The following is a 144,179-nucleotide window of genomic DNA, read 5'->3' on the forward strand; positions in this document are numbered from 1 at the left end:
ACACAAGACACACTTAATGGTAAACAAGTCTTTCTCACACTTTCATTTCTTATACGGTACATACAGTATTAAACTACCTATGAGAACACATCAATAACGGTGTTTCATACCAACCCTTGTAATTCTGCTAGTCCAAATGGCCGCCAGTGTAAATATGCTAGAAAATGGCCACAGTGACAATATGGTGATTTCCTGACATGTTGTGATCGTGTGATGTGCTATGGGTGTCACATATCAGGGTCCTGTAACACATGCTGTAAATGTCACATGTTGAGATCCAAAGACATGGGTAAGTGTTGTGACCCTGCGACCAAGTTTGTGCCATGACACATAATGCAATCCTAGAAAAAAGAACCGAAAGTACTGCAATCAACGACGAATGTTGTGACCCGTGCTGTAATCCCGTGATGTGTTTTGTGATTCCTTGACAGGTGCTGAGTGGCATGTGCTATGAGTAACAAGTGCTGTAAGCCACATGTGCTGGAATGACATGTACTACAAGTAACACAAATTGAGACAGTGCACTTTTAATGTGTAAAAGTGAGTGAGAACAGCGGCTGTTCTTATATCTGTGCTACCCTCCACAAAAGGATGAAATTTTCCACCAACCTAAGGTGGATGAACGACAGCCTCTACAACAGCTCCACTGATGACTTAAGAATCACTCATGAAATTTTCTATCTACTATTTATTTCTAGCCATAGACAGAATAGGTAACAGTATAAAAATAAGTAACACCCAATCTCATACAACCCTGTTCAAAGTGTATAAGCCGGTGCTGGAGGGGGACGCTAATATAACCAGGCAGCTCCAATGCACAGTTATACAAATGACCTCAGCTCCCTCCCTATCCCCCAAACAAGGAAGGTAGATTGCAGAAGAAGGGCAGCTTAAGCTTGCAGTCCACCAGGTTCACATTACACATGAGTCTGGGGCTACAATAACATCAAGCATACAGGCCTGAGACTAGGCTACTATGAGCCAACAAATAATGAAGGGCAAATGACCATTCCACTTCCTTCTGTGGCATTATGTAATTTAAAAAAAAAAAAAAACTCCAATCATCTCTTGCAGATCTAAGTGCATACTCAGATTGGGATACTCTAACCACTAAACTTGTAATATATCCAAATACTCAACATGCTGTGAAAGAAAGCCAGTGTATGTGTTAGAGCAACTTTAAGAGTTCTTTCCAAAGCTTAACCCCTTCACTACAATGATATATCTGCAGTTTACTCTTGCTACCACCAAACAATTTTATTCAACTCAAGGGATTCCTCATGCACTGAAGGGGGTACAAGAAGACTAGAATATATCTAACCCCTCCAGCTGTTCAAAAATCTCTCCTGAATGAATGGATCTGGATGAAACAAGAAAAATTTACGTTACCATTGGAATGAAGGAGTTTGATCTGGTTGTAACCCGAAAAAAACAGAAAGATCATTATTAAAGCGTTGAGATTAACCCTTGGAATTTACATGATATCCATTTTAGTTTATTCTTGCTGCCACCTGGAAATATTATTCAACTTGAGAAAGGCCTTTTGTATTGAAGGGGAATATCTAATACAGTGTGTGTGTGTGTGTGTGTGTGTGTGTGTGTGTGTGTGTGTGTGTGTGTGTGTGTATACATACCATTGGTTCACTTTTGAAGGCTCCAACATGCTTGCATGCATCAGCCTTGGTCACCCAATGGCAACTCTCCATGCTGCTCGATCTCTGGCAGCTTCCCTATTCTGTCCCTTATCCCTGAGGTCACATTCAATGACCTTGTCCCAAGTCATTATTGATCTACCTCTCACTACCCTACTCCCAACATTAACATTTCTCACTTGCTGCAACCAATTATCATCCCCCATTCTCTCCACATGCCCAAAACATCTCAATCTACCTCTCCTCATCACAACACCAATACACTCCAGTCCTATCCTTCCTCTCAACTCTTCCATCATAAACCTAGCCCCCCCAGGCCTTGCACTCAGGCATGCACTGCACATCCACCTAATCATTGTCATTTCTGTATGTCTGAACCTGCAAATATCCTCTTCCTTTTCTGCTCAAGTCTCACTCACCATACAGCATTTCACTCCCTGACACATGCTGCATACGAAGATCCCTTAGCATGGAGGGAGAGCCCTATCAATGTCAGGAGAGGCAACAGCTCCCTGATCTTCTTCCAACCACTCCTCACTCTAGTCACAGAGCCCCACCTCCACCACATAATATGTCTCCCAAGCAACAAAACTCTTCCACACACTCAAGAGACTCACAGCAAGTTCAATCCTTTCACACCTGACAATCTCCACTTGCTCTCCCCAACACACCACACACATGAAATCAGCATTATATCACAGTCTACCTCTAATACCACTACATCTCTCATGCACCCACTTATCACAGACACTGCACAAGATGGAATTACCTCCCATGCCCTTGTGGCAAATTGCACATGACCACTCTCCCTCTTCTTGACAGTATTTCCCCCAGCCCTAGATACTGCAAAATCACCTTTATTTTATCTGCATTTACTCTTAAGCCCTTGTGCCCCATACCATCTCTCCACTTACTAAATCTTTCCTCCAGCTCACTTTTATTCTCTGCAGTCAACATCAAATCATCAGCATACAACTTCTCCCATGGGAGTCCATTTCTGAAGTCATGTTAGAGGGTTTCAAGTACCATGATAAACAACAAGAGGCTCAAAACTAATCCCTGATGCACACCAACATTCATAGAAAACTCATCACTCAAATTTCCATTCACCCTTACCTGGGTATGAGCACCCACATACCTGGCCATAACCAACCTTACCAGCCACTCGTCCATCCCAAGCGTTCTCATTGCCCACTTCACCACCTGTCTTATGGCTCTGTCAGAGGCTTTCTCCAAATCAACAAAAATAAAGGACAGTTCCCTTTTCTTTTCCATATATTTTTCCTGAAGCCGTTGAACAACGAATGTGGCATCAGTGGCCCCTTTGCCTGGCATACATCCAAACTGCATCTCATCAATATTCACTCTTACTCGAATCATACCTTCTAGAGCTCTCGTTATTACTTTCGTTATCTGGTCTAAAAGCTTTATGCTTCTATAATTTCCTCTCACCAGGGCATCACCCTTCCCCTTGTACACACTTACAATTACATTTTTCCCTTGTACACATTTACAATTACACTCTTAAGTCAATCATTTGGAACAACACACTCATATATGATCATATTTATCTGGTCAGTGACAAACCTCACTCCTATATCTCCTGGCTTTCAACATTTCAGCAGTCAACCCAGACACACCTGCTGCCTTCCCCACCTGCTTCCTGCCTATTTTCCCATTCACAGTAGCAGAGTCAATCAAATGTGAAGGACCAAACACTAGATCTGCTGGCTTCAAACCTTCCCTGTCCCAGTCAAACTCTTCTTTCAACAACTGACTGTAATGCTCTCTCCATGTGTCTTTAATATCCCTGCTGTTCATCACTACCCTTCCTTCATCATTCCTCACACACTGTTCACCCATGATATCCCTATTCTCCCCCTTCACCTGATTTGCCACCTTAAATATCATATTCTTCCTTTCTAAACAATTTAGCTTATCATGTAAGTCTCTGTGACTCAGACTTCACCCACCATGAACCTCTTTTCTAACTCTACACTTGGCAGCCAAGTATTCCTCTCAGTTACCACCCTTCTTCCATTCCTGGAAAAGCCTTCTTTTCCCCTTAACTGCAGCTTCTACACCCTCATCCCACTACCAAGTTACTTTATATCTTGGTAAGCCTCTTGTCCATCCACATATTGAATCAGTATCTCTCAAGAGGTTGCTCTTGAGGGCTCTGTACTGTGTCATTAATGCTTCTGTCAATGTCTCCCTGCCCAGCCATCACTCTCCTGATCTCCCTATAGAAGGCATCCCTTACTGATTGTTTTTTTTTTTTATGTGGATGTGATAGGAAGTGTTGTGAGGAACACACTGAGGTGGTTTGGCCATGTGGAGAGGATGGGGGGTGAAAGACTGATGAAGAGAGTGTATGTGAGTGAGGTGGAGGGGGGAAGAGGGAGGGGGAGGCCGAGGATGAGATGGAGGGATGGGGTGGAGAGGTATATGAGAGAGGGGGGTGTGAGTTGGGAGCAGGGCAGTGAAATGGCGGGGGACAGGGCGACTTGGAGGCGATTTATTTGTGGCCACCCCAAACGGGATTGAGGCGTCTGGCAATAGATAGACAGATAGAGTGAATGGGTCCTTTATTCCATCACCCACATGCTAAGGACCATATCATATACCGGTATATATCTCACCTCATCTCATCAGCCGTTTGAGTGTCAATTGCAGGACCGGCCTATCCCGACTGAAGTGGGGATGATACAGCCAATGTATCTCTGCCAAGTGGCTTAGGCTGTCTGGTAGAGTCTGTATGTAGGGTGAGAAGTGCTTGTAAGTGTAATTGTTGTGTTGGAGTGGCTCTGGATGTGTGTGTAGTCTGTGAACCAAGTGTAATCGGCCAGCGCAAGCCGACTGGGTGCAAACATACTTTACAGTATGTGGCACTAGTTCTACCACAGCACCCCTTGTGTCCGCCAATGCAGTACGTGGCATGAAGAACGCTCCCAAAGTTTATTGCCCTGGCAGGGCGCGAACCCTCGTTCTTCAGCGTACGAAAATGTACACTTTACCACTGTACCACAAAGGCTCCATCATATACTGTATAAATATACCGGTGTATATATATATATATATATACAGTAAAACCTCGATACAACAGACTTCAATAGACCAGAATTCGCTTTTATCAGACTCGAGAAGCTACCGCACTAAATTCCTATATATTGGAAAAAGTCTGAAAAAGCCAGAAGCAGTCCGGACTGCCTGACCACTTCAGCTATGTTCGCCACAATAAGGTAAATAAAAGACACATTTATCAGTGTACAGTACAGTATTATTATATATATTATACCATTTGATTAATGTAGTGAAGTTATAACACAGTACCGTACTGCAGGGTAGTCAAACCAGTTTAAAAACTATTCATGCGATCTGGACTAATGTTTGATATATCGGAAAAAGTCCGGATTACCAGGGGGAAGTTCGGATGTTGCTTTTATTGGAATTTCGCATTTCTCGGAATGGTTTTGGCCCCAATTAGTCCGTTATAGTGAGGTCTTACTGTATATATATATGTGTGTGTGTGTGTGTGTGTGTGTGTGTGTATGTATAAAATATCCCTCCAGTTTGAAAAGTTTACCCCCAGCTTAATAAACTCACTACGAGATGACAAGATTAAAATGATATGGATATCCCTGGGTTTAGTGGAATATGAATTTAGAAAACTTGCAGGATCTTAATAGTAATCCCTCCAATATCCGACGTAATAGAGCTATAGGAAGGTCCGGATAGTGGTCCTGTCCGGATACTGGACCCCAGCTTATGGACTTGTACTTATGGACCCTAACTCAGAGAAACACCTATACAACTCCCTCTGGACATGCATAGCACCTATTTAAGACCCAAATCACACCAATAAGGCACATAAAAGACTGAAATAAATGCAAAAGAAGCATAAAATGAGTTTTTTGAGGAAGGTTCATACAATATTCAACATTCTGGGTACTTACAAGTCCCTGGCTCCTGGACTGGTAGTTATGGACCCTAACCTAGCCTAACTCAGAAAAACACCTTCCTACTGCACATGCATAGCACCTAAGACACAGAATATTCACACCAATAAGGGACATAAAGGAGTGAAATGAGGTGTTTGAGGTAAGTATAGTATAGAGTACAGTATGAAACATTCTGCCTACTTACAGCAAGTCCATGGCCATCTTGATGAATAACCCCTCCTCTCGGACTCTGACAGTGAGAAGGATTTCCTGAAGCACTTGCAGTACACTGTTCATGAAGTCTTGCACTGAACTTAGTCATTCGCACTCAGAAGTCCATTCTCTTCACAGCGCGCGCTCTTGTCTAACTTATGCTCCACTGTAACTTAATAAGTGTTGCATTCTGCATTTTAACTTTTCCACTCTTATAACCATTTTCAAAAGCAAAAACACACAAGTCTATTTATGTTAAATTTAGTTCAAAAATTGTCTTTTCACTCACAACTGTAAATCCTTAACACAATGCACTGTTTTTTTCACTGCACAACATTGTAAATTCCCGTGTGGTCTAGTGGAGAAGTTCTTGGCGTCTATTCACTGTCAGAGTCCAAGAGTATCACTGGCAGGTGACCTAGGGGTGCGTTGCTGGGTCGTGGTGATGGCGTACCCACTGCAGACGACTCTGAAGATAGACGAAACTCACGTCGAGCGGTGACTCCACCATGGCTGATGTGCTGGGCTGTGGCTCGGAGCATGAGGGCCTGTCTTGGGGAGGCAACGGAGTGGAGCCAGGGCTGGGTACAGCGGGGGTCACGGGCCTGAAAAAACTGTCAATTGTTGATTAACGCAAGGAACGACGATTCTGACGATTGATGATGTGCTGCCTGAAAGCACGCACTTCCTCCACAAGTCCCAAGGGCCCCATCTCCCTGTTGCAGTCCGGGTGTTCCAGGTAGTCGAGAACGAACTCTAGTGTTCCCGGAGTGCGCTCAGCTTGGGGATGGCTGGAGTTGTGTCATGCTGTGAGGAGTCCGCATCATCGTCGCCGTCCTCATCGGAATCTTCAAGCTGGGTACTGACACCTGCAACTGAAGATGCGACCTCAATATCAGACAAGGTCTGATACCCAGGATCGCCCTCGTCGTCATCCAACCACTCACGCACATCGTCCACATCAACATCGTCGCCATGCATATGCAGATGTGCATGGAAGTCATCCACGTCAAAACCTAGGAAATCGTACTCCACATCCGTTCTGAGAAGCAGACGAGACCAACCATTTTCTAGAGTCTTGACAGGGATTTCCTTCCATGCACTGGCCCAGTTGTAGATTGCAGACTTGATGTTCTAGCGGCAAAGGTTTTCCAAAGTTCGCTGGCCTCGCGTGTCCCGTCCCTCCCTGCGCTCGTCCTCGTCCTCGAGAATAACCATCACCTCGTCCAGGAACTTCCGTCAGTATAGGCGCTTTGTTGCCACAATCACTCCTTGGTCCATTGGTTGGATGAGAGCAGTCGTATTAGGTGGCAGAAACATGCACCTAATCCGGCCATTCTCAGCCACCAAATCCTTGTCGCACGGGTGGGCAGGTGCATTGTCGAAGAGAAAGAGGACCTTTACCTGGTCATGTGGGATTCCCGGTGTCTCCGTCTGGTAATGTATGACCTCCTTGACGAAGTGGCGGTGGAACCAGTCTTTGAAGATCTGGGCTGTAAACCATGCCTTCAAAGAATGGTACCAGATGACAGGAAGGACATCCATCACCCCAAGAAGACACCGAGGCTGCTTTGCACGGCCAACAATAACAGGCTTAAGCCGGTGCATGCCGTTAGCATTGGCACAACACAAAGCAGATATCCGTTCCTTGGGGAGCTTGCGGTCAGGTACACGCTTCTCCGTTTCCTCGGCTAGAGTGTTCGTTGGCAAAGAGCGATAGAATAAACCAGTTTCGTCAGCGTCGTAGACTTGACCAAGAGTGAGGCCCTCCCTGTCGATCAAGCCCTTCACCTTGTGCCGAAACTTGTCAACTCCATCCTCGTTAGCATCCAAAGCTTCTCCATGAGCAGGCCATGCCGTAACTTGAACACGAAGAGCCAACCCTCAGATGCCTTGAAGTCTGGGGCGTCGTGAAGCCTGGCGAACTTCTCAGCAGCAGCCTTCAGCTCCATACCACGTACCATCACACCAGCAGCACGTTGCAGTCGATACCAAATCAACGTGGAGAGGTCGACTTCAGCAAACTTGGGAGTAAACATCACCTTCCTCTCCACGTTGCGTTTGCTTCTTGACGAGAAGTCAGCCGTGTACTGCATGAGTTTGTCTCGGGATCTCTTAATATCAAACAAAGTAGATCGGGCCAGGTTAAACTCGCGGAGGATGCGGGAAGAAGACCACCCCGCATCTACTTTCTCCAATATCTCCCATTTCTTCTCCAGAGTCAACACCACTCTCTTCCTCTTCTCAGGCGGCAGGGCCATCATCACACACACGAAGAAGAGGCACGAGAGCAGCAGGAGTGCCTGCAGCAGGTAAGGCACCACCACAAAAGCGGGCACGTGGGCAGCCATGACGACGAGCGTGCACTTGCTATGAGAGACAGGTGGAAAGTGGGGAGGATGCAGAGGTGCTCTAACGGACGTCGGAGGAATGACGCGCCACAACAAAGCTGCCCCGCGCCCTGCGCGCCAAGTTCAAATTATGGGCGGGAAAAATTCGTTTTTTTTTTTTTTCCTCCCATTTTTTTTTGCAGTTTTCGTACCATTTTGGGAATATTGGATCCCAGGACGATTATGTCCGGTTAGTGGGGATGTTCGGATATTGGGCGTTCGGATATTAGAGGGATTACTGTAATAGTATATAGGTAGTGGTTAATAACACACAGTATCGGTGTCTTACTCCTTTACATAATAACTTATTCATTCTCTGTTTCTGGAATGGTAATACTGTACAACTCATTATGTAAAGTACTGTACTCTAAATCTGATGTTAAAAACTATTTTCTACACACTGAACTACCTTTAAAGTTTCTGAAAACTGTTGTACAGTCTGTAGGGAGACAATACAGTATAATGTTAGCTACACAGTATCTTACTGATACTGTCCTTTGTTGTTCTCTCTACATCACAAATAGTAAGTACATTTATCATTGATGTATACTCTGCTAAAGTGACACCTCATTTTGCAAAGATCTCATCTGCACAAATTCAGTTTCCAAATCATTCAATTTATGTGGCATAAAATATGTATATGAATACTGTATATGTATAACTCACCAGAATAATAAAACTGAGAACCCTGTGCCTTTCAGTGCTAATTAGGACTGGTTTGGAGAGTTTTGTGCACAGTATCAACTAACATGATACGTGATTAATACCACTTACATCACTTTATGTCACTATTTTGTCTAGTGATGATAAATATGACTTTAATCACAATGTGCTGTATATTATCCATTCAGCTCAAGACCCATACCACCCTCGTAACTTCATATTACATCAACCCCATCCAGAAACAAACAAGAAATAAACAAATGCCCAACACTACACAGAATATCTCACCAGCATCCCCCCTCCTCTATCCAACATTAAAATTCACAAACATATATATGAACACATAGCCACCACAGCCATCCAAAACCTCCAGTCAAACAGCATCCCCTAAGAACTAATATCAGACACACAGTCCTCAGAAACATCCCTAGCTATAGAGACACAAATACACCTAGCCAGGCTGTGATGTGGCCACCACCTTTCCCTGCCGCAATACCTACACAAAATACAACTCACAAACAATCCACTTTGTCCACACTGCAATCTGGCCCCCACACATCACACTTACCATATACTGTACACCATATATCACAACACAAACAACCCAAAAACAGAAGCTCAACAAAAGGCCTCTGTTAGTAACTGGTTGAAATAATCAGTTTCCTGCAGTCCACTGGGTTCACAAAATGAGCCTAGGGTTGCAACAATAATAATAACAACAATAACTAGGAGATTTTCAAAAAGTTTTCAAGAGGACCAACATATGAACTTTGGGAATATTTTTCTATTTTTTCTTCTCCATTAACTAAAAAAACTGTTTCATGCATCATTTTGTGCAATATCGTACTTTGGGAGGATCCAGTAGCTGCACAAAATGAGAGGTCTGCCTAACTTTATGAATGAGAAATTCTGAAATTACTAGTCTTATTTAGTACTATACAAAATATATAGTAACCACTGCTTCTAACTGCATGAGCAGTGTAAAACTCTTGTACAGTTTAGTATGGTGCTACCATCATGATAAACAACCTTACAAATCACACAAATTCTGGTTCGGTACACAGAGCTACAAAAATGTACTACATTCATTCAGATGAGTGAAAAACATACTGGCAGTTTACCTGTTTAATACACTGAACTACTTTTTGTGCCAGAAGTCATTGATATTCTCCTTGTCAAACTCATACACAAAGATATCCTATTAACTAAAACTGTCCATGGCTAGAACTGTATTGTGTAAACATGTCAAAATGGAGCGTAAGGCTAAAGAAACAACATTTCATAGGGAAGAATAATTGAAGAACTTGACAGTATTTTGCAAGAAAAAATGGTTAGTAGAGAAAGTGAAAAGGACCTTGTGTGAGTGTTTTACATAACTGTACTGCCAATTTTTTCAGGGTGAAAAATAACCAATGAATGACAGAATTTTCTAGAGTAAAAGCTGCAGAAATGACTTTTTCGTAGGAACAGCTGAAGACATCATGATGATGGATGATGTGTGCCTATCTATCTGTCTGTCTATGTACTGCCTGATGCCTTGATCCACTGTAGAGTGGGTGCAAACAAATCGCCTCTGCATTGCCTTGTCCTCTGACATCTGGTTGCCTTCCCTCCAACCCATACACCCCTCTCTCATGTACCTCTCTACTCCATCCACCCACCTAAGTTTCGGTATTCCTCTCCCACGTCACTTCACTCACAGACACTCTCCTAGTCAGTCTCTCATTCTCCATCCCCTACACATGACCAAGCCATCTCAAGAGTACAGTATTTCTCTTTAACAGGTTTAATTATGTCCACATTAATACCACAAAGCTCCTTCACTTCCTCATTAGTCTGTTTGTCTCTCCATGTAACTCCACATGCTGCTCTCAGATAACTCCTTTCCATTACTCACAATTTTGATTTGTGTCATTCCAACTGGATCCAAGCTTCACTTCCATATGCTACTGTGAGAATCACAATACTGTCATGCTGCAACTTTTTTGCTTCCATGCTCATTTCCCCATTCCTTATCACTGCTTTCAGTGAACCATCAAACTTTCTTCCCTGCTGTAGCTTTTCAAGCACTTCATCCTCAGACTTCCATCTCACTCACCACACTACTTAAGTACTTGAATGCAGTCACATTCTCCATTACCTCATCATCCAGCCTCACTGTATATTTTGTAACTTCATTTCTCTCAAAGACCATTACTTTACTCATAAAAACCAAAACTTTACCCTTAACTACATTCACTTTTAGATTCCATTTCTTATATACATTCTCATACTCATTCACCAAGCCTTGCAACTCACATTCATCTTCACCCAACAATACCTTATCATCAGCAAACAGGAAGTTTCCAAACCCTACCCTCTCTCATTATAGACACTCCAACATCCACTACACTACCTTGTATCTCTTTTATAACTCCATTCATATACATACTGAACAACCATGAAGACAAAACATATCACTGTTACAATTCAATATTCAAATTATAGAACTTACTTAATTCACTATCCACACAAACTACAACCCTAGTGCCCTTATACATACTCTTTACAGTTGTCAACAACTTCTAATCTATTCCATATATTATTAATACCTTCCACATTCCCTTCTATATCTACTATGTCATGTGCTTTCTCCAAATCCATGAAGCCACCATACTTCTTTCCCATCTCTAGATACTTTCCACAAAACATCTTAGAACAACTAAAATGGAGTCGCCTAATCCGTGGCAATTAGAGACTGGTACCTACCCGTGGTTTATGAAATCCGCAGTTTGCAACGTTAAGAACCAATGGGAAAAAATGATATTTAGTCTGGACCCTTGTGGAACCCCCCCTACAGCACCCTATCTATGCCTAACTAAACGCTCCTGATAACTGAAAGGAGGCTTCCTCTTGGACCCCAGCTGGGTCGAATGTTGCCTTGGGGGATTGAGGTCGTCCATAACAGAGCCCAGGGAGAGGTAACCTTGGCAAAAAAAAAAAAAAAAAAAAAAAAAAAAAAAAAAAAGCCAGGTGGCACTCAGAACGCACAGGGGAACACTAGCAGTTGGTGGTTGGGGGACAGGAGATAAAAAAAACATGGCAGCTGTAATGTGCATACTTACCACCAGGGCCAGGCTGTGATTGACTGCTGGGTCTAGGTTGTCTGTGATTGGCTAGCAGCCACAGAATACATCATGGGTGCCTGGAAATTATAAATCTCCTCAGAAATGAGCCACTTTGGAACCTAGGAACCGCGTTTTTCTAGTTTTTTCTGCGGAATAAAAAAAAATAGGGACTGGTTGGACAAAGTACCGCAGATTAAAAATCCCCGGCTTACAGATATGCGAATTAGACAATCCACTGTACCTGATCCTCACCTAAACTTCACTGTTCTTCTCCAACTATACTCTTGTTACTCTGACTGGGCCTCAAATTACTGTGTCTACATCTATACAAAGCCAGTCATGATGAAGTGCCATGGAAAAGATGAAGAGCCACAGAATTAACTTTTTCTGCCACTGAGCTACATGAAGTATGGACAAAAATCTGGGCCACGTTAAAGAGAAGGAATGATAATTTCTCTTTTATTTCCATGCTTCTATCGACTAGTATCCTACCACATATTTTTCCTATAACTGTACACTTAGATAAATACCTCAATGACTGCCACACTTCTCTTTCACTTTTTCCTTTATATAAGGGAATAGTTATACCTGACTTTCAACCCTCCAGGACCCTATATTCTTCCTAAGCCAATCCGCACATCTTCCATATTCATTCTATCACTACATCTCCATATTTTAACATTTCACCACACACTCCAGCAGTTCTGGGGGCTTTCTCCATATTGACTTTCTTCTTTGCTTCTACTACTTCCATTCTACTGATCTCTAACTCCCTGCTCACATCTCTTCTTCTTCCAGTCATTCCTCAACCACTTATACTTGCACTAGTGTACGTAACAGATATTTATGAGTACAATACTTTGGTAATGAGGAATGGAAGAAAGGGCAATAGTGATGAGATGTGGAAATACTGAATACCGTAACTCAAAATGAACATGTGAAGATGATTCAGATGTACCTGTACAGTGTTCCCTCCTTTAAAGCGGGTAATGTAGACTGGCCACATGCTGCTGTACACTTTTCTGTGGTATATGTTCCATAGGTTTCCATTATAAAGGGCTAACCTAGACTGGACATATTCCAAAGTCACCCATTTTACCCCAAATCCCACCCGAATCCTCCAAAAAACACCCTTCTGACATTCACTCTGGTACTCATACATAGGAAGTTATTGAAAATACATAAGGAAGGTTACTAGACATTAATGAAGAAAAAGTTTAGGTCACTGGCCTGACTGGTTCTGCTGGCCACACTTGCTGTCCCCGGCACCCCCAGACCCTATTCTCTGTAGTCACTGTCGAAATGTGGTTGGCTGGTCCCCTTCTTTATCGGAGTCAAACCCTTCAAAATCCACGGAGGTAATGATGGACATAACCTCTTTGTCTGGTTCAGCACTGTCTTCCGGGCTTGAATCGTTGCCAGAGAATGGTTATTGTGAAGTTTCCTGAAGAACCTGAAAAAAGTCTGTGAGCATCTTCTGCTGCCGAGGATTAACTTTCTCCCTAAACATCTCTGTGTACTGCCTCGTATCACTGGCTACTAACACAGCAGTCTGCTCAGCTAAGTCCTTTTCTGTGTCCTGGTTGGCGATGGTGAAGGTGAGCCTCTCATACAATTCCACAATTTCTCTCCGAGTGCTCAATGCTATCCCTCCCGGTAACCTTTCGTCTGGTTTTCTCTGTTCTTCGCTCTCTTCCTGCAGCTGGTCAAACAGTTCCACGGTGTCCAGGGTGAGGCCTGGGGCAAGAAGCTCCTGTATGTCGGTTGCATCGAGTTGTTCCATGCCAGCGACTCTCCTTGCTGCCTCAACCGTTGTGTCAACAGCTGCGTCAACACTCTGTGGCTCAGTCTCTAAGTCAAGTCTGTGGCCTGGCAAACCTTGCAAAATGGTGCACCCGGCGTGATGCATCATGGACTGCATCAGCAGGCCGTGGTGTTCCAGTTGGCTGCGAGGCATAATGCTTAGGTAACAATGCTCTGTACCATGGGAACAGCTTCCTCAGACATGGCCTCGATGTGGGAGACAACCAAAAACAATGTAGCATGTCCCTACCAGCCAATGGGGGCACATATGGATAAGACGTCATGCAACCAATCACAGTGCACCACTCACCTGACGCCATCGTGCGCGACATCTGACTTTCGAAGGGCCGACTGAGAGCTCCAACGCCTGACAACTCACTGCGGTATATGTTAGTGACCACGGTATATATTTTTTGGTCACATTCTGGGGCACCGCATAATACAAATTCATGTTACTCAATACCGTGTTACAGGAGGGAGCACTGTATTCAAGAAAAGGGCATCAACAGACTGCCAGAGAAAACACTGAGGGTTATATTGGCAGAGTCAGATTCGTGTGTGTGTGTGTGTGTGTGTGTGTGTGTGTGTGTGTGTGTGTGTGTGTGTGATAGAGAGAGAGAGAGAGAGAGAGAGAGAGAGAAAGAGAGAGAGAGAATGGGGTACTTGAGACAGGCATGTGAGAATAAGTAGCCTGGAGACATTTCTGTCATGGCCATACCCTGCCAGAGGGTTCCCAGGAGGGAGTAAGGCATTGGAGATGATGATGATGATGATGATACTGGGTATGGTCTATTTGAAGGTCTCTTTAGAGTTTGTAAATCACTGTAAAAATACATTAAATTATTGTTAATTTATTCAGAACAGTTCACTCCCAGTGAATTAACATATTAGGCATTATAGTTTGACATTCACCTTGTTAACTGTTTTTGTTAATAAAAGTAAAAGTATGATACATTTACAATTTCACTCTCCTTACTGACACTCATGACAGACATCATTCAAGGTGGCCATAACAAAAATGACTTCATTCAAAGTGGCCATACCAAAAATTGCTTCACTTAAAGTGGCAATGACAAAAATTACTTCATTCAATGTGACCATAACAAAAATGGTTTCATTCAAAGTAGTTTTGAAAAAAATGACATCATTCAAGGTGGCCATAACAAAAATGACATAATTCAAAGTGGCCATGACAAAAATTACTTCAATCAATGTGGCAACAATAGAGACACTGTCAGATAACCTTATCCTTAACTATCTGAATCTGGGTGGTAGACTTTACAGCTTATTCTTGATGCTGCAAGACAAATTTATTCAACTTACTAGAGGCCTCTTATACTTAAAGGGTTATCAAGGCTCATTCCTAACCATTCAGGGCTTTATATACACCTAGGTCTCAATTAGCGCGTGATCAAATGGTGCAATTCGCAAATTGTGCAAGCTGTCTCTTTATATCCACAACTTCTCAGACTAATAATGCTGGTGAAGCCACAACAGCAGAAGATGTGATTACTGCAGCATCTGTCGAGGACGCATTACAGGAGGTGAGACAAGAGGAGGTTACACCGATGCCAGCAACACCAGGAGAGCTCTCCATAATGCAGATCAGCCGAATTTTGGCTGCTGCAGCACAGCCGACGCCTCAACCCTTTCACTGCAGCAGCCATGATGACAGCCTATTGAAATGTGCTCAGTGCAGAGAAATAGGAAAAAAATGGTGTGTTTTCAACTTGGGTTTTATCCCACTTATCCTTAATCTCAAGAGTTAATAATTCTGTCAGACAAACTTCAATCTTTCTACTATTGTTTGCAACAAATTGCACTCCAGGCTCGGAGAACAATTTGAGAGAATACAAGGTGTGTCTTGATCATCTGACGAGATGGAAAGTTCCACCAAACCACAAGATTTTTTTCCGTACAAACTAGGGTTACTGCAACGTTACCTCATCACAATAATTACAATAATAATAATAAATAAATAGAAAAACACTTCTAGCCAGTCTCGTTTGGTTTTATTACGATATTCCAGTGTTTATGCTAGACTAGCGAAACAGTAGCGATAAGAGGAAAATCATTACAAAACTTCATGAATGACTTTTTATTACCACTAACTTTTATGAAACTTATTGATATAATGTCATGAGTCATTTCATAGCACTGCTGCACAGTTTGCAGCAACAAAAATAATCGCTAAGTAGAGCACTTAGCATCATGACTTCTCTGATTATCGCAAAAATATCGCTAATTCACTTGAATTTTATCACAGTAATTCACAGTATAATATAAAATAACACTTTCAGCCACTCTGGTATGATTTTAGTGCGACTTGGGTGCGTACTACTTCGTATTATTTACGAGAAAGGGGGGGGGAGGGTCACAAACCGGTTTAGACCAGCTCATCGAGGGTGTGTATAATGTGCGTGTATGTACATATACCATTACGCGTATTTAGTACTAGGGTAATTGTCAGTGTTTAAAAGTTTAACCCCTAAAGTTGGAGTCACTCATTCACCAACAATAATAAAAATAAAACACTTCTAGCCAGTCTCCTATGATTTTGTTACGATATTCCAGTGTTTACGTTAGACTTCAGTGAAACAGTAATGATGTGAGGAAAACCATGACAAACTTTATCAAACCGTGAATGACTTTTATTACCACTTACTTTAATAAGGCTTACTGATATAATGTCATGAGTCATTTCATAGCATAGCTACACAGTTTGCAACTGCAAAACGTTTGCTTGTCAATGCACTTAGCATATGGCTTCTTTAATTATTGCAAAAGTATCACTAAATCACTTGTATTTTACCACAGTAATTCACAGTATTATATTAATTAACACTTTCAGCCACTCTAGTATGATTTTAGTACGATTTGGGTGCATATTACAGTAGGATCTCGCCAATAACATCTAACTGGTGTCAGAAAAACAGTTATTAGTGAAAACGTTACCTGTGTGACATTGAAATACATGTATAAAGGGTTTATTGGTGCCGCCACTCCAGGACTTTTATCCACTTTTCCCACCTGGAGCCCTCCTATCACTACTATTTTTTTAGCTGAAATAATAAGATTAGTTATTAAATCATCATAAGTAATATAAATCTCACCTTAAAGGAGTTATGAGGTGTTTGGTATGATGATTGTTTCAAGGCTTATGCATGGATGCTGCTGCAGTGTATCCCCTGACCCCTCGCTGGCCTCGTCCCCACTCCTGCCTCTCGCACCAGGGTCACCCACTTTCATCAACACTTCATCAAACCCCACAAAGTCAAACTCTTCAGGAAAGTCCCCAGTGTACTTAATCCTTCTCTGTTGTTCTTCCTCGGCTGGCTAGCTTTATGAAAGAGAGTGAGTGATGAGCGACTGATGGCGGGCATTCTCTTGATCGTGATACTGTTTCTGGTATTTTCTTGAAATGTGATTTATAAGTCCAACCATTAGTCATTAATTCTGATGGCCGCTCTCTCTCTGTCTCAGCAGGCTTGAGTTGTGGCTGGAGTGCCAACCAGGCATGTTTGATGGTTGCCAAAGCTGTATTATTCCAAGCACTGACAAAGAAATTTAAGGCCTACTGAATGTTATATTTCTTCCAGAATGCAGCAACAGTCATTATGTTGGGGTTGCAGGTATGCCAGGTGGAGCAGGTGAGTCAAGTGGGGCTGTGGAGGTGGAGGGGATGACGGTGGGGCAACTCAGGGGAGGTGACGAGGGGAGGATCCTCCATCTCCTCCTCACTACTGCTCACATTTTCGATGATTTCTTTCATCTCTTCTTGTTTGTCTGTTTCATTCCTCATCTTGTTATGGACATATATGCAGTATAACAACTTGGCACTCATGAAATAACCATTATTCAAGTGAATCCAAACATTATTTTAGAAATGGGCATCTCTTCTAACTTACCGTTATTGCCAAAATTGTTATTGGCGAGATCCTACTGTACTTTGTATTATTTATGAAATGGGGGGGGGGCCAAAATTGGTTTAAACCAGCTCATTGAGGGTATGTGTACATGTGTGCATGTATGTATGTATACTATTATTTAATATTAGGGTAATTATCAGTGTTTAAAAGTTCAACCCCTAAAGTTGGAGTCACTCATCCACCCAATGAATTCTTCCCCATAAGATATGTGTTTCAGTTAGTGCGATATCAAATAGCGCATGCTCACACATCCACCATACAGGCGCGTTAATTGGGACCAAGGTGTAAATAAATATATATATATGTGTGTTTATATATATATATATATATATACTGTATATCCATCCATCCATCCATCATCTAATCCTACATTGCCCCATGAGGAACATAGGAGCCCGGGGCTAGGCAAGTTGGTCCTGGCATTTAAGATGAGAGTGACCAGCCTCACTCATCCCTGAGTGGCATTACGTGAGCAATAAACCCCAACCACCCCTTGGATATAAACCTTCACCGGCTCAATCCGATTGGAGCACCGTTATTACCCACTAAACCACCAGGCGCCAATATGTGTGTGTGTGTGTGTGTATATATATATATATATATATATATATATACACAGTCTGTCCTCATCTAACATGGTCAATTGCTTCCACACCCCTACCATGTTAGAGAAATTTCATGTTACAGGAACTCTTGAAACCCCCTATTTCCTTACCCCCCCCAAAGTCTGCTTTTCCCCCCCTTGTGGTGCAAAATTTTTTTTACACCTCCCAACTTTAACCTCCTATAAAGCATTAACCCTTTGAGATTCCGAAGACGCGATTTCGAGTCATCGTAAATCCAACCGTTGAGATTCTGATGCCTTGAATTCGAGTCATATGAAACAACATTTGTTTTTTGCATGTTTTCCATATCCTATCTGGTCTTGTTCTAAATACACTATCCTGTTTATCCTTTTCCAACTATTTACTTTACACTGACAGGTACATCAGACAGATACGCATAATAAATTCTCTTTTACCATGAATAATATTAGTATTACCAGCATGGATATTTGCCTGTGTGACAGCGAGAGCTTTCGATTTCCCCTGTGAAAACTAACGTAAATTGCCATAACCTATATGTCAATGGAAAGGTAATTTACTGTACACTGACATGGTGCAATCAAATTTCATGTAACTCTAATACTTTTTTTTTTAACAAATATTTTTCTACGGAAGGGTGTGCAATTTTTCCTTTTCGGCTAACTTCTACTCGTCCTATTGGCCTTTTAGCTACCATATTTACCTTTTTCAACCATGCTACAATAAAGAACAACTATTCAGCTTTAAAAGGGTACCACATTCATTAGTCTACCATAAAAAGTTAGTGTACAGTGGCCGATTAAGTATAAATATCGCTGTACGACTCTATGTGCGCCAGCTGAATCTGGCACAGACACAATCGACGGAACCGAAAATCTCAAACGGTTAATATGGTTCAAAAAATTATAAAGAGTATTATTACAGTTAAAAGCCACATTTTATTTACCTTACGGGAGGATAAGAGGTGACACACTATGCCAGAGGAAGCAGGCAGAATGGGGAGGCAGGTGGGAGCAGGGAGTGTCCTGATTGGCTGAGTAGTTCAGAAGTGAGTATGCTGAAGTGTGATTGGCTGGGAGGTAGATGATGCCCGTTAGCAAGGAAACGCTCCTATGATTCATCTCATCACCGCCCACCCGGTTCAAATAACCATGCTAGCTTCTTCAATGGCGGTGTTAGAAGAGATAGTGCTTCCAGAAAATTGTACCGTGTTAGACCATTTTCATGTTGGTGAAAACCATGTTAGACAAGGATAATACAGTTGGTGAAAACCATGTTAGATGAGAATAGACTGTATATACAGTATATATATATATACAGTAACCCCTCCAATATCCGGATCAATAGAGCCATAGGCAGGTCCGGATAGTGGTCCTGTCCAGATATTGGGCCCCAGCTTATGGACTAGTACTTATGGACCCTAACTCTGAAAAACACCTATACAACTCCCTCTGGACATGCATTGCACCTATTTAAGACCCAAATCACACCAATAAGGGACATAAAAGACTGAAATAAATGCAAAAGAACCATAAAATGAGGTTTTAGAGGTGAGTTTATACAATATTAAACATTCTGGGTACTTACAAGTCCCTTGGTCTTGGACTGGTTTGAACCGCCAGTTTGCAGTCCACAGTTAATCCTCTGCACTCTAAATTCTAATTTCTTAACACTGCACAACACTGTAAATTCCTGTGTGTTCTAGTGGCAAGGTATTGCAGTTTATTCACCGTTTATTCACCAAAAACAAGCACCTGTGGCTTGCACTGTTATGAGTATCTGCTCTCCATCGGAGTTAAGCTGTGACTGTTGATGTTGGTGGGGTAACAGAGTTGCCAGATCGCAACAGCCACATTACCAATCTCCTCAACTTTCATTGTCAAATATAACTTTTCATTACCAAATTCGTAAAGCTAACATATATTCTTCACTAATTATATATACAAGTGGAAATACATGTAATCACTCTCCTTATAACTAACACCATGTTGATTATTTTCACACTATGTAGGGTAGCAGATTAATCAGAGAGAGCAAACAATCCACCATCTCCATCCTGTGTATCCTCATACATGTGAAAAATCCATTTGGTAATGCATTATTCTAATTCATTACCAAACGAATTTTTCATTACCAAATTGGCCCACACTTGGTAATGAAAAATACCAAATGGCAACCTGACAGGGGAGGGGAGGAGGGGGAGGAAGGAAGGGGTGAAGGGACCATGGTGTAACAGCTGTTTGGCGCCAGGCGGGAATTTCAAATTATGGGAGGGAAAAAAGTCAGATTTTTTTCGAATTTTTTGCGGTTTTTGGCCCATTTTGGGAATATTGGATCCCAGGAGGATTATGTCCGGTTAGTGGGGATGTTCCGATATTGGGCGTTCGGATATTAGAGGGATTACTGTATATATATATATATATATATATATATATATACTGTATACATATCTATATCTATATCTATATCTATCTATATATATATATACAGTACACAGTCAGCCCCCACATAACACACGATCCTACAGTGCGAAACTCACATAACAGGGAAGGCACAATTTGATGTCAAAATTTAGTCACAAAGCAAAAATGATAGACATTATGTGGGTGGAAACAGCTGCCCATTTTTTTTGAGAACCACACAGTACTACGCAGTGACGATAGACGTAACACAGCCAAAGGGCCCAAATTACAGTTCAGACAGTCATAAGGCGGCAAAATAGGGTCATAACGCAGTGGGGTCAGACATAACACGGCCAGTGATTGTCACAGCACAGGTTGCATCAACCTATGACGTATGGCTGTCACGTATCTGTGCAGGGTGTTGTCATGGTCCACTGAGCATTCCTACCCCAATTAAGCCTACCCTTTCCCTGTGCTCTGGCCGTACACATGCTCAGTGTGATCTTTGCTCTTTTTTCTGACCATGGAACCCTACTCCACCTCCCCCCAGCAAGCCCACAACCTCTTCCATTTAAGGTGAGGAATCCTCCAGTATTTGTATGTAATGAAGTCTTTTAATCGGTAGGTAAATGTCCAGGGGGGGGAAAAAAAAAAAAAAAAGCTGAAAACTGCAACTAAAAGGTGAACTTAGGGCTGGCTTGAGTACCATGAAACCCTATAACATATAAACATATGGCCCTGTAACAGGAAGTTCTCATAAAGCGGGACCTTCCAGGTACAACATTCGAGCATTACGTGAGCACTTGCTCTCTCTCTCTCTATACAGTAAACCCTCTCTAATTTGAAACCGAATAATTTGGAAAGTGGTTAATTTGGATCTTTTTTAACCACTGAACAAATAACTTTAATTCAGACAGAAATTCAAATTAAGAGAGACAAGTCCAAAAAGGGTTCCAGTGATAAGTGGACTTGAATAGTTTTTGTAGTGATGTGTAGTAATTTTTAAGAACTGTACAGTATCTTCGGTACAGTTAACAGTATTGTACTCTCCTACTGTGTTGCACGGCTTCATTATCAAGGTTTGACACTATTTTATTTATTGTATTGTGCACTCTTTGAATATAAAGTAATAATATACTGTAATGTTTTTCTGAAAAAGCCATGTTCTAGTAAGTGTGGGTGTGATTTGGGGATAGGGGCAAGCATGAGCTCCAAAAATTCAGATTTTTGGATAATTGAACATAGGGTTCCCTCCAAATTAATATGAATTATAGAGGGTTTACTGTGCCTACATATATATATATATATATATATATATATATACAGTATATATATATATATACACCTATCTATCAATTGCCAGATGCCTTGATCCCATAAGGGGTGGCCACAAACAAATCGCCTTCATGTTGACCTGTCCCCTGCCATTTCACTGCCCTCCTCCCAGCTCACACCTCCCCTCTCTCTATATACTTCTCCACTTCATCCCTCCATCTCGTCCTCGGCCTCCCCCTCCCTCTCCCCCCTCTCCACCTCACTCAATACACTCTCCTCGTCAGTCTCACACTCTCCATCCTCTTCACATGGCCAAATACAGTATATATATTATATATATACAAATACTGTACATATATAATACTACATATATATAATACTTTTCAGTGTCTCAGTAACACAAAGAGTAGGCCAGCATGCTCTCCAAAACAGGTTTCTCTAACTGTCAACACCAAACTACATGCACAGTACACACTACACTTCTTTTTAAAAAATTCACACCAACAACATGGCACCTCACTACATAGCCTCGGAGTCCCCGGGGGGGGGAGGACCATAAATGTCCCCACCTCGAAGTCCCCGGGGGGGGGACCATAAATGTCCCCACCATCCACCCCTCTCCAGAAGACGACTCAACAAACTGCCTGGAACCACTGACTAACTCTCTTCTTCTTCATTTCTGCAACATTCGCGGCCTTTCCTCTAACTTTCGCTCTGTTGAGCACCACCTCTCCTCCTCTAAACATCACCTTCTTTTCCTAACTGAGACTCAGCTGTCTGAGGCAACTGACAGCAAACCTTTTTCTGTATCCTCCTACTTTCTCTATACTCATTTCAAAGCCAAAGGTGGCTGTTGTATATATATATGCAATGCCTTATCTTGCTCTCATGTTCCTGGACTTGATTCTTCAGAATTCTCTACTCTCTGGCTTTGGCTTTCCTGTCACTCTCTGACTAAATATATCTGCGCTGTTTAATTATCCCCTAATTCTACTGACTATGAAAAATTCTTCGACCATCTTACTTCTACGATGGAACACATTCTACCCATTTCTCCTTTCTCTGACATTTCCATTCCAGGAGATTTCAATGTTCACCATCATCTTTGACTCTCCTCTCCTTTCACTGATCCACCTGGTCAACAAGCCTACATCTTTTCTATCCTTAATGACCTTGAGCAGCTTGTACAGCACCCTACCCATATCCCTGACTGCCTTGGAAAGAGCTCCAACATACCTGACCTCTTCCTTACAACTAATCCTTTTGTTTACACTGTTAATCTTTCTTCTCCGTTGGGCTCCTCCGATCACAACCTTATTACCTAAACCTCTCCTATCACTCCGGTGCAGTCTGTGGACCCTCCAATGAAACGTCGACTGTGGCACTTTGGAGCTGCGGATTGGGAGGCCCTCAGGCAGTATTTCTTTGATTTTCCATGGAATGATTATTGCTCCCATGGCCAGGAGCCATCTGAGTGTGACTTGCACATTACGGAGGTTATTCTCTCAGGCATGGATGCATACATTCATTTCTCATATCCTTTGACCAATGCAAGAAAGCCTTGGTTTAATCACGCTTGCTCAAATGCAGTCCACAACAAGGAGAGGGCCTATAAAAGGTACCACAGCCAACCCAACCTTGAATCACATCTTTTTTATGTTTCTACCCGGAATCGTGCTAAGTCTGTTCTTCTATCTATCTATCTATCTATCTATTGCCAGACGCTTCAATCCCGTTCGGGGTGGCCACAAACAAATCACCTCCATGTCGCCCTGTCCCCCTCCATTTCACTGCCCTCCTCCCAACTCACATCCCCCTCTCTCATATACCTCTCCACCCCATCCCTCCATCTCATCCTCGGCCTCCCCCTCCCTCTTCCCCCCTCCACCTCACTCACATACACTCTCTTCGTCAGTCTTTCACCCTCCATCCTCTCCACATGGCCAAACCACCTCAGTGTATTCCTCATAACGCTTCCTATCACATCCACATCCACACCACAACGCTCCTTTATATCCTCATTTGTCAGCCTGTTTCTCCAAATGACTTCACAGGCTCCTCTTAAATAACTCATTTCCACTGCTCTCACTCGTGACTTGTGTCCTTCCAACAACGTCCAAGCTTCACTTCCATACGTTAGAGTTGGTATCACAATACTGTCATGTAGTAACTTTTTCACTTCCATGCTCACTTCCCTGCTTCTTATCACTGCTTTCAAGGAACCAGCAACCTTTCTTCCCTGCTGTACCCTTTCAAGCACTTCACCCTCCAAACCTCCATTACTCATCGCACTACCCAAGTACTTAAACGTACTCACATTTTCCAATTCCTCACCATCCAACCTCGCTGTTCATTAACTGACTTCACCTTTCTCAAAGACCATCACTTTACTCTTTCCTACATTCACCTTTAGATTCCGTTTCTTACACACTCTCCCAAACTCATCAACCAAGCCTTGCAGCTACCCTTCGCCTTCACTCAACAACACAGTATCATCTGCAAACAACAGTACAGGGAGTTTCCAAACACTATCCTCTCTCACCAGGGCCACTCCAACATCCACTACCCTGCCTTGTACCTCTTTTATTACTCCATCCATGTACAGATTGAACAACCATGGAGACATGACACATTCCTGTTTCAACCCAACCTTCAAAGAGAAAAATTCACTTAGTTCACCATCCACACGCACTGCAGCCTCAGTACCATCATACATACTCTTCACAGCATTCAACAACTTCCCATCTACTCCATATATTCTTAATACTTTCCACAAACCTTGTCTATCCACCCTGTCATATGCTTTCTCCAAATCAGTGAAAGCCACATACAACTTCCTTCCCTACTCTAGAGACTTTTCCACTAAAGATCTAAGAATAAATATCTGATCTACACAACCTCTTCCCTTCCTAAAGCCTCCCTGTTCTTCTCCAACTAATTCCTCTGTTCTTTCTCTAACTCTGTCAATAAGTATCCTACCATACACTTTTCCTATTATACTAAGAAGAGAGATGCCCCTATGATTACCACACACTTCTTTTTCCCCTTTTCCTTTGTACAAGGGAATAATTATACCTGACTTCCAATCCTCCAGGACTCTACCTTCCTCCCAGGCCAATCTGCACATTTTCCACATCCATTCTACTACTATCTCTCCCCCATACTTCAGCATTTCACCACACACTCCATCAATTCCTGGGGCTTTCCCCAATTTAACTTTCTTCATTGCTTCCACAACTTCTATCCTACTGATTTCTTCCTGTCTTCTCACCTCCCTCCTTCTCCTGTACTATCTCTCCCCCATACTTCAGCATTTCACCACACACTCCATCAATTCCTGGGGCTTTCCCCAATTTAACTTTCTTCATTGCTTCCACAACTTCTATCCTACTGATTTCTTCCTGTCTTCTCACCTCCCTCCTTCTCCCGGCCACTTATACTCGCATTACTTCCTTCCTCTATGTTCAACAATTCCTTAAAGTGTTCTCTCCATCTCCTCACTTTTTCTCCCTTCTCCACTAGTAATCTACCATTTTTATCTTTCACTCCCCTGCTAATTTCACTTCCACTCTGTCTTACTCTTTTCACCTCTTTCCAGAACATTTTCTTACAGTCCCTCCACTTTACACTCAAGTTCCTTCCAAATTCCTCATCCGCTCTCTTCTTACTCTCTCTTACTAATCTTTTCACCTCTCTCATTCTTTCTACATATAACTCTCTTTTCCACCTCTCAACTTCTTCCACGCCCCTAGATCTCATCCATTCATTGTATGCTTTCTTCTTTTGTGCCACAGCCTGTCTCACCTCTTCATTCCACCACGCTGTTCCTTGCACACCCCTCCGTCTTCTCTTCATCCCACACACCACATCACATGCTGCACATATTTCTTCCATAAATATCCTGCACACACCTTCCACGTCCCCCATCTGCTCCAATTCATATTTGCCCAATCGTTCCTCCACTTCTCTATTTTACTCTGCTTTTTTCTCATCCTCTTGTAACCTTTCCACTCTCCTTACAAATACTCCTTCCCGTCCTTCCCTTCTTCTATTTCTCCATCCTAATTGGACCTTGATTCTGGCCACCACCAAGTAGTGGTCAGAAAGTCCACTCCCCCAACCTCTATAAGCTCTTGCATCCATTACACGTTTTCGTATCCTTTCATCCACACACACATAATCAATCACTGCCTTCCTTTCATTCAGTTCACCACCCACCCTTCTCATCACTCGCCATGTATACCTGTGGATATTGGCTATCACCAACCCCCTCCCAGCACAAATGTACACTAACGCACTGCCATTCTCATCTATCTCAGCAGGCACACCCCACTCACCTTCAGTTCTTTGCTCTCCTAAAAATAATTTCATCTGTACTAAATGTTCTCAACTCTCCAACTCGAATTCTTCCCGCTCTTTCTGATATCTAGCCAAAAACCTTTCTAACAACTTCACCTCATCATCCCCCCTTCCTCTTTTCTAATCTGATGGTTCTGTAGCTATTTTTTCTACTGATACAGCAGATCTCTTCGCTCAGACTTTTGCTCCTCCAATTCCACCTTAGATGATTCCGGTGGTGTTCCTCCATCACTTCCCCCTCAGACTTACTTGTGGCTGACATTAAAATTTCTTCAGCTGATGTATTTTCTGCCATCATTGGTCTCAAAACTAACAAGGCATATGGGCCTGATGGAGTCCCTCCTGTTGTCCTCAAGAACTGTGCTTCAGTGCTTACACCCTGCCCAGGTAAACGCTTTTACTTCTGTCTATCTAATACCTTTCCTTCTTGCTGGAAGTTTGCTCTCATTCAGCCAGTCCCAAAGAAGGGTGACCATTCCCAACCCTCTAACTATCGTCCAACTGCTTTAACATCCTGTGTCTCAAAAGTTTTTGAGTCAATTCTTAATAGAAAAATTTTAAAGCATCTTTCCTATGTCTGGCAACAGATAGACAGATCTTTCCTATCACAACCTTCTTTCTGATCATCAGTATGGGTTCCATCAGGGACGCTCCACTGGCAATCTTCTCAACTACCTTTCAGACTCCTGGTCATCCTCCTTTTGGGACTTTGGCAAAAGCTTTGCCACTGCAATTGACATCTCAAAGGCTTTCGATCGAGTCTGGCATAAATCTTCAATTTCCAAACTGCCCTCTTACGGTTTCTATCCTTCTATCTGTGCCTTCGTCTATAGCTTCCTTTCTGGTCATTCTATAGCTGCTGTTGTAGACAGCCATCGTACTTCACCTAGATCTATCACCAGTGGTGTTCCTCAGGGCTCTGTCCTATCACCAACTCTCTTCCTTTTATTCACCAATGACCCTCTAAGCTGTACATCTAGCCCTATCCACTCACACACCGATGACTCCATCCGTCACCTTTCCATTCGGTTCCCGCAACGTCCAACTCAGCAGTTACTTAAACGAACAAGGGATGAGGCTATAGCACACCTAATGTCTGACTTGGCTTGTATCTCTGACTGGGGTAAAAATAATCTTGTTGTTTTTAATGCATCAAAGACTCAGTTCTTACATCTATCAACCTGACAAAATCTTCCACAGGAGTACCCACTAATGTTTAATAATATCCACCTTAATCCTGCACCATCCTTGAACATGCTGGGGGTTTCATTCACTTGGGACTTATCTTGGAAAGATCATATTACATCTTTTGTAAAATCTGCTTCCAAGAGATTAGGTGTGCTAAGCCGACTCCGTTCCTTCTTTATCCTTGCACAGTTGTTGACTTTGTACACGGGTTTTATTCTCCCGCGTAGAGTACAACTGTCGTGTGTGGGGAGGCTCCCCACATACAGCTCTTCTCAATAGGGTGGAGTCAAAGGCTTTTTGTCTCATTAACTCTCCTCCTCTTACTGGCTCCCTTCAACCTCTGTCTTTTTGCTGCACTGTTGCATCTTTATCTCTTTTCTATCACTACTTCAATGGTCACTGCTCCCCCGAACTGTCTGCTTGCATCCCTCCACCTCTACACTGGGCACATGACAACCGTCTAGCAACAAACTCTCATCCCTTTTCTGTCCTACTCTCCAATGCAAGAGTTAACCATTACTCCCAGTCCTTCATTTATGCAACAGGTCAACTCTGGAACTGTTTCCCTCCGTCTGTATTTCCTGTCAGCTATGATCTCCAGTCTTTCAAACGCAGTGTGTCCAGGCATCTCGAAATGATTGGATCTTGAATTTGGCTCTCTACTGTATTTTGTTTTTTTCTTGGAAGGAATAGTTTGCGGGCTCCTGGCCTTTGGTTCCTTCTTCCTAGCATATATATATATATATATATATATATAGATAGATAGATAGATAGATAGATAGATTTACTGTATTGTATACAGTATATATAAATATATATTTATATACTGTACATATTTATATACTGTATATTGTATACAGTAACTCCTCATTTATCCAGACAGTCTGTACCAAGACCTGTTTATTGTCTGGATACTGGCCTTTGGCTCTATTTAATCCATTATCCAAATTTACTTACTATTATCCAGACATAAAAGTCCCTGAGAACTTCGGCCTGCTAGCCGTCACATTCAAACATTTGGTATCATGGCCGCTGGGCTCTAGACGTGAATGGGAAATGGGAGATAACCCACAACCTAAGTTAAAATGTCCGTCCGTCCCTGTACTGAATGGTCTAAGTCGCATGCTGCTCTGATCACTCCCAACGAACCTCCAATACCCAAGTAATACTGACCGTAACCCACAAGCAGTGTCAAATCGTCCGTACGCATCTCCATCGAATGTTCAAAGTTGCACGGCCACCGGGATAAGTCTTTCCCAACTGCCACCATGCGATAAACACAGACCACAAGCCACGAGTACACATTCAGTGGCAGCTGTCGTCCGCCTCTCTACCGAACATCTAAAGTTGCCCAGTCACCAGGAGCTGTGTTTCCGAATGGCCACCACGCATCTAACACGGACCACAAGCCACGAGTAAACATACGGTAAAAGCACCCGTCCGCCTCTACACCAAGTGGCGGGAGTCTCCTGGCCACCAGGATTAGTGCGAAACCCCCCACCACGTGTGCCCGTCCACTTCCCTACCAAATGGTCAGTGTTGCCTGGCAGGCCACATTAGGCATATACTGCCTGAGGAGGTGATGTACTGGTCATTCACTGCTGTTGTCACGTGATAACTCTTGCCTGGGCAAACAGAAGTGAACCTTGTCTGCAGACGTCAGTTTGCTGTATTTTGCTGCCTCTGTGCTTGGAGGCAAGTGTGGGGTGCGATATGGCAACGCTGTACTTCTTGCCAGCCTACAAGCCCGCACCTCAGTTCCCGCCTTTGTCTCCCGCATGAGTGGTCACACTTGCAAGTATGGCTGTGAACGTTTGTGGTGGTCCCCTACCTTCTTTAGGTTGTGGCCCTCCTCTGCTGCAGTCTCATGTGTGTGATGATGGCCCCACCACCACCTGAGAAGTGGAAGAGGAAGATTTTGACTCTGTAAAGCGTGAGATACTGAGCAAGGTTGACGCAGACTGGATCATAGGACGCATACTGCAGGAATATTATCTAGCCTGTTCAACTTCGATATCAAGAAGTCACATGACAAGGTTACCCAGTATGGACAGGGCTTTGGCAAAAGCACATGTAGGAGCGACAGGAAGATTATGGCCCAGGCCAAGCACACCATTATCGACCAGTCAACTTTGTTGTGATTTCGCCAGCAACAAGCTGCCAGTGTACTTGTGCATGGGACCGAGGTGAAGGCTGCAGCCAAGAAGTTTGCACACCTGCACAATGTACATGACTTCAAGGCTTCCGAAGGATGGCTCTTTCACTTTAAGCTTCGCCATGGATTTTCTGGCTGTAAGGTACATGGCAAGGCCTTGGACACAGCAGCAGAAGATGTTGCCCTTTTCACCAGAAAGTGCAGCGCCTGATCGAGAATGAGGGCCTTGTCATTGGTCAAGTCTATAATGCTAATGAAACTGATCTATTCTACCACTCATTGCCCACCAACACCCTTGCAGAGGAGAAGGAGAAGACTGTGCCTGGTTGCAAGTTATCCAAACAACATGTCTCTGTTCCGTACTGTGTTAATGCTAACAGGATGCAAAGCCTCAAACCTGTTATTGTTGGGCATGCAAAACAACCACGCTGACTCCGTGGGTTGATGGATAGCCTGTCTGTTGTGTGGTATCATTCTGTGAAAGCCTGGTTTACCACCAAGATCTTCAGAGACTGGTTCCACAGACACTTCATCAAGGAGGTTATCTGTTATCAAACGGAGGTCCTTGGTATTGCTCATGACAAAGTGAAAGCACTCCTGCTCCTGGACAATGCCCCCATGCATCCATCTCAGAAGGATTTGGTTGCTGATGACGGGGACATCAGGTGCATGTTTCTGCCACCAAATACGACTGCTCTGATTCAATCAATGGACCAGGTTGTTATTGTGGCTGCAAAAAGACTGTACTGGCGAAGGTTCCACAGCGAGGTGATGGTGCTGCTGAAGGATGAGGACACGGCCGAGGGCAGACCTTGCAGAATCTTCAGCATTACGGCTTGAAGTCTGCAGTGTTCAACTGGATGAATGCATGGAAAGAAGTCTCTGTGAAAACCCTCGAAAGCAGCTGGTCTCCTCTCCCTCTCTCCTCCAGGGAATTGAAGCTGACCATGACTCTGAGGGGTCTGACATGGGTGATTTCCATTGCCGTCTACGAACAGCAGGAGAGCAGGTGGACGTCAACGACGTGCTGGATTGGCTGTATGGCAACAGTGGCGACCCTGGTTATCAGACCATGTCTGATGAGGAGATCGCCACTGCGGGCACAAAAGAGGACAGTGGGACCAACAAGGACAGAGATGAGGACTCAGACTCACAGCCCCCCACAACTCCATCACTCCCTTGTCTCAGTGCCCTATGTGCCTGTCTGGAGGAGATGCTGGAGTACACCAAGCACCTGCACTGTGACAGAGTGTTGATATGATCAGCCTGGCGATGGAGCTGCAGGCAGTCATGGACGCTGTCACCCTCTGGCAGAATCATCGGTCCTATCGTCAGACCAGGATCAACTCCTTCTTCAAGCCTGCAACCCCCACAAGTGTCAGCCCATTCTCACCACCACCACCACCTCGTTTCCCGCCTTCACCATCGGAACTGCAACCGATCACATCGACAGCCGTTGAGTCTCCGTTGGACGTAGTTTGCAGCTGTCTTCGGAGTCTCCTGAGGAAAGTAGGTGACATCACCATCTCCATGCAGCACATCACCACTCATCATTCAGCTCCAGCAGGTAGAGGAGGAGGAGGAGGAGAAGGAGCCATTCTTCAACCTTAGCTAAATGTGAAGGTTAGCCACTAGACCACATGGGACAACTGTAAACCTGCTGGAGGTGTGCGGGTTATGAAGCCTGTCTGCAGTGCACTAGGTGGTAAGTACCCCAATCAAATGTTTTTTGGCGGAGAACTTTAGTTTTTTTTTTCACAGTTTCCTTGGTGTTTAATATTTAGGATAGTCCCATGTGTGTTTTCATGTCAAAATATGGCAGATTGACCTGAAAACTGCCAAAATTAGGAGGGGTACTGTACATGCAGTAGTGTATAGGTAGGGTGTTTTTTGGTTTTCAGTGTTTTTTGCAAGGTTTTCTTGGTTAAAATTATTCTGAATATTCCTGTGTGTTTTTTGATGTCCAAATACTGGAAAACACTGCCAAAGTAAGCAGAGGTACTGTACAAGTAGGTTAGGAATGGGTTGTACTTTGGGGACAGGTAGGGTCTGGGTATAGCAGGGGAGATATTGTTCATTATCCGGACACTGTCACTAGCCGGACATGCCTTTGGCTCTATTAAGTTGGATAACTGAGAGACTACTGTACTGTATACTGTACACTGCCACTACCCGGTCATGCCTTTGGCTCTATTAGTTGGATAACTGAGAGACTACTGTATACTATATATATATATATATATATATATATATATATATATATACAGTATAACAATGTTTGTTCAAGAAATGCCATTCATAAATATGAAATCATGTTTCCCTTGTTTTTCAGGACCAGTTGGATGTGTTTTGCATGGAATCACTTAGATATCTAAAGTATCTAAGGACATTTCTTTGCACCAAACATTTGTCAGTTCAGTCTTGAGGTTGTCCAGATTGGGTGTCTTCTTCTCAGCCATGATTTTCTTCATCTTTGCCCAGCAGTTTTCTATTGGATTTAGATCCAGACTGTTGCCAGGCCAGTCGAGGACTGCAATCCAATTATCCTGAAGCCATTTTGTCACCTTTCTTGACTTGTGACATGGAGCTGAATCGTGCATGAAAATGTCGGACCCATGAATAGCAAAAAAGTTTGAGATGGTTTGGACATGTGGAGAGGATGGGGGATGATAACTGGGTGGGGAAGATGAGACGTATTAATATTGGGAGTGCGGTTATTGAGGAGTAGACCGAGAAAGACAGGGGACGGGGTCATTAAGTGTGACCTCAGGGTTAAAGGACTGAACAGGGAGGCTGCAATGGATCGTGCAGCACGGAAAGCCGCCTTTAGGTGACCAAGGCCGACGCATGCAAGCATGTTGGAGCCTTTAAAAATGAAATGAAATGAACTGATCTTTCAGAACTTGAATGTACTGGCCACCATTCATCATCAAGTTCTTAGGAAGAAAGTAGAGGCCTCCCCTTCCCATTTCACTGGAGAAACACCCCCATACCATTACTGACTGTGGGTTCCGAACAATCGGCACTGTGTACGCATGGTCTTAGCGACTACAGGAAGCAGGGCGACAAACCTTGGTAGAACACACATGGAACACTTGAAATGTGCTTTCATCGGAAAACATAACTTTTCTCCACTCATCCTATGTCCAGTGTGCATACTTCTCGGCAAACTGAATGCGCTGCTTCTTCATGAGGTCTGTAAGAAGCGGTTTCTTGGCTGCAGTACGGCTTGGCAAACCCAGCTTCTTCTGCAAGCGGTGTTGGATAGTTCGAATTGAGATGTCTTGTAATAGCCAGGGATGCATTCTCTTCAATTCTGTTGCTGTCAGTTGAGGATTTTTTATTACTTCCCCCTTCAGAAGTGTATCTGTACCTCTGGAAGTCGTCCTCTTCTTTCCACCGCTGTGCTTGTGATCTGGTACGACATCAGGTGGCAGGCCGCGCGCTGCAGCAAGAATCTTCATGACGGTCAACTTTGTGCATCCAGTACGTTCACAAATCGTGTTGATAGGGACATTATCCTGCCTCCATGCAATGATATGGATCCTCTCATCCCCTGAGCAGTACTTTCCAGGCATGACAACTCGACTCTAGGAAAATAACAGGGCAAACAGTAATGCATATGAAAAAAGAGGGAGGTGCAAGCTTGGAGCAACAGGAATACATACTCCCACTCTTGCTTCTGGGCAAGCCCTGATGTACTGAGTGTTTCACCACCTCCCGCCAACACCAGAGGAGTTGCCAGTTACTTCTTGCCCAAAAAATTCACTTGGTAGAGGTGGAAACACAAAGCAGACAGACAACTCTCCCACAGCAATTCTGTGTATGTAGGTCCTAAGTCAATTTGCGGCGTGGGTGTGCGTATAAAATATATACAGTATATATATATATATATATATATATATATATATCAAGGTTCGGTGATGAGATGCCTTTATTTTTTATTTTTTTATTTTTTAAAATAGCAAGTGTGGCATGTAATAAGCATGTAGTTTGGTGTCAACAGCTAGGTGAAATTGAATAGAAGAGTATGCTGGCCTACTCTCTGTGTAACTGAAAGTGAAAAAGTTCAGCAAAGGGGGATGGCCAAAGGTAGCCCCGCAAGCTTATAAAATGGGAGCTCCAACTCTCCCTGTCATCAGCTTTCCATCCACCTTGGGAGTATTGCCCTGACTGACTGGTGCTACAGTCTACTCCTTGCAATTCACTGGGTTCATAAGAGTGCTTGGTAGCCTGAGGCTGGTGATAGATTTCAGGTGCAGATGTAGGGGCATTGCTAGACCACTCGATGGAAGACCACATGATTCATGGCCATAGAAGATGAGTCACTGGAGGATGCAGATAATTTCTGCAACCCTGATGACGTCTTCATTGCACTGGGTGGTACCGAGCAAGATGCCATCACAACAGTGCAGAGTGGCTGGAAGAAGTTCAGAGAATTTTTGTCCATTCTGACATTGCAAGTGTTCTCATTGTCCACAAGACGGAAAGGGCTTAGTACTAGAATTAAAAATGTTATACTGTATGGCATTGAAACATGGGGTGTAAATGAAGAGGAACTAGCAAGACTGGAATGAAATGACAAGAGTTATTCAATGGACATGAGTGAAACTGGATGATGAGATGTCCCAGAAGAAGTGAGAGGGTGATTGGGGGTGGACAGCATTAGGATGGAAGTAGAAAAGAGAACACTGATGGTTTGGACATATTGAGAGGATGGACCTCAGCAGCTGGGTGAGATGTAAAAGCTTTAAGGCACCAGGCCTTTGATGGAGATGTAGACTGAGGAAGACATGGGATAACTAAGCATCGTTACATGGAAAACAGACAGAAAACTGAAAATGATGATGATGATGATGATGATTAACAATCCCTACGACTGTTAAGGAATGAGTGTAGTTAGCAATGCAGATAAGGTAGAAACACTGATAACAGATCTGGAGTAGAAAAGTCTGTTCATGCAATGGTTGAAATGTGTGTGTTTTGGATGGTATAGTCATGTGGAGAGAATGGACACAGAAAAGAGTGATTTTCCATGTAGAGAACAGTACATGTAAGTGAGTATGTATGTGGAAGGAGTGGGAAGCCCACAAGGTGGATGGATATGGTTTTCTAAAAATAACAGTAATAATAAATAAATGTATAAGAAGCAAAGTACAGTACTAGCATGGAAGTTGATGAAACTAGGAAATGGTGAGACATCAGTATGGTTGCATGTATGACAAAGCACATGACAGAGGTTTGTCACTCTCTTTTTCACTCGTGATTCAATGGACTGACTTACTAGCAGGCGTATGTGCAGCATGTACTGTACATGCAGAAAAATACAAAAACTATGTTCATATGGCTGCATTTGTAAGATTGAAGCTGGGACTCTACAGCTATATTCTTAAACATTTCCTTCACTAGTACAGCCATGGGAAGGAAATCCTTCACTGAATTGGTATTCTTAAAAAAATTAATTCCCTTCATGAGCTCCCAGAAGGGAAAGATTTTTCCTTCGAGCAGCAGAAATTAATGGAGCTTAAGGAATTATCTGACCCGTTTCTTCAAAAATTCCTTTGCAATTTGTGCGCGTTATGTTGTGGTTCACTGTCTTATCTATACCAAAAAAGTTAAATGACGTTACTGTATAATTTATTAGTGCAACTTACAATGACATGCTATACTAACGTTTTAGCACTATCTGTATTCTTTAAAAGCATTACCCTTGTTGGCTGAGATGCTTACCCTGCCTTTCTGACGCCACCAAATCTTTTACATTAAGGCCAAGGTCACGTAAGAATTTTTTCGAAGAAACATTTTGCCTGATAATTTGCCCAGAGAAGGAATTTCTGCCATCAAGGCCACACAAGTGGTTCATTTCAAGTCTCCCAGCAAGAAAAAACAAGTGAATCCTCCTACTATCTCTATATTCACTTCAAAGCCAATGGTGGCTGTTGTGTGTATGTATGCAGTAACATGTCTTGCCCATGTGTTCCTGAACTTGAATCTTCTAAATTCTCTACTTTCCAGCTGCAGCTATTCTGTCATTCTCTGGCTAAATATATTTGTGCAATGTACTTATCCCCTAATTCTACTGACTATGATAAAATTCTTTGACTATCTTACTTCTTAGAGAAACACATTGAGGCGGTTTGGTCATGTGGAGAGGATGGAGAGTGAGAGACTGATGAGGAGAGTGTATGTGAGTGAGGTGGAGGGGGAGGCCAAGGATGAGATGGAAGGATGGAGTGGAGAGGTATATGAGAGAGGGGGGTGTGAGTTGGGAGCAGGGCAGTGAAATGGCAGGGGACAGGGAGACATGGAGGAGATTTGTTTGTGGCCACCCCTTACATGATTAAGGCATCTGGCAATAGACAGATTGACTTCTAAGATGGAATATCTCCTAATGGTTTCTCCTTTCTCTGAAATCTCCATCCTAGGTGACTTCAATGTTCACTACCATATATGGCTCTCCTCATCTTTCACTGATCCACCTGGTGAAAAAGCCTACATATTTTCCATCCTTAATGACCAAAAGCAGCTTGTACAGCATCCTACCTGTATACCTGACTGCCTTGAAGAGAGTTCCAACATACCTAACCTTTCCCTTACAACTAATCCTTCTGTATATGCTGTTAATCTTTTCTCCCTGCTGGACTCCTCCAATCACAACTTATCACCTCAACCTGTCCTATCGCTCCAGTAAGGTCTGTGGACCTCAAAAGAAGCAGCGGCTTTGGCACTTTGGAGCTGCTGACTGGAAGGCCCACAAGCACTACTTATTTGATTTTCCTTGGAATGATCAGATATTGCTTCCATGGCCGAGAGCCATATGAGTGTGCCTCACACATCATGGAGGTTATTCTCTCGGGAATGGGAGTATACATTCCTTTCTCTCATCCAGAGAAAAAAATAAATAAATAAAAGTTTCATCATGCTTGTTCTAATGTTATCCACAACAAGGAGAGGGCCTTCAAATGTACCAGAGACAACCCACCCCTGAATCTCATCTCTTTTATGTTTCTTCCTGGAATCATTATAATTCTGTTCTTCGCTCTGCTAAAATTAATTTGAACTAAATGCTCTGAACTCTCCAACTCAAAATTCTTCCTCCTCCTTTTGGCACCTTGCTAAAAATCTTTCTAACAACTCTACTTTATCATCCTTCCCTCCTATTTTCCTCTCCAAAGACTCTGTAGATCTTTCTCCTACTGATAGAGAATTCTTCGCTCAAACCTCGTCCAATTCCACCTCAGATGATTCCAGTGATATTCCTCCATCACTTCCCCCGTTCAACTTCCTCATGGCTGACATTAAAATTTCTTCAACTAATGTGTTTTCTGCCATCACTGGCCTCAATACTAACAAGGCATATGGACCTGATGGGGGTCTCTACCACTGTCCTCAAGAATAGTGCCTCTGTGCTTACACCCTACCTAGGTAAACTCTTTTGTCTGTCATCTTGTACCTTTCCTTTCTGCTGGAAGTTTGCTCTCATTCAGCCTGTCCCAAAGAAGGGTGACCATTCTCAGCCCTCTAACCATCGCCAAAGTGCTTTAACATCCTGTATTTCTAAGGTTTTTTAATATTTTCTGAACAAAAAAGTTTTAAAGCACCTTTCCTATTAATCCTGTATTCCTAAGGTTTTTGAATATTTTCTAAAGAAAAAAGTTTTAAAGCACCTTTCCTATTATAACCTTCCTTCCAATCATTAGTATGGGTTCCAACAGGAACACTCCACTGGCGATCTTCTCACCTTTCTTTCGGGCTTCTGGTCATCCTCCTTTCAGGACTTTAGTGAAAGCTTTGCCACTGCACTAGACATCTCAAAGGATTTTGATTGAATCTGGCATAAACCTTTAATTTCTAAACTGTCCTCTTATGGTCTCTATCCTTCTATCTGTGCCTTCATCTCTAACTTCCTTTCTGGCAGTTCTACAGCTGCTGTTGTAAATGACCACTGTTCTTCTCCTAGAGATATCAATAGTGATGTTCCTCAGGACTCTGTCCTATCACCAACTCTCATTCTTCTATTCATCAGTGACTTTCTAAGTTGTACATCTAACCTCATCCACTCATACACTGATGACTCCACCTATCACCTTTCCATCTGCTACCTGCAGCGTCCATCTCAGTGCTACTTATACATCAAGGGATGAGGCTATGGGACACCTAATGTCTGACTTGGATCATATTTCTGATTGGGGTAAAAGTAACCTTACTGTTTTTAATACATTAAAAACTCATTTCCTACATCTTATGACCCATCAAAACCTACCACAGGAATATCCTCCAATTTCAAACAATGCCCAACTCAATCTTACATCATCCCCGAACATACTTGGGGGTTTCATTCTCTAGGAATTTACCTTGGAATGATCATATTACCTCTCTTGTAAAATCTGCTTCCAGATTAGGTGTGCTAAGCCAACTCCGTGCCTTCTTTACCCCTGAACAGTTATTGACTTTATACACAGGTTTCATTTGTCCCTCTGCAGAGTACAACTCTCATGTGTGGAGAGGCTCCCTATATACATCTCTTCTCAACAAGGTGGAGACAAAGGCTTTTCATCTTATTAACTCTCCTCCTCTTACTGGCTCCCTTCAACCTCTATCACTTCACTTCACTGTTGCACATTTATCTATTTTTTTATTGCTACATCAGTGGTCACTGCTCCTCTGAGCTGTCTGCTTACATCCTTCCACCACTATGGCAGGTGCATAGCACCAATCTAGCAGCAAATTCTCATCCTTTTTCTGCCCAACTCTCTAGTGCAAGAATTAACCATTACTCCCAGTCCTTCAAGTATGTAACAGATCAACTTTGGAACTGTCTTCCTCTGTCTGTATTTCATACTTCCTATGGCATCCCATATTACAAACGCTGTGTGTCCAGGCATCTTGAAATGAATGGATCTTGATTTAGGCTCTCTATTACCATTATTTTATCTTGGAGGAAACAATTTGCAGGCTTCCAGCCTTTGGCTCCTTCTTCCTTGCATTAAAATAAAAATAAAAATATATAAGGGCAATAAACAAGTGATTTTTATATTTATGAATCACAAGATTGAAGCTAATGATATTCCTCTAATACTATTTATAATCAAAATATTATTTAAGGAGTGAACACCACTGTGGCATTGGCTAAAATGGCATTTATGGCTGAATACAAAGCAACAGTATGGATGTGGTCGCGATCTCCAGCATCTCAAATGTGTTGTGCTTTCATTATCCAGCCTAGGAGATGCATGCTTTGAAACATTAGTTTATAAATCTAAAACTCCATCATACCAAATATCAGCATATTGGGTCTTTTTTGCTCAACAGGGCTAACAACCTGAAAATGTTTCCTTCCCTGCAAATGATATCTTAGAGCAAAGAAAATTCCTCAGAAGGGAAGGAGAAGTTTGGGGAAGAAATTATTTTTAAAAATATGGCCACATATCTCTTTCTTTAATCTGGATCTTACCTCACCCCATTCTTAGGTGGAAAAACAGGTCAAGATGATGATGATGACAACAACAATGACGAAGATGATGACAATGATGATGAAGATTATGAGGATAACTTCACATTAACCAAATTGTTCAAATGGAAGAATTAAACAAACATATACAAACTGTGTTTATTGAGAAGATATCACAATCTTGGCTCAGCCTGGACCCCCTTAGGGAGTTACTTTCACTTGTTTTTATTGGCCTTAGCATAGAGCCTACTGGGTCTGCGTGGGCCGGAGACCTTAAACGATCTGACCTCTTGGCGGGTAATTATGAGGGTGTAGAAGTTGTCTCCATTGGCGCCGTACCTGTGTTCCCACCCTGCCCAGGCTACAGGGCTGTCAGGGTGGCCATACACTGTCACACCCACCCAAGGTACCAACTCACTGCTCTGCACATCAAGCCACTCCCTGGATAGATTGGTTATACGGTAAGTGCTTCTTGTAAGTTCCATTTTTTGTGTGTCTGATCTGGGCACAGACTTGTTAGACCATACCCTGGAGCCTAACAGCCCTCCTACATTCCACACATCTTCACATGTCATCACCACCTCACAGGCACGTGTTTAGGGTAGGGTGCAGGGGGAGTATGCCCCTCCCCCCTCATTTTCGGCATGCCAATGCTCACTTGAATGGTAATAACAGAACAAAAGTATTTAACAAAATTTATGTAATATACAATGTACATTGTTATAGAGGAATTATTTCAGTACAAAGAGGAATCCAATAATAAATTCTCAGGAAACTGATAATGATTCAGTATGAATTCAAACTTGCGATGCTTCAGCAGGGAACCAAGTCCCCCCTTCTCCCAAATCCTGGATCCAGCCAGGTTAAGCACGACAGTAATAACCAATGACCTTACCGAATACAAAACAGGGGTGTCATATTCACAACTGATGTGAGGGTATTGGCAAGAGTCTTGAAAAGATGTGTAAAGTCTACTTTAACTACTCTGAAATCATCACTGTTCCCTGTCCCAGCCTGGGACTAAAATCATGTAATTTCAGACAGCAGATCTTCTCATCTAATAACTCAACCACCTCCCTTCTCAATTCTCAGTAAATTACAGTAAAACTGCTGATTAAAGTTCCACTGCTGCCTTCAAAGCTGACTTCCTGGTTCCTCTAATTTGCAGTACAAACTGTGTGCAAATTACTTATGACAATTTGAAACACATCACTGGCTTATAATGAGAATTGTCTGTAATATGGCAAGCCAATGAGGGAAAGCTTGGGTGCTCCTCATGTCTGGGTAACCCTGAGGCCACAACAATACAGGCAGATAGGTTGCATCCCAAGCTACCAAGACAATATCTGGTGCTTAACAATTCAGCAAGATGGCCTTCTTTATTTGTTCCCTGGAGAGAAAACAATAAAAGTGAAAAGTCTTTATGGGCCCGGAAAAAGTGACAGTAAGGTGATGTAACTGGTTGCTAAATGAACAACCAGAAGAAAAGTACTGTATACAGACAAAAAAGGTGGCATAAGTTTGTGGGCCTTAACCCCATCAATCTGAATGGAAAAGGTAAGAAGGAAGATGTAACTTCAGCTGAGGTTTTTGTTAAACTATTATAAAGAACGCAGTTACAACAGGCAAACTTGGTTCCAGCATGAAAAAGAATACTGTACACAATGGACAATTTCAAGCTGGAAAAAAGTGTGCCTGCAATTTAGTTTAAGCTGATGTTAGTGCCTTTTGAAGGTCACTTTTCTTGTTAAAGTCAGCAAACAAACTTATTAAACTATGGCTTCTTGCCATTCATCAGAAGGTAGGAAAAAGAAATGCATGTCTCCACATCCATGAGAACATTTGTAGCATCAAAAAATAAATGGGGCTGCTTTTGTCAATAACTGATGCTTGTACAAACTCTCAAGACATGGGGAGGGCAGCAGGTGATAATCTTTCACAACTATGACCTAAAATAAAGCAGCCATCTTGTCAAAGTCATTACACTTCTAGTCACTGCAAAATGTCAAATGGTTAGCTTACCTTAGGTGCTACAGCAATGCAAAATCTATGCAAGTGAAAAAGCAAGCCTTTTAGCATGGTCAAAAATCTGTTTTTTTCCCTGCATTTCTAGGGTTATGCAAGCAGCTAACAGCTCACCATCCAAACAGTGTTATGATGTACACTTCTTCACTACAGTATCAACTTGTGTTGTCCCAACCCATGAGGACATGAGAATGGGTTTGGTGTCACGGTAAGATATCCTAAGTTCCATCAACACCCACTGACTTGTGCCATGTCTTGGGAAGCAATTTGAAATTAATGAAATGTAAAGGGCAGTTCTGTTTGGTACAAGCACATAAGAGATGTGCTGCCATGTGTCAAGTGACATGCAAGGGCTGCTGAGGACCAGTCCTCTGTTGGTGTGTCATGGATGGACTAAATGGACAATTCTATACAATCCTACATTCCCCCATGAGGAGCGTAGGAGCCCGGGGCTAGGCAGTTGGTCCCGACATTTAAGATGAGAGTGACCAGCCTCACTCATCCCTGAGTGGTATTACATGAGCAATCAACCCCAACCATCCCTTGGATATAAACCTTCACCGGCTCAAGCCGATTGGAGTGCAATAATTACCCACTAAAACCACCAGGCGCCAAATCTGGTTATATGGTTACCACCCAGCGTAGTAAATGCTTTCCTGGTGTACAGGAAACCATTTGGCTTGTCACTCAGTGTAGAGTCACCCACAGGCTGATGGAAGAGGAAAGAATGAAGGAAAGAAAGACAGAAGAGGATATATATATATATATATATATATATATATATATATATATATATATATATATATATACAGTAATCACTCCAATATCCGGATCAATAGAGCCATCGGTAGAGTTCGGATATTGGTTTTGTCCGGATATTGGGCCCCAGCTTATGGACTTGTACTTACGGACCCTAACACAGAGAAACACCTATACAACTCCCTCCGGACATGCATAGCACCTATTTAACACCCAAATCACACCAATAAGGCACATAAATGACTGAAATAAATGCAATAGACACATAAAATGTGGGTTTAGAAGTATGTTCATACATTAATAAACATTCTGGTACTTATGGACTCTAACCGAACCTAACCTAACCGAACCTAACCGAACTCTGAAAAACACATTCCTACTGCACATGCATGAGGTAAGTTTAGTATGGAAAGAAGTACAGTATGACACTTTCTGGTAAGTATAGTATGGGAAAAAATACAATATGAAACATTCTGGTAAATATAGTATGGAAAATAGTACAACATGAAACATTTTGGCTACTTACAGCAAGTCCCTGGCCACCTCGATGAATAACCGCCTCCTCTCGGACTCTGACAGTAAGAACGATTTCCTGAAGCACTTGCACTACACTCTTCCTGAAGTCTTGCACTGAACTTAGTCACTAACACACAGAAGTCCGTTCTTTTCACAGTGTTCACTTTAGTCCAAATAATGTTCCATTAAATTTAAGTGTTGCACATTAACTTTTCCCAAGCCATGGCGAAGAGCGCAGGTCTTGTCGCGGTGAGAGACAGGCGGGAAGTGGGGAGGATGCAGCGGCGCTCTATCGGACGTCGGAGGAATGACGAACCAAAACAATGCTCTCACGCGGCGCGCGCGGCAAGTTCAAATTACAGACGACAAAAAATCGATTTTTTTTCCAATTTTTTTGGATTTTCGGACCATTTTGGGAATGTTTGATCCCAGGACAATAAGGTTCGGTTAGTGGGGATGTTCGGTTATTGGGCGTCCGGATATTAGAGGGATTACTGTATATATATATATATATATAGTGGTAGGTGGGGGCGCTCACCATCCACTCACTCAATGTAGTGCTGCTGTCAGGTGTCTGCCCTTTCCTCTCCTCCATCCTTGTTTCCTTCCATCCTCTTCTGTCTTCCTTCACTTCATTCTTTCCTTGTCCTTCTGCCTAAGGTTAACTCTACACTCCCTCTTCTTTCTTTCCTTCATTCTTTCCTCTTCCTTCTGCCTGTGGGTGACTCTACACTGAGTGACAAGCCAAATGGTTTCCTGTACACCAGGAAACCATTTACTACGCTGGGTGGTAACCATATAACCAAATTTTGGCACCTGGTGGTTTAGTGAGTAATTATTGCGCTCCAATCGGATTGAGCTGGTGAAGGTTTACATCCAAGGGGTGGTTGGGGTTGGTTGCTCATGTAGTGCCGCACAGGGATGAGTGAGGCTGGTCACTCTCATCTTAAATGTCGGGACGAACTGCTTAGCCCCGGGCTCCTACACTCCTCATGGGGCAATGTAGGACTGGATGATGGATGGATGGATGGATGGATATATATATATATATATACAGTATCCTCGCGTCCAACACGCGTTTGTCCAGCACAGAGCGCAATAATTAGTAAGATTTAATTCGGTTTAATTACTGTAACACGGGTGCATTAGCATAACACGGACGGAGCTCTGAGAAGTGGGCAAAATCTGCAGAGTTCGCCTCTAGCACGATCACCCCTGGTCCAACACGGTCATACTGGACGTTCCTGTGATGCTGACAGCCAATCAAAACTTCTGATCAAGTTGCCTCCCCTGCCCACTATCGTCAGGTGATCGCGATGTCGCCCAATTAAAAACGCTTCTGCTCTCACGTGATGTTTTGTTTAAATTTCTCCCGCCACAGCGCCACTCAGTTGTATAATTCGCATTGGAAGGTGCTTTTTTCTTGCTGCATTTTCTGCCCTTGTTACTGCATTTTACCCTGCTCACAATGCCTAGGAAGCCTTCTGAGAACCCCAAGAAGCGGCGGAACCTCCCTAGGCTAGAAAGCATAGAGAGAAAGAAGAAAGGGGAGGGGAAAGTGGACATTGCCAAGGCCTACGACATGAATGAAGCCAACGTGAGGACCATAATAAAAAACCAAGACAAGATCCTGGCAGCAGGAATTACTGTACATATATATATATCTATATATCTATCTATTGCCAGACGCCTCAATCCCGTTTGGGGTGGCCACAAACAAATCGCCTCCAAGTCGCCCTGTCCCCCTCCATTTCACTGCCCTGCTCCCAACTCACACCCCCCTCTCTCATATACCTCTCCACCCCATCTCTCCATCTCATCCTCAGCCTCCCCCTCCCTCTTCCCCCCTCCACCTCACTCACATACACTCTCTTCGTCAGTCTTTCACCCTCCATCCTCTCCACATGGCCAAACCACCTCAGTGTGTTCCTCATAACGCTTCCTATCACATCCACATCCACACCACAATGCTCCTTTATATCCTCATTCGTCAGCCTGTCTCTCCACGAGACTCCACAGGCTCCACTTAAATAACTCATATATATACAGTATATATATGTATGTGGTGTGAATGTGGATGTGGATGTGGATATGATAGGAAGCGTTAGGAAGAATACACTGAGGTGGCTTGGCCATGAGGAGAGGATGGAGGGTGAAAGACTGACAAAGAGAGTGTACAGTAGGTGAGTGAGGTGGAAGGGGGAAGAGGGAGGGGGAGGCCGAGGATGAGATGGAGGGATGGGGTGGAGAGGTATATGAGAGAGGGGAGTGTGAATTGGGAGCAGGGCAGTGAAATGGCGGGGGACAAGGCGACGTGGAGGCGATTTGTTTGTGGCCACCCTGAACAGGATTGAGGCGTCTGGCAACAGATAGATAGACAGACATATATATATATATATATATATATATATATGTGTGTGTGGGTGCTTGCACCCAGGTAAGAGTGAATGGAGATTTGTGTGATGAGTTTTCTGTGAATGTTGGCGTGCATCAGGGACCAGTTTTGCGTCCCAGGTTGTTTATCATGGTACTTGAAGCCCTCTCACATGACTTCAGAAATGGACTCCCATGGGAGTTGTATGCTGATGATTTGGTGTTGATGGCAGAGAACGAAAGGGAGGCAGAGGAAAGATTTAGAAAGTGCAGAGATGGTATGGGACACAAGGGCTTAAGGGTAAATGCAGATAAAACAAAAGTGATGATATCTAGGGTTGGTGGTGGTACTGTCAAGGACGAGCAAGAGTGACCATGTGCAGTTTGCCACAAGGGCGTGGGAAGTAATTCCATCTTGTGTAGTGTCTGTGATAAATGGATGCACAAGAGATGTAGTGGTATCAGAGGCAGACTGCATGATAATACTGATTTTATGTGTACGGCATGTCGGGGAGGGCAGGTGGAGATTGTCAGGCGTGAAAGGATTGAACTTGCTGGTGAGTCGCTTGAGTGTGTGGAAGAGTTTTGTTACTTGGGAGACATGTTGTGTGCTGTAGGTGAGGCTGGAGCTAGCTCTGTGGCTAGGGTGAGAAGTGGTTGGAAGAAGTTCAGGGAGCTGCTGACTCCTGATATTGAGAGGACTCTCCCTACGTGCTAAGGGGTCTTCGTATGCAGCATGTGTTAGGAGTGTGATGCTGTATGGTAGTGAGACCTGAGCAGTAAAGGAGGAGGATATTTGCAGACTCAGATGTACAGAAATGACAATGATTAGGTGGATGTGCAGTGCGTCCCTGTGTGCAAGGCTTGGGGGGCTGGGTTTACAATGGAAGAGTTGAGAGGTAGGATGGGACTGGAGTGTATTGGTGTTGTGAGGAGAGGTAGATTGAGATGGTTTGGGCATGTTGGGAGGATGGGGGATGATAACTGGGTGCAGAAGGTGAGAAGTGTTAATACTGGGGATGGGGTTGTAAGGGGTAGACCGAGAAAGATGTGGGACGAGGTCATTAAATGAGATCTCAGGGTTAAGGGAGTGAACAGGGTGGCTGCAATAGATCGTGCAGCATGGAGAACTGCCATTAGGTGGCCAAGGCCGACACATGCAAGCATGTTGGAGCCTTCAAAAATGAAAACAAAAACAATATATATATAGATAAATACTGTAGATAGATAGATAGATACAGCATATATATACAGTACAAATATAATATAGATAGAGAGACAGACTGATATATACATTATCATACATCATCTAATCCTGTGCTGCCCCATGAGCATAGGAGCCTGGGGCTAGACAAGTTGGTCCTGACATTTAAGATGAGTGACCAGCCTCACTCATCCCTGAGTGGCATTACGTGAGCAAAAAACAAAATGATGAACAATATTTCACTCTCTGTTTCCTGATTTCATTCTTTTCAAGAATAAAACTGTATTCTATACGAATTCAATTAGACATTGGATTCAGTACACTGCACTTACTAGTTTTGCATCTAACTGGTACCATAATCATGTCGCGAAACTAAAACTTGCGAAACTCGTGCATATACAGTACTTTACATGTAGTAAGTGGTAATTGGTTCTGGGGTCAGCCACCTCGTTCCCCCTTAGCTTCCCATTACAGACACAATACCCCTACTTTATATTACACACAGTTAATCAGAAATACCTGTATATTATATTACTGAACCATAATACTGAAGACTACTAACATTAGCACATAGGCTGAACTGCTTGATGAGGCCTGAAATGAGTTCCAAGGTGGGGACCAGTGGTTAGGTACCATTGCCGATAAACATACGCTTTATATGAGGCAGAAGAAGCACCTTAACAAATCAGTTCTTCTTCTTCCTGATAGTTTCTTCCTGATAGTCTGTTATATTTTTCTGAACATTTCTGGGGTGGTAAATAAAAGTTTCATTCAAAATTTGTCTGTTTTCCCCATTGCTTTCAGCTACGTTCTACTGTGTCAACTCATTTGACTGGTCAGCTGTAATGGCGGAAGGACACTCTTAACCTAAGTGTTTAACTAAATCATACCTAACCTAGCTTAACTGTAACTAATAATTAACCTAACCTAACCTACCCAACCTAGCATCCAGTTGCGAAGTTGGGAAACGAAATCCACCTTTCAGTACGCTAAGTAAGATTTCTTCCATTAACCTTAAAAAGTACTATGACTGACAATCGTCAGTTTGCTAGTCTGCCACGTAGTCCTACGACTGATGATCGCAGAAGGTCTGTCAAAAACTGCCAAGCACTAAGCCAGCCCCATTTATGATGTAAATGGTTCCTATCCAATCAGAACCAAGCGATGAGGTGGTGGGAAGGAAGATCCCACCCCTTCACCACGTCTGTGGGGGGACCCCCCCCCTCCCAGACACTTCACCTCCCTCTGGCTGATTGGATACAGCCAGCTCTGTCCCCTCCCACCCAAACTCCTCACCAATACTACATCTACATCGTATGGAGGAGGTGTCCCATTCCCGTCACCCACTCTAGCCCCCCCACACCTCCCTCCACTCCCCCCTTCATATCAAATGACATGGCAATTTCCCTGCTGTGATCACTTTGTGTGTGTTTTCTCCCATCAAAATACCCCCCCACACCACCTCTCCCACATTGGGGATGTGTCTCATTCCCCCTCACCCCCCCCAGAGACCCCCACCCCTCCCCCACCTCCCTTCACCCCCCCTAATATCATATGATGAGGCAATTTCCCTGCTATGATCCCTCTGTGTTTCCTCCCACCATAATGCCCCCCACACCACCTCCCCTGCATTGGGGGGGTGTCTCATCCCCCCTCACTCCCACCAGAGACCCCCCACCCTACCTCCTCCTTCCTCCCTCCATATCCTTTGTCCTGAATATGACTTGGTAATTTTCCTGCCATGATCAGCCTGTGTCTGTGTACTCTAACCAAAAATTTGTTTTCTTTTATTATTTTTTTACTCATGCTTACTCCTGCACCAAGTTTCATCAATGGAAACATATTTTACACTGATTTCATTAATTTTGTTAAGGTTCTTTACCAACAATTAGTTTTTTGCCAAATTTTCTCTCTCTCTCAAGTTGACTCCTACACCTAGTTTCATCAACAGAAACATGTTTTACATTGATTTCATTGATTTTGTTAAGATTCTCTAGCAAAAATTAGGTTTCCTCCAATGTTTTCCTGTGTTCTCTCTTACCGTGATAGGGGACTTTTATAATCTTTGATGGTGGTTATATGGTAACCATTAGGCCTAGGGGACTGAGATTGGCATTTTCATGACTGTAAATTCAAGCTCTTCAAATCTGTAAGAAAAAATTTTACCTTGGTAAAAGTTGAAAAATAAACCACAAATTGCGGCTGGGAGAGAAGATAGCTTTAGAAAAATGCGGTCTTTAGGGGTTAAACTGTAAACAAACAATCGTAGGTATGGATAATGGAATGTTCTGATAAAAAGTGGGAACTTCTTCAGCAGGAAAAGGTAATTTACCACTCTGAAAACGGCCAGAAAAATACAAACAAACAAACTGGGGAAATATGAATGGAACTGGTAAGATGCTTCTACTGACTCAAATAAAGAGTATGGTTACCCCACCTGCCCCCTAACTAGTAAACCCTCATTATATGATGGGGTTCCATTCCTGAAAACCCCATCGTAAAGCAATCCATCGTATAGCAATCCCATTATAACATGGAGTCAATGGGGATACGTTCCAAGACGTGCCTAAACTCTCACATACACACACCTTAGCACTCACATACATGAAATATCCTTATGTTCAAGCATTTAAAGTAACACATTAATAGTGAATAAAGAGAAAAAAGCATGAAAACTACAGTATACAATAGATCTTACCTTTACTGAAGCAAGCAACGGTTGTTTATGTGGTTCCTAGACAATTCGCCATGAAGTCGACAATTCATCGTCATAATATGGACGTTCCCCGTCAGGACAATTCCCCGTCATTCTATAAACATACTTATTACTGATTAACTGATACTTTAATAACTAATTCTCAGGGGGATCTATCAAAGTCTATTTTCATTCAATAGCATTGGCTTTGGATATCATTTGTAAGTTGCACTTTTAGACAATATTTAACTTGTTTCTACCTTGCTGTAGTTGACTTTGAATTATGTTCTAGCATCACCCACAGCTGTTTTCATTAATTTCCATTGGTACTACAACATCCTGGGTATATTTTAAAACGACTTTGATGAGGTATAAGTACAGTACTAAAAAACTAATGTACTTCCTAAATAAACTGATATGAAAATAAACGACGGGGAATCATCCTGACGACGAAAAGTCCCGATGGCGAATTGTCTTGTTATTGTTGTGACGGCGAATTGACTTGATGGCGAAATATCCCGAAACATTTATATAAACGTAACATGAAGATTATTTGTATAATTCCAAAGTATGTCGATCGTTCACTTAAGGTAATTAGGCATTTATATAAATGCCAATGTCTCATATGTAGCCTTATGCTAAGATGAAGGATCGATCATAAATCAGCTGATTCACGTTTCAATATATTATTATTTTTCATTTAATGCCCATGATTTGATGCCATATTTTACATTTACTATATAAACAATAAACCACCATCACTTTTATAACTTACATAATTAAAAAACTAGTGTACTTGCTAAATAAACTGATACGTAAATAAATGATGGGGAATTGTCCTGACGGCGAATTGTCCCTACTCGGCCTCACAGTCACAGGGACTCACAGCCCTCACTCATCAATGTCAGAACTGCCTGGCTGGGCAGGGCTAGCTAATGAGGCTGGACCGGTGGACAAGTGTGTGTGGTCTAATGCCGACAGTGTGAGGACGTTTTTGTTGCGTTTGCACATTCGCTGTTCACTGAGTCGTGGATGATCCATCGTTGTTGCAAATCGTTCCCATTGTATAGTGGGCATAGGGTACTAAAATTTTGACATTGTATAAGCGAAATATCGTACAATGAGGCATTGTATAATGAGGGTTTACTGTACTCCCCGCCACCACAGATGAGTCCCCCACACCACCACTTCCCGATGCCTCTAATATCAGAACCCTCAAAATCCAGTGGAAGCTCATTAAGCTCACCAGTGTTGTGAACAAGTGACTGAGGAGATGCGTATGCATGTGATCACTTGCTGCCATGGCTCGTGAAACTCTCAGTAAAATCACAAGACTCCTTGCAAAGGAACATTCCTTTGCACTGCAAAACTGCTGTATGCGAAAGCATACTTTGCAAAACTAATGAGTACACTGTACATTCCAAATTTCATGAAAATCATCCAACATATGGTGCTATGATGACAGTGAACTGAAGATATTACCTCAAGAGCACTATTAACTTAAACAAAAACTGATCAAACACTGAAGATTTGCAGACTCAAATTAATTTTCTCAACAAAAAGTTAAACTTAAATTTGATTACTTAACTTTACGGAGGTGCCTGCAGTACAGTAAGCTCTCAGTTATCTGTCACCACATTATTTGGCCCAGCTCTTGGCTCTATTAACCTCTAACCGCTAGGTGTTGGTTGGAACTGACAAGAAATGGGTGGCCAGGCGGCGCCGGGTGTCAGTCGGTACTGCACTCATTTTCGCGCTGCAGTTTGAAGTAGACACCACGTTATCTCATCACCAAAGGCTAGGGAGGGACTCCCACCAACCAAGCCAACCATACCTCAGTAGTCTCTGTGACTCTACCAGATGTAAGACGATCTTTTCTTAACCCTTCTCATCCAGTTCTGTTCCTGCCTCACATAGACTTTTGCCTCATCTACCCCTGCCAAGCCTCTTTCCAAGGATACTAGGAAAGGACTCAGTGATAATGCCATAGGGTGAGCCTTGGACACCACTGTGTCTAGTTTATCTAGTAATGGAAAGTTATCACATTGAGAGCAAAGCCATAGTTGGGGTCACGAGCAACACACAAACACATCCAGTTCTCACGGCAAAAATCATTCCTCTTCCTCACATCATTACTCTGAAGTGCCATAATTTTAAGTATTTGTGTAAGTTAGTATAAGCTAGTATTGTAAGTGTAATCTTAAGCTTAAGTATGGTTGTAGGTATAACTCATGATTTAACTGTTAAGCTCTATATTTATGTTTAGTCTTAGTTGATGTTCATAATGTGAACATGATCGTGATATTGATAGTACTGAGTCAAGTACTGATGAGAATATGATTACCTGTACTTTTTATACACATTGACCAGCTCTTCCCCAACAAAGACGTATAGGCGCTGACATTTTAGCAGAGACTGAAACTTACGAATGCCTTCCTTTATAATCTAATCCAGAGATTTACCTGCCAAAGTTGATGGCTTTCCCCTCTGAACTATGCAGTGGTGATTAAGAGTTGACTGAAGTAAGAATGCTGAAGATCGTCATTTGAGAAGCACAAAATTCACATTATTGAGTCCTGTTTACAGTCACATAGGCATATAACCAACACGGGTAATAAAACTGTTCGAATTCTTAATTAACTTGGCTTCATTATGATTACAGTTCCTACATGCTTATTACAAAAATTTCAACATTATAAGTTACTTCTCTACATATGTTGAGTGCAAACGTATCTTTCATATTCTTTGGAGATAGAGTAGAAACAAAATATTACAAAGTAATCAGTTAAAGTTTTAGCCGACTCCCGAGTGCTGTCTTGATGCTTATAAAGGCAAGAAGCCGCGTCAAACAATTCAGATCACCGCTCCTTTTCAACGTTGCAGGATAGAGACCGAGCTATCACCCCCCCCTCCTTTTCTCTCCCTCGTGTATTAAGTCATCATATATATTCACAAATTATATTAGTGATATTTTCCCCTGATCCTTCTTGTGCTGAATAATGAGATCATCGCTCCTTTTCATCGTTGCAGACGAGAGTTATGGACGGCCATGGCTCGCATTCCAAGGATTCGAGTGTTCTAGCCGCAGCCTAACCTCTGACACAATAAATCACCCCCCCCCTCCCTTTGGTTCATGGAATCAAACTAAATATCGGCTGGTCCATTTGTCCATCTGATTATGGTCCATGTGATTATTGGTCTTTTTTATTACTGTGTCTAGTTTATATAAGATTCTTCGATTATCATGTATTTAATCTTAGAGAATGTTCTTTGGTGATAATAATAGAGAATTATCTTTAGGTTCCTTCACGACAAGTCCGTCAGAGACCACGGGACTATATCCATGCGTATCAGTATTCTTGGAAAATTAATCTAGTGTGTAAAGATACATATTTCTGGAGTTATACTGTAAATTCTCATTATTGAATATTTATTTAGTTCGTGAAGATTCTTAATTCTGAAAAGTGTACCATTATTCTTTGAACATTCAGTTTGAGAAGATTCATATTTCTGTTGATATAGATCCTCATCTTATTTTGTTTTGATATATTCCACAGTTTGAAGAGTAATCTGTATCTCAGATCTTAATACTTAGTAAATCTTAGGTTAAGTCATTTTAAGTTTGAATTCTGCTATCCTCCAAGGAGTGGTAGGTTGAGTGGCCCACATGGTGTGCTAATATCTAACTATTCACGCCCTCTCAAATAAGATCACACTACCATATTTCCCACAAATTCTTAAAATAAGATCACGCTACCTCATTTTCCCATAAATTCTCAAATAAACTCACGCTACCCCATTTTCCGTAATCTCTAAAATTATCAGCATTGATGGTGTTTTCTATCATTTCCTTCATTACACTGGTGTTATTAGAGGAGGTATCTAAATTCTGATCATTACATTGATGACTAAGTTTCTGCATCACATCGGTGGTGACGTATCAAATTTTCATTCTTATCCTGGTAGGTATTGGTGGCAAGAAAATTCCCGTTGTTACACTGGTGGCAACGGTGAGATCCTAAAAATTTTCGTTGTTACAACTCATCAATGCAATGACCTACAGACCTGGGGATGCTTTCATTCACAAGAAGAGTTGTTGAGCAATATGGTCTTTAATTCACCTCCCAAACTGCTATACTTTCTGAGATATGAAGGTCAGAAGTAAGGCTATTCTGTGGAATTTTCCCATACTGAGGTGACGCATGAGCAGATTTTAGCCTGACTTCCAGGAGTTAAAGCAATATCTGGCGATATTTATGCAACATCCAATGCTGAAACGGGACATAACCGGTGGTCCAATCCAACATCCAGCACTGAGGGGCCTCAACCGGCTTGTAAGTGGTGGCCAACTGGCACCAGGGAAAATCCCAAAACTCAGGAGCCAATGAAAACACTCGCTATGTGCCAGCCAGTCAGAATTCATCCTGGGTGTAGCTCATCCAGTCCGCCAAGTATATCCCCGTGCTCTCATTCTTGCCCGTGGATGTCGTAGAGTCAAGATGTGTCTGTATGCTCCCACTCTTCTGACAATGCAGTTGCAAAACCCTGGTGCTTTGACGAACTCTCTGGCATCCTGTGTTCAAGCTGTTGTACCATGTACAGTAGATCCTCGATTTAACAAACCGATATATTGGAAGCCCGTGATATCAGAATAATTATTTTACATTATTTTTTTGCCCAACTTAAAGGAAAATTTCCATTAAAATGAGTATAATTCCATTAAAGAAATTCTGTTCCAAAAGTCACTTAGTAACTAGAAAAAGTCCTGTAAATCGAGCGCATCATCGAGCCCATATTGGAAACACTCCCCTGACCGGCCGTGTGCGGTGTTGCCACACGTCCCTACCAGGCATGCAGTCTTCACTTGATCCCCAACTGTAAACAACTGCTCCACATGTGTGCAGCTTTGCCTTGGTATTGCAGTCTTATTTGTGTTTTTTTTTTTCAAAGAACCAATGCTTTTATGAACCATGCCTAAGGTTCAGGAAAAGGAGGAGAAGGTGAGGTTTTCTCTTGGCCAGAAATTGGAATGAAGATGGAGCGCCATCCCTGATGCTCCCCAGCCCCTCTGTCACCCTCGTACTGCCTTGAGTGCTGATGGAGGGTGACTCTAACAGTGACTAAACCACACCCAGGCCTGATGCAGGTTTGGGAGGGCTAGTATGGCTACCTGTGTCAGGCATATCTGCAACAAGTGCAGAACCCCTACTTTTGGAAGTAAGCCTTACTGTAGTTTACTGTCCCTATTTACTATACTACAGTACTGGGTACACTACTATCCTCACCTTAATCTTTACATGAATGTTGGTGTGCATCAGGGGTCAGTCTTGAGTCCCGTGTTGTTTATCATGGTACTTGAAGCCCTTTCACGTGACTTTAGAAACGGACTCCCGTGGGAGTTATTGTATGCTGATGATTTGGTGTTGATTGCAGAGAATGAAAGGGAGGCGGAGGAAAGGTTTAGGAAGTGGAGAGATGGTATGGGGCAAAAGGGTTTAAGGGTAAATGCAGATAAAACAAAACTGATGATATCTAGGGTTGGTGGCGGTACTGTCAAAGACGAGGGAGAGTGGCCATGTGCAGTTTGCCACAAGGGCGTGGGAAGTAATTCCATCTTGTGCAGTGTGTGTGATAAATGGGTGCATAAGAGATGTAGTGGTATCAGAGGTAGACTGCGAGATAATGCTGATTTTATGTGTACGGCGTGCCGGGGTGAGCAGGTGGAGATCGTCAGACGTGAAAGGATTGAACTTGCTGGTGAATCTCTTGAGTGTGTGGAAGAGTTTTGTTATTTGGGAGACATGTTGTGTGCTGGAGGTGGGGCTGGAGCTAGCTCTGTGGCTAGGGTGAGAAGTGGTTGGAAGAAGTTCAGGGAGCTCTTGCCTCTCCTGACATTGAGAGGGCTCTCCCTACGTGCTAAGGGGTCTTTGTATGCAGCATGTATTAGGAGTGTAATGCTGTATGGTAGTGAGACTTGGGCAGTGAAGGAGGAAGACACTCGCCAGCTCAGACGTACTGAAATGACAATGATTAGGTGGATGTGCAGTGCGTCCCTGCGTCCAAGGCCTGGAAGGGTTGGGTTTACAATGGAAGAGTTGAGAGGTAGGATGGAACTGGAGTGTATTGGTGTTGTGATGAGGAGAGGTAGATTGAGGTGGTTTGGACATGTGGAGAGGATGGGGGATGATAATTGGGTGAGGAAGGTGAGAAGTGTTAATATTGGGGGTGGGGTTATGAGGGGTAGACCGAGAAAGACATGGGACGAGGTCATTAAGTGTGACCTTAGGGTTAAGGGACTGAACAGGGAGGCTGTAATGGATCGTGCAGCGTGGAGAGCCGCCATTAGGTGACCAAGGCCGACACATGCAAGCATGTTGGAGCCTTTAAAAACGAAACGAAACGAAACGTACTGTATGTATCACTGTTAACATGTACACAATAATGTACTTAAGTGGAGGTATTAATTATGGGTTCAGACTGCTGAGTGTAGCAATGAGAGTTAGCACAGTCTGAAAGGTTTGGGTGTGCAATGTTAGGAACTTGGCTTGACCATTGGCTTCAAGGATTTAGCAGAAAGTACCTCAAAATACTGGAAAAGTTTCCTTTATACTGAACCTTGGTTACGGAACTTGATTTAGCGGAAAATTTGATATAACGGAATGAGGGTTGGCTGAATTACTTAGTTAAAATGAGCATCTACTGCACTGCAAAGCTAATGGCCTGTCAATGCTCACATCCTAGAGCTTTACTGTGATTGTTAAACTACCCCTGTGCGGTACTGTGTACTGTACTGTTTACGATTACTAACCCCCCAGTGCTGTTTCTTCCCATCGATGCAAACACTTTGTGAGTACATACAATAGTACACTATGTACAGTACTGTATTACTGTACTGTATCATTACTGTGTTGTTTTTATATGCTTGGTTTTCATCTTTCGCTCATGGTAAGATTTTTAGGATAGAGAAGGATTGAGACAGACAGAATCAGACTATCTGGATGAAAGCCAAATGTTGCGCCAGATAGGCAATATCCGGCATTTTGCTTTAACCGGTATAGGGCTTGGCTGAATTAAAACTGTTAAATGAAAGTTTACCGTAATTTTGCAAAAGTCATGCCTCTGAGATGGGAGTCAGGGTTATGGAGACTTAAATGGTAGGTAGATGAATGTAGTCAATTCCACCAGGAATGCTGTAAAGTTCTACCCCAATCAAGCATTCTCTTTCCCTCCTTTCTCAACCCTAACTCTTCCCATACTTAGGTGAGAAAAAGAGGTTGGGACGATGAACCATCCATCCATTATCATCATCTTCCGGACCTCCTTTCCCACCCAAGGGCAGCGTGAGGACTAGCGGCATCCAGACAGCCCAAGTTTGCCCAGTTCAATGGGCCACGCTTCCATTCACTCATCATTCACGCCCATGGAATCCTGGATCCATGAGATAGGCCCAAAAAAATTTCACCACGTTCTGTAGCTTCATATATATACCTATCTGATAGTGTCAATCCGAATGCTGTCACATTAAAAAGGGGTGCCAAATCCCTGGTTATGCGCTTCTCCGCACAAAATTTATCCAGCCAGCTTGGTATCTTGTCAGTCCATTAGCCTCAACAACTTCCATACCTCTCTTTCTCAAACAGTCATCCATCATATTCCTCCACATTCTTCTTGGCCTACCATGCCTCCTCCCTCCTTCAAATTCGCTCAGATATACCTTTTTCACCACTCTATTGTCATATATTCTCTGCACATGACCACACCATCTCAGTACACTCTCTATGATTCTGGTGTCCACTGACTTCCTCACTCTGCATCTTTCATGAATCATATTATTCCGTATACTGTCCACTCTCTGTACTACACATACATTCCTCAGCAGTCCCATCTCCACTGCTCTTACTCTTTGACTTTTCATTTTCATGACACACCACAGTCTCACATCCGTATTTTAAAGTTGGCACTAACACTCCTTCACGTAAGCCTCATGCAGCTGCAACACACAAGCCTCTGTTTTTTATCAAGGCCTTCATTGCACCGGCTACTTTCCTTCCTAGTGTCACTCTACTTTCCATTTCTTTTGCACATTTTCCTCTCTTTTATATCACTGTACCCAGGTATTTGAATGCTCTCACCTATTCCTGTCTCTATCTCCATTCACTGTGACATCACACTGGGGGTCACCTTCCCTATCAATAATCATCCAATATCCGACCCAGTAATACCTCATCGGGAGCATAGAGGAGCCCAGGTCTAGCTACTTAGTCCAGACATTAAAGGTAAGAATGAGCAGAGGATGATAATAATGAAGATAGTAGCTAAATTTAGCAAGGTTTCTGCAGTATAAATTAGTGTCCAATTTAAAACTTTACTAACCTTAGCCAGTGCACTAGCTTTGTGATGACAGCTGGAGTGAAGAGTCCTGAGAAATGTGCTGAGCAGAGGTTAGTGACACGGACAGACGGTCTGGGGGCGTCTATATCACACACGATGCTGCCCTCTCCTAATCTGTTTGGGCATATATCATCATCATCATCATCATCATTATTATTATTACTATTACCAGGATGGAAGGACAGGAAGTAGTCCATACAAGGAGGGTAGAGAGGTTGCAAGACAATGGAAAAAAGGTAAAATATAAGAGAGAGAAGTGGAGGAGCGATTGGGTAAATATGACTTGGAACAGATGGGGAAGGTGGAAGGTGTGTGCAAGATATTCACAGAAAAAATCTGTGCAGCATGTAAGGTGGTGTGTGGGGTGAAGAGAAGACAAAAGGGGATGCACGGAACAGCACGGTGGAATGAAGAGGTTTAGACAAGCTATGGTGTAAAAGAAGAAAGCATACTCATATAGTGAGTGGATGGGAAGTAAGGACGTGGAGGAAGTTGAGAGAATGATGAGAGAGAGATAGGTAAAAATGTTGAGAGAGGTGAAAAGATTAGTATGAGAGAGTATGACATGAGTGGATGAGGAATTAGGAAGGAATCTGAGTGTAAAGTGGAGGGAACGTAATAAATGTTCTGCAAAGAGGTAAAGAGAGTTAGACAGGGTGATAAAGATGTTAGTCGGGGAGTGAATGACAAAAATGGTAGATTGCTTGTGGAGAAGGGAGAAAATGACCAGATGGAGAGAACATTTTAAGGAACTGATAAACACAGAGAATGGAAGTGATGCAGGAATAAGTGGCTGGGGAATGGCTGGGAGAAGGAGGGAGGTGAGAAGAGAGGAAGGAATCAGTAGGATAAAGGTAGTGGAACCAATAAAGAAAGTCAAAATGGGAAAAGTCCCAGGAATAAATGGAGTGTGTGATGAAATGCTGAAGCATGGGAGAGAGATAGTATTAGAACGGATATGGAAGATGCGTTGATTGGCCTGGGAGGAAGGGAGAATCCCAGAGGACTGGATGTCAGGTATAATTATTCCCCTGTACAAAGGAAAACAGGAAAAGTGTGTGATAATCAAAGAGGTATTTGTCTCCTAAAGGTAACAAGAAAAGTGCATGGTAGGATACTTAGTGACCGAGTTAAGGAAGTAACAGAGGACTTAGCTGGGGAAGAACAGGGAGGTTTTAGGAAGGGCAGAGGATGCACAGATTAGATATTCACTTTTAAGTCTTTAGTGGAAAAGTTTCTAGAGAAGGACAAGAAGTTGCATGTGGCCTTCATGGATTTGAAGAAAGCATATGACAGGGTAGAGAGACATGGAATGTGGAAAATATTAGGAATATATTGAGTAATTGGGAAGTTGTTCAATGCCATAATGAGTATGTATGAAGGGGCTAAGGCTGCAGTGTGTGTAGATAGTGAACTGAGCGAACTTTTCTATTTGAATGTTGGACTGAAACAGGGATGTGTCATGTCTCACTAGTTGTTCAATTAGTACACGGATTGGGTTATAAAAGAGATACAAGGTAGGGCAGCGGATGCTGAAGTGGCTTTAATTAGATAGGGCAACGTTGGAAAACTCCCTGTACTGTTGTTTGCAGATGTTACTGTATTGTTAGAGGAAATGGATGGTTGTTACTTATGAAGGTACATTTGTTTTTCTTAGATTTGTCTTATTTTTTTATATGTTTTGTTACTTTATATGAGCAATAACATTCCAAAGTTTGAGTAAATTTGGATGATTAGTTTTTACAGAAAAATAATTATATATGCATAATACTAATAAAGAAAGAGATGCGATAACTGGGTAACCAGGGGAAGTGTGTTCATCTGATGTCTATAATATTTGGTAGTTTTAGTAATAAAACCCTCATTAATAAATTGCCCTATCAGCTTCATAATATTCTTCACCAATGCTGAACAAAAAAAATTCCCAAAATGCCTATGTATTCATCCTAAATTTTACCCCCTTTTGCCATGTTCAAAAAATCATTACAGTCATGTTTGTCAGTCTCTGAAAAAAATATAAGCACAACATGTTCCCCTTTCATTCCTCTTTTTGTAGGTGTTTTGCTTTTTGTCTTAAGTTCAAACTAATGGAGTTACATAAGTCCAAGGGAAAGAAAGTTTAGTGTCGAGATATCACTCGTTTTCTGTTGACTTGCAGTGTCTGTACGATTAGAAACAACTTAGGTACTTTTCTTTATTTTATGAGTTACGATTAGGGATGGTTATGAAGAGGTAGAGGGTGTTGGAGAAGACAAAGTTGGAGAAAAAGACGTAGAAGGTTGGGGGTCGTCAGGTGAGATGGTGGTGAGGAGGGGTAGGTAGGAGGGAGGTGGCAATAGTGGAGAAAGAATTGCTGCTTCCAACACGTTTTTCTTCCCTCAAAATGGCATCAAATTCTTCTCTGCTGCTTTCCAATGTTGCAGTAGCTCCTTAGATGGTAGCCCCATCTTCAAAAAGTGTCCAAAACTTATGAGAGATGGCCAAGATTAGTGCAGACTGAGAACAGGTTGAGACCAAGGCTGGCATGTCTCACCCCACCAAGTGTCATTGCATCTCTGGCATTTCCTGCTACCCAGGCACCCATGCTGCCACACACACACACACACACACACACACACACACACACACACACACACACACACACACACACATTACCAGACATATGACATAGTTTTTGCAGAATAAAAAAGGGGACAAAATAGGAACAAAAAGTGGTCAAATTATACACTGTATGGAAAACGGATATTTCCTTTCTCTCAAATCTCCATTCTAGGAGTTCTTAATATTCAACACCATCCTTGGCTCTCCTCTCCTTTTATTGATCTACCTGGTGAACAAGCCTACATCTTTTCTACCCTTAATGACCTAGAGCAGCTTGTACAGCACCCTACCCGTATCCCTGACCCCCATGGAGAGAGCTCCAACATACTTGACCTCTTCCTTACAACTAATCCTTCTGCTTACACTGTTAATGTTTTCTCTTCGTTGGGCTCCTCTGATCATATTACCTTAACCTGTCCCATCGCTCCAGTACGGCCTGTGGATCCTCCAAGGAAACGTCATCTGTGGCGCTTTGGAGCTGCGGATTGGGAGGCCCTCAGGCAGTACTTCTTTGATTTTCCATGGAATGATTATTGCTTCCATGGCCGGGAGCCATCTGAGTGTGCCCTGCACATTACGGAGGTTATTCTCTCAGGCATGGAAGCATACATTCCTTTCTCATATCCTTTGACTAATGCAAGAAAGCCTTGGGTTAATCACACTTGTTCTAATGCTGTCCACAACAAGGAGAGGGCCTATAAAAGGTACCGGAGCCAACCCACCCCTGAATCACATCCTTTTTATGTTTCTGCCCGGAATCATGCTGAATCTGTTCTTCGCTCTGCTAAAAATAATTTTATCCGAACCTAATGCTCTCAACTCTCCAACTTGATTTTTCCCGCTCCTTCTGGCACCTTGCCAAAAACCTTTCTAACAACTTTACCTCATCATCTCTCCCTCCTCTGATGGTTCTGTAGCTATTTCTTCAACTGATAAAGCAGATCTCCTTGCTCAGACTTTCTCCTCCAATTCCACCTTAGACGATTCCAGTGGTGTTCCTCCATCACTTCCCCCCTCTGACTTTCTCATGGGTGACATTAAAATTTCTTCAGCTGATGTATTTTCTGCCATCACTGGCCTCAATACTAACAAGGCATATGGGCTTGATGGAGTCCCTCCGGTTGTCCTCAAGAACTATGTTTCTGTGTTTACACCCTGCCTAGGTAAACTCTTTTTCCTTCTTTCACCCTGTACCTCTCCTTCTTGCTGGAAGTTTGCTCTCATTCAGACAGTCCCAAAGAAGGGTGACCATTCCCAACCCTCTAACTATCGTCCAACTGAAGAGAGAAACCTGTATTTTACACAGGAAAAATCATCTGAGAAATTACCAATATGCCGGGAATCGAACCCGGGACTCTCAGGTGAGAGCCAGGCAGCATACCACTACACCACGACCAGGTAAAAGTTAACTCACGTTGTCACAATCTTGTAACCAACGTTCCTCCGCCCCCACTGTGGGCCTGAAGAGGGTGAGTTAACCCCCTGGCACTTGGGCAAGTAGATGCTTTTAATCTATCCCAAGCACTTCCAGCAAGTCAGAATGAAGAGAGAAACCTGTATTTTACACAGGAAAAATCATCTACGAAATTACCAATATACCACAAGATTGTGACAACGTGAGTTAACTTTTACCTGCTCGTGGTGTAGTGGTATGCTGCCTGGCTCTCACCTGAGAGTCCCAGGTTCGATTCCCGGCATATTGATAATTTCTCAGATGATTTTTCCTTTGTAAAATACAGGTTTCTCTCTTCATTCTGACTTGCCGGAAGTGTTTGGGATAGAATAAAAGCATCTACTTGCCCCAGTGCCAGGGGGTTAACTCACCCTCTTCAGGCCCACAGTGGGGGCGGAGGGACGTTGGTTACAAGATTGTGACAACGTGAGTTAACTTTTACCTGGTCGTGGTGTAGTGGTATGCTGCCTGGCTCTCACCTGAGAGTCCCGGGTTCGATTCTCGGCATATTGGTAATTTCTCAGATATCGTCCAATTGCTTTAACATTCTGTGTCTCAAAAGTTTTTGAGTCTATTCTTAATAGAAAAATTTTAAAGCATCTTTCCTATCACAACCTTCTTTCTGATCGTCAGTATGGGTTCCATCAGGGACGCTTCACTGGCGATCTTCTCACCTACCTTTCAGACTCCTGGTCATCCTCCTTTCGGGACTTTGGTGAAAGCTTTGCCATTGCACTTGACATCTCAAAGGCTTTCGATCGAGTCTGGCATAAATCTTTAATTTCAAAACTGCCCTCTTACGGTTTCTATCCTTCTATCTGTGCCATCATCTATAGCTTCCTTTCTGGTTGTTCTATAGCCACTGTTGTAGACAGCCATCGTTCTTCTCCTAGATCTCTCAACAGTGGTGTTTCTCAGGGCTCTGTCCTATCACCAACTCTCTTTCTCTTATTCAGCAATGATCTAAGCTGTACATCTAACCCTATCCACTTGTACGCTGATGATTCCAACCTTCACCTGTCCATTTGGTTTCCGCAACGTCCATCTCAGCAGTTACTGACAAACAAGGGATGAGGTTCTGGCACACCTAATGTCTGACTTGGCTCATATCTCTGACTGGAGTAAAAATAATCTTGTTGTTTTTAACGCATCAAAGACTAAGCTTTTACACCTATCATCCTGTCAAATCTTCCACTGGAGTACCCACTAAAGTTTAATAATATACAGCTCAATCTTGCATCACCCTTGAACGTGCTTGGAGTTTCATTCACTCGGGACTTATCTTGGAAAGATCATATTGCATCTCTTGTAAAATCTGCTTCCAAGAGATTAGGTGTGCTAAGCCGACTCCGTGCCTTCTTTACCCCTGCACAGTTGTTGAATTTATACACGGGTTTTATTCGCCCATTTAGAGTACAACTCTCATGTGTGGGAAGGTTCCCCACATACAGCTCTTCTCAATTGGGTGGTGTCAAAGGCTTTTCGTCTCATCAACTCTCCTCCTCTTGCTGGCTCCCTTCAACCTCTGTCTCTTCGCTGCACTGTTGCCTCTTTATCTCTTTCCATCGCTACTTCAATGGTCACTGCTCCTCTGAACTGTCTGCTTGCATCTTCAACCTCTACGACGAGTGCGCAGCACCTGTCTAGCAACAAACTCTCATCCTTTTTCTGTCCAACTCTCAAATGCAAGAGTTAACCGTTACTCCCAGCCTTTCATTTATGCAACAGGTCAACTCTGGAACTGTCTCCCTCTGTCTGTATTTCCCACTTCCTATGATTCCCAGTCTTTCAAACGCAGTGTATCAAGGCAGCTTGAAATGAAATAATCTTGAATTTGGCTCTCTTTTGTATTTTTTTTGTTTTTGTTTCTTGGAAGGAATTGCTTTGTGGGCTCTGCTGTTGGTTCCTTTTTCCTCGCACTAAAAAAAAAAAAAAAAAAAAAAAAAAAAAAAAAAAGTGTCCTCAATATTGGAATTACAAAATAATTTTTTTGAGCAGGAAAGAATTGTCACATGGCAGTCAAATTTTTACAAAATACGAGTGATACGCGGAGCTATTTTATGGGGTAACATTCACAAAATGCCTTTGTCGGACGAAAATCGGTCCCTGCTGGCGTCCACTCCCGTTAAGCGAAGACAAAGCTGAATTGCAAGGCTTGGTGAATGAGTCTGAAAGAGTGTGTAGGATATATTATCCAAAGGTGAATGTCGGGAAGACTGAAGTCATGGTCTTCGAGAGAAATTATGTCACTGGATGTACAGTGAGGGTGGATGATGAGGAAATGGAAAATGTGAGTGAATTAAGTACATGGGCAGTGTGATGAGTAAGTATGGAAGTCTGAAGGATGAAGTGCTTGAAAGGGTACAACACAGAAGAAAGCTTGCTGGTTCTTTTAAAGAAGTGATAACAAACAAGGAAGCGAGCATGGAAGTAAAAAAGCCGCTGCATGACAGTACAGTACTGTATTAAGATTCCAATTCTAACGTATGGATGTTAAGCTTGGACTTGGCTGGAAGGACACAAATCAAGACAGCAGTGGAAATGAGTTATCTGAGAGGAGCATGTGGAGTTCCATGGAGAGACAGACTGACAAATGAGGAAGTGAAGGGGTGTTGTGGTGTGGATGTGTATGTGACAGAAGGCATTAGGTGAAATAAAATGAGGTGGTTTGGCCACGTGGAGAGGATAGATAGTGACAGACTAACGAAAAGAGTATATGTGAGTGAAGTGGAGGGTGGTGGACAGGGAGGGGGTGGCCAAGGATGAGACTGAGGGATGGAGTGGAGAGGTGTATGAAGGAGGAGGGTGTGAACCGGAAGTAGGACAATGAAATGGCGGGGACCAGGTGCCATGGAGGCGATTTGTTTGTGGCCACCCCTTACGGGGCATCTGGCAATAGACAGATGGCCTATTACAGTGGATGTTGGAGTCACCCTAATGACAGAGGGCAGCATTTGGAAACTTCATGTACTATTGTTTACTGATAATACTGTATTAAGTGAAGACAAAAGGGAACTGCAAGGCTTGGTGAATGAATTTGGGAGAGTGAGTAAGAAATGGAATCTAAAGGTGAATGTAAGGACTAGTAAAGTTATATGTGGTAGGTGAGGATGTTCATCATCCATTCACTCGATGTAGTGCTGCTCTCAGGTGACTGCCCTTTCCTCTCTTCCTTCCTTCCTCTTCTTTCTTTCCTTCATTCTTTCTTCTTCCATCTATCTACAGGTGACTCTACACTGAGTGATTAGTCAAATGGTTTCCTGTACACCATGAAACTATTTACTACACTGGGTGGTAACCGTATAGCCAAATTATGGCGAAGGTGGTTTAGTGGGTAATTAACGCACTCCAATCAGACTGAACCTGTGCAAGTTTATATTCAAGGAGTGGTTGGAGTTATTGCTCAAGTAATGCCACCCAGGGATGAGTGAAGTTGGTCACTCTCATCTAAAATGTCAGGACTGACCTACCTAGCCCAGGGCTCCTATGCTCCTCATGGGGCAACACTGGATTGGATGATGATGATGATAATGATGATTGTTATTGAGAGAAATTAAGTAACTGAATGTACAATGGGGCTGGAGGATAAGGAAATGGAAAATGTGAGTGCATTTAAGTACAGTAGTTGGGTAGTGTGATGAGTATGGATGGATGTTTGGAGGATGAGGTGCTTGAAAGGGTACAACATGGAAGAAAGGTTGCTGGTTCTGTTTTTTTTAAAGCGGTGATAAGAAACAGCGAAGCGGGTATAGAAGTAAAAAAGTAGCTGCATGACAGTACTGTGATACCAACTCTAACATATGGAAGTGATGTTGGACCTTGTTGGAAGGACACAAGTCAAGAGTGAGAGCAGTGGAATTGACTAAACTGAGTTATTTGAGAGGAACATGTGGAATTCCAAGACAGGCTGACAAATGAGGAAGTGGAAGAGCATTGTGGTGCGGACTTGGATGTGATAGAAAGTGTTAGGATAAATACACTGAGGTGGTTTGGCCATGTGGAGAGGATGGAGAGTGAGAGACTAACGAGGAGAGTGTGTGAATGAGGTGGATGGGGGAAGCAGGAGGGAAAGGCCAAGGATGAGATGGGGGGATGGAGTGGAGAGGTATATGAGAGAAGGGGGGTGTGAGCTGGGAGGAAGGCAGTGAAATGGCAGGGACCAGGGCGCCATGGAGGCAATTTGTTTGTGGTAACCACTTACGAAAGGCATCTGGCAACATATAGACAGACTATTATATCATCGTCATCATCATATGGAACTGACAGAGGATGGAGTTCACTAGGTTGGAAGAATTATGTCAGGAGGAGGACATAACAGAGAAACAACAAACAAATAAAAATACTAATCTTATGTTCCTCCATCAAAACTAAGGGTGGCATGTTTAAACCCTGAACTGAAAAATAAAAAGGAAACCCCTGATTTTTTAAAGGAATTATATGGTCAGTCTGCATCCCACTTTACACAGCACAATCAGCAGTGCTATAGGAATGTTAAGATGCATTCCATCTTCATCACATGCTTCACAAACTATTGTAAAAAACTGGGCTTATACTCCAATTCACAATTCATACCAATGAAATTGACTGATGTCTTTTTTTAGTCTACTCCTGCTACTGCTATCAGGTAATTTTACTCACCTTTGAAGAGCCCCCTGGTAGTGATGGGATTGATGCAAACTAAATCAAACCCTCCCAGTTTTTAAAAACCTCCCCTCACCTGAATAAAATCACCTGGAGTTCCCAAGAATAAAATCATAAATACATCATCTGAGTCATGAAGCTAAGGTTAAAGAATACTACTCAAAAGGTTCACTCACAGGTTAATGCCCAATGCCTGGCATCCGATCCACTCCAAAACTTCCTCTGGATCCATTTCATCATCCTCTTCTCTTAATTTCTCCTGCTTAGTTTCCTGTTCGTTTACTTTACTGTACATCTTATTAACCTCTTCTCTTGACTTCTTCTGCTTAGCTTCCTGTCTTTCCAGTTCAGTGTAAATCTGCTCCTCATCTTTCAGCTTCTGTTTGGTTTCCTGTCCTTCCAGTTCCATGTCCACTTCATCCTGGCCTTCTCTTGACTTCTGCTTGGTTTCCTGTCCTAGATCTATCTGCATGCTCTCATCTTCCTCCTCCTGCAGCTTGGCCAGGGTTGGCATGAGGGCCTCACTAACCACATTCCACCTTAGTTTTGTTTGCTGTTCGTTCACCTCAAATCCCAAATGATGGAAGTATTTAGCAATGGATGATGGGCACACTTCTGGATCTGTGGAGAGTATCTCCTGTATTTTTCAAAAGTAAGCACATGAAGCTGTAAGTCATTCCCTAGGTTATGACAGTCAGGATTGTATACTTCCACCTTTAATGAAGAGGATGAATGCAAGCTCCCTTTTTTTCTTTTTTTTTTCCCCCTAAGGTAATCACTGAGGTACAGGTGACAAAAGAGAAAATATGTTTGATACTCCTTTATGTGAGATGCCAAGTGACCATACCTAATAACCTAGGGAGTTCCATAAATGAGATTTAAAAATTAGGGGCTTGCATTGTATGACACTTCATGATTAAAGGCTTAAGTATGTGTTTTCAAATTCAAAATAACTGATAAAGAGGACAAACTTCCTTTATTTTCCATAATATACTTCAATAACAATGCCAAAAACTGTATGTTTGCCTTTACCTTCACGAACTAAAGTCTAATAAAATGTCCCAATGATGCCTTAGCCTTTTCAACACACAGTTCACCTATTCAAAAGGGACAGTTTTAATATTGATCAGGCTTTAACATGACAATTTTATTCAGTTTGGAAAGGGCTCTAGCAGTGACTGAATTAATCATGGCTTAGTCTAATAAATGTGATTTCAACTTCTCACCTAATTTAAATCATCTAGAGAAAGCAGAATAAAAAAGACATCATACTGAATGGGTTACATGGCTGATATGGCTGTTAAATTGTGCTTTATTTCCCACAACACCCATATTTGTCCATAAAATAACAGGTAGCAGATACATGGCTACCATCAACCGGGGAAGTAATACTATAAAAGTGCCGTGAGCCTTTAAGCTTTACACTCAGCAGCATAATCGTGACTCCTAAGCATGAAACTCAGAGACAAGAACAGTCAGTCCTCCCTTAACGCAGTTTGCTGTAGAGCGATATTGTTCTAACGCAGCACGATTCTGCAGAAGGAAATAAACATTTTAATGAGGGCACTGTTATTGTAGCACGGTACTGTAATTTGAACCGGGCAAGCTGTGACGTGGTGTGCATCGCACAGCCTCATAATACCTGACGTCATCACCTGCCAATGATGCTTCACCTTTCTCACTCTCCCAGCGACCCAACCAATCAGGAACCCCCCACCTCTCTCCCGCCTCCCACATTCCCCATTCGGCCCACTCCTACCCACACCATCCTCCTCAGCTTGCCTTGTGTTGTAAGACTTTGAAGGATTTTAGTGTGTGTTCTCCCCTTCCACCTTATCTCCAGTGACGTGTGTCTGCTTTTCTCCTCACATAAGGTACAATAACTAAAAAAGTCCTTTTGACCTAATTTTTTTTTATAACCATATTAATGCTTTTAGGAGGTTTAAATTGGGGAGTACCAAAAAAAATTGCACCATAAGGGGAGAAAAATGGAGTTTGGGCAGGGGTGCGGAAAAAAATAGGAGTTTTCAAGAGTCCCTGTAACGCGATATTTGCCTTATGCGATGTTAGTGCGGAAGCAAATATCCGAGTCAGGGAAGGACTGACCGTACATAGAACTGAAGCCCAAGATGAGATCTCCACATTATCACAAACCTTATTACATATCTTAGATTTCAGTATATTTAATTTTTCCTGACACTTTCCTGCAACTGTTGGGATAATTAGTTGGTTTTGGCATTTGGTTTAATTTCCAGTCCACAAAAATCCTCACCTGTACCATAGCCAACCCCATATGGGGATTCCTTAAGCAGAAGCATGGCATCATTATTATGTATCCATGCATCAATAATGCAAAGGGACTCTTAAAAAAAAAAAAAAAAAAAAAAAAAAAAAAAAAAAAAAACCTCTACACTGATAACACTTATAAGCTCAACCTATGCCTTCCAGAAAACCTCAGTTTCATCAGTTTACAAACAATTCATTCGCACAACATTCACCAAAAAATGCAAATGTGCAATGGTCTTAGGAAGTTTACTTTTCACACCCTCATGTCGTCTCCCATTCATCACAGCATTTAAAGCTGAGGATATCTGTTAATGGTGCTGTGGCCCCAGCTGCACCTGAAATGTGAACCTAGCAGAATGCAGGCTGAACTTGCCCCCTCCTCCAGTCCACCATCCTCCTCTCAGGGGATGGGGATATAATCAAGGAACATCGGCATAAAGAAGCAGTTGAGCCTGAGCCACGCAGTTAAGTGGGTGCCAACATATAAAAGCATCCCTCTAAAGCACCTGAAAATGTATACTGTGTGGAAGCTTTCCCCCACTACGATCCAAAATATCCCCTCCCACTCCCCTACCCCACTCACCATCTGGCACCCATGCCAACCACCAGTTAAAGACTAGGTCCACTTGCTTCAGTGCACAGGACACTCGTTCATCACAACTGCAATCCTTCAGGTTAGCCTCCACCACTGTGAACAAACAAATGTCAACAGTTTCATATCTGTCAATGGTCAAGAATGGGCAAAAAGCTTTATGGAATATTGTATGTTCTCAATATCTTTTCCAAATGTGGTTATAATACTTCCATTTCAACCAGTCACTGCAATAACACGACAAATATCATTACCATCATCATTATAGTCACAATCACTACTCCACATCCCACTATCATCATCATCATCATCATCATCATCATGATTTCATTTTTCCCCACCTTCAGATGTAGTGAAGTAGGATCCACAAAGCCAGGAAAGAAAATGTACAAAAGTGGGAGAACTATCAACAGCGACAATATCATTCACTAATCATTCAAGTCTCAACAGTCTTGGCTCAACCACACAAGTTTAACTATCTACATTTTTGTTACTGCACTTCCCATACACCAGCCAGATACACTGAAGCCAATTTGTTTTCAAATGAAGAGAATGAACCCCTCCCACCACTTGAATAACAAGTTGTGTTGGATGAAATTCAATCAACCTTGGTTTTTGAGTACACCTGACTATTAACTGAACTGAAAGGGGTCAGGAATCTTTGTCAGGTTAGAACAAATGTGTTGCAGTTATTGGTCACACAAATCGTATCGGTAATCATTATCATCATAATCCTATTTCAGTCCATTCATTAGCCAGTTCTATGCAACTCCAACATCAACATAGGGGCTCAGGGGTAGGCTACTCAGTCCAACAAAGAGCATAAAGCAAGAAGACCAGTGAACCCCTGACTGGTAACACATGGGCTATAAACTTAAACCATTCCTTCCCATTGCAAGTAAACAATCATCACCACCATCATCATCATCATCCAAGTCTTATTTCCTCTCATCATCCAGGTCTTATTTCCAACTAGAAACATGCACACAAATAAGTCGTTCTCATTTTCATCCTCATCCACTGATGAAACCATTTCAGGCTGCAGTCCATCAGGTTCATGTCCAGATGAGCCTGGGGCCATAACAACAGCATGAATGAACCAAAACAATAGAAGGCTTTGGGTTAAATCAATCTGTGGAGTATTATGATGCACTGTTGTCTTCATGTGACTCTACACTGAAAAACAAGCCAAATGATATCTTGTAGCCAAAAAACCATTTGCTACACTGGGTGGTAACTATACTGTATAGCAAAATGGACAAAATGGAGGAGATGCAAGGGTGTGCAAGGGACAGCATGGTGGAATGATGAGGTGAAACGAGCTGTGGAACAAAAAAAGAAGGCATATGGTGAATGGTTGGCGAGTAGAGGTAGGGGAGAAGATGAGAGAGAGAAGAGCTAGGTATATGTGAGCAGGAGAAGGGAGGTTAAGAGACTGGTGAAGAAGAGTAAGAAGAAAGTGGATGAAGAGTTTGGGAGGAATCTGAGTGTGAAATGGAGGGAGAGTAAGAAATTGTTTTGGAAGGAGGTAAAGAAAGTAAGGCAGTGAGAAAGGGGAAATAGTAGGGGAGTGAAAGATAGGAATAATTGATTGTTGGTGGAGAAGAGAGAGAAACTGAGGAGATGGAAGGAGCACTTTGAGGATTTGTTGAATGTAGAGAGTGAGAGCAGTGTGAGTATAAGTGGTTGGGGAATGGCTGGGAGAAGAAGAGATGAGAGGAGGGAGGAAGAGATCAGTAGGTCGGAAGTAGTGGAAGCAATGAAGAAGATTAAGTTGGGAAAGGCCCCAGGAATTGATGGAGTGTGTGGTGAAATGCTTAGGTATGGGGGTGAGATTGTTGTGGAGTGGATATGGAAGTTGTGTAGATTGGCTTGGGAAGAGGGAAGGGTTCCAGAGGACTGGAAATCAGGTATAATTGTTCCTCTGTACAAAGGAAAAGGGGAGAGAGAAGTATGTGGTAACCATAGGGGTATTTGCCTTCTTAGTGTGATTGGTAAAATATATGGTAGAATACTCATTGATAGGGTTAGGCATATGACAGAGGAGCTAGTTGGAGAAGAACAAGGGGGATTTAGGAAGGGAAAAGGGTGTGTAGATCAGATATTTGTTCTAAGATGTTTAGTGGAGAAGTATCTAGAGAAGGGAAGGAAAGTGTACGCTGCCTTCATGGACTTGGAGAAAGCTTATGACAGAATAGATAGGAAAGGTATGTGGAAGGTATTAAGAATATATGGAGTGGAGGGGAAATTGTTGAGTGCTGTGAAGAGTATGTACGAGGGAGCTAGGGCTACGGTGCGAGTGGATGGTGAGCTGAGTGAGTTCTTTGATCTCAATGTGGGACTGAAACAGGGGTGTGTAATGTCTCCATGGCTGTTTAATATATACATGGATGGGGTCGTAAAGGAGGTACCAGGTAGGGCAGTGGATGTGGGGGTGGCCCTAATGAATGAGGGTGAGATTTGGAAGCTTCCGGTGTTGCTGTTTGCTGATGATACAGTATTGTTGAGTGAAGATGAATGGGAGTTGCAAGGTTTGGTGAATGAATTTGGGACAGTGTGTAGGAGGAGAAAGCTGAAAGTTAATGTAAACAAAAGTAAAGTTATGGTGTTTGAGAGGAATGAAGTCACAGAGTGTGCAGTAAGGTTGGATGGTGAGGATATGGAGAATGTGAGTGCATTCAAGTACTTGGGTAGTGTGATGAGTAAGGATGGAACTCTGGGGGATGAAGTACGTGAAAGGGTACAGCAGGGAAGGAAAGTTGTTGGCACACTGAAAGCAGTGATGAGAAATAGGGAGGTGAGTATGGAAGTTAAGAAGTCACTGCATGATGGTATTGTGATCCCTACCCTGACGTATGGAAGCGAGGCGTGGACCTTGCAAGAGGGGAACAAGTCAAGAGTGAAAGCAGTGGAAATGAGTTACTTGAGAGGAGCATGTGAAGTGACATGGAGGGACAGGTTGACGAATGAAGAAGTGAAGGAACATTGTGGGGTAGATGTGGATGTGGTTGAAAAGATTAGGAGAAATACACTGAGGTGGTTTGGACATGTGGAGAGGATGGAGAATGAAAGACTGACTAAGAGGGTGTATGTAGGTGAGGTGGAGGGAGGGAGAGGGAGGAGTAGACCGAGGATGAGGTGGAGGGATGGAGTTGAGAGGTATATGAGGGAGGGGGGGGGAGTTGGGGGGAGGGGAGTCAAATGGTGGGTGACAGAGTGACTTGGAGGCGTTTTGTCTGCGGCCACCCTTTGCGGGATTAGGGCGTCGGGCTATAGATAGATAGATAGATAGAAAATGGACACCAGGTGGTCCAGAGAATCACTATGCTCCACTCACATGTGGCTCACAAAGGTTTATATTTGAGGGATGGTTGGAATTTGTTGCATGCATAATTCCACTCTCAGGCTCCTACGACCCACTTAGTTGAATAAAGCCATCTTGCATTAGCTGATGTAAAAATTTGAGTTGTCCCACTCATGAAAGGATTAATGGTGGCATAAAACATTTTCAGTCTCCTGTGATCACTCAGCTGAATAAACATCATCTGCCATTCGTTAGGGTAAAATACCACTGACAGCATTAACATTCTTAGGCTCCTATGATACACTTCGCTAAATAAAAAATCATCTGATGGTAGCAAGAGTGTACAAGAACTGTTCCAACCATGAATGGGTTAACATTTAACTAAAACAAAGACTGGATATGCCTGGACATAAACCAAGGATGACATGGGATGAAATCCAGCTTGGAAAACTTTGGGCTAAGGGACTATGGAGGAAAATGACTCAATATCATGACACATTGAGAGCTGCCAACATGTGAAAAGACCTAGCTACATATCCCAGCACAGACTATGGTCTCTAAACCGTTTTCGTTTTCGTTTTTAAAGGCTCCAACATGCTTGCATTTGTCGGCCTTGGTCACCTAATGGCGGCTCTCCATGCTGCACGATCCATTGCAGCCTCCCTGTTCAGTCCCTTAACCCTGAGGTCACACTTAATGACCTCATCCCATGTATTTCTCGGTACACCCCTCATAACCCCACCCCCAATATTAACACTTCTCACCTTCCCCACCCAATTATCATCCCCCATCCTCTCCACATGTCCAAACCATCTCAATCTACCTCTCCTCATCACAACACCAATACACTCCAGTCGCATTCTACCTCTCAACTCTTCCATCGTAAACCCAGCCCCTCCAGGCCTTGGACCCATGGACGTACTGCACATCCACCTAATCACTGTCATTTCTGTACGTCTGAGCCGGCGAATATCTTCCTCCTTCACTGCCCAGGTCTCACTACCATACAGCATTACACTCCTAACACATGCTGCATACAAAGACCCCTTAGCACGTAGGGGAGAGTCCTCTCAATGCCAGGAGAGGCAAGAGCTCCCTGAACTTCTTCCAACCACTTCTCACCCTAGCCACAGAGCTAGCTCCAGCCCCACCTCCAGCAGACAGCATGTCTCCCAAATAACAAAATTCTTCCACACACTCAAGAGATTCGCCAGCAAGTTCAATCCTTTCACGTCTGACAATCTCCACCTGCTCACCCCGACACGCCGTACACATAAAATCAGCATTATCTTGCAGTCTACCTCTGATACCACTACAGCTCTTATGCACCCATTTATCACACACACTGCACAAGATGGAATGACTTCCCACGCCCTTGTGGCAAACTGCATATGGCCACTCTCCCTCGTCCTTGACAGTACCACCACCAACCCTAGATATCACCACTTTTGTTTTATCTGCATTTACCCTTAAACCCTTATGCCCCATACCATCTTTTCACTTCCTAAACCTTTCCTCCGCATCCCTTTCATTCTCTGCAATCAACACTAAATCATCAGCATACAACTCCCACGGGAGTCCGTTTCTAAAGTCATGTGAAAGGGCTTCAAGTACCATGATAAACAACATGGGACTCAAGACTGACCCCTTATGCACACTAACATTCACAGAAAACTCATCACTCAAATCTCCATTCACTCTTATCTGGGTGTGAGCACCCACATACGTAGCCATAACCACCCTAACCAGCCACTCCTCCAAGTCAAGCTTTCTCATTGCCCACTTCACCACCTCTGTAGGGACTCTGTCAAAGGCCTTTTCCAAATCAACAAAAACAAAATAAAGATCCCTTCTCCTACCAATATATTTTTCCTGAAGCTGTCGAACAATGAATATAGCATCAGTGGTCCCCCTACCTGGCATAAACCCAAACTGCATCTCATCAATATTCACACTTTCTCTAATCATACCTTCTAAAACTCTCTCCATTACCTTCATTATCTGATCTAAAAGCTTTATACCTCAATAATTTCCTCTTTCCAGGGCATCACCCCTCCCCCCATACACACCCACAACCACACTCCCAAGCCAATCATCTGGGACAACACACATTCATAAATAATCTCATTTATTAGGTCAGCGACTAAACCCACCCCTACACCACCCGAGGCCTCCAACATTTTGGCAGCCAACCCAGACACACCCACCGCCCCCCCCACCCCCATCCTGCCTATTGCCCCACTCACAGTAGCAGTATCAATCAAAGGCCAAGGGCCAGACACTGGATCTGCTGGATCCAAACCTTCCCTGTCCCAGTCAAACTCCTCATTCAACAACCAGTTATAATGCTCTCTCCATGCATCTTTAATATCCTCACTGTTCACCACTACCCTTCCTTCATCATTCTTCACACACTGTTCACCTATAATATCCCGATTATCCCTCTTCACTTGACCTGCCACCCTAAATATCATATTTTTCCTTTCCCCATGATTTAGGTTATCAAGTAATAGTCTCTGTGACTCAGACTTTGCCCTGTATACCTCTCTTCTAGCCCTACGCTTGGCAGCCAAATATTCCTCTTTGCTGCCACCCTTCTTCCATTCCCGGAAAAGCCTTCTTTTCTCCTTAACTGCAGCTTCTACACCATCCCACCACCAAGTTACTTTATGTCTTTGTGGTCCTCTTGCCCAACCACATGTTACATCAGTAACTCTCAAGAAATTATTCTTGAGGGCTCTGTACTGTTCATTAACGCCTCTGTCTACAGCTCCCTGTTCAGCCACCACTCTCCTCAACTCGCTATAGAAGGCATCCCTTACTACCTGGTTTTTCAGCTTCCATATTTTCCTCCTAGGTACATAAGTCCTCTTTTTCATCACCTGTTCTTTAAGCACCATATCACAAATCAATAGTTTGTGCTGCTGCACACACTCCTCACTTCCTATAACTTTAACATCCCTCACTCACTAACCTCCTATCGGCCCTCCTAACCAGAAAATAATCTATCTGACTGCTATTTCCCCTGCCTCATACGTAATTAACCTACTGTCTCTTTTCCAAAAATATGTGTTGCGCACAATCGAGTCCGTTGCCTCCCCAAACTCGAGTATCCTTTCCCCTTCTGCATTCCTTAGACGATACGCACATCCCCCATGCACTCCTTCATAACCTTGTGCTGGTTCACCTACATGACCATTTAAGTCCCCTCCCAAAATCACTATCTCATCATCCCGCATACCACCCACTACACGTATTAAATCATCCCAAAATCTATCTTTCTCTGCTTCATCCAATCCTGCCTGTGGAGCATATGCCGATATAATCGCAGCTATCTTTCTACCCAACAGAATTTTCACTACCAATATCCTATCGCTTACTCTCAAAACATTCATAACATATTCCACCCATTTCTCCGCAACCATCACACCAACACCTCCATATCCATCTGTCCCCCCCCAGCCAAAACAACTTATAGCAACAGTCCTTCCCAACAATCTTTCTGGCTGATCCACCCCTGTACCGGACTTCCTGCAAACACGCCTCATCCACCCACCTCCTCCTGAATGCCTCAACGATTTCCCCCGCTCTTCCCCTCAAACTTCCCACATGAAAGAAATAAAGTAACTGTCTCCATCCCTCACCATACTTGTCCTTGGGTGTGCGCAGGATGTGTCGTGATGGGTGTCCACTGAGAGGCAGCTCCTGGTACATCAACTTGCCCAATATGAGGTGCAACTTGCCATCTGGACTGATGGCTGCACTATTGTCAACATCCAGTCTTGTGTCACGGCTCAGCGCATACACCTTACCTGATGCACAGTACAGTATCATCTTAATTTTACAAATCATCATCATTACCATCAAAACCTCTTCCCCTCACCCCCCTCCTTAAGGAAGCTGCAGAGGGTGTGGTAGTTAGAGAGGGATGCTTTCATTTAGAAGCACTATAAATCTACACAGCTCCAATGCCCAGTTATATAATACCTCTTTGTCTCCCAACAGTAGGGTGGTGGACTGTAGGAGAATGGCAACTTCAGCCTGCAGTTCACCACTATCATGTCCAGATGAACCTGAGGTAACAAAAACTGCAGCAACAAAAAGGATGAGATGAGGTAAGGTCAAAAATACAAGGGAAGAGAAAAACAAAAAAGCAAGAACTATCATCAGTAAGCCCAGTAAACTGGGCCTGACACTAACTCACACACCATACAAGCTCCTGGAATTCTGACTCTACTTCATAAGCCTAACAATCTACAAAGAATGTTTGGTAATACTTGCTCTGCACAAGTTGCACTAGTAAAAACACACACATGCGTGCATGCACGCACGCACACAAACAATTTTCCTGTTTAGCGGATGTGGTGTGTACCGGAGGTGGGACCAGAGTTTGCCTGGTAGCAAGGTGAGGAGTGGTATGAAGAAGTTTAGGGAGTTGATGTCCCTCCTGAAACTGACAGGGCTCCCCCTCCATGCTAAGAGGTGCGTGTACGTAGCATGTATTAAGAGTGTAATGCTTTTCAGTAGAAGATGTGGGCAGTTTTGGAAGAGGATATTCATAGGTTCAAACCTACAAAAATGAGAATACAGGGATATGTACAATAGTGCGTCCTTCAATAACAGGCCTGAGGGGGTTAGGATTGTGAATGAGAAACTGAGTGGAAGGATGCAACTTGACTGTATTAGTCAATGAAAAACTGAGTGGAAGGATGCAAATCTACTGTATTAGTGTTGTGATGAGAAGAGGTAGACTGAGATGGTTAGGGCATGCAAAGGACATGGAGGATGACAACTGAGTGCAAAGGGTGAGAGGTGGGAGCACTGAGGGTAGTTGTGATAGGAAGACCAAAAAAGGACTGAGTAAAGAGACTGATATAGATTGAGCAACAAAGAAAGCTGCCATTAGATAACCCAGGGTGATGTATGCAAGCATGCTGAAGCCTATATTAACCCCCCCCCCATCCCGACGTTTTCTGGGCAGTGGTACGGCCCAGTCCCGACATTTTTGGACCTTTTTTTTTTTTTGGCTCAAAGATCCGGTTTTGGTGAGAAACATCGAAAATTCATAGAGAAATCGCTCACCTGAGGTTTAAAATACTCGATCCAGGCAGGAGTACCTCCTTACCTTACAGAGTTTTCTATCAGGATGGCTGCAAAGAAAACGAGTTCTATGGGAGGATAACTATTCCAAACCACTCATAAACGGTATTTATTTATTTATTTGGTAAGAATTTATTTGTAGTACGAGAGTATATTAGTTTTCAAACGGTAATATAGGCATTATAAGCATTGTTTCACTCACTACCTCAACACCATTCCTGACCTTTTTTTGCCACATTACCTGATCATCATTTCTGACTGTTTCTTCCTCTAATGCTATGTAAACTTTGTCCTCCACATTGTCATCGATTGGGGAATCACTCTGGCCCTGAATGTCTTTATTGGCCAGGTCACTGGTAACAGGCGAATTGCCGAGACAATCGCGTGCAGGGGGGGGGGGCGGAGAGGTTATGCAGTGTAAGGCATTGTCGCTGCTTGGCATCTTGTAGTGGAATAGAGGAAGGTGTCCTGTGTATACATGCCAAAAATCACTAGCGAAAATTGAAAATTGTGCAAATTAGGGACCTTGCAATGTTGCCGCGTTAATTTACGTCTCCGGGATATGAGTGCACATCATGTGAGGACGTGAATTCACGTCTCCGGGACGGGGCAGGTTAACAGGTGACTGAATGAATTCCCATCTTTAATAAGGGGTGAGAATGATCCTGAAACTAAGAAACAAAAAGTACAATAGCAGGAGAAAGATGAAACAGTAAGAGAAGCAAAATAATCATTCACACACCATCCTACATTCCAATATTCAGTACATACAAGACATATATATATATATATATATATATATATATATATATATATTGCATACCTATCTATCTATCTATCTATACATATAGATAGATAGATAGATAGATATAGATGTACATGGTGGTCCTTATACAGTAGGGCCAAAATTTGATTTCGAAAATTCAAATGCCATACCCATTCAAAACATTCTAAATAGGTTAAAAATACTGTATGTGAAATATTTTTGACAACAAATAATTTTTACATGTTGCTCATTGCCCTTGAATATCACTGTATAAGAGTCAAACCGTGTATATTCAGAGGATTTTGTATCTGAAATTTTCTGACATTTATGAATTTTTCAGATAAGATATCAGCTCATAGAAGGTCACAAACGGTTAATTTTGGAAAAAGGTAGATATATTTATTAACTAATCTGAATTGCTTCAAAGCAAGTTATAGATTTTTGATGAACACTTTATTGTAATACCAGTAAACGACACTCAATACAGTCCCTTCTGTATTATTAAATGACCACTATGTCGTCAACCAAATAATTGACCATTCATTGCTCCATGAGGAACCCTATGTCTGTGGTTGACCACAACTTGTAGGATGTATTGCAGCTGGTCTTCATGCTTCGTTAGATGACCGGGGACTGCCTTGATAAGTGCAACTGCTCGTTCAGCATGATAATTGGTTACGGCGAGTTTTTGCAAACATGCCAGCGCCTTTCTGTATGTACGATCTTCATACCACTGGTCAACAGGTAACTTCAAAAAGTCATCATCGATATTCAGTCTTTTGAAGAGGTTCTTTGTCTGCTTCGTGGCAAAATCAGCAACAGTCTTTCCTCAAAGGTCACCAATCGCAATGGTCACTCGCTTGGGAGGATCCTCCATATTATCATTGAAATTCATAGCTTGCACCATCTGTTTCTTGACTTCTTGACTGATGTTATCATCAAACAGTGCAAGACCCACCAGCTCTTCATTCAAGTACCACAGATGAGAGGCAATTTTCAGAGCTGTTACTCTGGAAATCTCATTGTTGATGGTGGCATAGTCGACTAGGGCCTGCAGCAGATGCAGGTCATTTTGTGGGGTGCTCACTGCGAGTGGTGCTGTTATCCAGGCCTTGACATAGAAGCATGTGTAAAACATACACAGGTCACCGAGACCACGCTCTTCACTGATGGTCAAGGTAAACTGTGAACGAAACATTCACACTTTGAATGTGTAGATTACCTTTGACATCCATTGTGCTTGATGCATCGCGCTGGGCTTATGAAAACGAGTACCTTGTGGTGGTGATGAACCGAGGAAGATGGCAGTCAGCTCGAGCAGCTCACGGTAATCATCTCGGGGCTGCTTGTGCATAAGTGTAGTGAAAACAAAGGTCAGGACCTCCTCCCTGATATCTTCAAGTTGAGCTGCAACCACTTCATCAGATGGTGCGTCTTGGAAGTGTTCCTGGTCAATTGAACTCCAAAAAGTTTGAAATTGGTTGAAGAGCAGTACTTCTGGTGCCGGTGCAACATGCATGGCTGCCTTGAAAGCAGTTCCTGCAAGTAGTTCTAAGATGTGATGCCGGCAGGCGAGATTCAAGAGTTCCCTGTCCAGTAGCTGTTCCACCATAATGCATGCTCCTATGTAGGGACCCGTGTTTGAGCTTGTCGTGTCGAAGCAGATGCCTTGGACCCTTTCTGCAACTCCCCACAGCTTCAGTGCTCTGACCATAGCTTGTGCTTGCTGCACACCAGTCCCTGATTCTAATTTTGGAACTTCTAATAGCTGAGAATTACCACTTGATGAGATGATGATCGGAGGTCGGTCCACCTTTTCGTTGTTGGCAAGGTCTGGAAGAAGCTTTCCATCTCAGTGTTCGACGATTACTTCATCTGGAGTGAACTCATTCATTATGCTCATCGCTGTCTCTTTGCGCCATTTCTGTCGCTGTCGCCTGATGTTGCTGCAGTTCAGAATTAATGAACTGAGATCATGACCCAATGCTTTTGCTGTTTCTCCGAGAATCATCAGAGCAGCACGATCAGACAGTTGATATCGATCCAGAGTGGCCGACAAATTTTGACTCAGCACAACTTTCCGACTATGTTTGGGTGGTGAAGGAAGACTTACCTTTAATTCTTCATTTACAGGAGTCATGCAGTTACCACTGGACTCATCCCCAGATGACAAAGTACTGCTGCTGCTGCTCTCCAGTTCTGTGATTTCTTGAGCCTGTGCAAATGCAGTGGCGGCCTTTTCTCTTCGTTTGAGCTCCACATACTCACGGTGGCGCTTATTTGCTTCTTTGATACTTAGGGTCTTGTCAATTCCTGCCATTGCCCCTGGCCGACCTTTCATACGCTGACTGATGAGAAACTGCTTGTCCTTTTCTATTGTGATCAGTTTCAGGGCGTCAGCACATGCAATATCGAAAGGGTCATCCAAAGTATCTTTAAATGACTGCTCACCCTGGACTTGTGCTGGTGTTGTCCTGCCCTTGTTCTTCTTAAGAGATTGCCATTGAAGCAAAATCTTCTCCAATTTTTTCTTGGAATTCCATGTTTGTAGAGTAGAGCAGAGGGTGTTGCAATGGTTTGGGCATATGGAGAGAATGGATAATGAGCGATTGGTGAAAAAGATAACTAGATCTGATGTGAGAGGTGTAAGGCTGAGAGGAAGACCACGAATAGGATGGATGGACAGTGTGAAGAGAGCGCTGGATGCGAGAGGGATGTCTGTTGAGCAAGGAAGAGTGGCTGTGCGTGACAGAAATAAATGGAGAGAAATTGTGAATGAATAAGTGATGACGCAGCCCTGAGGGAATATTCTCCCGTATTTGGTCTGATCAGCTAGTCAGGTCAGGTGCGGGTAAGGGGATGGGTCTGTTATGATGTGGCAGGGGTAAACCAGTTCTGCTGTCGGGCCCTGCTGCGGATGTCACTGATTGCATTGCGCAGTTGACCCTTGTGCGGTGTGATGCGGTGAGGATCTGTCCGTTCTCCCCTTTGGAGCTAAGATGCGAATGAATGTGTTTGAATGGATGAGTAAATGGAGAGTGAGTCGTCCTGTCTCGGCTACCTCCCTTTCCTTGGGGGAAGCAGCCTAGGTATATAGATAGATAGACAGATGTTTGTCGAACTGGAATACGGGCACGCTCCCAGAACTGTTCTACTTTTCCAATTGTAGCTGTTACTGCTGTTTTAATGGTCTTGTTCTGCATCAGGTGGAGGTGCAAAAGATAACCTAGGGCTTGGCGGTTTGAAGGCAATTTGGATCCTTTGATATCATCTTCCAACTTGTTGAGCAAGTAGACATCAGACTGAGTCCTAGACATGTTCCTTGCTTTAGCATCAGTGCTTCCACTCGTCGAAGCCATATTCGTCCAGAATCAACACAGTTCAACCAGTTAACAGTAATTATGTAAGATTGCCTGTAAAAGTAGAAAGCATACAATTAAAGGGTGCAATTAGATTGTCTCTGTATGCTATCCGTACACAACAGTAATATCTCTATACACTTAACAAGTAAGTGAAACACTGTTATATACCAAATTGTCATTGAAATCTAGTAAATTATCGTCACCACGAATACCAGCAGCATAACCAAGTCATGAGGTCTAACGAAAATTATCTACCTGCCACACCCGGTCCACAGTAGGCAGCTGTGAGCTGCCTAGGTGCTATGAATTTAAATCTTTGTACAATGCAGAACTGAGTAGTTTCAAGACCCCGAAACTGTGTGAAAGACATTTCTGTGACAACTACAGTAAAAGTCCAATATTTCGGCATCCAATTCCCCGGCAAATCTGACATTTCGGCAGTTTTGAGAAATAGTCCCATTTACGAAAATCTCCGATCGTTCGGCAGATTCTCCGATTTTTTTCGTCAGTCTTGAAATTCTCCATGAGGCTCGCCAGCTAGCTACCCGCCTTTACCCTCCTTAGTGAGTGAGATAGTGAAAGTGATGGAACGAGTCTACCACTGCCATGAAGCTCAGAGGCTATCTCTTTCTCCTATAGCATAAAGAGAGGACAAACATGTAGTGAGTCTAGCATGGGAAAGAGAATCTGTTTCGCCATTCTTCCGCCATTCTTCCAAGTTGTTGCCGTGCTGCTGCCGACTTCTCTTGATTCTTCTGTGTGCTTTGTGAACTTCGTACCGAAATACCTCTGAAATTACTATTCGAGTGTGCTGTAAGCACCGTAACATCAGACAGGAGCTTTGTAACACCTGAGTGGACCAGCCGTGTGTTGTGAACAGTATAAACATCTGCGTGCTTTGAAAATGGCCTCCACGTGTGGAAAGTTAACTGGTGTTAGCAAGAAGCGTACACATAAGATGTGGACTTCTTCCAGCAGTAGCAGACTCCAGTCAACCCCTTCTATTGTACATATGTAAATAAGGAACCTACTATAAGTTTAGGTAAGTGCATGTGAACTTGTAGGCCTACTGTACCATTACATTTATATACAGTATGTTCACTAATTTCTTTATTTTTCATATTCATGTATAGTACTGTATTCATTACAGTATTGTACAGTATCAAACAGTATACAGTACTCTCTCCAAACACATTTGTAATGATATGAGTAATGATGATAGTGTTCACCGAAACATATAAGGTACTGAGTGGGTAGGGTTTTCGATAATTCGGAAATTTTGATATTTCGGCACTTGCCTGGTCCCATAGATGCCGAAAATTCGGACTTCTACTGTATTTGGGACAAGCTGAATGTGGCGATACGTAATAACATAAAAGGCAGAAAAGCGACCTCTAAATATAAATATTTTTGAAAAATATTTTGTATGAAATGTTTTCGTGTTATATGGAAGGATTTCAGGGGGTATCGTCCTAAAAATTCGCAAGATCGAAAATTACGACCACCCTATACATCCACCACAAACTGACTTAGGACCTACACACAGAATTGCTATGGGAGAGTTGTCTGTCTATGCTTTGTGTTTCCACCTCTACCAAGTGAATTTTTTGGGCAAGAAGTAATTTGGCAACTCCTCTGGTGTTGGTGGGAGGTGGTGAAACACTCAGCACGTCAGTGCTTGCCCAGGAGCAAGAGTGGGGGTATATGTTCCTGCTGCTCCAAGCTTGCACCTCCCTCTTTTTTCGTGTGCATTACTGTTTGCCCTGTTATTTTCCTAGAGTCGAGTTGTCATGGCTGGAAAGTACAGCTCAAAGTAAGAAAGGGTCCGTATCATTGCATGGAGGCAGGATAATATCAACACAATTTGTGAACATACTGGACGCACAAAGTTGACCGTCATGGAGATTCTTGCTGCAGTGCGCAGCCTGCCACCTGATGTCATACCAAATCACAAGCATGGCAGTGGAAAGAAGAGGATGACTTCCAGAGGTACAGATACGCTTCTGAAGAGGGAAGTAATCAAGAATCCTCGACTGACAGCAGCAGAATTGAAGAGAATGCATCCCCAGCTGTTACAAGACGTTTCAACTCGAACTATCCAACACCGCTTGCAGAAGGAGCTGGGTTTGCCAAGCTGCACCGCAGCTAAGAAACCGCTTCTTACTGACCGCATGAAATAACTGCACATTCAGTTTGCCAAGAAGTATGCACACTGGACATCGGATGAGTGGAGAAAAGTTATGTTTCCCGATGAAAGCACATTTCAAGTGTTCCAGGTGTGTTCTGCCAAGGTTCGTCGCCCTGCCCCCCGAAGTCGATATGACCCTGCTTACACGGTGCCAACTGTTAAGCACCAACAATCAGTTATGGTATGGGGGTGTTTCTCAGGTGAAATAGGAAGGGGAGGCCTCTACTTTCTTCCTAAGAACTTGATGATGAATGGTGGCCAGTACATTCATGGGTGTGATTTTTTCATGCATGGTTCAGCTCCATGTCACAAGTCAAGAAAGGTGACAAAATGGCTTCAGGATAATCGGACTGAGGTCCTTGACTGGCCTGGCAACAGTCCGGATCTAAATCCGATAGAAAACTGCTGGGCAAAGATGAAGAAAATCATGGCTGAGAAGAAGACACCCAATCTGGACAACCTCAAGACTGAACTGACAAATGTTTGGTGCAAAGAAATGTCCTTAGATTACTTTAGAGATCTAAGTGATTCCATGCCAAAACACATCCAACTGGTCCTGAAAAACAAGGGAAACATGATTCCATATTAATGAATGGCATTTCATGAATAAATATTGCGATATACTATGATCTCTGTGTTTATTAGTACCTTGTGGGGGGGAGGTCCTAAGTCAATTTGCAGTAGCTGTATATATATATATATATATATATATATACACACACACACACAATACAGTATATGGATGGGATGATGAGAGAAGTAAAAACATGAGTAATGGAGAGGGGGATGGCGTTGGTAATGAATGGTGATGGATGAAGTATCTCAAATTTGTTGTATGCTCATGATGCAGTACTACTTGCAAATACTGGACAAGAACTTGGTAGACTAGTGCAGAATTTTGCTGATGTCTGTGAGCATTGTGCCTTGAGAGTAAACGTAGAAAAGAGTAAAGTGATGGTTACTGAGAGAGAAGTGACTCCCAGTGTGATCTTACAGTGAATGGAGTGGGACTGGCATTGGTGACGAATTCAAATACCTGGGTACGGTGATAGAAAAGAGAGGAAAATGTGCAAAAAAGAAGTGGAAAGTGGAGTGATGCAAGGAAGGAAAGTAGCTGGTGCAATGAAGGCCCTGATAAGAAACAGAGGCTTGAGTGTTGCAGCTGCACGAGGCTTACATGAAGGAGTGTTAGTGCCAACTTATATATAGTTGTGAGACTATGGCGTGGCATGAAAATGAAGTCAAGAGTGGAAGCAGTGGAGATGGGACTGCTAAGGAATGTATGTGGAGTACAGGGGTGGAGAGGATACGAAATAATGTGATTCGTGAAAGATGTGGGTGGAGTGAGGAAGTCTGTGGACACCAGAATCAAAGCAAGTGTACTGAGATGGTATGGTCATATGGAGAGACTGGATAACAACAGATTGGTGAAAAAAGTATATCTGAGCAAATATGAAGGAGGGAGGAGGCGAGACAGGCCAAGGAGACGGTGGAGGGATAGGCTGGATAAGTGTACGAGGAAATGAGGTTTGGAAGTTGGTGTGGCTAGGGGACTGACAAGAGATCGAGCTGGCTGGATGAATATTGTGACCAGAAGCAAGTGATCAGGGATTTGGCACCCATTTTTAACGTGACAGCATCCAGACTGACTTTGTCAGATACATTTATGTGATGCTACAAAAAATGGTGACTGTTTTTGGCATATCAGATAGAAACAGGATTCCAGGGGCTTGAATGGTGAGATAAATAGCAACTTATCAATTATCAAGGGACCAGATAACAGGTGTGCTGCATTACTGCTACAGTACTATTATTACTATTACTAACACTGCACTACTACTACTACTCCTACTACTACTATTACTACTACTCCTACTACTACTGATTGAATGGGTCAAGGAAGATGGACTATACCTGTTTCAATAAATGCCTGGATGAAGGTGGGGGTGCAGAGGTGATGGAGTGGCAGGGCAGTGATGCGGTAGAACTGAGTGTCATCAGTCAGCACGTTGGAAAACTCAGGTGGCACTCTTGCACAACCAGGCAACAGCAAAGACACCTGAGGAATATCACCATCCTCATTATCATCATTCATGTCATCATCACCATCCCTATTTACTGTTTCCAACATCAACAACAGCATTATCATCAAATTTACCAGCAGCAGCATTTCTCATTATTGTCATCTTCATCACCAGCAGCATCATTATAACCATCTTCATCACCAACATCAGCATTATTCTTATCATCATCATCATCTTCATCCTCATTATCATAATTACTATTCTCTTCATCATTTTCTTCATTATCAACACTTTCATCCTTATTGGCCATCTCATCATCATCACAATCATCATCAACATCATTAATGAGTAATTCTACTCAACATTATCATCCTTACTCAACTCTTTCAACCTACAGGCCTTATTTTCTTTAGTTCTGGCTATCTTTGGAATTTGTGACACATTCCAGAATATCACAACTTTTCCATACAACTGGTATCAACTGTAAACTGAGGACAGCTGACAATTTAACTTCATGGTTAAAACTTATAAAATTCACACAAATTTACAACAGACTTAAATGCTTCATCATAAGTTACATTTTATCATATTCTTGTTATTTCCAATACAGTATCCCTTAGGGGATTATGGCATCTGACAACAGATAGATGGATAGATACTATTTGCTCAGCTTTGGTGGCTTTCAACTGGAAGAGTAAGATATAGCCTTCATAACCACTCTATTAATCAATGTGTATGTGAGTGAGGTGGAGAGGGAAAGCGGGAAGGAGAGACCAAGGATGAGGCAGAGGAACAGGGTGATCTATATGAGGCGGTCATGAGTTGGAGAAAGTGCAGCTTAATGGCAAATTACATGGCAAAATGGAAGTGATTCATTTGTGGCTATCCCATTTGGCAGGTATGAGCAGTAACCCTTCTGAGTCAGTGGGACAGACTTATGATTTTGGTAATGATCTACAGATCACTTCACTTTTAAGATTATTCTAAAGAAATTTTTAATGCCAACCAAATACTGTACATGTTACAATAATTCAACTGCCATCTATCTAAGTAACTTTTATAACATAATGTACATGTCCACAAATAATAATAACACATGACTGTCAATAATATGTGCTGTATCAATGAACAATTTTATTTGCACTGCAAACAAAATTCTATCCTTGCATTGTGAAATGAATATCCTTGTTACATGATGAACTGTTACAAAAAGGTACATGATTAATTCACAACTGTTTACCAATGATTCATACCAAGAGTAAATACAAAAGCTGTACAGGTCAAGTTCACTATATGATCGGGTTACCTTCCTGGAAAACTGATCAGATTATAAATTGTATACAAAATGTAGGGACTGTAGCAACACCATAGGCAAAGGTGGTAATAATATATAAAAAAGAAACTGAGCTTTCATTAGGTGATGTAGCAACTGTATAAGTTAAAAAGGCAATCACACATTGAAAAAAGGTTGCTGAAATGCTGAGATCATATAAGTAAGGTAGACCTGTACTCTACCTAAGATTTTTTTTTTTTAATGAGACACTTGCAATTGGATACCTCTGACAAGCCAGTCAATTCTTGAAGGAACATCTAATGCCCCAACTCTTAAGATTATGTTCTAAATATTCATCTTTGAGGTGAGTCCAGTGACTGGACTTACTGTAACAGGCTTCATACATGAAAAACCTGTTCACATAAATACATGCTGCCAAACAAGGCATTCCTCTTCCTTGTAAATGCAGTGAGGTTTAGGTGCTTATCATGTGAGAGGTATTTACCAGTATTATTATACATTTTAGGTACTGTATAATAATTATTTATAAATAAGAGCAATGATTCAGTGCCAATTTTAGTGAACATCATACCAAATGTATTTGTCAGATCAAAATATTAAATCTTGAACACCATTACCAAAAACATTCTGTTGCTCACATTTTATTTGAGCCAAGGGCAAAACTTCATGTCCATCCATCCATCAACCAATCCTATGTTGCCCCATGAGGAGCGTAGAAGCCCGGGGCTAGGCAAAGTGGTCCTGACATTTAAGATGAGAGTGGCCAGCCTCATTCATCCCTGTGTGGCATTACATGAGCAATAAACCCCAATCACCCCTTGGATATAAACCTACACAGGCTCAATCCTATTGGATCGCCTTAAGTACCCACTAAACCACCAGGCGCCATAATTTGGCTAGACAGTTACCACCCAACACAGTAAGTGGTTTTCTGTACAGGAAACCATTTGGCTTGTCACTCAGTGTAGCCACCCATAGGCAGAAGGAAGAGGAAAGAGAGAAGGAAAGAAAGACAGAGGAGGGAGTGTAAAGTCATCTGCAGGAAGAAGGGAGAGGAAAGAATTAAGGAAAGAAAAACAGAAGAGGAAGGAAGGATGAGGGGAAAGGGCAGACACCCAAAGCAGCATTACATCAAATGAGTGGATGGTGAGCACCCCCAACTACCACCTAGAAATTATCACAATGTTTGGTGGGCCACAGTAGGGTCCAGTTGGGCCATTTGTGGCACATATCTGCCTTTAAGGATTATGGTTATTGGCATTATACTGTACAGATAAACAGACAAACAGACAGAAAACAAAGTTCACACAAGCTGAATATATGTGATATCTTTTTATTTTATGATCTTCTTCCCTACAAGGAATTTTTTCAGTTTTGAGATGTTTCCTAGTGAAGGGATTAATGAAGTGGATATTTGACTTCTCCAGCTTGAAAAGCTTCTCCTTAGCAGAGTTTAGTGGTCTGAAGTTAACATGAATACAATGAAAAATACATAATCAGATTGAAGGGGTTAATCCACTGAACTCTGGAATGTCTTTCATTTTACTCTTACCACCTCCTGAGAGAGATTAGGCAATGCCTTACTATACCCTTACAATATGAAACACCCTTCTTTAAATGACAAAATCATCAGGTACCACTCACAATAATTTAAAAACAATGTCATCCTGGTTAACCCCTTGCATGTGATGACATATTTCTCCATTTCATGCTTGCTGCTTAATTTTATTCTGCATAGGAGAGCCACCCGGTACTGAAAGCAATTACAAAGGCCATACATGACCCCTACAGTGCAAATAATCTATCCCACATTAACTTAAATCATCAGATAATAGAAGGAGCAAAATGAAATGCCACTGGATTCTAGGCATTAAGACACTTGGTTCTCACAATTCAGGTTGTACAGTAAAAGTGGTCCCTAACTTTTACAAGGATTTTATATGAGAGGTCAATATAGTACAGATCTTAAGGCCTTCAATCCAATGATGTATGGTATTTTTTATTTTATTCTTGCTATCTTTATGCAATGCTGGAGAGGGACAACTCCATATGGTGGCACCAAAAGAGCCGGCCATCTCCTCTGCCTGGCCATTCAAATGGCCCTCAACTCCCTCCCAATCCTCCCAAGAGGAGGATGGTTTATTGCAGCACATGGATAATTTCACCTGCAGTTCACTGGGTTCAAGGTTCACAGTCACATGAGCCTAGGGCTACAACTACTAAAGTATTGTACTATTTTTATGCAGTTTTCTTCAGCTTTGGGGAGATTTTTTAACTGGATAAGTCTGCTAAGCTTTTACTGACCCACACAAGACCTGTAAGATGAGGGGATGCTGCAGATCAAGTTGGTGATTATAGTAAAAAAATAAATAAATAAATAATTATAGTAAAAGAGCCAATCCCATTTTGTACCCTGTGGAGCATTGGGACCCAGGACCAAGTTACCACAGTCCAGAATATTTGAGGACAGGAGACCAACCCAAGTCCTTGGTAGCATTTACATGACAGAAAAATCTCTAGCCACCTTTGGGACCTGAACCATAGTGCACAGGCCACAGCATGTTCTGACCTGAGAGTTCTACCACGATGCCACCAGATATGCTGGTAAGAAATTACTAAGAATGAGCTGCTATGAAGCCTCCCATACCCAGGGTCATAAGTTACAGTCAGTTTGCTTTTACCTAACAAAGATCCCTAACTACTTTCAATTCAGCTGATGGCCAGGTGTTGTAACGTAACCAAGAAGACTCATTCCAAAGTCATATTAATGGCTCATCGAATTTATGCAATCAGGACTTAATGTAGGATTCTAGTTGTGAGACAAAGTTCCATCATATGAAAGCAAACTGACTACAGAATATATCCTTGTGTTGAGTGGATGACGATGAACAAGATGGTGGAGATGGTTTGCCTGAATTCACTAGTTATACTGTGCTGATTTGTTATGTCCATCAGGGAAGCAAAGGAAGTGACAAGACTTTTGATGCTGACAGTGCAAAGCCAGACCTGTTGAAGGAATGCTGTGGAACAAGTAGGTGGTGATAAATAACACGCAGGAGATTATTGAGGTGTAATAAGCAAAATTAATTAATATGGAAGAGCTGCTACGACACCTCCTATATCACCTAGAATATAATATGGTCCATGGAAGCCTAGAGTATACCTGTGTGTTGAATGGATGGTGTGTAATAAGCTGCTGGTGGTGGTGGTGTTGATGGTGCCAGGAACTGCATGCATACTGGACATGGCTCTCTGGGGCAGGGAACTTCTCAACCTCAGGGTTCAGCATTGCCACTCACCAATGATCAACGTCTGCTGTAACAATCCAGTCCGTGTAGTACTCAGTGAATATAAAACTTCTCAGGGGACCCATGTACTGTGCTGAAATGTAACAATTAACCTAAACCAACCCTACATAACTTACCTTAATTTTACCATCAATACAATGCAATAGTTGAAATAGTTGCTCCATGAAACCCCAACTACTTATTCTGTACAAGCTAAACAAAGTACTTGCAACAGATAAGTCACAGAGAAGACCCCGCCCCCCTCCATTTAACCAATAATAATGAAATACCGTACTAAAAAAAAAAAGAGGCATGGCAGTTGGAAACCACAGTAACAGTTAAATATACTCTCCAAGGTGATTAAAAGGATCCATGATGGTGAAGAAAAAAAAAAAATGCCCTCATAATGAAGAGGTTCACCCAAACTAAACTGTCCAGTGTTATTCTGAAAGAAATATTTGTGACACCTCTTTTAAATGGGTTAACTAATGTGCTTAACCCTCTATGGAGTGCCATAAAGATTTTCCTCTGCTGAATAACTGCAAATTGACTAACAGGTACAATACCTCAGATATTTCCCTGGTTTACCCCTTTTAGGTGGTAGTGACCATCATCCACTCATTTGATGTTGTGCTGCCTACGTCTTTTTCCACATTTATCATTCTATCTCTGTGTCTGCCATCCTCTATTCCAATTTTCCCTTATTTTTCTGTCACTTTTCATTACTCTTCTTTCTACTTCAGGTGGCTCTACACTGGGTGACAAGCCTAATGGTTTCCTGTAACCCATGAAACCATTTACAATCTAGGTGGTAACCACATAACCAGATAACAAGGTGATGTGGAGCCTGTTCTGGTGCCCCTCCTAACTGAGTGATGTAAATGCAGCAGCATCTATCCAGGAACCAAACTTCCACACTTTCCCCCACACCTTGCTGTCCTGGGGTGCTGCTGACTGAAATGGAACATTGGTTCACTACACAGAAGAGTCCCGTAGGGGTGGTTGTTCACCTGCAGTTGATTGGTTTGCTTAGCCAGACAGACTGGGATAATCAACAACAATAACCTCTTTTAGCACATTTATGTACTTGAGTAGCGTGATGAGTAAGGATGGAAGTTTGGAGGATGAAGTGCTTGAGATGGTACAACAGGGAAGAAAGGTTGCTGGTTCTCTGAAAGCAGTGATAAAAAATATGGAAGTGAGCATGTAAGTAAAAAAATCACTGCATGATAGTATTGTGATACCAACCCAAGTCATGAGTGAGAGCAGTGGAAATGAGGTATCTGACAGGAGAATAAGGAGTTACATGGAGAGACATACTGACAAATGAGGAAATGAAGGAGCATTGTGGTGTGGATGTGCATGTGATAGAAAGCATTACGAGAAGTACCTTCAGATGGTTTGGACATGTGGAGAGGATGGAGAACAAGAGACTAATGACGAGAGTGTGAGTGAGGTGGAGGGGGAAAGAGGGAGGAGGAGGCCGAGGATGAGATGGAGGGATGGAATGGAGAAGTACTGTATATGAGAGAGAGAGAGGTGTGAGCTGGACGGAGGGCAGTGAAATGGCGGGGGATGGGGGGACATTGAGGTAATCTGTTTGTGGCCACCCCTTATGGTATTAAGGCACCTGGCAAGAGATAGATAGATAGGAATGCCAATTTTTTTTTTTTTTTTCACTAGAGCTGAACAAGTCAAAATTTGGGTATTATTCTCAATTCAGGCCATCCATGATGTGGCTGTTTGGGGGGTGTTCTATGCAGTAAAACATCACTATAACTGACTAAATGGGGCCAAAGCCATTCTGAGAAAAGTGAAATTCCGATAAAAGCGACATCTGAACTTCTCCCTGCTAACCTGGACTTTTTCCAATATAGAAGACATTAGTTCGGATCGCACCAACAATTTTTAAACCGTTTTCACTACCATTGCAACACTGTACTGTATCATATATTCACTACAATAATCAAATGGTATAATATATATAATAATGCTGTACAGTACTGTACACTGATAAACATGTCTTTCATTTACCTTACTGTGGTGAACATACCTGAAGTGGTCAGGCAGTCCAGACTGCTTCTGCCTTTATCACACTTTCTTCAATATATAGCATAAGAATTTTGTCCCGTAGCTCCTCGATTCCGATAAAGGCAAATTCCAGTCTACAGTACAGTATTGATGTCCATTATATCAAGGTTTTACTGTAATTAGATCTCAGTTGTCCAAACATTTTTCCTTCCACAAAACTTGCACCAGAAATCAACAATGATGGAGTTATAGCATTTTTATACAGCATTTAGCCAGCTGGCGGCCAAGACATGAGTCCCATGACTTATTCCAGCCAGTCATTGACTGAGTTGCAAAATGCTGGCTACTCACTTTCATCATGGCCTCTGAAACTAATGGGCCCTCTCCCATTACGTGTGTGGTTGGACTGCTGCACCCAGGAGCTCAGGAGGCAACAGGCAAGAAAACAGCCCAATAGAAATGGCATTCCAGCCACAATGACAGCGTACAAGAGTTATAACAGAACGACCAGCTGAGAGTGTGCCAAAGAAGGTTATAGCTAGCTAGAACTGTCATAGGATTCTCATATAACAGCATTAAAAACATGATGATAATAAGAAACAACAAGCAGACTGTGCAGATGCATTAAGGGAAAAAAGACTATGATGGAGGGCAGGGAGGAGTTTAGGCCTTGAACTGAGCAACAGTAAATGCCTCAATAATTTCCATGGGAAGAGAATTCCAGGCAGGAATAACATGACATGAAAAGAAGTGCCTTCAAACTTCAGTTTAAGAATGATGAATGATATTCTTAAACTGATGACCATGTGAACCCAGATGTGGTGACATGATACACAGATCAGAAGGTTACATAAGGGACAAAAAGTGAATATTTTTATGGCAGAAAATCAGATCACTGCTCAACTGTTGTCTCTTAACAGAAAATAAGTTCTATCAGCAAAAGAGCTGGGAAAGACCATCAATTAGTTTTGTCCGACAACACCGCACTGAGGAGTTTGAAATCAACCAGAAACCTAGTGGGTAGACAGAGGAGATATGGGACTACCTTTTACATACCCGGTATTAACAAAAATTTTTAGCTACCTTTTAACTGATTCAGAGACTCTGTAAAGGTGAAAATTATGAAGTATGCTTTTGAGTATGAGGAGGCTCCATCAAGAAATAAGGAAATTACAGTACGATTATTATACGAGACAGGTTAGGTTAGCATAAAACAGGTTAGGTCACGTTAAGATAAATTAGATTACATAAGGTTAGGTTTGAACAAATTAGGATGGGTTGTTACCAAAATTTAGGTTAGGGTTGGATATATTAGCACTGATAGAGTAAATTTTTGCCCAAAATGGCATTCTAAGATGGCGTCTGCCTATCTTCAGTTCATAATGTGGCGTGTGTCTGTCTTCGGCGCTGCTGGGGACTGTAAATAATGAATGCTTTTTAAATGCTATTCACCACTTTAAAAGAAATTAGAAGATGAGAGAGAGAAGAGAAAGGTATATGTGAGCAGGAGAAGGGAGGTTAACCCGCCCCATCCCAACGTTTTCTGGGCAGTGGTACGCCTCAGTCCCGACATTTTTGGACCTTTTTTTTTTTGGCTTAAACATCCACTTTTGGTGAGAAACATCGAAAATTCATAGAGAAATCGCTCACCTGAGGTTTGAAATACTCGATCCAGGTAGGAGCACCTCCTTACCTTACAGGGTTATCTATCAGGCTGGCTGCAAAGAAAACGAGTTCTATGGGAGGATAACTATTCTACACCACTCATAAACGGTATTTATTTATTTATTTGGTACGAATTTATATGTAGTACGAGAGTATATTGGTTTTCAAAGGTAATACAGGCATTATAAGCATTGTTTCACTCACTAACTCATCACCATTCCTGACCTTTTTTTGCCACATTACCTGATCATCATTTCTGACTGTTTATTCCTCTAATGTTTGTCCTCCACATTGTCATCGATTGGGGAATCACTCTGGCCCTGAATTTCGTACCGTGGCATGACATGGCTTTACTGGCCAGGTCACTGATAACAGGTGAATTGCTGAGAAAAGGTCATGCAGGGGGGGGGGGAGGAGGTAATGCTGGGTAAGGCATTGTCCCTGCCTGGAATCTTGTAGAGGAAGGTGTCCCGTGTATACATGCCAAAAATCACTCGCAAAAATTGAAAATTGTGCAAATTAGGGACCTTGCAATGTCCTTGCAATGTTGCCGCGTTAATTTATGTCTCCGGGATATGAGTGCACATCATGTGAGGACGTGAATTCACGTCTCCGGGACGGGGCGGGTTAAGAGACTGGTGAAGGAGAGTAAGAAGAAAGTGGATGAAGAGTTGGGGAGGAATCTGAGTGTGAAATGGAGGGAGAGTAAGAAATTGTTTTGGAAGAAGGTAGAGAAAGTAAGGCAGTGTGAAAGGGGAAATAGTAGGGGAGTGAAAGATAGGAATAATAGATTGTTGGTGGAGAAGAGAGAGAAATTGAGGATATGGAAGGAGCACTTTCAGGATTTGTTGAATGTAGAGAGTGAGAGCAGTGCGAGCATAAGTGGTTGGGGAATGGCTGGGAGAAGAAGAGATGAGAGGAGGGAGGAAGAGATCAGTAGGGCGGAAGTAGTGGAAGCGATGGAGAAGATTAAGTTGGGAAAGGCCCCAGGATTTGATGGAGTGTGTGGTGAAATGCTTACGTATGGGGGTGAAACTGTTGTGGAGTGGATATGGAAGTTGTATAGATTGGCTTGGGAACAGGGAAGGGTTCCAGAGGACTGGAAATTAGGTATAATTGTTCCTTTATACAAAGGAAAAGGAGAGAGAGAAGTATGTGGTAACCATAGGGGTATTTGTCTTCTTAGTGTGACTGGTAAAATATATGGTAGAATACTCATTGACAGAGTTAGGCATATGACAGAGGAGCTAGTTGGAGAAGAGCAAGGGGGATTTAGGAAGGGAAAAGGGTGTGTAGATCAGATGTATGTTCTAAGATGTTTAGTGGAGAAGTATCTAGAGAAAGGAAGGAAAGTGTATGCTGCCTTCATGGACTTGGAGAAAGCTTGTGACAGAATAGATAGGCAAGGTATGTGGAAGGTATTAAGAATATATGGAGTGGAGGGGAAATTGTTGAGTGCTGTGAAGAGTATGTACGAGGAAGCTAGGGCTACGGTGCGAGTGGATGGTGAGCTGAGTGAGTTCTTTGATCTCAATGTGGGACTGAAACAGGGTTGTGTGATGTCTCCATGGCTGTTTAATATATACATGGATGGGGTTGTAAAGGAGGTGCAAGGTAGGGCAGTGGATGTGGGGGTGGCTCTAATGAATGAGGGTGAGATTTGGAAGATTCCGGTGTTGCTGTTTGCTGATGATACAGTATTGTTGAGTGAAGATGAATGGGAGTTGCAAGGTTTGGTGAATGAATTTGGGACAGTGTGTAGGAGGAGGAAGCTGAAAGTTAATATAAACAAAAGTAAAGTTATGGTGTTTGAGAGGAATGAAGTCACAGAGTGTGCAGTAAGGTTGGATGGTGAGGATATGGAGAATGTGAGTGCATTCAAGTACTTGGGTAGTGTGATGAGTAAGGATGGAACTTTGGGAGATGAAGTGCGTGAAAGGGTACAGCAGGGAAGGAAGGTTGTTGGTACATTGAAAGCAGTGATGAGAAATAGGGAGGTGAGTATGGAAGTTAAGAAGTCACTGCATGATACTGTAGTATTGTGATCCCTACCCTGACGTGTGGAAGCAAGGCGTGGACCTTACAAGAGGGGAACAAGTCAAGAGTGAGAGCAGTGGAAATGAGTTACTTGAGAGGAGCATGTGGAGTGACGTGGAGGGACAGGTTGACGAATGAAGAAGTGAAGGAACATTGTGGGGTGGATGTGGATGTGGTTGAGAAAAGTAGGAGAAATACACTGAGGTGGTTTGGACATGTGAAAAGAATGGAGAATGAAAGACTGACTAAAAGGGTGTATGTAGGTGAGGTGGAGGGAGGGAGAGGGAGGGGTAGACCGAGGATGAGGTGGAGGGATGGAGCTGAGAGGTATATGAGGGGGGGGGGTGAGTTGGGGGGAGGGTAGTCAAATGGTGGGTGACAAAGCGACGTGGAGGCGTTTTGTCTGCGGCCACCCTTTGCGGGATTAGGGCGTCGGGCTATGAATAGAAAGAAAAACATCGAAACTTGAAAATACATTCCAAATATACTAGAAAAATCTTTCTATCTATCTATCTATTGCCAGACGCCTCAATCCCGTTTGGGGTGGCCACAAACAAATCGCCTCCACATCGCCCTGTCCCCCACCATTTCATTGCCCTGCTCCCAACTCACACACCCCCTCTCCCATATACCTCTCCACCCCATCCCTCCATCTCATCTTCGGCCTCCCCCTCCCTCTTCCCCCCTCCACCTCGCTCACATACACTCTCTTCGTCAGTCTTTCACCCTCCATCCTCTCCACACGGCCAAACCACCTCAGTGTGTTCCTCATAACGCTTCCTATCACATCCACATCCACACCACAACGCTCCTTTATATCCTCATTCGTCAGCCTGTCTCTCCATGTGACTCCACAGGCTCCTCTTAAATAACTCATTTCCACTGCTCTCACTCTTGACTTGTGTCCTTCCAACAACGTCTAAGCTTCACTTCCATACGTTAGAGTTGGTATCACAATACTGTCATGTAGTAACTTTTTCACTTCCCTGTTTCTTATCACTGCTTTCAAAGAACCAGCAACCTTCCTTCCCTGCTGTACCCTTTCAAGCACTTTGTCCTTCAATCCTCCATCCTTACTCAACACACTACCCAAGTACTTAAACGTACTCACATTTTCCAATTCCTTACCATCCAATCTCGCTGTACATTCACTGACTTCACCTTTCTCAAAGACCATCACTTTATTCTTCCGTACATTCACCTTTAGATTCCGTTTCTTACACACTATCCCAAACTCATCCACCAAGCCTTGCAGCTCCCCTTCGTCTTCACTCAACATCACAGTATCATCTGCAAACAACAGTACAGGGAGTTTCCATATACTATCCTCTCTCACCAGGGCCACTCCAACATCCACTACCCTACCTTGTACCTCTTTTATTACCCCATCCATGTACAGATTGAACAACCATGGAGACATGACACATCCCTGTTTCAACCCAACCTTCAAAGAGAAAAATTCACTTAGTTCACCATCCACACGCACTGCAGCCTTAGCACCATCATACATACTCTTCACAGCATTCATCAACTTCACATCTATTCCATATATTCTTAATACTTTCCACAATCCTTGTCTATCCACCCGGTCATATGCTTTCTCCAAATCCATGAAAGCCGCATACAACTTCTTTCCCTTCTCTAGAAACTTTTCCACTAAAGATCTAAGAATGAATATCTGATCTACACAACATCTTCCCTTCCTACAGCCTCCCTGTTCTTCTCCAACTAATTCCTCTGTTCTTTCTCTAACTCTGTCAGTAAGTATCCTACCATACACTTTTCCTATTATACTAAGAAGACAGATGCCCCTATGATTACTACACACTTCTTTTTCCCCTTTTCCTTTGTACAAGGGAATAATTATACCTGACTTCCAATCCTCCAGGACTCTACCTTCCCCCCAGGCCAATCTGCACATCTTCCACATCCATTCTACTACTATCTCTCCCCCATGCTTCAGAATTTCATCACACACTCCATCAATTCCTGGGGCTTTCCCCAATTTAACTTTCTTCATTGCTTCCACAACTTCTATCCTACTGATTTCTTCCTGTCTTCTCACCTCCCTCCTTCTCCCAGCCACTTATACTCGCATTACTTCCATCCTCTATGTTCAACAATTCCTTAAAGTGTTCTCTCCATCTGCTAACTTTTTCTCCCTTCTCCACTAGTAATCTACCATTTTTATCTTTCACCCCCCTGCTATCCTCACTTCCACCCTTTCTTACTCAATTCACCTCTTTCCAGAACATTTTCTTACAGTCCCTCCACTTTACACTCAAATTCCTTCCCAATTCCTCATCCAATCTCTTCTTACTCTCTCTTACTAATCTTTTCACCTCTCTCTTTCTTTCTACATATAACTCTCTCTTCCACCTCTCAACTTCTTCCACGCCCCTATTTCTCATCCATTCATTGTATACTTTCTTCTTTTGTGCCACAGCCTGTCTCACCTCTTCAGTCCACCACGCTGTTCCTTGCACCCCCCTCCGTCTTCTCTTCCTCCCAGACACCACATCACATGCTGCACATATTTTTTCTGTAAATATCCTGCACACAGCTTCCACGTCCCCCATCTGCTCCAATTCATATTTGCCCAATCGTTCCTCCACTTCTCTCTTATACTCTGCCTTTTTCTCATCCTCTTGTAACCTTTCCACTCTCCTTGCAACTACTCCTCCCTCTCGTCTTTCCCTTCTTCTATTTCTCCATCTTACTTGGATCCTAATTCTGGCCACCATCAAGTAGTGGTCAGAAAGTCCACTCCCCCAACCTCAATAAGTTCTTGCATCCATTACACATCTTCGCATCCTTTCATCCACACACACATAATCAATCATTGTCTTCCTTTCATTCAGTTCACCACCCACCCTTCTCATCACTCGCCATGTATACCTGTGGATCATTTTATGCCTGAAGAGGGTATTGGCTATCACCAACCCCCTCCCAGCACAAATGTCCACTAACGCACTCCCATTCTCATCTATCTCATCAGGCACATCCCACTCACCAACTATTCCATCCACCTTCACATTCCCTACTTTACCATTCATATCACCGATCAAAAACACTCTCTCATTCCTTCCAAACTTTTCCATGCACGCTTCCACATTTGTCCAGAACTCTTCTCTCACTCTGCTAGCACGAACTTGTGTTGGCGCATACACACACACAATTGCCCACATTTGTATTCCAACTTTCAACCTTACCCACACAATCCTTGACCCAAGTGATCCATACTGTCTTATGCTCTTCTTCCATCTTTTACTCACAACTATACATACTCCTTCCTTTGCCCTCTCATTCTCACCTACTCCTGCACATATACCCCATCCATACTCCCATTCTCTCACACTTTCTCCTCTCCATTTTGTTTCAGTTATTCCACATACATCCACTTTTGCACCCTCAAGCACCTGGACAATCTCTCTCTCTTTCACCTCATCATTCGCTCCTCTTACATTCCAAGTTGCCATTACCAAGTCCTTTGTCCGGTCCTGGGTCGTCATCGTTTGGTCAGTCCTTGTCCGAGGCTTTTTGTTTGTCTTTTTAGTTAGTTGTTTTCCGGGGAAAGGCACTAACCCTCCGACAACCCTTTTAGTCGTCTTTTACGACAAGCAGGGATACTGGGGGAGTATTCTTTGAAAAAAATAAATAAATAAAATAAAGCTGAAAAATATGATGGTCCCATGTCTCCCTGAAGACTACCAACCAGTATACCAAACTGGAGATGCAAAATATAGAATCAGAATGTCTGATATTAAAACAGATGTCATAAACTAGGAAGAGTGACAGACAGTACAGTAGATATCAACAGGTTTGCTACAGTGCCTTATTCTCTGTTAACCTCTCTGATGTTATCTATCACAACACCCAGACCTCTGTGAGAGTTTGCTTGATTTATTTGTCTGCCATTAAAGCAATACTGACCATCAATATGAACAGTCACACTCCATCTGAATCTAAGATGAACACACTTGGCAGGGGCAAACTTTACCCCCAGGAGCATGCTGTGGAGGTAATAGTGTTCACATTTGACTGGAGAATACAGGATCTTTATTACAAGAATTGGCAGGGCACTGAATGCAGTTTTAGACTGTCTTCAAAGATCATGTATTTAGTTTGTAATTAGCACCTAAATGAAAATGAGGAACAGTGGGGGCCCAGAATGGAACCTTGAAACATGTCACTAATAACTGGTAAGGCATTGCTATACAGTGTACACACAACACAAGCAGAAATGCTTTTGACAATTTGACTGGCTTCCCCCAAAAAAATAAATACAAAATAAAAAACTTCAGGCAAGGTTGAAATTTGTTTTGGTTTGGGCCATTACTTGAGGTCTTGGTTAGATTAAGAGGGCAAGGTCAGCTGATGCCTAAAATGGTTTCTAGTTCACCATTTCGAGGGAAGGGAGGGAGAGAACAACATAATAAAAAAACTTGTTGGAAGTGAAGGTAGCAGAATCACATTATAAAACAACGGGCAGCCACAGATTTATCGCCAAGTGAAATACTGATTGAGGCGAAACGTACTATTATATGGTTATGAACAAAACGAATATGCATGACACAAGTTCTTGAATGGATTTAAAGTTACAATGCCCTTTCTCACTGCAAGCGATAATGCGGTTCACCCAACACAACTTACAAAACTACACCTTTACTACTTGAAACTACCTTAATACCTTGTCGTACTGAAAAATGGTTGGCTCTTGGTGGTGTTTCCACGCTGTTACAATGGGGCTCTTATCTTCAATTCCCAGTGTTCAAACGATGTCTATCTCACGATTTAACATGCCTAGCTTTCTTCTCCTTCTTCCTGTTCTAAACAAGCAGCTGCTGAAGCTGAACAGCCTCGATAGTATGCACAGGCTATCTCGGCCGCGAGCGTATGACGTTGGCCGCCATATTGGAACACTATTTCCACTATGCAGTGGTTATTAATAATGATACACTCGTCGCTTATAAGACAAAAACATATATGAATTATGATTTTTTTTCTTCTGCCTAGTTCAACGAATTATATCGCATACATTTAGCCAATGAGTACAAAACAACGCCATAGGTTGCTGCAGTGCAGAACTGAGGCAGAGAAAGGTAATGCCAGAAAGAGAAAAGATAATGTGATATGAACGTTGAAATGATAGTGATGTTGAAGCTATTTTACGTCGAAGTAATGGTGTTGAAATGATGTGGGAAATCTTTAAACTATCCATGTCATGAAACCGAATGTCCAGATTGATAACGGCCGAAAGGAACATGGAAATATACAAGAGAGTGTGAACAGAAGAGAAGAGGACATGGAGAGAAAGACTAGAGATAAATGGACCTCTTTCAGTGTCCTCATTCATGCAGGGATACTGGGGAAGAATCTTCCCGACCCACCCTGGGGGGCAGTAATGTTACAGAATTAGCAACAAGATATATTTCTTACTTGTGAAATGTAACGCTATCTCTCTTCGATGAATTCCTGTGCCCATTTTTGTATCCGTAAGCTGCACAGTGGACCATGGCACTATATTTTCCGGAATCATCAACTGCTTTCAAAAACCCACAGAGCAGCTCAGTACAAAAAACGCGGCGGATATCAGGCGTGGTGTAATATGGATGCCGGTACACCAGCGCCGCCCTGGTGGCGGCTACATAAATTACGTGGTGCCACCCATGAGAAAGCCTCTCCACACCATAAAGGTCAGTGGTTCTACCTCACTTCTTGATATTTCAATGTTTCTTCCGGCCTTTATTTGCCATCTATTCCTACAGTGCCATAATTCTTCATTAATCATTCCTTTAAAGTATGGCTAGATTATTGTTATGCTGGGTGTTTTTAGGTCGGCTTACCGTCCTAGAAACACCTGGCGTGTAGTTGGGTCCTTTTCTAGATCGGGGCTAGAACACAAACATAAGAGGAACAGGGCATAAAAACTCCGGGCAACAACCTACACGTGTATTCAAGTACAGGAACGGCAGACAATCTCACAATATTTATGTTACATCAATCCTTGGACTGCTGATCAGTTTGAGCGTATCGCGCAGGATACGAGAGACACAATCGTTATTATTATATCAGGGTGAGTGCGTGTAGGGATAGTACTGTCTCAGTGCCGTATGCTGGGGGGGGGTAATATTCCCCCGCACACAGTCTCTCGCTTTGGTGGCTCCCGGTTCTGTGGGAGTTCTTTGATTCACTGTTAAATACTCGTTCTAAGAGTCTTACTGGGTGTGAGTCTGGTCACTGGGGCGGGTGGGGGGAGAGCTAAGTTGCACAATAGGTTGGCACAGTCACAAGGGGGGGGGGTAAGAGAGAGATCACAGATGGCTTGTCACTATTGCACTGAATGGGAGTTCTCACGTCTTTCCACTTGGCAATGTACGGCATTATAAGTCACTTATTCACATACACACACCTGAGTCACTTAGTCCTGGGCAAGGGTGAGGGTCGTCTCCTTCGGGTTGGCGGTTGTGGGGGGTCCCTCGTGTTGGGGGCGGTGGACAGAGGTCTAGCCCACAGGACGCGGGCCAAGCAGCTTCTCCAGGTGTTCCCGTATACGCCTGACGGGAAAGCGTCGTCGTTTGAAGTGGGAACTGGGGAGGCCTCGCCCCAGGGTGCTGGGGGCGCCGTCGGGATCCCGGAGACTGTGGTCCCCTTCCTGGTATCCCGCCATCAGGACAGGGCTGCGGCGTTGTCCTGGGGAGGGGTCCGTCAGGGGCAGGTCGTCTTCAGGCACCGATTGCAGGGAGAACAGCCTTGGGGATAATACAGGGCCTCGCCACCAACCCACGGTCGGGTCACTCTCCGTCTGGGGGCTACCACACTCGACTCTGCTACAGCTGTAGGGGAAGAGATGTTGTGAAGTCACAGGGGATGAGGGGCTTTGGCAGCTACCCTCCCTGGCATGGCAGCAGGCTGTCGCCGAGGTCCCTTGGGCAACAGGAGGAGGGCGGCTGGAGGCCATCCCAACCCTGTCAGCGTGGCAGGAGGCCTTTACCGGGGCCCGACTTCCTGACAGAACTGCAGATGGGGCGTGGCTGGAGGCTGTCGCCTGCCTACGGGCATGGCTGGAGGCCATCGCCTGAGTCCCGTATGAAGGGTGACATGTGGGCGCGGAGCGGCTGGAGGCCGTCTCCCATCTGCAGGCGCGCAGGAGGCCATCGCTGGTGTCGTGCCCTCCGTGTCCTGCAGGTGGAAAGGGGATGTACCCTTCTTCCCCTGTGTGTGGCTGGAGGCCAACACAGGCCCTGCAGGTGGAGTGTGTGGTCCAGGTGGAGCGGCTGGAGGCCGTTTCTAGGGGGGAGCAGCTGGAGGCCGGCCATCTCTAGGGGAGAGCGGCTGGAGGCCGTCTCCTGGTGTGAGCGGCTGGAGGCCGTTTCTAGGGGGGAGCAGCTGGAGGCCGGCCATCTCTAGGGGAGAGCGGCTGGGGGCCGTCTCCTGGTGTGAGCGGCTGGAGGCCGTCTCCTGGTGTGAGCGGCTGGAGGCCATCTCAAGGGGGGAGCAGCTGGACGCCGTCTCCTGGTGTGAGCGACTGGAGGCCATCTCTGGGACGCTGTATGGAGCGTAAGGTTTAGCTCCACCCCGATCGTGACGCAGGCCAGGCTGGCGAGAGGGTAATGAGCCTGGGCTGAGGTGTTCGGGTCGGGCCGGTTCCAGGGAGTAGGGGCATGCAGCTACTAGGGACTTGCACCCATATAGCACGGACACCCTGCTCGCTCCGACTAACCCTTCGTTTCGCCTCCTGGGGGTGTCGTGCTGCTGCTGGATGTTGTCATTTCAATTATATTGTATTAATGTGACGCATTGGTTAATAACTGTAATGCTAGGTGTTTTAGGGTTGGCTTCCCATCCCTCTAACGCCTAATGTGTAGCTGGGTTCCCTTTCTAGACCGGAGCTTAGACAAATAAGAGAGAGGCAGAACACAAAAACTCAAGGCAACAACCTTACACATGTATTGCAAAATTCTACAAGAGGAACGGGTAGATTTTTTTTTTTTACGTGTCCGACTCCGGGCAAAGGCTCAGGGCCTATTTCTTGGGGGCAGTGGCCTATCCCAAGGCCCAGTAGTCCTCCTACACCTCCACATGTCACCACTTCGGCGCTAACACCCACCGTCCATATTGAATACATGCTAGGGCTGTCTCATACAGGACTGGTGTACTGGTATTAGCGGGGGTACTTTTACGACATGGCGGCAGGTCATCTGGTAGATCAGGAAAGTCTGCTTTTTAGGAAATTCAAATCCTTAAACTGTTCCCTGCCCCAGCCGGGATTCGATCTTGGGTCCATTAGGACTGCAAGCCGCCTCTCTACCGATTCAGCCACCGCCTCCCCCAAATGTCACAAGAGTAATTATTCTGAACAATTATAAACCTTAGGTCTAGATTGTGGGTTTTAGTATCACACAGGATACTCATTAGACAAGATCAGGTAAAGTGAATAGCACTATGATCGGGAGTCCTAGGGCAGGGAAACCAAATGCTGTTACTTGGGGGAAGTCCGGGTTTTATTTATCAGGTGGGAGTGGCTACCAGCCGTCTCCTTATTACCTCCAGAGCGGCTACTGGCTGTCTCCTGTAGGAGGGTCGAGCGGCAACAGGCCATCTCTTTAAGGGCACCTTCAGAGTGGCTTCTGGCCGTCTCCTGACGAAGGCAGGATCGGCTACAGGCCATCTCCTTATTACCTCCAGAGCGGCTGCAGGCCGTCTCCTGTAGGTGGGTTGAGTGGCTAGCGGCCGTCTCAGGGGTGCTAACTGGAGCTAGAGTAATAGCCCCACCCCGTGGTTGTTGGTGGTCGGCTTGCCCGGAAAGTAGTCTCTTTTTCCTGCTACGGTGGCGGCGGGCAAGTTCCGGGTCATAGGAGAGCGCCGCCCGGGTGGACTTATGTCCCTGTCGCCGGGGTCAGGTCGCACTCTATTTGCCCCTCCGTAGGCTCCTTCTGGGGGTGTTGGGCTGTCCTCCGTGAGACTATACTGCATTTTAATAACAAATGCAGATCTCCATTTCATTTTCCACGTCCGAAAAAAGGCGGTCTCGAAAATATTATTAATTTGACTTTTATTGTCTTATTCTGAGAATAAAGAAATCTCTATATACTGAAAATAATAATAAACAGTTTTTCTTAAAATAAATAAGTGAAGAAGGGTGTGAATGGCACTGAGATGATTATTATGAAAGGAAAATACCGAAATTCTCGTAGTGGCGAAGTGTTCATAATATCAATGGTGCCACTTCCATCCTGGGTCTATAAAAGGTGAGTTATCTGCGTGAGTCACTCTTCGCAGCGTTGTAAAGTTCGTACGTTGTATTCATTTATGAGTGTGTATTTAACCGCTAAGGTGTAGTTTTATCAGATTTTTCGAGACTTCAACAAAATGTCTTCTTTGGACGTGGAAAGGGGTGGTGTTGACCGCTGCAAGGCAAAGGCTCTTCGAAAAGTTTGGATTCCAAAACCATTTTTGCGGTGGGTGATAGAATTGCAGTATGCATATGTATTGATCGGTAATATTGTTTCTGTTTTCATTATAGAATTTCGTATTCTTGGGACGAACGCTGATCAAGTTATTGGCTCCCCTCTCTCGCTTTACAAGACTGGGTAGGTGCTGTCCTGCCTAGACTTAGAATGGAAATTTGGTGTTATTTTACTCTTGAAATTTTGATTGTAGCATTATGTTGTGTACTGAAGTGTTTTTGGAATGTGCTTCATCTGTTGCCGGTGATGGTAGTTGGTGTGTTGCTGAGAATCGTTCTGCATTTTGCCCTGGAGTGGGCAAGCAGCCCCCTTTTCTGTGTTCAGGTGTTGCTTCCCGACCAGAATGAATTTGGCACCATATGGAATGTAAAGGTAGAGTGTGTGGGCTGGGTGTTTGTGTGGCATCTTGTTCAGTATGGTGTTTGTACCTGGTGTTTGGGTCGGTATATACCGTAGCCTAGCTGGCAGCGAGATGTGGAGCGTTTGTCAGTAGCCCACTGGTATGGCACGACATAGCCTAAGGAGCTAGACAGAAAAGCAGTTTTGGCAAGATGTGCAGCAGATGGCCGCCACAGAAAGCTGCATTACTAAGCAGGAAACGGAAGCAGGCACAGCTTTAATGCAAGTACAACCGGAAGTGATAACGGGTAAGTTGGTAACCCATTTTTGGCCGTTACTGTCAGGCTAGGTGTTTTTAGGTTGACTTCTCGACCTAAAGACACTAGCTACTGAGCGGGGTCCTCTTTCGAGACCGGAACTAGAACACTTTAACAGAGAAACAGGGCATAAAAACTCGGCAGGCTACCTTGACACATATATTGCCTTAATTCGTCTTCCTTTTAGTATACATACTATTGTATACATTGCAGGACATAGGTACGGTGACAGGCTTATTAGGGGCAGTATTTACAGCACACTACACACATACAATGTGATTACCCTCAGTCAGCAATATACACCAATAATACATAGGGGTTGGAGATACAGTCCATATGGTCCTTTCTCCCCACAGTCCTTGTGTATCGTTCTTAGTTTCTGGGCTGTGTAAGTAACTCGCACTGTATACCAAAGCATTACTGTCTGTAGATACGTTTACTGTCAGTTTTCACTGTATCACTGCTCTGAGTTCAAACATATAACACGGGCACTGTCAGTCTGTTTCCCGGTGCAACACAGATTATACTAGAGAGTTTCTTGAGCTGCTGAAACCTGGACTCAATTAAGGTGGCGCCCGGGCGTAGAGGGCTAGCCCACGGTCGTGCCTACTACTGCAGGGAGCATCATAGCCCAGGCGCGTTCCTGGTCTGGGGTGCAGGGAGGCTCCCTCCTGGTGGAGCCTCAACCTGGTGAGTGGCCCTCGGGGCTGGGGCCAAACAGGGTCAAGAGTCGTTCCTGATGCCTCGTGCCCCGGGCGGAGGGCAGTCGATGAGAGGAGCCCGGGAGGTCCCGCCTTGGGCTCCGGGGGACGTCCCTGGTTGGCTGGGGACTGCGGTTGCCACTAGACTGGGGCGCCATCATGGGTTTACTGCGGTGTCCCCTCCGAGTGGCATCCGTCAGGTCTGGGCATCATCCAGAGACGATCCGAAGGATGTGGATCCCCTCCTCTGCAATCGGGCCTTGCCACCACTCCTCAAATGGCAGCTCCTCCTGGGAACCACACCTGTGGGGAGATTGTCCCGTGCGGCCTCTGGGCGGAGGGTGGGCTGCGCCAGGGACTTCCTTCAACGGGGAAGCCCTAGAGACTGTAGATGAAGGGTGTACAGTGGCTGACCCTTCCCCGACATGGACAGTGTTATGCTGAGTGTTTTTAAGTCGACTCCTCATCCTAAAAACACTAGCGACTGAGCGGGGTCCTCTTTCCGGACCGGAAGTAAAGCACCAACAAAGGAACACGACATAAAAACTAGGCAGTATACCTTAACACATCTATTGCCTTAATTCTAAAACCGTTACAATATGATACAGAGTGATATTTGAGATACAGGATACAGGGACACAGAGTTAGGCTTTGATAGCACAAAATACAGTTGCACTTAACACACGATATGATGCATGTATACCAATGTCTTTAGTTATATATGTGTAGATACCCGTCTTTCATTCAAACCAAAAATATATAGGCACACGATAACAAGGGGAATACACAAGGTTAAGAGTCCGGGGGAGGAATATTACTATAATGAAGTCAGGGTGCGGATCACGACACTCGGCTCAGTTACCTAGTCGCGGCGACACTTTACACAGGCTTTTGGTTCTCCCACGCACCCTGATCGTCATTCACAATTACGGGAAGTTCCTTTATTCTGGGCAGGTGATATTACTCTACTTATTATTATTGAATATTTTCTACTCTATTGGGTATGTAAGTCTGTTGGATTAATAACAATAGCCACTGGTTTTATATGGATCACACTCTGTCACTGTTCACTGTTCCTCTTCCTCGGGCTTATTTTCGGTCTAAGGGGCGTCACTAATTTACCCGTGTTTCCTGGGTTGATTCACTCTGTCACTGTTCGAGGGAGAGGACCTCAGGGGGACTCTGCCTGTAACGGGCAACACACTACCCGCAGGGGAGTCACTGCCCGGGTCCGGGCCGTCGGTGAGTCGCAGGGAGGCCCTCCTGTCTGGAGGCCTCGACCTGAAGGGAGACCCTTATCTCAGGGTCTCGTTGGTGGGGTGCAGGGAGGCCCTCCTGTCTGGGGGCCTCGACCTGAGAGGTGGCCCTCAGGACTAGGGCCAAACAGCTGGAGGAGGCAGGCCTGACGTCAGCGGCTCTGTGGGGTGAGGGAGTAGGGGCTGCCCTCACCTGTAGTCTGCTGGGCTCGCCTGGGGGTCCTGGGGGTGCGGTCATCTGCCATGGGACACGCCGTCAGGGTTGGGCTGCAGCCTCGTCTCCTGCTGGTGCCTGTGAAAGACAGAGATTTCCCAGAAGTGGGAGGCAGGTCCGGTCTCGGACTTTGCCTCCACTCTGGTGACACCTCCAGGGCAACACTCCCAGGTGGTGTCGAGCAGTTCCCGCAGGGGAACGCAGTAGGTGGAGTGTACATGGAGACCGTGTCCTCTCCTACATACAGGGAGGGAAGCACAGAGGCGACTCTCTCTCCTGGGTCTGTCACAGCCGTGGCTCCAGGTCTTTTTACCCTGGGACCCACTTTTAGCTGTCTACTAGGGCCTCCTGTCCTTGAAGTGGCAGAGGGTACTGGAACCTCGTGGCGCACTAAAGGGCCTCCTGCCCTAGACGTGGCGGAGGGTACTGTCACCTCGTGGTGCACTAAAGGGCCTCTTGCCCTAGACGTGGCGGAGGGTACTAACACCTCGTGGCACACTGAAGGGCCTCTTGCCCTGGACGTGGCAGAGGGTATTGACACCTCGTGGCGCACTAAAGGGCCTCCTGCCCTTGAGGGGTTAACTATGGCCGTCACCAAAACGTTACTTGGGACTGAATCCTGTTCAGTCCCACCCCACTGCTGGCGATGGTTGTCCCGCCTGCAAGGTCGTTGCCGATCCTTGTTCACCTGGTGTCGGGGCAGTTGCGGGGAAAAGGGGCGCAGGTCAGTAGTGGGCGGATGACCCTCTTGCCCTGGGTCATTAGCCCCCCCCGTTGTGTCTTCCTGGGGTGGTGGTGTGGTGGTGGCCCGGTGGTGGGGTGGGGGGTGGCGGGGTGGGGGGTCCGGCGGCGGGCATTTTAGACAGTGTCCAATGTCGCGGTTCAACAGACCCTAAGGGAAGCAGCAGAAGGGCGTACGGTGGCCGACCCTTCCCAGGTATGGACGGTGGCCGATACCACGGTGCTGCTCCCGGAGGAGGAGGAGGAGGCAGATGAAGGGCGTATGGTGGCCGTCCCTTCCCCGATGTGGACAGTGGCCGACATTGCGGTTCTGCCTCGCTCTGGTTTACCAGCCGACATGCGTACGGTGGCCATCACGTCCAACCCGGGGCGTACAGTGGCCGCCACCGCGGGGCTGGTTCCAGGTGTGGCTGCAGCAAAAGGGCATACGGTGGCCAACCCTTCCCCAGCACAGACGATGGCCGATGCTGCGGTGCTTCAGGGGACAACAGCAGAAGGACATACGGTGGCCAATCCTGGCGAAGGCTGGCCCGGCTGAGATGTAGGTGGCCAGTACTTCGTGGATGCTGCTGGTGGTGTTGGGGGGAAGAGAGGCGTAGGGCTGTGGCGTACCGGGGCCAGTCTCGCTCGGGCCCGGCGCATCCTTTACCTGCCTCACCATGGTGTCTTTCTGGGGTCGGGGTGAGGTTGCGGCTCCGTCCTAGGGGGGGGGGGAACTCCGCGGGGGTGCATATCTCAGTTATCTTTGGCAAAGGTAACGACCACTTTTATCTGCACTACCCTTGAGTTGTTTTTGTTTGTGAATTAGTCTTTTTTTTTTTTTTACTTTTTTACCTTAAGTTTTCGACAAGGATTAATTGTTCATCTTGTATGGAATATTTCGTGTTTACTTTTTCACTTAAAGTTTGTGTACAAAAATTGATACGTGTGGGTTGTAAGGAACTAGCCTAGGAAAGTGGTCCATCCCAGACTAAACAAAGCCCTTAGATTAATATTTCCCCACGCAAACCCCCAGGGGTGATGGACTGTATAGTACTGTAGTACGGCAGTACAGTCCAGCCAAAGACCTATCACAGTTGTCTTCAGGCTGAGGTAAATTTTTGGACTTACACCTTAGTTACGGTCATCGGAAATAAAAAGCTTATTACTGAACATAAGCAGTTCTAAGTACTGGCTCTTCTATAAGCAGTTGCAAGCACTGTCCCTTATATAAGCATCCGGCAATTGTTTTTCTACCTTTAGTAATGAGGAGGGAGTCTCCTGCTCTTGCTCCTCTGTCCATCTGTTACTGCATTCATTTGACATTGAACAAACCTAACCTAATATAATATAATGGAACCTAACTTAATTTAACCCAACTTAACCTACTATAACCTAACCTAATCTAACTTAAATTTAACTTAAATGCAATAACGGACGCATCCTTTAGCAGGATAATCCCCCTCATTATGTATTCCTAAAACTTTGAACAGATTCATGTTTGTCTGTCTGTACACAGTTCCTTTATGTGCATCATGGCCCTGCCTGTGGTCTGTAATTTTTCAAAGTCAGGGTTTCAGGCATCTCGAAATGAACGGATCTTGACTGGTTTTGTTTTGTTTGATTTAGTTTGGAAGAGATACCGTATATATCTATCTCTCTATTGCCAGACACCTCAATCCCGTAAGGGGTGGCCACAAACAAATCGCCTCCATGTCACCCTGTCCCCCACCATTTCACTGCCCTGCTCCCAGCTCACACCCCCCTCTTTCATATACCCGGTACCTCTCCACTCCATCCCTCCATCTCATCCTTGGCCTCCCTCTCCATCTCCCCCCCTCCACCTCACTCACATACACTCTCCTCCTCAGTCTGTCGCTCTCCATCCTCTCCACATGTCCAAACCACCTCAGTGTGTTTCTCCTAACGTTTCCTATCATATCCACATCCACACCACAACGCTCCTTCGCATCCTCATTTGTCAGTCTGTCTCTCCATGTGACTTCACATGCTCCTCTCAAATAACTTATTTCCACTGCTCTCACTCTTGACTTCTGTCCCTCCAAAAAGGTCCAAGCTTCACTTCCATACGTTAGAGTTGGTATCATAATACTGTCATGTAGTAGCTTTTTCACTTCCATGCTCACTTCCCTGTTTCTTATCAATGCTTTCAAGGAACCAGCAACCTTTCTTCCCTGTTGCACCCTTCCAAGCACTTCCCCCTCTAAACTTCCATCCTTACTCATCACACTACCCAAGTACTTAAACGCACGCACATTTTCCATTTCCTCATTGCTCAACCTCACTGTACATTCACTGACTTCACCTCTCTCAAAGACCATCACTTTACTCTTCCCTACATTCACATTTAGATTGCGTTTCTTACACATTCTCCCAAACTCATTCACCAAGCCTTGCAGCTCCCCTTCGTCTTCGCTTAACAACACAGCACAGTATCATCTGCGAACAACAGCACAGGTAGCTTCCAAACACTGCCCTCTTTCACTAGGGCCGCTCCAACATCCACTTCCCTACCTTGCACATCCCTGCTTCAATCCAACCTTCAAATAGAAAAACTCACTCAGTTCATTATCCACACACACTGCAACCTTAGCACCATCATACATACTCTTCACGGCCTTCAACAACTTCCAATCTTCCCCATTTATTCTTAATACTTTCCACAATCCCTGTCTATCCACCCTGTCATATGCTTTCTCCAAATCCATGAAGGCCTCATACAACTTCTTTCCCTTCTCTAGAAACTTTTCCACTAAAGATCTAAGAATGAATATGTGATCTACACAACCTCTTCCCTTCCTAAAACCTCGCTTTTCTTCTCCAACTAATTCCTCTGTTATTTCCCTAACTCTGTTGATAAGTATCCTACCATTAACTTTTCCTATTACACTATGAAGACAAATGCCCCTATGATTACCACACACTTGTTTTTCTCCTTCTCCTTTGTACAGAGGAATGATTATACCTGACTTCCAATCCTCCGGGACTTTACCTTTCTCCCAGGCCAATCTGCACATCTTCCACATCCATTCTACTGTACTACTATCTCTCCCTCATGTTTCAGCATTTCACCACACACTCCATCAATTCCTGGGACTTTCCCCGATTTAACTTTCTTCATTGCTTCCACAACTTCCATCCTACTGATTTCTTCCTCTCTTCTCACATCCTTCCTTCTCCCAGCCATTCCTCAGCCACTTATACTTGCATTACTTTCAGTCTCTGTGTTCAACAATTCCTTAAAGTGTTCCCTCCATCTGCTCACTTTTTCTCCTTTCTTCACTAGTAATCTACCATTTTTATCTTTCACTCCCCAGCTAACTTCGTTGGCACCTGTCTAACTTTCTTTACCTCTTTCCAGAACATTTTCTTACATTCCCTCCACTTTACAATCAAGTTCCTACCAAATTCCTCATCCACTCTCTTCTTACTCTTACTAATCTTTTCACTTCTCTCTTCCTCTCTATAACTGTCTCTTTCATCTCTCAACTTCTTCCACGCCTCTGTTTCTCATCCACTCAATATATGCTTTCTTCTTTTGTGCCACAGCCTCCCTCACCTCTCCATTCCACCATGCTGTTCCCTGCACCCCCTTTCGTCTTCTCTTCACCCCACACACCACCTCACATGCTACACAGATTTCTTCCGTGAATATCTTGCACACACCTTCCACGTCCCCCATCTGCTCCAATCTGTACATACCCAATCGCTCCTCCACTTCCCTTTTTTTTATTCTGCCTTTTTTTTTTTTGCATCCTCTTGTAACTTTTCCACTCTCCTTGTACTGTATGTATTCCTTCCTCCTCTCCTTTCCTTCTTCTAGTTCTCCATTTTATTTGGACTTTAATTCTGACCACCACCAAGTGGTGGTCCGAAAGTCCACTCCCCCATCCTCTATATACTCTTGCATCCATTATACACCTTCTCATCCTTTCATCCACATACACATAATCGTTGCCTTCCGTTCATTCAGTTCACGACCCACCCGTCTTATCACTCGCCATGCATACCTGTGGATCATTTTGTGCCTGAAGAGGGTATTAGCTGTCACCAACACCCTCCCGGCACAAGTGTAGTATATACTCTGCAATATAAAGGAATTCGTAAAGTGTATCATACAGGAGGGAGAAGCAACACCAGAGCAGCATAGAAACAAGCGCAGCAGTACTTGTCACAGCCTGAGATGGTGCCATCGCACCGCCTTATTTGTGGGTCGTATGGGGTCGGTGCGTGATGGCCAAAACACCCAAGTACTGTACACGACACCACTCTCTCTCTCTCTCAACTTCACTAATTTTATATGTTTACTTTTATACATGTCCATTGGTACACTCTAGTGTTTTCTCTTAAACTGGCTTGAGTAGTATAGTTGTTGGCGGCTATGGCTAAGCTGTGGAAGACGTAGTCTGTGACGTAGTGGTATGAGAGGTAAGCTGCAAAATAAGTGATTTTGTGTATGCGGTATATATAAAGATCGAGATCTTACAGAAGCAGAAAGCCGGGAAAAGATTGATCTTGCTGGAGGGTTTCTTCAGTGTGTGAAGGAGTTTTGTTAATAGAGGATTTATAGTTCAGTAGCAAGAGTGAGGAGTCAGAAAAGTTCAGGGAGTTTTTTTAAAATGCCCGCCGCCGGACCACCCACCCCGCCACCCCCCACCCCACCACCGGGCCACCACCATACCACCACCCCAGGAAGACACAACGGGGGGGCTAATGACCCAGGGCAAGAGGGTCACCCGCCCACTATTGACCTGCGCCCCTTTTCCCCGCAACCGCCCCGACACCAGGTGCACAAGGATCGGCAACGACCTTGCAGGCGGGACAACCATCGCCAGCAGTGGGGTGGGACTGAACAGGTTTCAGTCCCAAGTAACATTTTGGCGACAGCCATAGTTACCCCCTCAAGGGCAGGAGACCCCTTAGTGCACCACGAGGTGTCCGTGCCCTCAGCCACTTTCAGGGTAAGAGGCCCTTTAGTGTGCACAGAGGCGTCAGTACCCTCAGCCACGTACAGGGCAGGAAGACCTTTAGTGCGCCACGAGGTGTTAGTACCCTCAACCACGTCCAGGGCAGGAGGCCCTTTAGTGTGCCACGAGGTGTCCGTGCCCTCAGCCACTTTCAGGGTAAGAGGCCCTTTAATGTGCACAGAGGCGTCAGTACCCTCAGCCACGTCCAGGGCAGGAGGCCCTCTAGTGCGCCACGAAGTGTCAGTACCCTCAGCCACTCCAAGGGCAGGAGGCCCTAGCAGACAGCTAAAAGTGAGTTCCAGGGTAAAAAGACCTGGAGCTACGGCTGTGACAGACCCAGGAGAGAGAGTCGCCTCTGTGCTTCCCTCCCTGTATGTAGGAGAGGAAACGGTCTCCATGTATACTCAACCTACCGCGTTCCCCTGCGGGAACTGCTTGACACCACCCGGGAATGTTGCCCCGGAGATGTCACCAGAGTGGAGGCAAAGTCCGAGACTGAACCTGCCTCCCACTCCTGGGAAATCTCTGTCCTTCACAGGCACCATCAGGAGACGAGGCCGCAGTCCAACCCTGACGGCGCGTCCCCTGGCAGACGACCGCACCCCCAGGACCCCAGGAGACTACAGGCGAGGGCAACCCCGACTCTCTCACCCCGCGGAGCCGCCGACGTCAGGCCCGCCTCCTCCAGCTGTTTGGCCCCAGTCCCGAGGGCCACCTCTCAGGTCGAGGCCCCCAAACAGGAGGGCCTCCCTGCACCCCACCAACGAGACCCCGAGGTAAGGGTCTCCCTTCAGGTCGAGGCCCCCAGACAGGAGGGCCTCTCTGCAACGCACCGACGGCCCAGACCCGGGCAGTGACTCCCCTGCGGGTAGTGTGTTGCCCATTACAGGCAGAGTCCCCCTGAGGTCCTCCCCTTCGAACAGTGACAGAGTGAAACAACCCAGGAAACACGGGTAAATAAATGACGCCCCTGATACCGAAAATAAGCCCGAGGAAGAGGAACAGTGAACAGTGACAGAGTGTGATCCATATAAAACCAGTGACTATTGTTATTAGCCCAACAGAATTACATACCCAGTAGAGTAGAAAATATTTATTAATAAGGTGTAGAGTAATATCACCTGCCCAGAATAAAAGAACTTCCCGTAATTGTGAATGACGATCAGGGTGCGCGGGAGAACCAAAAGCCTGTGTAAAGTGTCGCCGCGACTAGGTAACTGTGTCGAGTGTCGTGATCCGCACCCTGTCTTCGTTACGTAATATTCCTCCCACAGACTCTTAACCTTGTGTATTCCCCTTGTTATCGAGTGTATATATATTTTGTGTTTAAATGAAAGATGGGTATCTACACATATATAACTAAAGACATTGGTATACATGCATCATATCGTGTGTTAAGTGCAACTGTATTTTGTGCTATCAAGGCCTAACTCTGTGTCCCTGTATCCTGTATCTCAAATATCACTCTGTATCATATTGTAACGGTTTTAGAATTAAGGCAATAGATGTGTTAAGGTATACTGCCTAGTTTTTATGTCGTGTTCCTTTGTTGGTGCTTTACTTCCGGTCCGGAAAGAGGACCCCGCTCAGTCGCTAGTGTTTTTAGGACGAGGAGTCGATCTAAAAACACTCAGCATAACATTTTTGCTCTCCCTCTGTGGTAAGGGGTCCTTGTATGCAGTATGCGGTGCTGTACGGTGGTGAGACGTCCAGTAAAGAAGGATATTCGTGGGCTCAAACGTACAGAGATGAGAGTGTTTAGATAAGTATGTGTAGTGCGTCTTTGAATGACAGGCCTAGGAGGGTTAGGACTGCAAATGAAGAAAAGAGAGAAAAGATGGGACTTAAATGTATTACCATAGTGTTTGGTGAGAGGGGGTAGACTGAGATTATTTGGGCATGTGGAAAGGATGGAGGATGACAGGGTACGAAGGGTGAGAAGTGTGAACGTCGAGGGTAAACTTACGTGTAGTAGATCGAAAAAGACATGGAGCGAAGTCATAATGGTGTGAGTCTAAAGACAAGGGATTGAACAGAGAAACTCCTAGAGATTAACCAAAGTGGAGAGCCGCCGTTAGGTGAGCAAAGCTGATGCATGTTGGAGCGTTTTATAACGAAGCGACGAAACGATTCGAAATGCCTATGTTCTAAATGTAACGTTGCTGAATTCTCCTATCATATTCTTCCTTCCAAGTATTCGTAATCTTCATAAAGTTTTACAGGTCCGAACATGTAGCCTATGTGCTGACTGTCACGGGGTTTTTAAAATGTTTCAGTATTAAAGGATAATGTTCAGTAACACTGAAGAGTAGGGACAATGAACTGTCTTGTTAAAATCAAGCAATGATTACTTTATGTGGCTTGCTTCGCCGATTCTCTCAGGACGAGAATTTATAAACTTTCTCAACAGTACACAGCAGAGACTAATTACTTACAAATGCTGTTTATTAGTACTGTTGGCCTCTGGAGAAAGTGACTTCACCCCTGACAATCAATAACTAATACTATTAATGATAACAGATTCTTGCTGATGCATTAACTCCTAGATGGCACAACGGATTTTAAGCTTAATACAACAAGACTGGCCTAAGTACCAGTTATGAATAGCAAAGCGTTTATGCAAGCTAGGAGCTATAAGGGAAATAAGCTTAATTATGGAGAAATGAAACACGAGTTTACATTACATTAAGCTCAAAGAAAAAGAACTGTTAAATTTATTGATTACAAAGGAATAAATTTACGTTACATTTCAAAGTGAATTCAAATAAGTAGATCACACTCACTCGCTTACTCAGAAGCTAAACTCTAAACCTAGGAAAATACGAAAAGAAATACTGGTCAAAGAGTGGACTAAGCGGATGACTGGGCGTCGTTACTGGCAGGACACTGCACTCGCTGAGCCTCTCGCCTATCACACTATGTGGAAATCAGGAACGGCATCACTACACTCTGGCCCAACCTGGTTTCGTGGCGCTCAAACCTCGACTAACTCCGTACCGTGGGAAAGAGGTAGATGTCCAGCCGCATTACTAACAGCTAGAATGAGCAAAACATGCCCAAAATAAATCGCTCAGCGGAAGTGCTAACATCTCGCACAAAGACGATCATTTATGACACATTGAAAAATTGCCTGAAAAACACTCCCGGCCCGGTGAGCGGTTAACCGAACGATAAACACTGGGATTCTACTAGAGTTCACGGTTTCCCACCAAATGATGTCATGAGCTGACTCGTGACATTACGCTCCATCAAAAGTTGAAATTTTTTCCCTGGGAAAAAATTTCATTATACATACATATAAATCCTAACTCAGTCACACAAGATTCACACTGTGGTGTGTGTGTGCTATCCTGCTACAGGAGAAAGTCACAGTCGCCAGTGAGCGAAAAAAAAACTCGTATTTACGTTAATAGAAGCAAGCTTGAGGGATAAACTCCGTGACGACAGTGAAAAATCCTGTACTCAGGTCAAACTGAGCGAAAAGTTCGCTACATTTACATTAACAACTAATTGTTATGTAGTGTAATGTATGTAATACACGGTGTAGGTGTGACAGTTGTGGTGTTACTGTACCTACATGTAAAATCATGTAATACAAATTTATAGTAAATAATGATGATGAGGCAGAAGAGAAGGGGCAGCAGCATGCGACAGGGACGACCAGCTAATCTGCACGGCAGTGCTGCACCCACCAGCTGCACCTGCGAAAGGAGTTAAAGTGGAGCATCAGAAATGTCATTTCTCTCTCTCTACCTAGCAATCAGTACTTATGTTACAAAAAGTACACTATTTACATTATTAACCAGGAAACGTAGTCAAAGCGTTTGTGCAGGACATCAAATGCTGACCCAGTTTACTGGTTAAACCCTAAACTTAATTAGCGAAAAGACTGGGCGTTTGTGCACGACATCAAATGCTGCGATTCGCTAAATTAACCAGGGAACGTGGTTATGAGCAAAAAGACTGGGCATCTGTGCAGGACATCAAATGCTGCAATTCGCTAATGGAACCTGGTTTACTGGTTAAACCCTATACCTAATTAGCGAAAAGACTGGGCGTTTGTGCAGGACATCAAACGCTGCAACTCGCTAAATTAACCAGGGAACATGGTCATGAGCAAAAAGACTGGGCGTCTGTGCAGGACATCAAACGCTGCGATTCGCTAATGGAACCCAGTTTACTGGTTAACTAACTCTACGTTTACGATTAATGACAGGAAGCTAAGAATCTGTACGCAATCTCGGGCAGGTCATGTTTTAATACCCACCGTGGGTGTGAACACTCATGTGGATAATGTGCATTCTCCGGGAATCCTCAGAGAGGCCCACAGCTCGAGACATTCCACAAGGTAATTCATACACAGCCTCGGACTTTCTCTGCGGGGTTCTCGAACTTCCCCCTTAACTTACGGTACATATGTATGCACAGGCCCTGGACATGATGTGTCCTGTGCGGCCAATGGGCGAGACGTCAGGTCTGCACCCACTTCACCACTACCCTGTCTCTCAACTGACTCAGAGATTACAGGTGTGGTTACAAACGGCGCAGGAAGGACATGTCCCTGATTAGTGGTACGTGGACACACATTACAGGAACGCACAAAACTATCTATGTCTCGTCCCATCCCTGGCCAGAAAAAGTCAGCTCGGATACGGCCCTGGGTCTTCCTTTTGCCCAGGTGACCTCCTGAGGCTGAACAATGACCCCATTCTAACACTGCTAGGCGGTACTTGGTGGAAATGACAAACTGCAGTCGAACCTCGCCCTCAGGTGATCGTGACTCACGGTAGAGCCGTCCTTGTTTGCGAAGGAACTTGGCTTGACCTCCTCATGAATACTTTATCACTCTACCCTTCTGTTTCTTTCGCACAGCAGCAAGTGTCGGGTCAGAATGTTGTTCTTGAACAACAAGTTGGCTACACATCAGATCTTGCAGCAATTCAATGGTCACTGGGGTGACATAATCTGGAGCCTCAGTCATGGCTCGTGTTTCTGCAGCCGAAGTCTGAGTAGCGTCATCCTCGGTGCAACTATCCTTGGCACCGGGAATGTTACCTACGATTAGGTCAAATAAAGGTTCTGGCATGACAACTGCGACTTTCGTACCAGCGTAATATGGAGATGCCACCTGGATACATGCCTCAGGGAACAATCTCACTGATCTATCAATAAGGTTAGCTTGGATCTGTCGACCTGTGTAGTGCTCAGGCCGAACTAGACTCTGCTTGACAGACCAACCTGAGGACCCGTTGTCTCTCAGGACCTTCACAGGGATGTCTCCCACAAACCCTGGCTGAACAAGGAAGGCACTGTCACCTGTGGGAGGGCCTGTGGAGGAAGCAGCTAGCCACTCATGAGGCTGCTGAATAAATGATGCGGCAAACATGGTGCCTTGTGAACTAGATACTTGAGGGGTCGTACTCACTGCCTGGGGAGATGGAGCATTGGCCATCTGTGGAGGGGGGGTTCACCATCACTGTGGGACTAATGCGCTGTGGGGGAGTACCCGTACTGGTAGGGACGTGACCACCGTGCTGCTGCTGAGGAATGAAGGCTGCGTTTGCCTCCTGCCTCCTATTCACTTGAGCTGGTGGTGAAAAGGACAGTCCCAACGGTCGGTTGCATGGCTGATACTGCTGCTGGTAAGGGTACCTGTTGTACCGCTTCCACTCAGGTTTCTGAGTGTTTTGCCCCTGGTCCTTCCTCTGCGGTTTTGGACCTTGGCCATTATTCTGAGAATGGCCTTGTTGCTGGGGTTCAGTCTGAGACAGTTTCCCAGATTTATCAGGTTTTCTGTTCCAGGTATGCTGCTTAAGAGTTTAATACCCGTATGCAGTGAAATATGCGACAGCCTTCTTCACCATTTGGCTGGCATCTCTTACCTGGCAGATCTTAAGCTGAGCCATAAGTTCAGTAGGCCACGATTTTTCTAGCTGCATGTGCAGCATAAGGTCAATTATCCCCTCACACGTGGAAGGAGTTTCATCTTTCTCCATCCACTCATCTAAGTAAGCAGTAAGCCGGTCAAGAAACTGAACGGCAGTCTCTTTATCCTGTAAACGCGCCCTCATGAACTGACTCTTGGCGTCGTCAACTGTGAGACCGTACGCTTTGACGAGTGCGGCCTTCATCATTTCATACATGAGATTGTCTCCACGAATTCTGTGGAGAATATCGAGGGCAGGGCCCTCAAACAGGCTAAGAAACTGAAGCCGCTTAGCTGCATCATCCAGCTGGTACAGTTGAGCCATGTCTTCAAAACGAGCTATGTATGGCTCGATTCGCTCACCATCTTTGTATGGGGGAAGCTTGATGTGTGGGGTCGCCATAACGTGCAGGGAGAACGCTCGTGGAGCTTGGACCAACTGCACCAGACGTGTCTGAAGCCAAGGAATCTCGCTTGAGCTTCAACATTTCAAATTCGTGTTTTTCGCGTGCTTCTCACTTGGCACATTCATGTTCTCGTTGTTCACGCTCGTATTCACGCTCTCTCTCACGTTGTTCTAACTCGTGTTGACGTTCTCGCGTTGTTCCAACTCATGTTGACGTTGTTGTCGCTCTTGTTCTAACTCGAGTTCGCGTTGTTTTCGCTCGTGTTCACGCTTGTATTCGCGCTCCTTTTCGCGTTCCTCACGCTGAATTCGACGCTCTTCTTGCGCTGTTGTTCATAATTAAACCGAGAGAGGACGAACTCCTTAATTTCAGTTGGGTCCATAAGACCCATATCTTTGGCTTCCTGTACATATACGCTTGTTGACATGATGCTAACTCAATCTAAGTACTAGCGACTCAGTACTGACCGCAATTTTTCAGAGAAAGATGTCAATAATCGAGAATAAAGAATATAGGCACAGGTTAGTGGTGACCAGTTTTATCTAATTAAACTGGTAAAGAAAGAAAATTAAACAATCAGCTGACTGTGAAAACTATTATGTAAATTAATAAATATGAATCAATAATCACCAGGAAGGTAGTGCCTATAGACTAATGATAAATACCTAAATATGAACGAGTGAGTATTATTAAAATGCCCGCCGCCGGACCACCCACCCCGCCACCCCCCACCCCACCACCGGGCCGCTACCACACCACCACCCCAGGAGGACACAACGGTGGGGCTAGTGACCCAGGTCAAGAGGGTCACCGGGACACTACTGTCCTGAGTCCTTTTTCCCCGCAACTACCCCGACACCAGGTGACCGGAAACAGCCAACAACCCTGCGGGTGGGATAACCATCGCCAGAATTGGGGTGGGACTGAACAAGTTTCAGTCCCAGGTAACGCCTTGGCGACGGCCATTGTTACAACCTCAAGGGCAGGAGGCCCAAGGCTACGGCCAGAAGTGTGCACCAGGGCGAGGGGGCCCTTAGCCACTCCAAGGGCAGGAAACCCAAGGCTATGGCCAGAAGTGTGCACCAAGGCGAGGGGGCCCTTAGCCACTCCAAGGGCAGGAAGCTCAAGGCTACGGCCAGAAGTGTGCACCAGGGCAAGGAGGCCCTTAGCCACTCCAAGGGCAGGAAGCCCAAGGCTACGGCCAGAAGTGTGCACCAGGGTGAGGGGACCCTTAGCCACTCCAAGGGCAGGAGACCCTAGACTACAGCCAGAGGTGTGCACCAGGGTGAGAGGACCCTTAGCCACGGCTTTAGTACACACAGGAGAGAGGGTTGCCACTGTGCTTCCCTCTCCACGTACCGGAGAGGACATGGACTCCGTGAATCCTTCTCCTACCTCTTCCCCCTGTGGGAGCCCTTCATCACCATCCGGGAGTGTTGCCCCGGAGGTGTCACCAGAGTGGTGGCAAGGCCCGAAACCGGACCTACCTCCCACGCCTGGGAAATCTCTGTTCCTTCCAGACACCAGACGGAGACGGTGCCGCAGCCCAACCCTGTCGGCGCCTCTCCCAACAGGCGACCGCAACCCCAGGACCCCCAGGCGTGACCAGCAGACTCCAGGCGAGGGTAACCCAGGCTCCCTCACCCCACGGAGCCGTAGACGACAGGCCCGCCTTCTCCAGCTGTTTGGCCCCAGTCCCGAGGGCCACCTCTCAGGTCGAGGCCCCCAGACAGGAGGGCCTCCCTGCACCCCACCAATGAGGCTCCAACACGAGGGCCTCCTCTCAGGTCGAGGCCCCCAGACAGGAGGGCCTCCCTGCACCTCACTGAAGGCTAGGACCCGGGCAGTGACTCCCCTGCGGGTAGTGTGTTGCCCCTTGCAGGCAGAGTCCCCCTAGGGCCCTCTCCTCACGCCCATACGACAGAGTGCCTCCACCCAGGAAACACGGGTAAATAAGTGACGCCCCTTGACCGAGAACAAACCAGGGGAAATAACAGTGAACAGTGACCGAGTAAAGACCAGTGTAAAACCAGTGACAGTTACTATTAGTCTAAAAGAACCCGATACCCGGCAGAACAGAAAATGACTTAAACCCCCCAGTAAGAGAAGTAAGAGAACTTAGAGTAATTGTGCGAGTCCCCAAGTAAAAGAACTTTCAGTGACTGCGAATGGAGACTAGGGTGCGCGGGTGAATCAAAAGCCGGTAAGTGCCGCCGCGACTAAATGACTGCGTCAAGTGTCGCGATCCGCACCCTGTCTTATTTATAGTAGTATTTCCCCCACGGACTCTTAATCTTGTTTATTCCCCTTGTTTCCAACTAAGTATATATTCTTCCTTAAAGTGAAATATGGGTATCCACACTTATAGTTCAGGACATTAGTGTACATGCATTATATCGTGTATTAAGTGTAACTGTACCTTGCGGTGTCAAGGTCTAACTCTGTGTCCCTGTCTCCTGTATCTCAAATATCACTCTGTGTTATATTGTTACGGTGTAGAATTAAGGCAATAGATGTGTTAAGGTATACTGCCTGGTTTTTATGTCCTGTTCCTTTGTGGGTGCTTTACTTCCGGTCCAGAAAGAGGACCCCGCTCAGTCGCTAGTGCTTTTAGGACGAGAAGTTGACCTAAAAACACTCAGCATAACACTGGTGGCAAGCGGTGGTTCTGGATCCGAGTAAAGCACGGAGGAACGAAAAAGGGAAACTTGCACAATGGCAGCCAAACCGCACATTCAGTTGCCGAATTTCAACCCGGACCAATGTGACATTGATGTGTATTTAGATATGGTTAAACCCTTCTTAGACATAGGGTGCGACTCGGACAAAGAAAAAATTGCAGTCACATTACCTAACCTGGGCAAAATAATCGCCACTGTCGCACCAGAAGTCGTCCCAGAACTGACATGGGACCAATTCTAACAAATTGTGTGACAGGCTTTCATGCCTTCCACGGGCAGAGTTGTCGCTGTCTCTCAACTCGACGCCCTCACCTACGACGGTAACCTAGACGACACATTCGTCCAGGCTCGGCGCCTCGTGAGCGCCACTTATCCCGAGGCAGCCACAAATACTCGGGATATTCACACATTCAATGCCCTGCTGAGGATTCTCCCTAGCACAGTCCGGGAGCATTTCTTCATCTATGATCCCTCAGGGAACATGGACCAGGACCTGCAACTCGTCCGACGACTCCTTGCCACCCGTCCCATGCCACAACCTCTTCACGCAGTGACAAGATTCCCCACAAACCAGAACCCCCCACCAAAACCAAAGCCACCGCCTCACCAGTCACCCACGGAGCCGCCTCCTGCTGTGCCCAGGGCTTACCCGCAGAAGAAACGCCATCCCAGGGATCAAGGTAACCTCATCACCATTAATCCTTGGGAGTTCACGGCCTGCAGTCGCACCTGCCCCCTGCACGACATAAGAGAGCAGCTCAAGACAAGCAGGTGCAGGAACTTTCACCAAGGGCGTAAAAAGGTCTCCTCCTTGGACAACATTAGTGTACATGCATTATATCGTGTATTAAGTGTAACTACCTTGCGGTGTCAAGGTCTAACTCTATGTCCCTGTCTCCTGTATCTCAAATATCACTCTGTGTTATATTGTAACGGTGTAGAATTAAGGCAATAGATGTGTTAAGGTATACTGCCTGGCTTTTATGTCCTGTTCCTTTGTGGGTGCTTTACTTCCGGTCCGGAAAGAGGACCCCGCTCAGTCGATAGCGCTTTTAGGACGAGAAGTTGACCTAAAAACACTCAGCATAACAATTATCTCGTGAATAGCTTTAGAGCTAGGAGTTAATATCCTGGAATGTGGTCGCCAATTGTCACGGGGTTTTTAAGATAAATGCAATGTTAAGGGATAATATTCAATAATACTGAAGAGCAGGGACAATGAATTGTCTTGTTAAAATCAAGCAATGATTACTTTATGTAGCTTGCTTCGCTGATTCTCTCAGGACGAGAATTTATAAACTTTCTCAACAGTACACAGCAGAGACTAATTACTTACAAATGCTGTTTATTAGTACTGTTGGCCTCTGGAGAAAGTAACTTCACCTCTGACAATCAATAACTAATACTATTAATAATAACAGATTCTTGCTGATGCATTAACTCCTAGATGGCACAACGGATTTTAAGCTCAATACAACAAGACTGGCCTAAGTACCAGTTATGAATAGCAAAGCGTTTATGCAAGCTAGGAGCTATAAGGGAAATAAGCTTAATTATGGAGAAATGAAACACGAGTTTACATTACATTAAGCTCAAAGAAAAAGAACTGTTAAATTTATTGATTACAAAGGAATAAATTTACGTTACATTTCAAAGTGAATTCAAATAAGTAGATCGCACTCACTCGCTTACTCAGAAGCTAAACTCTAAACCTAGGAAAATACGAAAAGAAATACTGGTCAAAGAGTGGACTAAGCGGATGACTGGGCGTCGTAACTGGCAGGACACTGCACTCGCTGAGCCTCTCGCCTATCACACTATGTGGAAATCAGGAACGGCGTCACTACACTCTGGCCCAACCTGCTTTCGTGGCGCTCAAACCTCGACTAACTCCGTACCGTGGGAAAGAGGTAGATGTCCAGCCGCATTACTAACGGCTAGAATGAGCAAAACATGCCCAAAATAAATCGCTCAGCGGAAGTGCTAACATCTCGCACAAAGACGATCATTTATGACACATTGAAAAATTGCCTGAAAAACACTCCCGGCCGGGTGAGCGGTTAACCGAACGATAAACACTGGGATTCTACTGGAGTTCGCGGTTTCCCACCAAATGATGTCACGAGCCGACTCGTGACACTGACTGTCCTGAAGGGGATTATTCTATTTTTTTGTTCTTGGTGGTCGGGTAGGGAAAGGGTGGTAGCCATTCTTCCGACCGCAGCTAAATTCCATTATCCCAAAAGTAGTGACCATGAACAAACAGCCATCATTACATCCTGTCCTGTGCCATTACGTTGTCCTTCAACCATCTCATATTACCTTTATCCATGTATTTCTCCACCCTGACCCGGCTTCGTCATCGGTGTCCCTCATCCCTACTTCCATCTCGTGCACATATCCTGCCCAGGTATATCTCTCGCTCTCCATTCTCTCCACATGACCAATTAAACCATTATAAGAGTATTTTCAACATTTTCCAGATCAGCCATATCGCCACCACATTGTTCCTAAACTTGCTAATTTTCCTGTCTGTCACCACGTAATACCACATGCTCCTTTCAGATAACTCATTTTCACTCACCTCATAGTTGACTATACTCCATTTCACCAAGTTTGGCACCATCAGCGATGTCGTCAACGTCTGTAGTGTTGATGTAAATCGTCTGCACTAGGTGAACCTCTATTTATTACCTTGAGAACCAATATAAAGGCAATACAAACAGGTATATACAGTACTGAAAACCTTTATCAATGCTACAGGTGCTGGCATCACTGATATCGTGTAAGACTTGGTGAAATGGAGTATAGTGTCCTTCGAGCATCGCTCTGGTGTGAGTTTTATACACTAGAATTGGGATCACAATAGTGTCTACTTCCATTAATACTTCCCTGTTCATTTCACTGCTCTTAATGCAACCCTTCCAACCCTCTTTCTCCCTTGTACCCTTCCTCACATTTCTCCTCTTAACACTAACCCTTGTCCATCACACTGCCTTAGATGTTCACCTTCTCTGTTTCCCGACCATCCAGCCTCACTCTGCACTCCAAGACTGCGTTTTCTCCAAGAACCATACCTTTACTCTTTGCTACATTCACATTCGTATTTTGGTTCTTACACACACTTCCAAACTCGTTTACCAAGCCTTTCAGTTTCCACTGATCATAGAACGGTATCCTCAGTATACAACAGTACAGTATTGGCAGTTTCCACACCCTGCCCCTCCCACTATGGGCACGTGCCCATACAGTACAGTAAAACCATAGACACGGCACATTTATCATTCAGTCCAATATTTGAGTAGAAAATATTTACTTCAGTTTCGCATGCACTAACCGCCCTTGTAGCATCATACTCTTGTAGTAGCAGTTGCAACCCCAGACCCTAATGAATGTGAGCCCATGCACTGCACTGTATGATACAGCCGCTATTCCCCTGTAACCCATCTTCCTCCTTTTGAGCGATAGGGAGTTGAGGAACGTCTGTGTAACCCTTCACCACCGCCAAGTCGATGCCACCACATGAAGACATCTCTCTCCGGCACCATACGTACACTAAGTAGCATCTAACAACTTCCCATCTACTTCATATACTTTCAGCACCTTCATCATCCATTTTCTGTCCGTTCCGCCATTTTTTTTCCAGAGTTAAGAAACCAGCATATTTCTTTCTTTTCTCTTGATGTTTTTCTATTATCGTTGTAGGCAAGAATGTCGTCCTTTATTTTACAGCACTCAAGACTTTTATGAACGGAACATCATTCTGAAAGATTTTTTATTTTGAAGATGGCACCACTGCGTTATGTCATTGCTTACAAGCTCATTGTCATGTGGATCAATATTTGTCTTGAACTCTACATATAACTATTATGCAGCGTATTCTGGGTTCAACTTCTTGAACTCAGATACGGGCATGGACTTAGGTTCTTTTGTTCAGGACCGGGACAGAGCATGCAAACAAGGGATAGGACTCAAACACAGGCTAACCAGTCGTACACGTATATTACCTTACAAATACACAGTGCAGCACGGTACAGCACTATATATGAGGCACAAGTATTACACAGAGTTTATATCACAACACTATATATGGGGCACAAGTATTACACAAAGTTTATATCAAAACACTATATATGGGGCACAACTATTACACAAAGTTTATATCACAGGTAGGTGCAGGTGGCGGCCAGGTGTGGGAGGAGGGCCATCAGGGGTGCGCTCTCGGTAGGTGCTGGTCTCGAGCTGCGAACTCAGAGGTCTGGTGTAGGCTGGAGGGCGGGCCCTTCCTGGCAGGGGCCTTAGGGGTGTGGTGGCCCTTGGGACTGGGGCCAAATAGGGATAGTAGGCGCGCTCCCTGGTGCCTGCCCTTGGCTGTGGGGGGAGTCCTAGTGGAGGGTCCGGGCTGGTCCGGGTCCGGGGTTGTCTGTGGGGCGTCCCTCAAGGTCTGGGGGCTGTGGTCTCGCCAGGAGGGGGAGGCTGTCAGGGGTCGTCTGTGGCTGCTCGTCCTTGGGGAGTCTGTCAGCTGCAGGGGGCGTTGGGGGCTCGGCTGCAAGGACAGGACGCCCGGCTCATGACAGGTCCACTCCAGACACTGTGCAACAGGAGTCCTGTAGGGGAGCAATCTCTACCCTTTGTAGTGGAGGGGGAGTGTTAGGGGCATCTCGCTTGGCCTCTGGAAGGGCGGGCCGAGCCAGGGTAGGGGAGGAGGGACGACCGGTGGTCTCTCCCCCTCAGCTTGGCGGGTCCGGTGGACTCCACCAGAACTCCACTCCAGGGCAGAGGAAGGAGGTCTGATGGACTCTTCTTCCGCCCGGTAGGTCTGGTGGACTCTACCCAGGCTTCCTCCTGGGGCAGTGGAAGAAGAAGGTCTGGTGGACTCTCCCTCTGCCTGACAGGTCCAGTGGACTCTGTCGGGGCACCACCCGTCCTGGGGACAGCAGGAGGAGGAAGTCCGGCAGACTTTCTGGCTCCCGTGGCAGATCCGGTGGACTCTACCCCTCTTCTGCTGCCAGGGAAAGTTCCAGCTGAGGGACGACTGGTGGTCTGTCCCTCTGTGGCAGGTCAGGTGAACTCTACCACGGCTCTGCTCCCTTCCCTGGGACTGCAGGTGAGGGCCGTCCGGTGAACATTCCAAAACCTCTGCTCTCAAAGATGGGTGGCAGAAGAAGGAGGTCCGGTGGACTCTCCTCCTACAGTAGGTCTGGTGGACTCTACTGTGCCACTGCTCCCCTGGGGGTGTATAGGTCTGAGAGGACCGGTGGTCTCTCCTCTTGTGATGGCAGGTCCGGTGGACTCTGCTACCGAGGGCCTACTTGGGACTGTATCCAAACAAGTCCCACCCAGTGTCGTGAGTGCTGTCCTCGTTGGAGGGTAATGCACCCGGACGATGCACTTTCTGTGGGTCTGGTTGGGTGGAAGAGGGGCATAAGGTAGCTGGGGACATGGGCCAGTGTGGCTGGGGGCACCTGTAAGCCTCCCCGTGGCCTCCTCTTGGGATGGGTGTCGCCTCCTCGTGTCCTCCTCTTGTGTTGGGTGTACTGGGGTCGCTCCGTTGGGTGGGTATTCCAGTAAATACAGTAACATTATTGGTTCTTTTTCTCTGATATCTTTGGTCACAATCAGTATTGTTCCTTGAAGAAGTGAAAGAATGTTATGGTGTTGTTATGAATACCGTAGTGTATGTTAAAAACATTAGAAATACACTACCTTGAGATGGTTTGTCCATGTGGAGAGTGGAGAATGAGACACTGACCAGGAAAGCGTAAACGAGTGAGGCGAAGGGGAATACTGAGGAGATGGAGGGATGGGGTGGAGAGGCACATATACGTGCATGAGTGAGTGTGGTACAAGTTGGAGAGGGCAGCTTGACAGTAGAGGACAAAGTGACAAGGAAGCGATTCATTTGTGACCACCTTTTCCGAAATTAAGGTGTCTGGCTATAGATCTGTCTATTTATCCGTCTGTAGCTTTAGATACTCCGGTCTGGGGTATGCGTGGGATTTCCGGGGGACACTCCCTCCGTCAGGCAGTCCCGTTGGTCACTGCCTGCACTCCTACTGGGGACAGGGGTGGAGGGGGAGTCTGAGGAGACTCCTCCAGGGACCACAGACCCTGATGACTGGAAGAAGGCACCCGGTGGGCTTTCCTGGCAATAGCCACAGCTCCGGTGGAGACTGCTCTTCCACCGTAGGGACTGGGACGCCTGTCCCGGGGATGTCGGGAGGAGGAGGCCTGGTGGGCACTTCTAGCCTAAGCCGCAGCTCTGGTGGAATCTGTCCTCCGTCCGTCGGGGTAGGGGCAGCCCTGGGGGACGACCGGTGGTCAGTCCCGAGTGGTATCTCCGGTGGAGTCTACCCTGGGGCCCACCTCCCTCCTGGGGAGTACCGGCGAAGGTCGTCTGGTGGACGTTCCGACATGCCGGCTCCTGAAGGTGGGTGGCAGAGGGTGGGGAACCGGTGGTCACTCCACTCACAGTATACCCGGTGGGTTCTAATGTGCTGCTGTTTCCTTGGGGTGTAACAAACCTCGAGGCAACTCCTGAGTCCTCTTTCTTGTTGGAGGCCGATCCGGTGGACTCGGCATCTGAGGGTTTGTTTGGGATCTTGCCACTGCAAGTCCCACCCTAATTCTGGCGAGTGCTCCCTCCGCTGAAGTGTAGTGTACTTTTACTGTACACTGTCCAGTGGACTGGCTGCGGGGAAGACGGGCGTCGGGTCACGGGGGAGATACGACGTTTATGCTCGGAAGGCTTGGCAGGTGAAAAGAGCCTCCCGTCATTTTGTGGGGTGGGGGTCACCTCCCTGTACCCTCCTCCTAGGGTGGTGTCTGATTCCCTCTGCCGAGCGGGTATTTCAGGGATTATTATTATTATTATTATTATTATTATTTATCATTATTATTATTATTAGTCGGTTAACCCGCCCCGTCCCGACCACTTTTTGACCACTGGTACCCCCCAATCCCGACCATTTTTCGACCCTTTTTTTTTTTGCTAAAACTTTCGCTTTTGGTGAGAAACATCGAAAATTCATAGAGAAATCACTCACCTGAGGTTTAAAATACTCATTACAGGTAGGAGAGCCTCCTTACCTTACTGGGTTTTCTATCAGGCTGGCACCAAAGAAAACGAGTTCTATGGGAGGATAACTATTTCACACCACTCATAAACGGTATTTATTTATTTACTGTTACGAATTTATATGTAGTACAAGAGTATATTGGTTTTCAAGCAGTAATATAGGCATTATAAGCATTGTTTCACTCACTAATACCTGACCTTTTTTTGCCACATTACCTGATCATCATTTCTAACTGTTTCTTCCTCTAATGCTATGTAAAGTTTGTCCTCCACAGTGTCATTGATTGGGGAATCACTCTGGCCCTGAATTTCGTACCGTGGCATGACATGGCTATACTGGCCAGGTCACTGATAACAGGTGAATTGCTGAGAAGAGGGCATGCAGGGGGGGGGGAGGTCATGCTGAGTAAGGCATTGTCTCTGCCTGGCATCTTGTTGAGGAAGGTGTCCCGTGTATACGTACCAAAAATGACTCGCGAAAATTGAAAATTGTGGAAATTATGAACCTTGCAATTGCAGGACGTTGAAGTACGTCCTCGGGATTAGCTGTGACAAAACGTGAGGACGTGGAAGTACGTCCTCGGGACGGCACGGGTTAAAGGCCGTCTTCGGCGGCCTCCACTTGGTATCAAAAGGTCAGAATCAGAAATGAGTCATAACTTAGGAACCGGTGGCCCGATTGGCTGGAAATTGTTTTATTCTTCAAGTTTGCATTTTTAACGGTCCCTTGCTCTAACAAAAACTGCGCTACATTGTGCCGTTTTTACTGTGTTATGGTAACAAACAAACCAACAAACATACAGAGGTCCGATCATTATAATATATGGATTATTATTATTTTCGTTATTATTCTCTTGCTGCTAATTCCTCAGTAAAGTGTAGAAACATTCCCGGTAAAGTTTCATAAAACTGATTTCGCCAGTTTCCCCAACTTCCAGCAGCAATAATGGGCCATAGATGAGGGTTCCCATCATCCACTCACTAGATGTAGTTGTAATGCTGTGTTTTTAAGGCGACTTCTCGTCGTAAAAAACACGAGCACTGGGACGGGGTCCATTGGCTAGACCGGATGTAATGCACTAACAAAGGAACAGGGCATAAAAAGAGACAGTACACCAAATCACATCTATTGCTTAAATTCTATCCCTTACAGTGCTACATACACAATATTTGATACACAATAACACAGAGATACAATAATACACTTATAATTGGATCCAATCTACTTTTGCACAGGGCACAGGGCAGTCAGGGATATGGGTGACTATTATTGAGGAGAGATATCACTTCACTTCGATGGTCAATCGGGAACACGGGTCGTGTCACTGGTGGATAATAATAAACGGAGGAGTCTCACTTATATTCACTGTGATTGGGAGTCTGTGGGGGGTATGATACTATAACAAAAGTAGGGTGCGTGTGGCGACATCCGACACCGTCACCTAGTCGCAGGGAAGCACTTCACTAGCCTTTCGGCTCGCTCACACACCTACCTTCGACTCCACAGAAAACTCCCCGCTTCCTTTCTGAGAGGGGGAACTGAACTGTTTACTGTTCAAGCACGACTTACTCTGATATCACTGTTTAACATAACTTTTATTGGTCACTGCCACTGTGCATTGGATCACTGTCACTGTATTAGGGGTCACTGTCACTTTCACTGTTCTACCCATGTTTCTTTGGTAGTTGGGTCACTAGTACTTACTGTCAGGGAGGCTCCCTTGTTTGGGGCCTCGACCTGAGGGGCGGCTCCTTCCTAGGGCCGCGCTGGTGGGGTGCAGGGAGGCCTCGTAGTCCGGGGGCCTTGACCTGATCGGGGGCCCTCGGGACTAGGACCGAACAGGCGGAGGATTCGGGCCTGCTTCTTCTTCTGCCGGGGCGTGAGGGAGCCTAGGTCGCCGTCGTCGGGGACCGTGGTGGAAGGCCTGGGCGTCCGGGGTCTGCAGGTGCTCAGGGGGAGAGGCGCCGTCAGGGCTGGGCTGCGGCAGCGACTCCTGTAGGGCTCCAACAGTGCTAAGGAGCGTCCGGGTGTGGGCGGTAACTCCGCAATCGGGCCTTGCCACCACTCTAACGCCTCCGCTTGGCCAAGAAGCCTGGATGGCGACGAAGGGCTCCCCAGAGGGAAAGAGGCTTGAGGGAGACTCACGCTTTCCGTGGTTCCCTGAGTGTGTTCATTGGGCTGAGGTGGGGCTCCACTTCCCCTAGTATGGACTTTGGCTGGTGCCGTGAACTTGTCCGGCGTGCAAGGGACACCAGTAGGGTGATCGGGGTCGCCCTTTCGCCGAGGCAAGCGGCCGTCAGCGTGGTGTTCCTCCCGCAGTAGGGAACAAGCCGGAGTGAGGGGCGCGAGGACTGCACTCTCTCCAATACGGACAGATCCTACCGTCAGGGAATTCTCCACCCTGGTACGTGCCCCAGTCGTAACTGAGTGTCCGCCCGTACGGGAAACGACTAGCGGAGAAACGGGATCACCCGTCTGCTCCGGCGAGAGGCCGGCCCCGAGTCGCCGCTTCCGTAATTGGGTGGCGCTACACGTACGGTAGCAGGGTCTATCTACCCTGGACCGTATTCTGGCCGTAGCCAAGGTACAACTGGAGAGGGATGCACACAGGCAACTCTTTCTCCTCAGCGTGTTAAGGCCGGAGCCTGGGGTCACCTTCCCCTTTACACACTTTGTCAGGCCGTAGCCTGTGTCTATCTCTCTTTTAAGGCCGTAGCCTTGGGCCTCTTCCTGCCCTTGGGCCTCTTCCTGCCCTAGAGGGTGTAGCAAGACCGTCAAGACGGTGTTACTTGGGACTGACCTCTTTTCAGTCCCACCCCTGGTCTGACGGTCACTACCCCGCCCGCACAGTAGTTCAGGTTGTCTGAACGCCTGGGGTTGGGGCACTTGCGAGGAATAGGGGCTAAGGGCCGGGATGTCCCGATGACCCTCTTGCCCGAGGTCACTAACCTCACCTGTGTGTCCTCCTGGGGTGGTGGTGGGGTGGCGGCTCGGTGGTGGTGTGGGGGGTGGTGAGGTGGGAGGTCCTGTGGCGGTCTCGGCGGGCATTTTAGTAGTGCTGCCTATTTCTTGCATCATGTCTGTCATTCTTTTTGTCTGTACTCAGCTTTCTCTATTCCTCGTAGCCTTGCTGTCTCTATGTATTCCTTTTTTGTGCAGTTCAGATGGTTCTGTTCTAAGTGACAGGCCAAATGATCTGTAACTCAAGAAATCACTTATAGTGCTGGATGGCAACCATATAACCAAATAATGGGGTGACAATGGACCTACTATGGTGCTCCTGTTAAATGGGTGGAGATCCACCCAGGAACAAAACCACCATCTCGCTATGGTAAGGCACTGTCAGCCGTATGGGAACCGATTCACCGCACGGGAAGGCCCTCCAGGAGCAGTTGCTCGCCTGTAGTTGATGGGTCTGCTCTGTCAGACAGACTGGGGTAGTACAACAGCAGCAGCAGTAGCAACCATATGGTGCTGCAAAATGCACATCATGTCTGAAATATGAGATGTACCAAGGAGAGACCACAGGGAGGCGCGACATATGAGATGTACCAAGGAGAGACCACAGGGAGGCGCGACAAGAGAACAAGCAAGACAGACATACGTCCCCAACCACCACGCGCCCCTCTTCCTCTCAATGGAATCCACTAGAGGTACGTCACCCTGCTGCATTACCCTCTACTTGGACCAGCGCTCACCAATCTCGGGACAGGATGTGTGTGCCAACAGACTTCCCAAGTAGGACCGCGATGACACCCACTGTGCATGTCGGGGAAAGGATGCCCATCGTGCTCCTTTCACCTACTGCCCCCTGTAGGACCACAACGACGCCAACCGTGCTCGTTTCACCTACAGCCATAGCAGGACCGCGACGACGCCCACCGTGCTCGTCAGGGAGGGAATGCCCACTGTGCTTCTATCACCTGCAGCCCCCGCCAGGAGCAGGACTGCGGTGCTGCCCACTGTGCCCCTCTCACCTGCAGTCCCAGAATCCAGCAGAATTGCAGTGGCACCCACAATGCCTACCAGGGAGGGAATGCCCACCATGCTTCCCTCATTTGCTAACCCTTCAGCACCCACCGAGGGTCACACCCCTTGCTCACCTTACTCCTCCAGAGGCCGAGTGGGACGCCCACACAACAAGGGGCAGAGCAGGCTCCCCAGTGTAGGCGCTGCTGGAAGGGGTCTGGACCAGCCCTATAGTGAGTCTGGGGGTACACTGACTACAACCAGCGCCCCTACGTCACCAGTTACTGTCAGACTCCCGGAGAAAAAGTCGCAGGCAGCCCCTGCTGGACTCCTGACGAAGGAGAGACTGCAGACACCAGTCACTGAGAGACACCCCCAGGACTCCTGGCCAAGACCTCCCCAGACAAGCCAGCAAACCATCCTCCAACAAGGGTAGGTGCAAGGCAGCGCGCCTACTCAACCTATTCGGCTCCAGCCCGGAGGGCTGATGCACCCAAGGAGGCCCCTCCAGTGACAGGCCTCTCTCTACACCACCCAGCAGCCCACACCCGATGATCTAGAGTACGATAGTGGTCCTGCGCCCCTTCACAGAGCACATACCTAACGAAACCCCTCCCTCACCTGGGCGTCACCTGTAGTCATCTTATTAGCCCTAGTCTCAGACTCCAATCCTTGTATCTCCCATAGTGTGTGTAATCCATTACACTGTATTGTACAAAGTCACTGTACTCTTTATGTGTAACATACATGTAAGACGGGTTAGGCTGTGTTTTTGAGCCCTGTTCCTCTGGTTGCATGCTCTGGACCTGGTCTTGGAAAGAACCCAATATCAGTCCCACATACTCAGAGAGTAAGAATTTGATCTCTGAATGCTTGGCATAACAATGTCTTTTATCCCTCTGTCAAAGTGTCACCATGTACAGTTTGCCACAAAGGTGTAATAAGTTGCTCCATCTTGTGGAGTATTTGTGATATGCAGATGCATGAGATCTGTTGAGTGTGTGTGGAGTTTTATTTGGGGGACATGTTATGTGCACGGAAGACTTTCAGGGATCTGCTACCTCTCCTGACACTGAGAGGGCTCTTCCTTTGTGCTAAGGGGTTTTTGTAAACAGCATATGTTAGGAGTGTAGTACTGTACAGTAGTGAGTCCTGAGCAGTAAAGGAAGAGGATATTCATAGACTTCAACATGGAGATCATGGTAATTAGGTGGATGTGTAATACATCCTTAAATGAGAGGCCTGGGGGGGCTAGGATTGTGAATGAAGAGGTGAGAGGAAGGATGGAACTTGAATGTATTATGTGTTATGATGATGAGGACATCTGGGGGCAGAGGGTGAGATTTGTGATGTTGAGGATAGGGTTACAAGAGGTAGACTGAACAAGTCCTGGGATGAGGTCAAAATGTTACCTCAGGGATAAGGGACTGAATAGGGAGGATGCCAGAGATCGAACAGTATGGAGAGCCACATTAGGTGACCAAGGCTGAAACATTCATGTTGTAGCCTATATAAGTGAATTGAGAGAGACCATCATCACCATCATCCAGACCTCTTTTACCCACCAATAGATAGAGTGAGGTAGCGTTCATGCAAGGAAAAAAAAGAATGAAGGAAATAAATGGGCCACATTATTGTTCATTCATCATTTGAGCCCGTCACCATGACTCCACCTGACCATAAATATCCACACTTCACATTACATATTGGCTACAGTCATTCAGATGACTATCACATCAGTGGGAGGGAAAAAAAAAAAAAAAACAGGATGCCAAACTCTTGTCATATACTCCTTTGTAGAGGTAAAAAAAAAAATATATACAGTATACATAACATGGAAGCAGGCTGAATAATCACAGCCATCCCAAGGGGTGCCCAGGAAGAAGCAAGGTATTGGAGATTATAACCCAACATATATTGAGTGCTATGAAGTTCTGACTACATCCGAGTGACCTGATGCCATCAGCTTTAGTTCATGTGGGCCCTACCACCAGTACTTTACTGCATATCCACTGTGACAAGGATGTGGCCAGCCTGCTGGAGACCCAGTGGAGTCTGGGATATACTGTACTCTACTCCTTCCCTTTTCTTTTTTTCAGTAAAGTTAATCCTGGTGACTTACCTCAATCAAATTACTTCATGAATTGTATTTTACAGTTGCTCTCCTATTTATAACATTTCAGATAAACTTTTCTCAGGAGCACTCAGTTACATATTCACTGAAATGTACATACTGTACTACTGTGGTTGTAGTTGTAATCCAAGGTCCATCTGAACCATGAACCCAGTGGACTGCAAGCTGGTTCCCCCTGTACAGATAAGGAGTTGCGGTACATGTATATGACAGAAGCTGCTTGGCTAGACTGGTGCAACACATGGTGTCCCTCTCCAGCACCACAAAATACTGACTATTAGGCTATATAAAGTACACTACCTGTCAGTAACAGTACTTACTAGTAAAGCATTAATACACATGACCAATTACTGTACATTAAATGCAATTTTCACCGGTTGTAAGTGAATTGCGACATATAAACAAGCTACTGTACAAACTTTTGGAACAAATGAAGTCCATATGTAGAGGAACAGTTGCATTCTCCAGACACTGCCTACTTTTTCTTTCACCTTTTATTAGCATTCTTTTCCCCATCTGTACCCTTATCTTCCTATTTGTCCAATCCTTCCTCCCAGATTATTCTTTCCACTTCAGGTTGCTTTACAAAGATTGACAAGCCCAGTGGTTTCGTTTACCCCAGGAAACCATATACAACAGCAGGTGGTAATCATATAATCAAATAATGGGGTGATGTGAAACCTACTATGGTGTCCCTGTTAACTGGGCGGATTCAACTGAGGCATCCATCCAGGAACCGAAGCTCCACTCTTCCCCACACCTCACTGTGGTAAGGCGCTGTCCACCACATGGAATTAATGACTCACACTACAGGATAGCCCTGCAGGGACATTTGCTTGCCTGCGGTTGATGGATCTGCTCGGTCAGACTGATTGGGATTACTCAACAACCATCCAGACAATTTTATTCATCTTTAGACCAACTTTTAAAACTGGAAGGGTCAGATAAAGATTTTCTATATCCCTATACTACCAAGGTAGTTCTTGTAAGTTACAGGGACACTTCTTGTTTCCCTAGGCACTCACCAGTCTCAGCCTAGTATGGTATTGGAAAGAGACTGCTTCATGTGGTGGCACTGACATAATTGGGTCCAGTGCGCGGTTATACAAAACTCTCTCCCTCCTTATCCTCTGAAAGAAAGATGGTAGAAAGGAGAGCAATTTCAGCCTGAACCTGGGCATACTACTACTATACTGCTACAGTACAGTACTTGTGGGTATTAATGTTTACTGGCACGTTTATGCACAAGCATGTGTCTACATACAACAGTGTATGCTCTACAGTACATTTCCACACATCAAATGCTTGTATTCATTCATTCCAGGAAAATTTCAACATCAGCTTCACCATTCTCTGTGGTGCTCCTTCTCAGTTTTCCTGTAGGCTTTAGCTGGACAGTTTGATGAATGGGGTAAACTCCCTTGCTCTCACTACTCGTTACCTTGTATATCTGATGTTTTCATCCAAAGGAACTGGGTCACAGTATTTGAATACTGGTAATACACCAAGTAATAATAATAATAATATTTGAATACTGGGAAATAAATCAAGTAATAATAATAATAATAATAATAATCGTCATCATCATCTAATCCTGTGGTGCTCCATGAGAAGCGTAGGAGCCCCGGGCTAGGCAAGTTGGTCGTGACAATTAAGATGAGAGTAACCAGCCTCACTCATGCCTGAGTGGTATTACATGAGCAATAAACCACAACCATCCCTTGGATATGGAAACCTGTACAGGCTCAATCTAACTCGAGTGCCTTAATTACCCACTAAACCACCAGGTGCCACATTTTGGTTATATGGTTACCACCCAGCAGAGTAAATAATTTCCTGGTGTACAAGAAACCATTCGGCTTGTCACCCAGTGTAGGGTCACCCATAGGCAGAAAGAAGAGGAAAGAATGAAGGAAAAAAGACAGAAGGGGAGTGTAAAGCTACCCATAGGCATGAGGAGGAGGAAAGAATGAAGGAAGAAAGACAGAAGAGGTTGGAAGGAAAAGAAGGAAGAGATGAAAGGGCAGTCACCCGAGAGCAGCACTACATCAAGTGAGTGGATGGTGAGTGCCCCCATCTGTCACTGAGTAATAATAATCATAGTAATAATCTATCTATCTATTGTTAGATGCCATAATCCCGTAAGGGGTGGCCGTTTGACTTTGAGTTATTTGTTTTACGGGGAAGGGCACTAACCCTCCACCAACCCACTTGTTGACATGTAGGGAGCACATATGGTTTGATTATATGGTTACCACCCAGTGTTGTAAATGGTTTCTTGGCTTACAGGAAACCATTTGGCTTGTCACTCAATGTAAAGCCACCTGTAAAGGAAAGAAAAGCAATAAGAAGTGACAGGAAATATGGGAGAAATAGGAAGAGAGGAGGGCAAGCACAGAAAAAGAATGATAAAGGCTAAGGAAGTAGGCAGCACTACATCAAGTGAGTGGATGATGGTCGCCACCACCTACCACCAAGTAATAATAATAATGTAATAATAATTAGCCAATAAATGAATAAATAAATATGCAGTGTAAAACCAGGACTCTGTTAAGCTTACTGGTATCCAGGTAGTGATAGTGAAACCAGCCCCACTGTGGAAATGGGGAGAATGTAATAACCATCTTTATCTAACGTATGGAAGTGAAGATTGGACGTTGTTGGAAGGACACAAGTCAAGAGTGAGAGCAGTGGAAATGAGTTATTTAAGAGGAGCCTGTGGAGTCACATGGAGAGACAGGCTAACAAATGAGGATATAAAGGAGCGTTGTGGTGTGGATGTGAATTAGGAAGCGTTAGAAGGAACACACTGAGGTGGTTTGGCCATGTGGAGAGGATGGAGGGTGAGAGACTGACGAGGAGAGTGTATGTAAGTGAGGTGGAGGGGGGGAGAGGGAGGGGGAGGCCGAGGATGAGATGGAGGGATGAAGTGGAGAGGTAGATGAGAGAGGGGGGTGAGTTGGGAACAGGGCAGTGAAATGGCGGGGGACGGCGATGTGGAGGCGATTTGTTTGTGGCCACACCGTACGGGATTAAGGCGTCTGGCAAGATAGATAGATAGATCTAAAGCTACTGATAGATAGATAGATCTATAGCCAGACACCTTAATTCTGGAAAAGGTGGCCATAAATGAATCGCCTCCTTGCCACTTTATCCTTCACTATGAAGCTGCCCTCTCCGACTTTTATTGTACCGCACCTACTCATGTACAGTGTATGTGACTGTCCACCCCATCCCTCCATCTCTTCAGTATTTCCCTCCACCTCACTCATATTCAAGGTTGTGGCTGCAAAAATTTGGTGAACCTTAGTTGTCAGGTATGAAAGTCTCTGGCTACTAGTCAATCCTCCAGTCTGCCTACACATGGCCATCGGACCAGCTAAAATGGGATTAAAGTGGTTTGCAGTGAAAATAAGCTGACTATGGTGCGAGATGTGGGCATGTAAAATTTGCTGGTTTCATGGATATCCAGACATCCGTCACATAAATAAGTTCTGTCCACCTTGCTTCCCCTCCCCCTCCCCCAGATCCAAATAGGAATATGAAAATGTAAGAAAAGTACTTATAGCATTAAGTTGGAGTAACATCACCAGTGGTATGAATGAATTTTGTTCCTTCAACCAGGCATGTTATCTAACAAGTAATACTGTAACTTTTGCCCCCCCTGTTTATAGAACTGGCAGTGGACTGAAATGGCTGGGAGAACTTAGTATTCTGACATGGGCTTAGCATCCATTTTCCCAATGATGTGACAGTCACCAGATTTACTTTAGCTGACACTTGAGTCACTTGAATGTTTATGTCTGTGATATGGTTTCAGGATTCTCTGTGAGTGAATTTACTCTAAAAATAGGAAGTTATTCTGGAACATTCTGGAAAGAGGTGTGGAAATGTATAAGTGACAGCAGAAAGAAATGCAAAAGTGTGAAGGATGTAAGTGGTATATTATTAACCCATGGATATATATTTTTTTTTTTAAATAAATAACAGAACGGAGGAAGGAAAAACAAATGAGTAAAAAAAAAATAATCCATACACCAGATTACTCGTGTCCTCTGTTCATAAAATATCTGTAACAGTTAGACTTGAACAGTTGTGGGTTGAAATTTGGAGGGAAATAACTCAGGGGAAGCGAGTTCCAGAGAGATGCAGTTCAGGGAATGAAAGAATTCTAATAGGCAGAAGTTCTGCAATATGGCTGAGTGACATTCCAGTCATGAGCACTACCAGATGCCCGTGTAGCATGAGGGAAGGCATGGAGAGGTGGCACCATGAACGCAACTTCGTCCGAGCATTTGCCAAAAAAATATCTGTAAAATAATGCAAGGGATGCAACATTCCTTCTTACTTGCAGGGGAGGTAGTTTATATGTAATGGCAGAGTTGTTAATGATTCTAACAGCTTTGTTCTGAATTTTGTCTAGTTGTCTTAATGCAACCTCTCCACAACCATTCCAAAAGGGTGAGCAATATTCAAGCTGAGAGCGCACATGACTCTCATAAATTATAGCTAACTGCTCATTGGCGAAGAAGTTACGGACTCTGTACAATAATCCAAGTTTCTTTGAGGCAGTTTTAGCAAGTGATCTGACATGAGAGGTCCAGCTGAGGGCACTGTTAAGTGAGATGCCAAGAATTTCAATACTTTTGGAGATGGGAATATTAGTAGCACTGAAGGTAATGTACAAATCTGGCAATATCTGTCTATTAGTCTATCTATCTATCTATTGCCAGACGCCTCAATCCCGTTTGGGGTGGCCACAAACAAATCGCCTCCACGTCGTCCTGTCCCCCGCCATTTCACTGCCCTGCTCCCAACTCACACCCCCCTCTCTCATATATCTCTCCACCCCATCCCTCCATCTCATCCTCGGCCTCCCCCTGCCTCTTCCTCCCCTCCACCTCACTCACATACACTCTCTTCGTCAACCTTTCATCCTCCATCCTCTCCACATGGCCAAACCACCTCAGTGTGTTCCTCATAACACTTCCTATCACATCCACATCCACACCACAACGCTCCTTTATATCGTCAGCCTGTCTCTCCATGTGACTCCAGAGGCTCCTCTTAAATAACTCATTTCCACTGCTCTCACTCTTGACTTATGTCCCTCCAACAACGTCCAAGCTTCGCTTCCATACGTTAGAGTTGGTATCACAATACTGTCATGTAGTAACTTTTTCACTTCCATGCTCACTTCCCTGTTTCTTATCCCTGCTTTCAAAGAACCAGCAACCTTTCTTCCCTGCTGTACCCTTTCAAGCACTTCACCCTCCAAACCTCCATCCTTACTCATCACACTACCCGAGTACTTAAACATACTCACATTTTCCAATTCCTCACCATCCAACCTCGCTGTACATTCACTGACTTCACCTCTCTCAAAGACCGTCACTTTATTCTTCCCTACATTCACCTTTAGATTCCGTTTCTTGCACACTCTCCCAAACTCATCCACCAAGCCTTGCAGCTCCCCTTCATCTTCACTCAACATCACAGTATCATCTGCAAACAACAGTACAGGGAGTTTCCAAACACTATCCTCTCTCACCAGGGCCACTCCAACATCCACTACCCTACGTTGTACCTCTTTTATTACCCCGTCCATGAACAGATTGAACAGCCATGGAGACATGACACATCCCTGTTTCAACCCAACCTCCAAAGAGAAAAATTCAATTAGTTCGCCATCCATACCCACTGCAACCTTAGCACCATCATACATACTCATCACAGCATTCAACAACTTTCCATCTACTCCACATATTCTTAATACTTTCCACAATCCTTGTCTATCCACCCTGTCATGTGCTTTCTCCAAATCCATGAAAGCCGCATACAACTTCTTTCCCTTCTCTAGAAACTTTTCCACTAAAGATCTAAGAATGAATATCTGATCTACACCTCTTCCCTTCCTAAAGCCTTCCTGTTCTTCTCCAACTAATTCCTCTGTTCTTTCTCTAACTCTGTCATTAAGTATCCTACCATACACTTTTCCTATTATACTAAGAAGACAATTGCCCCTATGATTACCACACACTTCTTTTTCCCCTTTTCCTTTGTACAAGGGAATAATTATACCTGACTTCCAATCCTCCGGGACTCTACCTTCCTCCCAGGCCACTCTGCACATCTTCCACATCCATTCTACTACTATCTCTCCCCCATGCTTCAGCATCTCACCACACACTCCATCAATTCCTGGGGCTTTCCCCAATTTAACTTTCTTCATTGCTTCCACAACTTCTATCCTACTGATTTTTTCCTGTCTTCTCACCTCCCAGCCACTTATACTCGCATTACTTCCATCCTCTGTGTTCAACAATTCCTTAAAGTGTTCTCTCCATCTGCTCACTCTTTCTCCCTTCTCCACTAGTAATCTACCATTTTTATCTTTCACTCCCCTGCTAACCTCACTTCCACCCTGTCTTACTCTCTTCACTTACTCTATTAGTAAACTGTATATACAGTATTTAGTTTTACTAGCTTTATAAGAGACAAGGTTGTTTTGTCCCCATTCACTAATTGTAGATAAATCTACCAGATGGAAAGAATATTTTGAAAGCCTGATGAATGGGAATAGAGAGAGCAGAGTGGCTGTAAACACGACTGGTTTGGGGGATGTGCAGAGAAGGAATGCAATGCCAGGAATCATGACACTCGCACAGGTGAAGAACACTGTGGAGCGGCTGAAAAATGGGAAAGCAGCTGGGGTCGATGGTGTACAGTATGCAGAGATGATTAAGTGTAGTGGAGAGAGTGGAATGAAGTGCTTGTTGATGATGTGTAAGAAGGCGTGATGAGTGAAACTGTGCCAGCAGAGTGGAAGAAGGCTGTGGTTGTACAGCGTACCCCTATACAAAATGAAAATGAGCGAAGTGAGTGCAAGAATTATTGTGGCATAAGTTTATTGAGTGTTGGAGGGAAGGTATATGGAAGAATTATTATAAAGAAAGCAAGAAAGATATCAGAAGTCCTAGTGAGTGACGAACAGGGTGGTTTTAGGAGTGGCAGAGGATGTGTGGATCAAATATTAGCAGTGAGACAGATAGTGGAGAAGGCTTGAGATATGTAAGGTGTTTTTGGCATTTATGGATCTGGAAAAAGCATATGACAAAGTAGACAGAGAAGGATTGTGGAAGGTTTTACGCACTTACAGTATTGATGGTAAGCTGGTAGGTGCCATCAAGTTTTTATAATGGTACTGAAGCATGTGTAAGGGTAAATGGGGACCAAAGTGAATGATTCACGATTAATGTGGGCATGAGACAAGGTTGTGTGATGTCCCCATGGTTGTTCAATATATATATATATATATGGATGGGGTGATGAGAGAAGTAAAAACATGAGTACTGTACAGTAAAGCCTTGATACAACGGACTTCAGTAGCATGGAATTAGCTTTTATCAGAGTTGAGGAGCTACCGGACTAAATTCCTGTTGACCGGAAAAAGTCCGATAAAGCCTGAAGCTAAAATACCACAATAAAGTAAATAAAAGGCATGTTTATCAGTGTTCAGTACAGTATTATTATATATATTACACCATTTGATTATTGTAGTGAAGGTATAATACAGTACTGCAATGGTAGTAAGTTTAAAAACCACTGGTGCAATCCGTACTAATGTCTGATATATTGGAAAAAGCCCGGGTTAGCAGAGGGAAGTCAGGATGTCGCCTTTATCAGAATTTCACTTTTTTGGAACAGTTTGGGCCTCAGTTAGTCCGTTATCGTGAGGTCTTACTGTAATGGACAGAGGGATGGCAATGGTAATGAATGGTGCTGGACAGAATATCTGATTTGTTGTATTCTGATGATGCAGTGTTACTTGCAAATACCGAACAAAAACTTGGTAGACTAATGCAGAATTTTGCTGATGATTGTGAGTGTTGTGCCATGGGAGTATATGTAGAAAAGAGTAAAGTGATGGTATTCAAGACAGAAGGTGACTCCCACTGTTACTGTGAATGGAGACTGGAATTGGCGAGAGTTCAAATCCCTGGGTACAGTGACAGAAAAGAGAGCAAAATGTGCCAAAGAAGCAGAAAGTAGAGTGACACAAGGAAGGAAAGCTGGGGCTATGAAGGCCTTTATGAGAAACAGAGGCTCAAGTGTTGCAGCTGCGCGAGGCTTATGAAGGAGTGAGCCAACTTTAATGTATGGATGTGAGACTATGGTGTGGCATGAAAATGAAAAGTCAAGAGTGATCTATCGGATATGTTTATGTTAAGCTACAGAACGTGGTGAATGTTTTTGGTGTATCAGATACAGC

The 144,179-nt window shown here is 44.4% G+C and overlaps 1 protein-coding gene across 1 annotated transcript; it reads right to left on the minus strand.

The window, feature by feature from the left end:
* Positions 1 to 39,304: 39,304 nt before the first annotated feature.
* Positions 39,305 to 100,491, minus strand: LOC145396758 (ribonuclease P protein subunit p40-like). The gene is made up of 8 exons (XM_080270043.1): positions 100,397 to 100,491; positions 89,850 to 90,001; positions 85,283 to 85,427; positions 75,597 to 75,764; positions 68,640 to 68,744; positions 65,947 to 66,391; positions 57,058 to 57,189; positions 39,305 to 39,553 (listed from the first exon to the last, which is right to left on the minus strand). The coding sequence occupies exons 2-8, from the start codon at positions 89,973 to 89,975 to the stop codon at positions 39,328 to 39,330; spliced, it is 1,347 nt and encodes a 448-aa protein (XP_080126169.1). The 5' UTR covers positions 89,976 to 90,001; positions 100,397 to 100,491; the 3' UTR covers positions 39,305 to 39,327.
* Between the last annotated feature and the right edge of the window lie 43,688 nt (positions 100,492 to 144,179).

Source organism: Coenobita brevimanus, chromosome 39, assembly GCF_032717465.1.
Source record: "Coenobita brevimanus isolate Jiangsu-jjx chromosome 39, ASM3271746v2, whole genome shotgun sequence".
NCBI lineage: Eukaryota > Metazoa > Arthropoda > Malacostraca > Decapoda > Coenobitidae > Coenobita > Coenobita brevimanus.

Coding starts and splice junctions, on each gene's coding strand:
- LOC145396758 (XM_080270043.1), bottom strand. CDS start 89,975: ATGCTGAACCCTGAGGTTGAGAAGTTCCCTGCCCCAGAGAGCCATGTC. Junction 66,392..68,639: donor GTTGGCATGGGTGCCAGATG/GTGAGTGGGGTA, acceptor TACTCTCCACAG/ATCCAGAAGTGTGCCCATCA. Junction 57,190..65,946: donor CAGGCATTGGGCATTAACCT/GTGAGTGAACCT, acceptor ATGCCCAAACAG/ATTAGGAGAGGGCAGCATCG.